The sequence below is a fragment of the Zeus faber genome (genome assembly GCF_960531495.2).
Source record: "Zeus faber genome assembly, chromosome: 1".
In the NCBI taxonomy this organism is placed as follows: domain Eukaryota; kingdom Metazoa; phylum Chordata; class Actinopteri; order Zeiformes; family Zeidae; genus Zeus; species Zeus faber.
This window is the reverse complement of record NC_137193.1, coordinates 25,474,194-25,617,369: the sequence shown is the minus strand read 5'-3', so window position 1 is coordinate 25,617,369 and position 143,176 is coordinate 25,474,194. Positions and strand designations below refer to the sequence as shown.

The following is a 143,176-nucleotide window of genomic DNA, read 5'->3' as shown; positions in this document are numbered from 1 at the left end:
AAAGTTTAAGGAGGGTTCCTCACACCTTTCCTCTCTCTTGTGCGTGTGTGTGCGGGCGATGTGCAAGTTTGGTTTGGAATACCGCACAGATGTTCATCTGCGAACCGGGAGGGGATCTCCCAGACCGGGCCTACCTTGATCAGACTGCTCCGCCGGGGGATGGCTTCCGCGGCCGCATCCGTTCCGGGGCGCTCGGTCCAGATCGGCGACCCGGGGCTGCTCCGACTGGTGTCCTGCTGGCTCCTCCCGTCCGACATGCTGGCGCTTCCCCCGTTCGCCAGCGGCTCTTCCCGGCGTGCGTGCAGCCTCCGCAGCGCCTGCTCCGGCTCCGGAGCGGCTCTCCACCCGGCGGCAGAACCCGGCGCGCCGGCGGAGCTCCTCTCCCCAGATCCGGCCATCCAGGAGACGCGCAACTCTGGGCCTTTGGGTCTCACCGGGGCGTGAATCGGGTCTCCATGCGCGGAAGGGCACGCAGGAGAGATCCCATCGCGCGTGTTTTGAGGGAAACTTGCTTTCCTCCTCGCTGGTCTCTGCCGACGCGCGTCGCAGGCAGGAAAGCAAAGTCGACTCCCCTGCCACACCGCGGGCGTGCGTCGCTTTTGTGCGCTTGCGTTGAGGAAGCGTAGACGCGCGTCCACGCCGCAGAGCGCGGCGTCACAGAAGCTGAGCTCAAAAGCCTCCTCTCGTGGGGTTGGCGCTGTGCGTCCTCCTTGCTGCAGGCTAATGACTAAGACTAATGTCATGGGGACAATTTCATTAAAATAACAATTACGATTATTGGAAATGAATGAAATGGTGGAACACAATCAAATAACTTGATTTAAGAAAATAAAAATGAAAAAAAAAAAAAAGATTAAAATCGTACGAAACTATGCCAAAGTAACGTCTTAACCTAAATAAAAGCAAAGTTCCGGGATTGGGCTTTACGGAATATACGCATAGTAACGCAATCCAGTCTATACCATTCAAATACAGCGTGCTGCCTGGCTCGATTAAAAAGAGCTTGACTTTCACACTGGTCAGTACAGCCAACATATCAGATCATTTTCAATCACGTTACTTGCTTGAGGAAGTTACTTTCGGAAGTAAAATGCCCTGTTGACTGGCAGTCTGTATGAATCCTCCTACTCCTTTGCCTTTACATATACTAAATACACTGTTGATAAAAATCAAAGGTCATTTATGAGTTTGTCCTTTTTTAAATATAGTTATTTAGGTGAGGATGTGTGAGATACCTCAACTCGCATACAGTACATAGCTTGTAAGTGGTAGGTTTGTTAAAATCACCTGGCGTATGTACCCAGTGCTACCGGAATAAACACACAGTGAGGCATCACTTCTACTGCGACTTGAACTCACACTTGAATAGAACTTTATTGATACATGCCCATTATTTACACGTTATTTACACACATGTCTTATGCCAATATCAACGGATCTCATCGTTATCATTGTCTCCGTCACAATCGTCCATGTCACAATAATAGGATAATAATAGGATGGGTCAAAAGCAGAGGATCCATTTCACCGGCCACCATCAAAGCATGTGCATGTGTGTGTGTGTGTGTGTGTGCAAGCATGTGTTGTAGTGTGGTGTGTTGGGTGACGAATAAAGACTGTTTCTTTCTGTTTCTTTCTTCTTCAATAAGCTCCTTAACTAAGAGCACATTTTTCATGTCAACCCCCACTTGCTCTCAAATTATCATGAAAGAAAACCACATCTTTCGACCTTGCATCATGTAAATTTTGCATACATGGTTAATCCCCAAACAAACTTTGCAAACTTAATCAATTTCAATTGTGTTGCAGGTTTCATCATCACATCTGCTGCCAACTGGTCTGTTGGGCAATAATCCAAACAATTTTTCCATCATTCACAGTTGACCTTACGAAATGATACATCATGTCAACGTGCTTAGGCCTCTGTCTTCTTACAGGACTCTTTGCTCACGCTACCGTACCTTAGTAATCCTCATAAACCTTAGGTGGTGCATACTGACATCCGTCAATACCTTCTAGTAGTGTAGACACAATTATCAGCTGGATTTTGCACAAAGACGTTTTCACTCAGATACTCGTGTAGCATCTTATACTTAGAGTGACTTTGCTAATGTATACACCAACTTTCCATTCGCACTAGTTTTCTCCTCATAACCCTCTGGTTGTTCCACTTAAATCTGGCCATCTATTGGTGCATGTGGATACGCAGTTTTGACATCCATCTGATACAAAATCAGGTCTTCCTGTGCCGCTTTTTGCATCGACACCCTGATACTGGTCCAACTGGCAGTAGGAGAAAATGTCTCCTTATAGTTTTCGCCCATCTTTTGACTGTATAGTTTGGCTTCATAAGTGCCTTGTATTTGTCAGATTCAACAATGTTGTTCTTACTGTAATTGCACTACCCTATCTTCGTGTCAACATGAAGTGAGGCATCTGTTTTATACGATTGTTAAAGCATCTGTTCCTTACTACAGCTGCTGTCTGCACTGCATAGGCCCATATTGTAACTGCTTTGGTAACTTGCGTATGAGTAGTGCCTGGTAATTCTTTCCCATGAATTCTGCACCATTGTCTGACCTGATACATTTAGTCTTCCCATACGGGGCTGTATCCGCAAGAAACTTCTCTGGTGCTTGCACTGTGACACTCTTATTTTTTAGAAAGTACACAAACACTGCCACTGGAATAAATATCAGTGAATGATAATGCAAACCTATACCGTCTCTGGACTCTGGCTCTATCGGTCCAGCCAGATCTGTGTGTACCAACTCTAGAGCTGCTTTGGCTCTTACACCATGCTCCCTGTTCCAAGTTTGGATAAACTGTACCTGAGTGCACATTTCGCAATGAAGGGCAAGTTTGTCTATTTTATTCTAACACTCGATCACTTCTGAATATCATCATAATTACACTGCACTAGGATCTCATGCCATGTCTGCATATCATAACACCCCTTACACTGGTCATTGCATTCATCATTTACTATGTGAAATTTCATTTGTAAATAGCATAGTCTGTTATATTCATGAATGTGGAATTCTATACCATCTCTGTGCTGTAGGACGTTTTTTCCCCTCCTTCCCTACTTTTTACGGTCACTCCGCTGGCAGTAGCTGCTTTTACAGAAAAGCTGTCCTGTGGCTATGAGGGGACGTACAACGCCTGTCTCAGCCTTGTTGTAACGTTGCCCTCTGCTGTCCATCGAGCAAACCCCCACATCTCCTGCGTGCTACGAGTCCGTTGCACCTTGTGCCATCGGCCAACTCCATCTCAGTGTGTCTCGACCTGGAACCTGTCGGCGAACTTCATGGACTTTGCTATATCCATGACGATATGCAAGGTTGACCCCGTATCCGCCATCAGACCTTTCACCTTGATGCCACGGCCTGGCTGGATCTACGCATCCCATTCATTCATCCGGAATGCATGCTCCTTGCTGCTCGCCTCCTCTGAATATTAATTTTGCCCGCCGTCAGTCTTTCCGTCCGCAGCTTGCGTCCCGATGTGGGGTGCTTTTACACTGACTACCACTGCTTGCGTTTGACATGCTTAATATATGTCTCACCAGCTTTCCTTAATGCTGTGACGGCTGTCTCTGTGCGTATGACGTATTCAGTCACACTCTCACTGCTCGACTTTTGAAGTGAAGTCAGTCGTGTATACAGGCTAATTACACGCGGCTCCCCTTAATGATAGTCTGTAGCGCTTTCCGCCCATCATCCACCACATCTCACATTACCAGCGACTAAACTTTTATCACCCAGAAACTGGGTGATAAAAGTTGCCTCCGCGTATGCCTCTGCATCTTTTAACTCGTCTTCTGCCGGTTCTTCTTCCTCATTGGGTTCATTTAAAATAGTGTCCTTTAGCCCTTGCAACTGAAGAGGGCCCAAACATTTTGTCTCCCACAATTCAAAGTTCAGAATCTGCATCTGAATCGGAATCAGCTTTATTCGCCATGTATGTCAAGGCCAAGGAATTTGAATTTGACTCCGGTTTTTTGCTTTCTCTCAATGTACAAACATGGACTACACATACAGCTGAAACAAAGACAACAAACCAAACATGAACATTTAACTACTATATACAGATGTAGATGGTTCTGTTTATTCATGGTTCAGTTCCTTTAATCTCAGACAAAAACTCTCACCAGACAAGCAGTACGTCGCAATGTTTCTCTCTGTGGCAAATCGCTGGATAACTGGGAAACCCTGGGAAAGTCTTGGTAACCTGCCGGCCGATTTGATTGTTCAGTGTACCCCGTGCTCGCCCGGAAAGATTGTGGAGGAATAAACTTGTTCTCTGATTTCTTCTTCTTCTTCTTCCTCTTCTTCTTCTTCTTCTTCTTCTTCTCCTTCTTCTTCTCCTTCTTCTTCCTAACACACGGTAAGGCATCAGTTCTGCTCCAACTGGAACTCACGCATGAAAATAAACTGGATAAATAAAAAAATAATAATAATTGGCCTCGCTAGATATATAGTTATTGCCTTGTTATGGCTTGTAAGAAAGTGTACCAATATATTATCAGGGAAATGCATTATTCAGATATATTTTTCACTCTCTCCTCCAGATTTTCCCAGAATAATTATCCAGTTGATCAAAATATAGACTTCTGGCAGATTGATCATCATGGCCATTCAGGCCAATGGAAGCCACTTGAAGCCACTTTGTCTGCATCTTGTGTCTTTCATTACGATATTCACCAATCAGCCACAACATTAAAACCACCATTAATATTGTGTAGCTCCCACTTGTGGCGCCAAAACAACTCTAACCCATCGAGGCCTGGACTCCACAAGACCTCTGAAGGTGTCCTGTGGTATCTGGCACCAAGACGTTAGCAGCAGATCCTTTAAGTCCTGTAAGTTGTGAGGTGGGGCCCCCATGGATCGGGCTTGTTGTTCCAGCACATCCCACAGATGCTCCATCGGATCGGACCCTAACCCCGGCCATCCACATGATGTAGAAGAAAATGTGATTTATCAGACCAGGCCACCTTCTTCCATTGCTCCATGGTTCAGTTCTGACGCTCATGTACCCATTGTAGACATTTTCAGTGGTGGACTGGACAGCATGGGCACTCTGACCGGTTTGCTGCTACGCAGCCCCATACACATCAAGCTGTGATGCACTGTGTTTCTGACACCTATCTATCATAGCAGCATTAACTTTTTCAGCAATTTGTGATACACTAGCTCTTCTGTGGGATCAGAAAAGAGGGGCTAGACTTCACGCTCACGTGCCTCAATGAGCCTTGAGCACTCATGACCCTGTTCTCGGTTCACCGGTTGTCCTTCCTTGGACCACTTTTGGTAGGTACTAACAACTGCATACCAGGAACACCCCACAAGACCTGCCGTTTTGGAGACGCTCTGACCCAGTCGCCTAGCCATCACAATTTGGCCCTTTTCAAGTTCAAGTTCAAGTTCAAGTGGTTATTTGTCACATACATATACATAAGGTCATACATACGCTACTCACAAAAAGTTATTTGGCTTTCGGTTGAAATTTCAAGATGAACCTAAAATGCACTATAACCTTTACAGGTAAACTTAATTTGACCTTCTCTAAACTTTTGAATGCACATGTCCAACTGTTGAACGGCAAAATTCACAACAAGTGTTTGATCCATGAATCGAAAAATAACTTTCCTGGTTCAATTAGAATTGGTATTTAAACAGTCCTCTTCATCATGCTGTTCACATTTTGACATCCTGAGACCAAGACAACACCTAACAATTGATCAACAGTACTTCGCCATTGTGAGGCTTCAAACAGGATGTTCTCAGAGGGAAGTGGCCACTCAGCTTAGAGTGTCACAGAGTGTCATCAGCAGGTTGCAACAGAGATACAGAGACTGGAAGAGTCACAGAAAGGCATAGAAGTGGACGTCCTTTGGCCACATCCCACACTGATGACCACTTCATTGTGAACAGTGCCCTGCGGAACCGGATGATGAATGCCACTCAACTCCAGGCACATTTAAGGGAGGTGAGAGGCACCCAAGTGTCACGTCCGACCATTCCAAACCCTTTACATCAGCGTGGTCTGCGTTCTAGACGACCTGCAAGGGTACCTGACCACACCACCAGGCACAGGCATCTTCGTCTTGCACGGGCCAGGGAGCATTTACGCTGGAATAGGGACCAGTGGCCTCAGTGCTGTTCTCTGATGAAAGTCGATTCACGTTGAGCAGAAATGATGGCCGCCAACGATGTTGGAGACGTCAAGGAGAGCGCTATGCATCAGCCACTGTTGTCACCAGGGGAGCCTTTGGTGGTGGTGGTGTTACAGTGTGGGCAGGTGTGTCTAGTCAATACAGAACTGCCCTACACTTTGTGAATGGTACAGTGACAAGCCCATACTACCTGAATAACATCATTAATCCAGTCATTGTGCCCCTGCATGAACAACACAGGCCTCATTTCATCTTCATGGACGACAATGCTCCAGCTCATCGAGGTCGCATCCTTAGGGAACGGCTGCTTGAGACTGGGGCACCTCAAATGGAGTGGCCTGCACTTTCTCCAGACCTGAATCCCATAGAAAACCTATGGGATCAGCTGAGTCGCCGTGTAGAGGCTCGTAACTCTGTACTCCAGAACCTCAATGACCTGAGGGCCGCCCTTCAAGAAGAGTGGGGGGCCAGGCCTCAGCAGACAACAAGTCGACTTGTAAACAGCATGAGACGTGGTTGTCAAGCTGTAATTAATGCTCAAGGGCACATGACAAGTTATTGAGACATTGACATTTTTTGTTGTGGTGTACCCACCACTGTTGTTGGCTTTTGTTTCAATAAATTGTTTGAAATTAGGAAATCACCATTGCATGCTTCTACTTAAATGCCCTACTTTCATGATATAATATCACTGTAGCGTGAACTTTTAACATTTTCCATAAATTTCACCCGAAAGCCAAATATCCCTAACTTTTTGTGAGTAGTGTATATGTAGTGAAATGTCATGACACCCGCTGATTATGCACAATAAGCTCTATAAGCTCTAAAAATACTCAAAATACTAAAATGTGCATAATCGACATGAAGTGTCAGACAGGCGGCCGCCACAATCGCAATTCTGGGTTCTATAATTATAAAATAGAATAAATTGTCTCTGTTGTGTTATATATACATTTTAACGCTTGCCCATTTTTCCTGCTTCCAACACATCAACTTTAAGAAGTGACTGTTCACTGCCTTATATATCCCATCCCTTGACATGTGCCATTCTAACGAGATGAGTGATGATATTTACTTCACCTGTCAGTGGTTTTAATGTTGTGGCTAATCGGTGTAGCCCATAATCTAAAATTAATCAGACAGTTTTCACACCGAGGAAATGATTTTATCAAAGGTATACTTTGTAAATACAGCAAAGGTATACTGTGTATATAGGTATCTGTTTTGTATACTGGAATTTGACATCAAGTAGTATGAAACATCTGTTAAACGCAAAAACAGTGTTAGCTGGAAATCAAACTTCCGTACCCTTATTGCCATCTTAGTCTGCATGTGCTACCACTGAATACTACAAATCGACCTTTTTCTATCGTTGCGTATCTGCATTCACCAGCTGCAGCTGGTCACCTATTTGACAATGGGAGCACGGCATCTGGTAAATCTATGAGTAATCCAGAAATGGATGTCTATGTACATACTACATATAAGTCCTGTCCCTTAGTCTGCCCTCCAGCTTTTCACTCCTAATGTAGTTACTGAAGCACTTCTTGCCATTGACTCCAAGAAAACAACTGGATCATTTCTTTCACCAGCTCTCTGCCTTGATGATTTAAAAATATGTAACACATATTTTTAATTTATCCATTTCATCAGATATAATTCCCAAAGCGTGGAAAGTTGCTCACGTTACGCCATTGCATAAAGCAGGAGATAATAGTGATCTTAATAACTATCACCCTATCTCTAAATTGTCCTGTCTGTCTAAAATACTTGAATCAATAGCAAACAATTAACTCAAGACTTTTCTATCCAGGCATTCTGTGTTGAGTCCTCTCCAATCTAGTTTCAGAGCTAACCACAGCACCACCTCTGCTACATCTTTGTTTTTAAATTGTATTGACAGCGGTGGATATCAAGAAGCATTGTGCAGCTCTTTTCATCGACCTATCAAAAGCCTTTGAAACAGTTGATCATTCCCTGCTCTTACACAGACTGCTAAGTATTGGCTGTGACCCGAATGCTTATAGATGGTTCCAAAATGACCTTTGTGATAGACAGCAATGTGGAGAAAACGGGTAATGTTCAATCTGCATTCTTATCGATAACAAAAGGTGTCCCTCAAGGTTTGATTTTTAGGACCGGTCCTTTTCACAATTTATATCGATGATATTGTCCGGTCTTTGACTACCTGTTGCGTCCATCGGTATGCAGATTACACTATCTTATATTGTTGGGCTGACTCCATACAACTGGCAATGAGAATCTGCAACTTTCCTTTAAAGTTCTTCAAGAGGCACATATCCATCTCAAACTTGTCTTAAATGCTGGAAAAAAAATATATATATATATGCTATTCACAAGAGCTAAGGAAATCAATCATAGCAAACTTCCTATCAGCACTTTACTCAGTACAGCTATTGAAAGAGTCCTACACTTTAAATATTTAGCCATCTGAACTGATGATAAACTCACTTTTAAAGTTCAACCAGATAAACTGGTTGAAAAGCTGCGGCCGGAAATCACCTTTCTTTATTGAAATAGAGCCTGCTTCCCAATGTTTAGTAGAAAAATAATTGTTCAAACTGTACTAATTTCTGTATTGGATTATGATGATGTCCTATATAGACATGCTGCTGCTACCACCCTAAAGCCCTATGACGCTATATATCACTATCCTCTTTGATTTATTACTGGTGATGCCTACAGTACCCATCATTGTACTCTATGAAAAAGTTGGCGGGCCCGCTCTCTTTGCAAGATGAGAACACTTGTATATGTTTGTGGTGTGGGGATGGTGTGGTTTGAGCAGCCACACCTGACCTGGATCTAGGTGGTGGGGATCAGAGGGGCTGCATACCTGTTGCTCGTCGGTTGGTGTAACAAGCAGCGGGTAAAACCCCCATCCCCACACACGCTCAGGATTGGAGCCTGTGTCATCGCACACGCTATCTGCTCCTGGGCTCATTCCAACTGGCCCGCTCTCTACGATAAACTGGTGTTTACGACCCCGTCGTCTGTGTCTCTGTGCCGGAGGTCCCTGAACGCGCCACTTCAATCTCCGGAGACATTTCACTGCATATATGTATGAAAGTATGTATATGATTTTGTTGACTTGTGGGAAAACCTACAATGCACTTTAAATATTCATTCCTTGATACCACTGGGACATTTTAGAAATATGCTTACAAATCTCATTGTTTTAGAATGGAATTGTCTTAACTAGGAATTATTTTAACCAATGTTGAAGTTCGTGTTCCTATTGTCTTCTTGACTTATTTTAGTTGTTTTTTTTTGTGTTCTTTTTTTATTTATTTGTTCTGTCCAATGTGATCTCAGCATCACTGAAAATGAAGGTTCATCGCTCAATGTATCCCCAAGAACGAAATAAAGGTGAAATGAAAATGTATGCACGTAATAGAAACTGTATATACAATTTAAAGAAATTCAGGTAATTTATTGTCCATAGTAATACTGTATATGACTGTCATGTACTGTACTTGCACAATGTACATTTTGTGCAGTTGGATTCCATTTGTATGGAAATGTTTGATTTTGCATAGGCGGTTCTATCAAATTGTATATCACAATTATGAGTACAAAATATATCACAAATTCTTCATTGTATAAAATGTAGACTAAAATAATACCATAGTTTCTTACATAAACATCAAATGTGAACCCATACCATGCATGCTACCATGCCATCATCTTCCATCAAAATTCACACCAAATTGAAGGTCCATCTACATCCTATTTCGCCTCAAATACAATTTTATTAATTTATCATGCGATAACATTCACGGAAGTTATCACACAGTTAGTTGTCATCAATATACTGAACTTTAGCGATAGAGGATGTGACACATTCAATTGTGCTGGGCTCCACTGTTGACAGTTCCATGAAATATGATACGTCTTACATCTTTATTGCCATCCCAAACCAAAACCAATTTTATAGCAACACACAGACAGACTCAGTTATCTTGCACCTTTGCATATGGCAAAAAACAACCCCAAGAAGTAACTGACACTATTTTAAAGGAGAAAATGTTATTTAATTTAACTTTTGTGAAGGTTTCCAATATCACATTGTCATAAAATAAACATATAGATTAAGTTATTCAGTTCCCTGTTTTGATACTGACCTAAGTTAAAGGTCTCGGCAGTTCATCCAACATGGTGACCGGTCTTCTTACTTGTGGGTTTCTTGTACCTATCCTCTCAGCATTGTTTAACATAAACTATTGTGAGGATTATCAATTATACAGTCATTTCAGATTTGCTTGGGACAGTTCAAGACTAAGAATTCGAGACCAATAACTGAAGAGAAATAATGATTGGAACGCATTCACCGAGGAACGACCATGATTCTTCAGAGTCTAAAGTGAGGAGCCAAAACGCAAACATGATAGTTGCTTAGTTCATCAAATAAACATTGTTTGCATCTTTATCATTGCTATATTTTACCTTCTATTGGTGTTGTTTATGGAAGGTGCTATTCAAATAAAGAGAATTATTATTATTATTATTATTATTATTATTATTATATACGTTTATAGATTGTTGTTATTATAATAGTAGGCTTTAGCTTTACTGCCATCTAGTGGTCATCTTCCGACAAGCCACACACAGGTGAACCTGTTGGATTTCAGCTTCTCGTCGAATCTCCGTTCTGATGGAAATCACCACGGCGTCTACGTTACGTTGCTAGTCCCACAAGTTAGGAGTTTTTTTTGTTTTTGAAATGAATACGTATTACGAAATACATTTCCAAACAAATCAGGATTCTGAGTGGCTGGTTCATAAAAAGATCGAGAAAATCGAGGTTTGTTTGTTTTGTCCCCCCACCAAAGGAGCAGCGCTCTGAGTGGTGGTCGCGCTGGCGTTGGGCGGGGCTGTCGTGAGCCTCCTCCGTCCTCCGACCTTGCCGAGGACTTTCTCCTCCGCCAGAGGAAACCCCCCACGTGTTGGCGAAGTTCATTCCCTTTTTTTTTTTTTTTTGTTTTGTTTTGTTGTTGTTGTTGTTTTTTAAAATATTGATTTTATAAATGGTAAGTGATTTAAGACGCGCTGCGGTTGAGCCATTGGTGTTCTGGTTATTCCCTCGGCTAGGTGGAAACACTGTTTTAGCCGATTTAGCGCAGCGGCTCTAGCTTGTTGCTAGCGTAAGTGCGGTAAGTTTCCGTGTCGAACCCTTAACCGCGGCCTGAACTCACTCTCCTGTTGAAAACAAGTAGATTAACTCTAAATTAACTGACATTTAATGAATTTATTTGCGTTTTCGGTTGATGTTCCGTTTTTTTGTTTTGTTAAGAGTACGTCCAAGAATGTTGGAAGGTGTAGGGACGCGCGGATGCCGTGTTTCCGAACCCTTAAAACTTTTCCCAATTGAGTACGAGCGCTTGCCCATACAGACGCTTAAAACGTATAAAACAACTCAGAAAATTAATCTAATTCGATTCTTTTTATTATTATTATTATTATTATTATTATTTTTTTTTTAGATCCACCATTTTTTTTTTCAAATATTTGATTTCTTCACTGCTCCATTTGAGTTGGCCTGGGCAGGTGTCGTGCCGGAAAGCGGTCGTGCGCCAACAACGGCCATTGCCGTCCGCGGGAGCGCGCAGCCCATTAGAGCTGTATGGCCACTTCATATTCGTATCGTTCATATTCATATTCGTCATATTCGTCTCCAGCTGCATAACGTCACTTGTCATGGCAAACACCAACGTCTCAGAACACAACAGAACCAAGATTGAGATGGGGGGGACGTTTGGAACTGGAATTCTGGGAATTTTTAGTCTCCCAACATCAATTTTAGCCAACACAGATCTAGTTTTACATTTTCATTTCATTCATTCTTTTTTTTTTTTTTTTTTAACCAAATAAACGAAACACAAAAGTTTTTAACAAAAGCTGTTTATAAGGAGTTTCGAGGTTCATTTATTGTAATTTTCCCTTATATATTTGTATTGTATTGCTTCATTATTACTGCCTGTTGCTTTGATGAGAGCTGCTGTGACGCTGCAACTTCCCTCGGGGGTCTTATTGCAAAGATAAAAAAAATTAAAATATTGTCCTCCTCCATCGGTTCTGGTGAATGGGAAGTTGCGAAACGTTTTGTTTTTATTTTTTAATCATGTCGTGTTGTTTGATTTTAGGATATCCAGAAACAAGGGAGCACCTGCCCCAAGTCGCCGTTTCACAAGATGTCGAATGGCTACGTTCTCCCTCAGGGGAAACTCACTCCAAACACACTGTTTGTCGGGGGCATCGACATGAGGGTGCGTACGGCCAGGTGTTCAACTATTCATACACACTTTACCTTTGCTTTACCTGTCTATTTTACCGCTGTGGTTGGTGTCTTCAGGTGGAGGAACATGAAATCAGAGAGTTCTTCTCCAAGTTCGGGACCATCAAGGAGGTGAAAATCATCACCTATCGAGGCGGGATCTGCAAAGGGTGAGTGTGTGGATTTAATTTAGAATACTTGCTGAGATTATATATATTATTATATGATATGATATGATATATATGTATTATATACATTTTTACCTTTAACGGGCATTTCAAATTTTTTTGTCGCTTTTAATTTTTATGTTTTCTTGTCCATTATAGAAAAAGGCCTTCTGCCATGTTATGCCAAGTGTTCTACGGTACACATAGAATTAGTATTTCATAGATTGATGGATGGGGAAATGCATACTCTAGATAGATTTAGTTCACATAAAAAATAGACAATAATAGTAGAGCATTGGAATACAATATAAAAAAGAATGGCAATATATGGAAAAATAGAATGAAATTGGTTTACTGTATACAATAAAATATGACAACCTAATGATAAACAACAAACTACCTAATAAAAAAAAAAGAAAAAGCAGAATAAATAAATGTTAACAGAAAAAAACAAAACAGAACAATGTTGTCATATACAATAACGGTAAACCAGAGAGCTGAACCTAAAGATGTGGAAAATAAACCTAAAAACATAAATTAAGTTGAAGGTCGGTGAAATTTTCTGCTGACTTTACAAGTGTAAACCCATAGATCAGAGTTTCCCCATACATTGATTTATTCATTTTGTCCGATCGTGGCCACTCGAGATCGCCATTTGGCCATCCGATCACCAGGGGGCAGCAGCAGCAGCAGCAGGAGGGTGTGTGGGGAGTTGTGAAATGCCAGCATGGACGAGCAAATAAAAACATTGTTTTTAATTTACATTTATTTTATTTTGCTAAATTTCCTTATTGAACGGGGGTGGGGGGGACCGTGTGCAACAACTACCACAAATAGAATCTAAGTCTGTGGGAAACACTGGATCATCTGTACAGTTATACTGTAGACTGGAAATGCATTCAGGAATATACTTGTACGTTTTTTCTCAAATCAACAAGCCAAAACAGGTACAAAAATTTGTATCGACTTGCGACCGACTTGTATCGACTTTTTCATATTTACTGTGTTTGTGCTGTGTATTTTGTTTATTTTCACCCTTCATGATTTCGTTATTTATATGGGGAAAAATTGCTTCGACGTCGGACTTTTTTTTTTTACATCCTTTTAAAATGAATTACAGTCGTAAGTCGAGGTACCACTGTACCACTTATAAGATATAGATTGCGTTTAGATTTTTACACAAACAATCATGACCTTCATTGTAGTCCTTGATTTTATTTATTTTTTATTCTTATATTTACATATTTGAGGTAAAAATGTTTAACAAAAGTCATCCAATTAGCCTTGTTCTTTCTCAAGGTACGGGTTTGTGTACTTCAACGAAGACGTGAACATCCAGAAGATTGTCGAGGTGAGCGTGGAGCCGTTTCACTGCAGCAGTTGATTTATTATATTGTATTATTATATCATTCAGCAAATGCACGTCACACAGTTTAACATGTAACTGTCAACTCTTGTCGCCACAGCAACCCATCAGTTTTAAGGGGAAGAAACTCAAGCTGGGCCCTGCCATAATGAAGGAGAGGGGCATTCGTATGTGTTAAAACCAACTCTTTTTTTTTAGGCAGCGCCCCATCTAGCCAAATGAAAGGGACAGAATAATTTCACACTCTTGGTGACTGTGTTCCGTTCAGGCACTATGCCGGCCCGCTACTTCAGCCTGAGTCCCCTGCAGTATATCTACTGCGCCTGCTGCTCGCCTTTGGGAGGGGGCGTGGCACAGCCCTTGCCTGTGCTCAACGGTGGCGCCACCTACAATCAGGTAATCCTAACGGATGCACACAAGCCAAAATATTCACCGTTCATTCAGCAATCATCACAGAAGCCGTAATTGGAGGAACTGATAGTTGTGCAACACAAAGATTAAATATGACTTTGTCACATGCGATCTCACGTGCTATCCATTAGTTTTATTGCGCAATGAATATTTATTTCCCATGTCGTGCAGCCCTCGTATTGACCCCCGCCCGCCCCAGGGAGCGGAAGCCTTGGTGGCCTTCAACATCTCCTTTGGCAAACATAAAAGACTTTCAAACACAACAAACTCTGCACCCATTCTTTCTGGTTCTGGTGTTCATGGAAATCTCTCTCCGCAGCCATTCTCCTACTCCAGCCTTCCAGGGGTCACGTTCCAGCAGATGCCCATGAGCTATTCTCCCAACGCCTACAACCTCTCGGTACAAACACACACATGCACGATCTTAGAAATGCGTGGTCACATGTGCCAGGGTCTCCCTGGCTGAGCATATGGTTGTGCATATGAGATCAAGGCCCCAGCCTGGTTAACCTCCACCTCTTCTTATGCATATGCTCATGCACCAGGTGTCTTTTTCTTGCGCTCTGTCTGACCTGTGACCTCTCTCCTCCCTTCCTGCCCAGTACGTCCCACCTCCTTGGACCGGGGACCAGAGGACTCAGCCCCTCAATCAGGTGACTTCAATAGCGATACCGTTTAAACTGTGTTCTTCACGTGTGCCACTGGATGGCGATGTCTGGTCAAAATATAAACTATGAGTCGTTGTCTTTTTTTAGTTTTAGTTTGGCTCCCACTGTAGACTGTACATATCATCTAGTTCTGACACTATTTGAAGAGCAATTTCACCGTCTTCCGTCAACCTTGGTCACCTTCCGCTGGCCCATTGTGTGATGTGGTGTGACGCCCTGTTTCCAGAGCTCTGTGGACTGTGGAGTCCAGACCTTGCTGAGCGTGCTGTAGTCACAGCACGCTCAGCGCCCGTCAGGTAGAACTCATATGTTGGGCTCACTTCCCTCATCCCTCACGTCTTCTCTCACTGCCTTCCTTTACTTCTGCACGTGTTATTTCACATTGGGGCCTCTTCCTATCCACTTTGGCGCCTCCACAGCCTTCTACAGCTTCACATCGCACTGGGTGTTGTGGAAAGTACCGTGATCCAGGGTGTTTTCCTTCATTGGACCAGTTGTGATGTCATTGTACAGGGTTTTCACAGGTCCTTTTTAAAATGTCTTAAATCCAGTTTTACTGAGATTTGGTCTTAAAGTTATTCAGTTGTCTTAAATATGAACGTATGGGGGTCTACATTTCAACTTGATTTATCCATATATTTAAAAAAAAACAGTGTAAAGAATAATCTAGTTCCTAACCTACACTAGTTCTACCTAAAAGGAACCTCTGTCCTGTACCAACTGTATCGTAGTTACCGTCAAAACTTAACTGAATATGAGAGCGATGATGTTAAATTTAACTGATACTTGCGGGACAGTCTGTTGAATTTTTCACCGCGGCTGAACGTGAAACACACGCGCTTAGTTCAAGTTAGAATTTAACATTGTCTCATCTATCCTCTACAGGGTTGGATCCAGTGAAATCTCAGCGGCGTCCAGAGCGGCGTCCCGATGTCCTGCACAGTTCCAAGTAGAAGGATGACGCACCAAGTGACCCCCTCTTTCCTGGCAATTCGGAGACCCATTTTTGTAGAAACCCATTTTAACCCACTCAAGCTCACCACCAACAGATCACCCACCCACCCGGTCAGAAACCACGGGCGGCATGTGTCGGGCCGCTTTTAACCCACAAGGGAGTCCAACCATGGTGAAACCAGAGGAGAAGAGCACCTCGGCCCAAGTCTACTGTGATCGGTTTGTTTTTGAAACTGAAAACAAACTGAAAAACTTTTAAGATCACTTTTGCTTTCCTTCTCCTTCATATTTATATTTTATTGTTTATTATTTCGATTTGAAATCATTAAAATCTTGGGTTTGTTTTGGTGTTTTCTGACTGGGGTATTGGGTTAATTCAATTTGCAGCGATGGCAATTTTGGAATACAAGATTCAGAGCAAACCTTTTACTCTCTGACCACATTGGTAATTTTCAGTGTTGTTTTTTTTTTTTTGTTGTTTTTTGGGGGGGTGGGTGGATGGCATTTTTTTTTATATACATAAACTTAAATTTCAAACATCACTGAACTTTCGCACTGATGAAAATGTCTGCCTTTCTATTAAGCTTCCCCAAGGTCTGTCGTTCCACAGTTTCCCGCTCAAGCTGGAAATTCACACCACCTCTCCCGTCTTGTCTGCAATCAACTTTCATGTCCACAAATGGCAAAAACTGGGAACTCTGGGAAAAGTGTTCATACCCTCTCCCAAATGAAGGATGGACACAATCGATAAACCGTCCTGTTTATTTCTTAAAAAGAAAAACTGTTCACTTGATTTGTATTTGCACTGTTTTGGTTTACACAGATTTTATGCTAAGCATTTTAGTGATTTGACAGTTGTTATTTTTACTGCACTAAATATTCATAAGCTGAGCACAACTTTCTTATTTCGAGATTTAATTTGTCATTGTGGTGTTTTGAATTCCTCCTCTTAAGAGGAGGACCTGAAGGAGTTTTTTTGCACCTTGTTTACACTACTGTTTTTTTTTTGTTTGTTTGTTTTTTTTAACATTGTTCTCAGAGCTGTTTTTGATACAGTTCATACCAGCAATCTGCAGTTAAATGATTGGAATGATTTGATTGTTCTACAGAGAGCCTCGTCCACTTGCTGTTGGTGTTTGTTTCCTCAGTTCTGGAAGAGGTGTTTGTTTGGTTTGCGTATTTGTTATATAAGAAAAAATAATAAAGTTTATTGAAGGTATCATTCAAGTGTCCCTAACTTGACCAAAGATGTTTTTCATTAATTTGGTGCGATAAAGGGGGGGGGGGACTTCCAAGTTGTACTTTTTATTTTTTTCCCAGTGTACTGAGGAAGGTCTTGGACATGTTTCACCCAAACTGTTGGTCCAGATGGAGTCGGCTGAGGTAACGGGTCTATTACCTCTTTTATTTATGTTTTTGGTCAGAGGTTTATTTTTTGGGGGGAAGGGTGGTGATGAAGGGTCTCATGGGTGGTGTACACTGGCTTGAGAGGACTCCACTCCAGGAGAAACCTGCAGTGGGCGCACGGCACCCAGTGGACACGTCGGAGGAGCGCGCGTCCATTGGGGGGGGACGCGAATACAATTTTGCTTGTTAAGTTGGACGTGGAATTGTCTCCGCAGCCGTTTATTGGTAGGAAACCGTGTTCACTTCGTCCAGGCGTGCCTCTAGGTAGATGGAAGGGAAGAAAAACAAGTGTAGTGGGGAGACGGACGCGCAATCGCTCCACAGAAGCGCGCAGACCACGTGGAGAGGAGCGGCAATGGAGAGCCGCCCTCAATAGAGGATTCACATCCTAAATGGAGAAAGAGGAATCTGTAGTATGATTTGTCCGGCGAATCGCCAGCAGGACCCGGCGACACTTCGTAGAGGAGGAAAAAAACAACTGATCATTTTAATTTTTTCATTTGATTGAGTGACCCCTTTCTTTCCGCGCATCTCTGGCAGACGACAACGACCGGTAAGTCTTCCAGAGATTTCTATTAGTTCTTTAAGGTGATATAGAGCGGTGTGAGTTTAACCATTCGAAGACCCACACACACACACACTGCTTTTAACATTTGCTTTCACTTTGTTGCCATTGAAACAGTCGTTCTCCTGAAGGAAACCGGGTCTCACTTTCTAATCCTAAAATGCCGCCACGCGCGCCCTGGGAAGGACAAATGGGGCAGCGCGTTCCACGTCCACGAGGTGACGGCGGAGAGAGAGCCTGCCGTGTGCAGGAGAGGACATGGACTGAAGAAAGACGGAACGGTTATCACCCGTCCCTCTAAATAAGTGTTCTAAGCCTTATTGCGCCTCACGGAGACGCGCCGGAGCCGCTCATCCCCGTCACTATGCGCGCAGTCCCCATTGAAACTCCCGTTTGGGCCGTTGCCCTGGGGAATCGCACCTCCCTCCCAGCAGCGTGCTTTACTCGATCCCCGTTTCTTCCCTCGTGTCTATATACAGTTGCAAAGCTCTCATCCCGGTGCCCCTCCCTCCCTCCGCCCGCTTCCCCAGGACGGACGTTGCTTCCCCGCGAATCGCGTCCCCCCGCGACGCTGCGCGGATTATCCTCGCGTGTAAGATCCGCCACTTAAGCGCGCTCCGTTACAAGGGGTCCGCTAACGAGGACCACACAACCCTCTCTACACCCCCCCCCCCGATGACATTTCTTTCAGAGATTTCCCCTCAGTTCACTCTCCATCACTCATCTGACTTTGCCTCAATCTCAAGTGCAGTTTAACCGATTTGTGCACTTCCTCATGGTGCGCATACAATCATTTATAAGCATGCATGGACGGTTCTTTTTTTTAATTTTTTATTTGTTTCTTGAATTTGTTATAGCTTTTCCTGGTTTGTTATAGTGCCTGGTATGTTTTTTTGGGTAGTGGGGGGGGGGGGGGGGGGTTGCTCAAAGTTCTGAATATTATTCAGGATGTCTACAATTTTGGGACAACAATTTTTCCAATTACATCAATTTGCAAATTGTTTCAAAAGGTGTTTGTTAAACAACCTTGCATGAAAATCCATGATTAAAATCAGTTGTTTTTTTATAGGCAAGGAATTTGCCATGGCAAGAATTGGTGCATTGTAGTGCAGACCGACGAGTAGTTTAAAAAAAGATAAGTTGGTTAAGTAAAAAAAAATACTGTATATATATTTAAATATATACACACACACACACAGAATAAAGGAAATGTGCTCTATGTGCAAGATGGTGATAAATTAAAAGGCGAGGTCAGGTGCTAAGTGACAGTATGGACGCTGGTATTGACTGGGTTTAACTGTTCAAAATGCTGTTTCCAGCCACCAGACATATAGTTGCAGGCAAAGTGGAGATCTTTTTTTTTTTATGACCAAGTAGCCTATTAGAAGATTAACTACCTATAATTTACATTAAGTGATTTAGCCTTTATCCAAAGCCACTTAGACACAGAAGTCCATTTGTAAGTAGTCAAGCTGGTTACTGCTCACGTAGATTGTGATGCGTTGTGAACGATGCCCTTATCAGAGCCTTGCATGATGGTAGAAGGGGTTGAGATTGTTGCCATGGATAAGAGTAGAAGGGGTTAAGAATGGTTGCCTTGGATGGGGTAGAAGGGGTTGGGGATGGTTCCCTTGGATGAGGGTAGAAGGGGTTAAGGATGGTTGCCTTGGATGAGGGTAGAAGGGTTTGGTGATGGTTGCCTTGGATGAGGGTAGAAGGGGTTAAGGATGGTTGCCTTGGATGAGGGTAAAAGGAGTTGGGGATGATGCCTTGGATGAGGGTAGAAGGAGTTGGGTATGGTTACCTTGGATGAGGGTAGAAGGGGTTAAGGATGGTTGCCTTGGATGAGGGTAGAAGGGGTTGGGGATGGTTGCCTTGGGTGAAGGTAGAAGGGGTTGGGGATGGTTGCCTTGGGTGAAGGTAGAAGGGGTTGGGGATGGTTGCCTTGGGTGAAGGTAGAAGGGGTTGGGGACGGTTGCCTTGGATGAGGGTAGAAGGGGTTGGGGATGGTTGCCTTGGGTGAAGGTAGAAGGGGTTGGGGATGGTTGCCTTGGATGAGGGTAGAAGGGGTTGGGGATGGTTGCCTTGGGTGAAGGTAGAAGGGGTTAGGGATCCTTGTGAAATGGACCAGTCCAGGAGGAAGAGTCCAGCTGCATCCTGAATAAATAAGTCCTGAATCGGGCCCTCAAGGTATTCCACCATTACCGTGAGAAGGGATGAGAAGAGCCATAGCTAGGACCCCTGACCCCTCGTAGTGATAGTGGTGCTGGATGAACTGGAAGGATGGAGGAGGGATGGAGCGATTGGGCTAGAGTTTAGAACCTGACCAAGGATTGTAGTTATGTTCCATGTAGCTCCACTGTCGAGGAGCACCAGGGTCTTCAAACAGATGGTCGTAGTCATCTGCCCATTTCCACAGGCAAAGTAAATCTACTAAAATGAAATGCCATGATTTCTCAAGTATACACCACCACAGAGAAGTGTTATATCTTAGCCCAGTACTGCGATGGAACTTACATTTGGCATGTATGGATTTCTCATCACGATCGTATACCGTAGCACATAACTATTGTATACATATTATTCATCATATACAGAAATATCCAAACTGTATTTAATGGCAGCATTAGGCTCAGCAGGGGAGCACTTCTTCTGCGAAGGCTCACAAGCTCCCAGGCGGACAAAGGGGACGTAGAGCGGGAGAGTGAGAGAAGGTGGGGGAAGTGAGTTGATTGGAAAAGGAATGGAAGAGGTCTGGGCAATATGGATATAATATCCCTATGCTCAGAGAAGCAATGCACAAAGAAAAATGAATCCTTCTGCTTGTTATAACATTAAACTAGATGGTTATTGAAACTCCACACATCCTCTCACAATGAATTTCTTAGAGCAATATATGAGACCATACCTCCATCTCATGATGATGCACCACTGAAAGCAATAGATATAAAAGAAAATGACCTCTATTGGTGTTGAGACGTTAGATGGAGGGATGAGGAAGATGAGAGGTGATCAAGGACAGAATTGCACAAATGGGATAACAAAGGGAACAGGATGGAGAAGATGAAACGGATGAATTCAGGGGAGGGGAGAGGATGGGAGGACAGAGGGTGAAAAGGAGGTGGGAAGAACGCAAGTAGTTTATTGTAACACAAGGAGTAAATGACCGTATCCATACCCATCAGCCTCCATGAAACTGTGTGTGTGTGTGTGTGTGTGTGTATGTGTGTGTATGTGTGTGTGTGTGTGTGTGTGTGTGTGTGTGTTAGAGAGGCGGAGAGAGAGGGAGAGAGGATAAATGACAAGAGCCTGTAGTAGGAAACGAGCAGAGGTTTAATGTCTCATCGGGTCAGAGCAGCCAGTGACTGCGTGGGCAAACGTGAGACGAGAGGAGATTCCATCCCATTCCTCGGAGGCAACAGCAGGGATCCTAACCCGCCTTTGCCTTCTGATGACTGTCCCTCTCTCTCTCTCTCTCTTTATTCCCCTCTTCCTTGTTCACATTAAGAAGTAGTTTTGACAGAAAGATGACAACTCGCTGCTGTGCTTTACAGGAAGCAAAGTGACGCATTAGGTGTGAAAATGTGTCTGCCAAACTGGCTTTGGTGTCGGTTGTGTGTGTTTTTAACCTTTTGCGCTGTGTACTGTGTAGCTGGGGCTGGAAGTCTCATAAGCGCGCGCGTGCGCACACACACACACACACACACACACACACACACACACACACACACACACACACACACACACACACACACACACACAAAATACGGGCCTAATGTAGTCTGCTAGCGTCGTTAGCTGAGTTAATGTCCATGCTCTCGGCCCAATGGGACTCACAATACCATTCTCCATGCCCTCTAAACTGATACAGATTCCTGACATTGGGCCACACAATCTCACATACACACACACACACACACACACACACGCACGCGCACGCACGCACGCACACACACACACGTGCATTGACACCCAGCCTTGCTTTTTGGCTTTAACAAGCCGTGGCTGACAGAGATATTAAAGTGTAACCGCGGTGATGGTTTGAGGATAGCGACACTGTCACATCAAATTAGCTTTCGTACGTCAATGGCCACATCCCCTGCCAGATGAGAGGTCTCTCATTCTTTTACCTGCTCTTCTCCTCCTCCTTTCCAACCATCCAATCTATCTATCCGTCCATGTCCAGCTCAATACTCTACCTCGCCAACTGATTCATGGCTTATCGCTGTACGGCCCTCTGGAAATACCAAGCATTGAGGAACAGAGGATTGGATCCTTTTCTCTGAAGCTGTGACGTTTGCCCCCCCCCCCTCTCCTCCTCCCATCGCCCTCCCCTCAAATCTTCCTCTTCTTTTTCCTCTCACCTCACTTCCCTCCTTCCCTCCGCCTCTGCCTCACCTCCACCTCTTCTATCATTTCATCTTCTTTCCTACCTCTTTGTGTCTCCCTCCCCCCAAAATATCCTTATTTCTCCCCATCCCTCCTCTCTTCTCTCTCTCTCTCTCTCTCTCTTCTCTCCGTCAAGTGTCTTGCCGTTCTGCTTGACAGGGCAGGAAATCAGGCTCGTTTCTGCTTTAATTCGTCCTGATCAAACATGTCGCTCCCAATCAGCCCGGTTTGATTTGGAGATGCCTGTATTGCAGCCCGCCGAGCTGGTAATGGATGACACATTCATATTTCTGTCTTATTAGCGTGTGTGTGTGTGTGTGTGTGTTTTTGTGTCTGAAATTTTGCATCTTCATTTTTATGTGTTACAGTGTCCTAAAGTGTGTGTCAGAGTGCGTCAGAGAGAAAAGAGGAAAATAACAAAACACCCAGTCACACATTACACCCCATAACCGGCTCACATATTGACAATTGTGTGTGTGCGCGTGTGCGTGCGCGTGCGCGTGCGCGCCTGTGCGCCTGATCACACTTTCTATTGGATGTGCTAATGTGTTCAGTATATTTAGAAACTCTATCAACTCCATGTCTCTCACTCAGGTCTTGGTAGACTTACCTTACTTGACATGGGCTGCAGGCTGCCCAAGCTGCGCCGGGCGGAGGAGAGGCAGAGCCCTGGAAAGATCTACTCCACTCTCCGGAGGCCTCAGGTGGAGACCAAGGTTGGCGTGGCCTACACCTACCACTTCCTGGATTTCCTGCTGGGGAAGGAAGGTACGTAGGGCGGAGCCTGCGACCCCTTAGATCCACCCCAACCCCCCCCCCCCCCCTTTTTTTTTTTTTTTTTTACCCAAAGTTATTTTTTTTACGCTCACACCCATTTCTTTGTCTGATTGCTCCAAAATGTTTGGCTCCACGGGGATCAGCAGATGTCAAAAATGTTGACGTATGTTCTGTGACTCTCAGTGCTCGGGCCTGTCATCACTTCTACTTCATTTGTACTGGTGATTAAGGAATTAGAGCTTGAAGCAGCATGTGACAACTTTTTTGTAGGAACATACTGAGTCTCAAGTGCAATTATTATTGAACCCGTCTTCACTAAACGGAAGTGAAACCATGAACGTAATACCATGAGACCGTGAGGCTTTGGATTTGGAGCCTCTTTGGATTCGCCAATTCTGTGTGGCGTTGAACTGGAACTCTGCAGTTGAGCTGATGATTGAGGTGGTTTGCCTTCTACAAATGTTCGGGAATGACGTGTGAACAGTGGAGAGAGAGAAGTACTCTAGAGAACTGAGAACTACTCTAGATATAAATTAAAAGTACTGCTGAAAGCCTAAAGGTCAATAGGCAATACAGTTGTGATTCTAATAACAAGCAGACGGTTCGAACATAATCGGTCTTAATAGATTCACAAGCGGCAACCCATGCTGATGTTGTCTAAGAGATTTGTCCGGGAATTGTGAAAGAAGTAGAACAGTCATTATGACTCTCAAACCGAGGGATGGCCAAAAGTGGTGAGCTCTCCCAGACAGCTTTAAATTACTGTAGCTAAATTATCCCACAACAAATGTCTCGTTTCATAATGCGAACGTACGTATGGGTTTAAATCCGCTTTTCCCATGCTTTGACAAATCCCATTATCCTAACCCGTTTATCTGTTGCATCTGCTGATTGATGGCTGGGCACGGTTGCGACGTTTCCTATCCCGATCTCACGCCACAGGAAGGCTTGTCAATTAAGAAACCCATTCAGACGCGCTGAATGGGTTTCCAGCTGTACTCACATTCCAGTACGTGCTCTCAATATCGTGATCTTTTAACGTGAGGTTGAATCTCAGGCACAATGCAATGCATTTTCATCAAGCGCGCGTGTGTGTGTGGGTGTGTGCGTGCGTGCGTGCATGCGTGTATGCGCACGCAGGCTCGCCCCCGTAGCAGTGTAGTCACAGTTGCTGTTTGGGCTGTTAACCAGCCAAATAAAATGTTTAGGTCAGCAGCTTTGTCTGAACTGTTCTTTCCTGTGTGAGTGTCCTGAGGGGGAGAAAGGCGCTTAAAAGCTGAAGTTATGTCAGTGTGGTGCAGCCCCTGTTGTGGGGAAGTTCAAAGAGTTCTGTAATTCACAGATTCAGCTTTATTGTAGGCTGTAGCCCCCCCCCCCCACACACACACACACACACACACCTGCCGAGCTCAGTGACAATAATATAGTAAAGCTGTTTTATTTCACAGTATTTTCAGATTTGGTGTATCTTTTTTATTGTGTTCGTGTTTGTATGTTTCTAAGTATTACTCTTTGTGTGTCCTGTTTGTGTGTGTGTGTGTGTGTGTGTGTGTGTGTGTGTGTGTGTGTGTATTCTATGGGGTGTTTATTTATTTGTGTGTGTGTGTGTGTGTGTATTCTATGGGGTGTTTATTTATTTGTGTGTGTGTGTGTGTTTGTCTGTGTGTGCGTGCGGATCCGTGGGGCACTCGCAGCATCTCAAGAGGGCTTGATAAGAATCCTCCAGAGAATCCTCCAGAGGCGTGTGTGATTTCTAAAAATAAGGCTCTTTGCCTATTGTGTGTGTATATGGCGGAGCGGATGGTGGAACAAGCGGATGGCAGGATGGAGGGAGAGAAATGGAAGACCAAACAAAAAAAAAGGACAGAAAGCACATCTGAAGGTGTCATGCTCATCATACAGCCCTGTGTTTGGACCATTTTCTCTCTCTCTCTCCCTCTCTCTCTTGCAATGAGTTTCCAACGCAACACTGTAACAGCGTTTGTGTTTGCTGGTTGCCAAATGGCAACCGGCCACTCTGCTTGGGTTTCCAGCCCACCCCCGTTATGTTTGGCGTGGGTTTCACTAAAGAGTTGGCTGGAATTTGTGAGATCTGGCAACTAGACACAATGATGGAAAACTGACAATAGACAGTCCCATTGAGTCATTAAGAGATAAATAACCGTACGGATAAAATCATACAAAAGGACTGAGGACTTGAACACACTACACATATTCTCTCTCTCTCTCTCTCTCTCTCTCTCTCTCTCTCTCTCTCTCTCTCTCTCTCTCTCTCTCTCTCTCTCTCTCTCTCTCTCTCTCTCACACACACACACACACACACAAACACACACAGCGTTTCTTGTGGATCACACACACGCACTCACGCGGCGCAACTTAAGTGCGTAGTTCTCGGCGAACACATTTGTTGTTATCTGGAGACGTACAGGCGGATCATTTATATGGAAAACTCCCCGACACTAACTGAGCGTCTTAAGCATTGAGTGTGTGCGTGTGTGTGTGTGTGTGTGTGTGTGTGTGCCCGAGTGCGTGTGTGTGTGCACACACGCATGTGTGTGTGTGTGTGTGTGTGTGTGTCTGTGCCTCCCTCTCTTTCCTACAGCTCCCTTCTTCCTCTTTCTTTCCATTTTTCTCCTCTCTCTCTCTCTCTGTGTCGGTGATAGAGAGACCAAGGAAGAAGAAATATAGGATTCTTGCAGGATTATCTGATAGCTCGGCGGAGCTGGGGAGAGCTCATTCCTAGCAATGGGATTTGTGTGTGTCTGTGTGTGTGTGTGTGTGTGTGTGTGTGTGTGTGTGTGTGTGTGTGTGTGTGTGTGTGTGTATGTGTACGTGTACGTGTGTGTGTGTGTATGTGTGTGTGTGTGTGTGTGTGTGTGTGTATGTGTGTGTGTGTGTGTGTGTGTGTGTGTGTGTGTGTGTGTGTGTGTGTGTGTGTGTGTGTGTGGCAGATAGTGAAATCTGTATGTCAGACAGTGACATTGAAGGGAAAAACCTACCCGGTCAAATCCGAGATCTAGTTCACTTTGGCTCCCATTAATAATATTACATCCTTCCACCCCTGTGACTGGTGGACTCCCCCGCACTAATGAAAAAATAAATACTGTGGTGCCCCCTCTGAGGTACCAGCATGTCTGAATTAGGCTGTTTATCAAAGCACCCTCGAGCCGAGTTCAGACTACATGACTGTAGCCTTGATTTTTCCACTCGCCTACAGTTTCTCGAGATTGCTGACAAAGGTCCCAGTGACGATCACTATGTGTGAACCGTTCTAAGACGCGATCCGAGGGATCGCCGAACCCTGAGGGATGTCTCGCAGGCCAAATATCTGGACCTGTCGGGGAGTCCAAATCCTGTAGTGTGAAAAATGTCGTGACCGGCCATGAGATCAACAACGAGCTCCAGCCAATGAGAGCACAAGACACAGGACGAGAGGAGGAGCAATGTAGAAGCGTTTATGGAATGCATGTAATGTACAGTATATCACAATAAAAGAATATTAGGTATTCATAAGTATTTACCTCCACCTCTCTGCAGGGTTTATCCATGCAGTCCACGTCTCGCCACCCGCCCCTCTTCCAAATGTCTCATGTGTTTGCGCGGGACAGTGGCTGTTTCTCGCACTGGTCAAGTAGTGTGAACACCCTTGCCTGGGACGCGTCACGTAGTTTGAACACCGCTACGCCCGCGAGACGAAAATGTGGTAAAACGGATGGTGTGAACACCCCAGCGACGTTCGGATTCTGAATGTGGTGTAGCCTGTGGGAACCTTTAGGACACACAAAGACGATTCTCCACTGTTTGTGTTTGTGACTTGACCCCGATGAAGCTTAAAATGATATGATGAAACAGACCAGACACACACCACGCCTAGCAACACAAAGGGAATTTGGAGCATTGTGTTCCTTTTTTTATTTTTTTCTCATTTTGAGGTCTGTAAGTCTGAGCCCTCTGAAAGTTATTTCCTTACGGGATCAACTGTCTCCCATCGGGTCACGGGGGACTGTTCCGTTCCGTCGGCCTTCAGGCGTCTGGCTTGTGTAACCGTCTCAACTTTTACGTTCGTGCTTCAAATCTGATCCTCAACATTGACATTACTGTTGGAAAAACGTATTTAAATGTTTCTTACTTCCTGTTAATTTTTGCTATGAAATTATCCAATATCCTGGATTATCCCTGCCATAGACACATACAAAACAACTCAGCTATTATTACTAGATTGTACTACTTACTACTAGATTACCTACTAGATTGTTATTCTTTTTGTTAATTCCGTGTTAAAGCAATGGCGCTTTCCCACCTTTTCAAATGGAATTAATATAGCAATAGAAAAAAAAAAAAAAAAAAAAGAATGAGTTATCATCAGAGTAAAATATGCGTAAAGGGACTAAAACTGGACGAGACTTTGCCGTCGTCAGGGCCTGTCGGTCTAAGTTGCATCCTGCCGGAGCTCGGCTGCGGCTCCTACTGCTCCAATTTTGCAGCTTGATTTAATTTTCTTATTCCTTTTTCAACTACAGATATATATTTTTTAGTTATTATATGCAAAAAGCAAAAATATTAGGAGTTTTGACATGGAATACCTCCTGCATTAATGAGGGGGAAAAAAGTTCTGTGGCAGAAAATGCAACGACTTTGAGAGTGATCATTTTATGTAAAATTGGACATTTAAAGCAGTTCCCCAACCCCACAAACACATTCCCCTGATGTGCAAGGTATACTGTATGATGTGCATATATTTAACATTGCACTCCATCTTTTTGGACAAGGGCTCCCTGGTCACTGTGAGATGTCGCCATCCAAAAATATTAACCTGTCTCCTGGAGAAGATAGTAAATTACGGTGTGTGTGTGTGTGTGGGGGGGGGGGGATAAAAATATAAGGATGGAAAGAAAAAATAGATTGTCATAAAGAGAGAGGAACATGGAGTTAGGTCTGAGGAGAGATGGAGCGGAGGGGGAGGGTTTTCCAAGAGTGAGGAATATTGGGGGGGGGGGGAGACAAGCGACGAGAGGGTGTCAAAGGTGTGAGAGAGAGAGAGAGAGAGCGAGAGAGAGAGAGAGAGAGAGCGTGAGCTCGAGGATTTGAGTAAGTGAGGGAAAGGTGTGACTGAAGCTGAACTCTGCTGATGATTTTCCGCCATCCTGCAGAGACGGGGACATACTCGGCTCATTAAAACTTGGTGTGTGTGTGTGTGTGTGTGTATATGTGTGAGAATTGATGTGCGTGTTTTTCGTTTCCAACCATGCTTGGTTGGTTGTTAATTTGCAGTGTTTGTGTAATCATAAGTGTGTGTTATTGTGTGTGTATGTGTGTCATGCATATTTCTCATCAACAGCATCACCACTGACACAAATAGTCCGAGTTGGAAAATCATTATCTTATCTGTCGCCTCCCGTATGATGCATTTTCGCTATTTGAATATGTGTGATTTTTTTCTGTCTGTGAGCTCAGGCAAAGCTCAAATCCATTTGTAAGATCAGCTCTCTCCCCCCGAAAAGACTTTTCCCCAAGTAAACGCGTGAGCGGTTTTGGTCGTATAGCGTTCAAAGAAAAATGATAAAGTGTCGTAGTGCCATCAATCTTTTTCTTTTTTTCTCAGAAGTGATAAAAGATTTGTCCTGAAATATTTTTCATGGCGTCAGAGCCTTATTGGGTTGTGTACAGCGACTGCGTTAGAGGAAAATTGGGAAAGCGGGAGGTGAAAAGAGCGAGACATTGAGAGGCCGAAGGGGAGAGACAGAGAGAGATGGGAGGAGAGAGACAGGGAAAGACAGATAGAGTTTTGAGTTAAAAAAACCAACCTTTATTTAACACGTGGTATCTGATTCCAGTAGCACAAGCACAAAAAACTGGAAGACAGAGAAATAGATACTGTATATAAATGCGCATTGCGGCGATGATAAGATTTACAGTTTTTCCACTAAATTATTCCACAATAATGGATAGATCTGGATTCAACTTGGTGGACAGCATGTTGGGACTGCCCCGACTGAACACACATTTAGTTTGGAGTGCGGCGGATCCATGACACCCACAGACTGGACGTCAGTTTTCCATCAACAAAAACAATAAGACTCAAGTGAAAGTAAAAAAAAAAAAAAAAAAGAAAACATTATAAACCACACAAGAAAAAAGGCCCCAAAGGGAAAAAAAAAAACCCATTGATATCACCACACAAAGGAATCAACCAAACACAGTGCAAAAGGTCACATCTCCCTCTCAAACAGAGCAAATTATATCTTTGTAGCACCACTGTTGTTTAAAATCCTGCACCTCACTCATTAGTTTGTAAAACCTAAAATCAAACCCACACCGTGGCTCTCACCAGACAAGAACAGGGAATCTCCTGATTTACATCATTCTGTATTCTAGCTCTTCTGCTTTTGTAAATTGTGCGGTTTGCTTCCCCAACTAAAAAATACAAAGATTTCCATTGAGTTGGGCCTAGGTTATTGTAGCCAGCACCAAACACGAAGACAGTCAGAGAAATGTTCATCTAACTTCTGAAATAAAATACATAAAACTTTAAAAAGTGGGTCAAGTCTCTGCTATTTAAAAAAAAAACTCGTTGAAAAACAGTCTCTAAAAGTCCACAGAACGGCCATTGGTTGGATTGATGAGACAATAAAAGCATTTACAGCATTAGCACCATGTAAGATTGGAGGTCACCTGACCATGTGCCATTCTGAGAGAGAGAGGGAGAGAGAGACTTCTTTCTCTCCCTGGACATCGTTCCATGTGTTTCCAAAACCCTTCCTCCTTATTTTTGGGTCTTGTAGCGTGAGAAGCGAGTATTCTGGGGGGTGGAAACTCGGGCCTTTGACAATGAGCCTCAGATGCCAAAGCGGCAGCTACTGTCATGGCCGCCAGCAACGGCGGGAGGCGCCGGGCTCCGGGAAGTTGATTATTTTATAGTCGCCGCTTTGGTGCATATCCCCTGCCTGGAACCTCTGCTAGTCATTAGGAGGCCATTTAAATAAACCTGAACCTCCAACCGGCGGAGGCATAAACCCGCGGGGTGCGGCTGGGACTGGTAATCTCCGTGCATCACCTAGTAAGCTTAGCCCTAACTCTCCCACTCTGCCTCAGAGAGCTTGTGTGTGTGTGTGTGTGTGTGTGTGTGTGTGAGCGTGTGTGTGTGTGTGTGTGTGTGTGTGTGTGTGTGTGTGTGTGTGTGTGAGTGTGTGTGTGTGTGTGTGTGTGTGTGTGTGTGTGTGTGTGTCTTTCTCCCTTTCTATTTCACGCTACAACTCCAGAGCATCCACCTGCATGCACACATTTTTGTACTGGTATCAGGTCAAAGTAAATACACCTGGTAAGTGAGGACCCATCTTCCTGGTGCACTTCTAAGCCAAAGAATGTGTCAATTCGGAGACCGGTCCACTAAAACAAACACACACACAGTCTTGATTTCGACCACAATATACAAGCAGTGGGATGTGTGCACATTGTGATGTGCAGATAGTCGTGTACAAATCCACACGTGCTGTGCTGAAATGGTCACACTTACTTTTACACACGCGGCGCACACACACACACACACACACACACACACACACACACACACACACACACACACACACACACACATACACACACACACACACACACACATCAAAGTATCAAAGGCACACGTACACACAGCACACAGGGATTTTTTTTTTTTAAGGATGTACTGGGGAATTAATAAGGCCATTCAGTTTCGGCAGGAAGAGGATGATTCTCACGCTCCCCGCGCCGCCCATGAGAATCCAGGGTCCAAAAGTGAGATGCTGTTACTCGCCGCGCCCTACGAGTCATGAGTCTAGAGCCGCACCGCAGCCTCCACGCACACACTGGCATGCACACACACACACACACACACACGCACGCACGCACACACACACACACACACACACATAGTTACACTTATCATGCCTACTGCCCCACATGCATGTGCAATAGCGGTGGAAGAAGTACACAGACCATTTACTTAACTAAAAGTACAAATACCCTGACACTTCAATTACTCTAGGCAAAGTGAAATGACCACATTGACATCCTTACTTGCTCTTATATGTGCTTTAAATATTACAAGTAAAATAACTAAAATAACAGCTTATAATACTTCATAAAGTACTCCTGTACCTTTTTTCTTCAGATAAGTGCTCATGCTTATCCTATCCTTACAATTGACAAAAATACAAAATATATAATTTTGGGGACACTGAAGTAACGACTGTGTAATTTAGTAAATAGCATAAATATTTTCTTTAAAATGTATTAGAGTAAAAATCAATCAATCAAGTCTCAAACTGAATACACTTAAGTACAGGTACTCTTCACTTAAAGACCAAGTTCCGTTCCTAGGACCAGGTCGATAAGCGAGGAATATTTCATGGTAAGGGGGCGTGGCCATTGCTAACGCTAGTGTAGTGAATACTTGGTGACGCGAGATGAGATGCCGGACACTGAGACGCTGCATATGCAGCGCACACGCCGCGGAATTGTATGCAGTGCATGATATAGACAGGAGAACTGGTCGTTAGTCCCGACGGTCGGTCGTTCAGTTAGGAGTACCTGTACAGCTGCTTGAAGAACGTACAATAATTATGTGGTGTGGGAATGGTGTGGTTTCAGCAGCTACACCTGACCGGGATCTAGGTAATTAGGGTCAGAGTGGCTGCATACCTGTTGCTCGTTGGTTGGTCTATCGAGCAACAGGTAAAACCCCCATCCCCACACACACTCAGGAGAGGAGCCCTTGTCATGACACATGTCCATCTTCCGAGGCTAATTCCAACGAGCCCACTCTCGACAATAAAGTGGTGTGACTACAACCCCGTCATCTGTGTCTCTGTGCCGGCGGGCCCTGCCACACCTGAACAGGGACTCTCCGGCACGGGGAAGGGACACAGAGGGGCTCTCCGAAGAAGTCCTTGAGCCATCAGCGGTTCAACGGGTGGCCCCACTACCAACCCTCTCCCGACCGGCAGCAGCAGCACCCAGGGGGTCCGGCGGAGGACCGGGGGAGAAACAGCCACAGCAACCACCACAGGTAACCGCTGGCGGCTAGCTTCTCCACCCAGCAGCCATCGCCGGGACCATCAAGCAGCCAGGCCACCCCTCAAAGTAGCCCCTGGAACAACCAAGTCCGGCCACACCTTCACCAGCCAGCACAGCAGCCCGAGGCCCCACGCACCACAAAGGAGGAGGGGGCGTCCTGTGGTGGTGTTCCAAGGAACCACGTTAATTTTTTTTGGACATTTGTTGGTTCAAGGTATGGGAACCCTGTTTCAGAGTCCGTGTTTTATTATTTTAAGCGATAGGAACACTACGTCAGAGCCTGTCCTTTTCAGGTATAGCGACGCTGTTTCAGAGTGTGTTTTTCAGGCTTTTTTTGTTTTTGTTCTCTGCTTGGTGGGGGGGGGGTAGGCGGGGGGTAGGCTTCGGCCAGGTATTCTGGTAGTAGTTTTGTGTCGGGAGTATGTGGTTTGGGGATGGTGTGGTTTGAGCAGCCACACCTGACCTGGTCTAGGTCATTTGGATCAGAGTGGCTGCATACCAGTTGCTCGTTGGTCGGTCTAACGAGCAACAGGTAAAACCCCCATCCCCACACACACTCAGGAGAGGAGCCCTTGTCATGACACATGTCCATCTGCTCCTGGGCTAATTCCACCTAGCCCACTCTCTACAATAAATTGGTGTCTACAACCCCATCTTCTGTGTCTCTGTGCCGGAGGTCCTTGAAAACGCCACTTGGGTGGTGCGTGGTAGGCGAAACTGCCACAAGGTACAATAACAAAGTGCTTTGATTACTTGTGTTACTCTCCACTAATGATGTACACACACACACACACACACACACACACACCTTCCCTCCCATATTATTTCCCAGCGCCTGGCATCGTAAAACATCCAGCCCAGTTTTTTTTTCCTGCCCTGAGCTATTCCCATGCTACAGCGGAACGCCAGCACCCCGTTTTAAAACATTCCCACAGCGACAGACGGTATAAATGATGTTGCTTTTCCGTTTTCTCCAAGCTGCAGCCTCCAGCGTCCTGTATGGCCCCAATAACTTCTTTGTGCGTGTGAGTGTGTGTTATGTGTGCTTGGGCTGAATTAGCTGCCATGCGTCTTGTCTTGGGATGAGTGCGAGCCCCGCTAAGCTCATGGCGACAGTTGACGTTGTCGATGTTCACGGCAACGGCATCATTGTTCCTCTCCCACCATCTCCAGCTGTTGTTATCGTGGCTAGACAGCTTCTAGTCGCACCCCCTAGACTCCACACATGGGTTCGTTTTTTAATGTGCGCTGTGGGAGAATCATTCTTGCCGTTCTGAGCGGTTAAAGTCAATATGGTTTGTGTGTGTGTGTGTGTGTGTGTGTGTGTGTGTGTGTGTGTGTGTGTGTGTGTGTGTGTGTGTGTGTGTGTGTGTGTGTGTGTGTGTGTGTGTGTGTGTGTGTATGTATGTATGTATATATGTGTGTGTGTGTGTGTGTGTGTGTGTGTGTGTGTGTGTGTGTGTGTGTGTGTGTGGAGGGGGCTTATATTATATTTTTTAAATGTTTTTTTTTCTGCCATGGCGTGACTTAGGCCTGAGTCCTGGTGTGTGTGTCAGGTGTTTGTGTTCTTGTATACAGGCCGTTTTGTGTGTGAGAGTGTGTGCGTGCCAGATCACGATCTCGGAAACAAATTGAAATGGCCAACTCGAGGTGTGTGTGTGTGTGTGTGTGTGTGTGTGTGTGTGTGTGTGTGTGTGTGTGTGTGTGTGTGTGTGTGTGTGTGTGCGTGTGTGTGTGTGTGACGGACTGGTTAATTTATTCAGGTTATTTTCTGCTCTCCAGACCCATGCAAATGAGATTGAATGGGAAGGGATGACAACCATTCAGCTGCTGACAGACAGCCTCATCTCTCTCTCTCTTGCTCTCTCTCTTTTCATAATTTTCCCTCCTCTTTTTTCTCATTTATTTTCTTTATTTTCCTCAGTTTCCCTCTATTTGGCTCCCTCTGTCCTCTCTCTCTCTTTCTCTATTCTTCCTCTATCTCGTGACACCTCACACAATACAAACAAAACAACACACACACACACACACACACACACACACACACAATCTCATGCGCATGTTCCACGCGTGCAATCCCCCACGCACGTTGAGCCGCGCCACAATACAGGTCTCCCCAGGTCCCATCAAGGTGGTGGTTCTCACGAACATTACTACCACCACCACCACCGGCCCGGATTTGCCGTGATGGTTTGCATCCATATGATAAGCTCAGTGAACCTCTATCCACTGAATGAATGCAGATTTTCTCTTTATTGTTGTTCAGTAATAAGGGACTCTGGCTTGCTGTTAGCTATAGCTGCTAATACCACGTACCCAGGGGCAGGCTGACCTATATCTCACCCGTTTCAAATGAATCGGGCCCCCAACCACCAGGGGGGGCCCTGTGACGGCCCCCAATCGTGTTGTTTTAATGATTCAAATAATTTCTGCATGGCCGCATCGACTTTCCACATTCACATTCCGCATTTTGGATCATCTCGGACATTGACATCTCGGATTGCGAATTTGGGATCCAGCGATCTTCTCTCCAAACAAAGCAAATAAAAAGTGTGTTGTTATTGTGGATGTATTTAATTTAATCCGTTTCTTAATTGAATGAAACAAAAAAGAGCCCTGTGCGTAATGGGGAGACTTTCTCAGTCACTGGGTGAAAGCGACGGTCACTTGCTCAGCCCCCTCTCTCTCTCTCTCTCTCTCTCTCTCTCTCTCTCTCTCTCTCTCTTCTCTCTCTCTCTCTCTCTCTCTCTCTCTCTCTCTTACACACACACACACACACACACACACACACACACACACACACACACACAGTGGTACAGTGGTACCTCGACTTACGACTGTAATTCGTTCTATAAGAACGGTCGTATGTTAAAACAGTTGTATGTCGAAGCAATTTATCCCATATACACCATGCTAATTTTTTTCTATGATTTCCTTCTTAGTTTCAATAGGAATCATTGCCTTTCTCTTTTTCCCATCATCCTTCTTCTTAGGACTCATCATGAAGGGTGAACATAAACAAAATACACAGCACAAACACAGTAAATATGAGAAAAATATGGATAAGCCACGAACTACATGCACACACGATGTAGGTCGCCCGCTGACTGTCTGCTGACTGGCCAACGCAGCAACTGCAAATTTCCACGCTCGTATCTTGGAACAGTCGGTCGCAAGTCGATACAAATTTTCGCGACGATCACTTCCGTATCTTGGATTAGTCCTAAGTAGATGCAGTCGTAAGTTGAGGTACCGCTGTACCACGATGGCAACCGTTCCTATACGATCAGTATCTATCGAATCGCAACAAAGATTTCAGTGCCTCGTTTCGGTGCCATGCCCGAGCTTCCAATTGAAATATCTGCCCTTCAGTGCTCTGAAACCGCCACACGTGGCTTCACAAAACATTATCGCTTGGAGTGCGCCGCTTGAAATCCTCTGTATTCCTATGGAAACCCCAAAGTGCCATGATTTGCCTCTATTTTAACGGGATTTGCATTAAAACGCCATTTTTTTACACCGTTAAAACAAGTCAAAAGTTCTGCTTTTTATGGTGCTCTAGTCTACCGAGATACCGTAAAACAGATGTCACTTTTTACGGCGTAAAAACCCGTCATAAACGCTGCTTTTTACGGCGCTCTGGTGATGTACAGTAAGATGCCGCTTTTTAGGCCGTGAAATTATGTCAAAAACACTATTTTTTTCTTAGGGTAACGAGCCGTTCCTTCTGCCAGTAAGCTCAAACTTTCTGTAACAAATCAGTGAAGAGTGAAGCAAGACCAAAGCAGTGCATCGATGAAAGGTGCTGCCATTGTTAGGCTGTAGATCTGTGATGCCTTTACGATTTTTACAATACTCAGATTCAGAGGATTATGTGACAGCAAAGAGTCCTCTTTTGCGCATTCTCCCTGATTGCCATTCACCATTCACAATCACATTAATGAGGATCCAAATGACAAGCAACTATTAACAAGCAACTTCTTATAGTTTCTACCACACTCTATTATGCCCACTAGACTACACTGCATTATTTTAAAAAGTCCAAAAGGTTGAGATAGCCGAAAACGGAATCGGAGGTTTGAGCAAAGCTCAAAAAGGTGAGAGAAATGGCAGCTGAAAACAGCTAATTTTTATGCTCTTGTCTGTTATTCTACTGTGGCAATCTCGAAGGTTTTGGTTTCGTTGTTTTTGGGGACATCTATGGTGAAAATCAGTTACTGCAGGTGTGTTTTTGGACCTAATTTCCTAGAGATCCTGTGTGAACTCAGTCAGTTGGTAGTTAGCACCTGGACCAACCACTGCTGAGTATGGAGAACTTGCACTAACTGCGCCGCTTGTAATTTGAATGCATGGTGGGAAAGTCGGTTCACACATACCCGGTTCTTGGACCGGTTCTTGGTACTCCGCATACTGCAAATGCAAAAGCTTTCATCAGCGGACCATAAGCTCAATCACTAGGCTCAATGAAAAACTTGAGACGAGCATTGGCTACGGAAAACAAGCTTTTGATGAATTGATTAATGTGTACTTTATTAATCCCCGTGGGGAAATTGGTTCTCTGCATTTACCCATCCTAGTATCTGATGCATCTCAGAGCAGTGGGGGGTTAAAGCCCTGCTTCTAACTTCACGCGGGCGGGGCGGGGCATTGCATTGCATCATGCGCAGGCTGTTTATAGCTGAGAAGAAATAAAAATTTGTATTGACAAAAAACAGTATGCAGTGGGAGTATTTACTGTATAGGTCTAAAAAAAGCTTTTGATACCATTGATATGATATTGATATGTTGCTGGATAAAGTGGAAAGGTATTGTATCTGAAGGATTGTGCTGAATTGGTTTTGAAGTTTTTTAAGAAAAAGGCGACAATTTTTAAAGATAGGTGAGCATAAATCAACATGCGTGGATATTACTTGTGGAGTCCCTCAGCGGTCAGTGTAACTCCCGAAATTGTTCTTTTTGTACATAAATGATATATGCAGGGTATCAAAAATATTGAAATTAGTTTAATTTGCGGACAAAACTAATATTTTTTGCTCTGGGGAGACTTTACACCAGCATTTGGAAGTGAACGCAACGGAAATTTGGAAATTTAAAAAGGTGGTTTGATAGAAATCAATTATTAAATTTGAGCAAAACAATGATTATACTGGTTGGAAATTGTAATGTAACCACTCACGTACAAGTGATGATCAGACAATGTTAATATAAAAAGAGTATGTAAAAATATATTTCTGTGTGTGATATGAGATCACAAAATCTGCTTGAAACCTCATAAAAGATGTGTGCGAGCAAAGTTGGCGAGAAGAGTTGCAGTTCCGGGAAAAATAAGGCACATTCTGGATCATAAAGCGTTACACACTCTATTATCTATTGTTCACTCGTGTTACAGTACCTGAAATACTGTGCGGAGGTTTGGGGTAACAAAAGCATATTACATTCTTTATGCATACTACAAAAAAGAGAATTAAATAATAAAAATATTAAAAAAAAAAACACTGTCTTCGTACAACTATGAAGAGTATGTGTACAATTTGAGGAATAGTTTGGATATAGAGCTCAAGAAAAGTCCAAAAATCAATTGATTCAAGAACATGTACAATAAAATCATTTTTAAGAGGTATTGGAATGAGGAAGGGTTTGAATTTAAGTTATATGTGATTGACACTGAGTGGATATTTGGGTTGTACATAAACGCATTGGGGTAGCTGTTTGTGAGTTGTATATATGATAAATATTTCGTTCATTGTTTGAGTTATGGAGAAGGGGTCGGACCATGTAAGTGTAGACTTCTTCCTCCTCCTTTTCGGATTTGTAATATTAATTTAGGTTGTTTATGATCATTTGTTTGCTGTATATGTTTATTATTCATTTTAATTGCTATTCTTGTTTTGTTTTTGTTGTTGTTGTTTTTTTACTTAATGATATATGTTCAATATAAATACCAACCAATCAATCAATATTTGAGCACTACAGTAAAAGATAGCCAGGGGCAGTCTTAGTGATTTGGAGGCCCCAGGCAGGACCAGTGTGAGGTCCTTTTCCACCTCCCTCAATGCAAACATGGCTGGTAAACAAAACTTTACATTAGAGGGAGCTCTTTTCAGTGAGAAAAGCTAAATGAGAATTGTAAGTGAACCATTCAAACGCTCTTCAGTGGAACAAGGAAATGATTAAGAATGTATTGAATACAATTTTAAATTCTGAATTACATGACTAATGATTCGGGAGTCACTACAGCAAAACAGTCATTTGCTCGTTTTGTTCGCCACTCGAAGTGCAACGACATTGCAACAATATTTGCTTTACTGTTTATCGCATATGATCTAGACAGGTAATGGGCACATTCCTTCACTCATTCACAAAATAAAAATCTGTGTGTCTATATCTATCGAGAAGTGTGAATTTTAGGGTACGGGGTGAAAATTCACATCTCTCTGATGTGTGATGGGTTCAGACGCTGCCTTTAAGAGCTGTGGTCAAAGTTTCAAATCCAGATTTTATCCAAGGCACCGCCATTGTTCTGTAAATTAGATGACTGGAGGAGGCAACATCAATCGATAAGACTCCGTGGCTCGAGTCCACGGCAGTGTTTGCGGTTTCAAGCCCAGTAACCTGGGTCAAGCGCTAAGTCGTCCTCGCAGCACGACTTGAAGGTTCAATGCCGACAACCAAGGTTCCTGAGACTCAGTGCCTCGAAGATGTAAGACACAACCTTCCTTTTGAAAGGCGGCACATTGAGAAGCGCCCCGGAGACGAAGGTGAAGTGATAAATTGACCTGGTGGCGCAATTGCTCAGGCGCTGCCGTCGCAGGTTCCGCCGACGCTGGCTCAGAGGACACAAAGAAGAAGCGCTGACGTCACTTCTGTACCAAAAGTCAAATAAGGAAACAACAAATACACACCAGACGCAACAAATTTCACTTCTCCGTGAAAAAGTTATCTCCTCATTGTTATGCATTATTAGAAGAGGGTAACAGACGCTCTCAATTATATTGCCGAACTGGCAGAGGTGGGCTGGCTGCTCCCAGAAAACAATTCCCAAAATGCAAATGGCTGGGAGGACCCCGCCATTTGCATTCTGGGAATTGTTGTCTGGTTTTCATGCGCGCGATCTGAAAAGTGCCACTTTCTTAAAACTATCATTATTAAAAAACAATGATGGCAGCAAATGGGAATATTTAGAAGTTACAGAATAATAGAGGGGTCATTATGCTATAGTGAGCATGAACCTGGAATTAAAAATAATGAACTTTCATTTAAAATAAAGGGGTTAACTTGAATTATGCATCTTCCAATATTTTTGCAAATGAATGATTCAAATATTATTTCAGAAAAACACATTCAACATTATCTCATTGATATCCAAATGTAACCACTAATTGTGTTTCTAAATGTGTGTTTTGTGCAGCAAAAGTCTGGAAATGCTTCTAAAACTTTAAAGGCTGATTTCTCGGAACTTCTGTTTCCAAAACCTTCATCTTTAATAAGGTCATAGCTTCCAAAGTATTTGCTTGGTTCCCGCCAGTAACGACAATACCTTGTTTTGAAGCACTGATTCTACATTTTCATATTATGTGAAAACAACCAATCAGAGCAACTGAAGGTGTGACATAGCGCTGCGTCCCCGCTGGTTAGCGTTAGAAACCCGCCCCATATTTAAAAGTTTTTCACACCGAAAGATAGATAGATTTTTAGATTGAAAAATAGGCGATTTTCCCATTGCCAGGAGAAATGCCGTTTTTTCTGGTGCGTCACGTTCGACGTCACTAACACGCCGGAAAAGGGGCGTGTGACGGTTCCAGTGTTGTTGGGAATAAAACAGTCGGCTTGGAGCGATGCTGGAGTGATTCGGAACACTTCACGGTCCCTCATGCTGAAAGAAAGTAAATAACTTCTGATTTTGGTTTTGGATTATAAATGGGACATGAAATGATGGAACGATACAGGGATATTCCTGTCTATTTATGCGCCAGCGTCAGGAATTTCTACGCGCGTCGCATCTTTCAGGTAAAGGAGCCAAAATGAGCGGGTCGACCGGGATGTCCGGTTCACATCACGTCATTTGACCCGGGACTGACACCCGGGGGTTTCCTTTCCCACTGGTGACTAATGCCGGATGTTAGCGGGTGTTACCGGGTTGTTGGTGCAGTGGGAACAGGGTATTAGATAAACGGTTGTCTACCTGGCCAGGTAGGCTGACAATCGGTCTGAGACACAAAGACACAAGACACAAAATTGACCATAATGTTGGAGCTCTAAAAAATGCAGTTTAATCAAAAAGCAAAATGAACCTCCTGACCCTTGGATGACTTTCAGAGATGTCATCGGTTTTTACCGATTTATCAAAGGCCCTTTAACCTACGGTGACCAGAAGTCCCGTTTTGTCCAGGACTGTCCTGGTTTCGAGCTGTGTCCCGAGTCCCGACACAGATCTGTCAAACACTATCTCTGCTTGGTGCTCCAGTTGGTGAATGGTTTTCAACATTCACTCAATAAATGTCTTGATTTTCTAGTTTTCTAGATTTTATAATATTATCATTATACTTGAAAATACTGCATTCTGCACAGACTGCAAGTGTATATTCTCGGGGGTAAAAATACCGACATATTATATTAAGAACGCCAAACATAAGTGATAATAATAATAATAATAATAATAATAATAATAATAATAATAATAATAATAATAATAATAATTAATAGTAATTGTCCCCCGTCCTGATGAAAACACCTAGGGTATGTGCATTAGCCCATACATGTTCACGTGCAGCAACGTGCGATGCACTTAAGGGTCCCGGTTTGGGGTTTGAAAATATGGTCACCCTGAATTAACCACAAGGCTTTCAATATAATTGACCTTTAAAAACTTACAAAAAAGTATCACACCGTGCAGTATGATATTAATTTCTCAGTCAAAACCTATTTAACCAGCGTTAACTCGGGATTATGCATGGACTTCAACACTTTTTAGTGTTTGGAATAATTTCCATTTTTCTTGATTTTATTCAAATTTGAACAGAGGAAAACAGGTTCTGGACAGTCACACCGTATGAGCAGTAGCATTTCAGCAGTTCAAACAAACTGTACTCTCTACACCCTACTCTACTCAATGAATGCACTATCTGACTAACAGTGAAAATGTGCCTCTTTAGACAATTTACTACTTTTTATGTCGGTAAAAGTAGCAGAAAGGAGTGGACATGTAAAATAGCAGAAAGTGTCAATTACCCATATGTATGAGAAAGGCCTGGGTTTGATTTGTTTGTGCACATGAAAGAGGCTCCTTTTGAATGCCCACTGACGTGTGTGTGTGTGCGTGCGTGCGTGCGTGTGTGTGCGTGCGTGTGTGTGTGTGTGCATGCGAGCGTGCGAGTTGATTGAGTTAAAAGCCAGAGCAGATGACAGCGAGAACACAGCCTAATAGTTTTTGCGTAATTACTTTCAGATTTGCCGTGAAGATGCCATGTGCCCCGGCTGACTGTGAATTACCGCCCCTGATACTCGCTTAACCCCTCAGAGATCTTTCCCTCCCTTCGTCCGTCCTCCCTCGCTTTCTGACACGCTCTTCACCCCTTCACGCTCAAATATCATCTCCACTGTCTCTTCATCCCCGCTTGTCCTCCACCCCTCCTACCCTGGACTTGGGTTTTGAACCTCTTTTCCTCCTTGTCTTTCCGTCTCCTGCCCTCCAGAGGTGCCGGTGTCCTCGGTGCTGTGCCTGTCCTCGGTCAGGGAGCTGCCGGTGCAGGTCCGGGAGCTCTACGCTCAGGGCTTCGTGCTGGTGGCCGTGCACCCCTTCGTGCACCCGTGCGGCCCCCGCCACGCCCGCATCCAGAGGCAGCTCCACCGGGCCGTGCTGCTCAAGGAGACGCCGCCCAGGTACGACGTCCACGCAGGACAGAGAAGGCTGTACAGTTTTCACATCTTAAGCCTTAAATTATTCCGATTCATACCTTCTGGGATTGTTGGCCAAGATAAATATCCAAGCAGTAAGTCAGTCAGTCAGTATGGAAGATTTAATTACTGGTGAAATCTGACGGGAAACTCAAACGTGTGGTGTGTAGTTTATTGTAGCTCAATGAGGTAAAAACACCTTTTATGATTAAAATCACACCGCTATGGGTACTACCATTGATGAAAAGAAAACATTACTCTAAGGTAGTTTTTAAAATTAATTAATTTAGGCTGGAAGTGCCAAAAATTGGGAGCTTATGTTGCACAAAAATATTTCAAAATTATACCAGAAACTGGAGGTCAAATGACTTAGATGTGCCCAAATTAGAGGTGTACAAGAGACTGGGAAATATTTTTATTGATTTGTGAAGCTTTATTATGCATTATTTCTTATGATTTTTTGATCATTTAGTCACACATTAAAACTGTGACCTTATGTGCCACCAAAATCTGGGATGGGATTGTTTTCCAATTATTTTCTGTATTTTTCATACCCACAAATCTTTCACCATAGTGCCACCTCATGTCCCCCAATGTCTGTACAATATTCTGATTTTTATATTTGAATTTTTAAGCTCATTGAGCTTCATAAAGCTCACAGTTTTGGCTAATTTTTCACTTGATTAAATTGATAAAAAAAATAATTTGATATTAATTTTTTTTTTATCATCTTTTCACCACTAGTAGTATACATGCTCCCCCACAACTGGTCCAATTTTTACGTTAAATGTCAAGTCATTCACGTTTTGTTGAAATTGTAAAGAAAACCCAAAAAAAACACCCCCAAATCAGCAATTCACAGTGTAGTGTAGTCTGTATCTCAGGATCCATTTTTAGGCTCACCGTCCCCACTTGCTTCATTCCATCTGATACGTAATGATATACAATGGGATCCAAGAACTCCAATCCTCACCTTGCCACAGTGGATTTTTGTCCCATTTTCACCTTGGCCACAGAGCATCAGGTCGGCTTCATTATCAGATGCACATTCATGTGGACACACACACACACACACACAAACACACACACACATACATACTCATACATAGAGTATACGTCTGAACATGTAATGTGGGAGAATTCAAAGTTGGAAAGCCCTGAAGCTGAAACAGTTGAAGTGTAGTTCCCTGTAATTCCAGATTTAGTTTGCGTGGTTGTTTCTTCTGACGCCATTCAATTCCCGAAATCGAATAGTCTCACCCATTTCTCACACACACACACACACACACACAGCTCTTTTTGATGCCAAACTGCCCCGCTGCTTCCTGGCACCCGTCACCTTTGGAGACGGCTGATTGCATCATCAGCACTCGCCAGAGGGGAACACCGGTACGTCGAGAGCGAGAGGCGCTGCCTCTCCACGCTTTCATCTCCCCTCCCCTCTTCAGTCATGGCCACCCTTCCTCTTTCTTTTGTCCTCTCCGCCCTCTCTCTCGTCTCTCGCTTTTATCTCCCCCATCGCCTCCTACGCTTTTATTAGAACCCCCCCCCCCAAAAAAAAAAGCAGGGGGGAAAAAAGCTCAGTGCCGAGAACGAAAACGACGCTTCAGAGACGGATATTACGACGGCCTTTTAAAGGAACTCGCTCCAAACCCTGTCTGAATAAGTCTTTCATGGTCGTGCATTGCAGGAAATCCACTCCCCGTCGCTGCGTAATAACTCTATTGTGAATGTAATAAGGCATTTATTCCCATTCGAAGAAAGAAATGTTTTAAAATCAAAATACAGTAAATTCATAATTTTATTTTGACCTTTTAATCAATGTTAGGGCAATACGAAGATTCAAGATGTTTATTTGTCACATACATGTACATACACGCGTACATACATACATACATATACATATATATATATATATGTAGTGAAATGACCAGGAGGCTGCATTCCAGAGAACACAAACCGGAATCCCTTGACAATTTAAGAATCATATGGATGGACACATTTTCGACTTCATAGCAGGGAGGGAGAGAATATTCATAAAGCGAGTGATTCGCAAAGCAAACATGCATTAGTCCACACAGTCAGCCTCCGTCAGCCCTGCAGGTTTATTTTTACTCTTGTTGACATTAAAGATTAAAGTCTGGCGCTGTGGAGTTTCTAGCTTTGGGGGGAAAAGAGCTGTTTATGTTCACCGTTATCGATTTCTTGCTCTGGCAGAGTAGTAACGTGCATGTATTACCCTCTGGGGTGTTTTATTTTGTTGTTGTTCTTTACTCCCTTTTTTATTGTGACCCGCCTTTTACACGCCGCTTGGCAGTTTGGAGAAGAACCAGCTCAAGTGGGCGGGGCATCGCCTGGAGACGGACGTGTGCGTGGCGGGTCACCAAGCCCTCGACCCGGAAGTGATCCAGAACTACGTCAAGAGGGTGAGCTCCCGGTGGACCACTCCTGGTGCCCCTTCCTCGGCAAGAGGAAATGAGCAGCGGTAAAACGGGACAGCCAATCACAGCTCTTGTTTCTAATTGAGACCCGGCAGCCAATCAAGGCCTTCATACGTGCCAGCTAGCACGTTCAGTGTAATTGCACTGTTGTAATCTAATTCTGTACAAATTCCAACACTTACATTTTTGAGCGAGTGGCTTCATGCTTGGCCGCTGGCGGATAACACAAACAGTTTATATCCGGGCGGTATTCCAGCGATGAAGAGAAATCAACAAAACATTTCCCGGTTGGATGCACCGGTGTAGCCGATGCTGAAGCCGCTTTGGCCGCCGTCTTTCAACCTATAGAAAGGGCGTAGAAAAGGGACACACCGAATGCACTGTTGTGTTTCTCTTCATTTCCAATGTGGCCTTGTACAATAGCTTTTTCCTAATTCACGCTTTTGTTTTGAATATTCATACGACTATATCCTATATGATGTCCACGTTTAGCTATAACGTATCCAGTGACCTTTCCTTGTCTACACTATAAATAATTCTGATATAAATAAAAAAGTAGGAGGCGGGTTATCACATCTTTCATCCAGAAGACCAACACTGAAAGGGTAAAAAGCCGCAGTCTGTGTGGGTTCAGCTGCATTTGACTGCCCTGCATTTATATTTCGGTATATATCACAGCTTGCGTTGTATAGACAAGAGAAGCCAGAGGCCGTGTTTATAAGCTTATCCTCCATAGGTGCTTTTTTTTTGTAGCATGGGTTTGATTCCCAACAGCACTGTCACTAAAGCTACACTGAGGGTAGCTGCTCATTATAAAGGGGAAAACAGACATCCAAAAACATAATTACACCATCGACATCTCCCTCCTGACTCAATGCTTACCACGGTACGTTTATTTTCTGTACTTTTATTTGTTGATTGAAATAGGAGGCCTACAGAGGTCGACACAGCCAACGCCGCTTTGCTTTCGGGCGCCCTCGCGATTTGGCATTTCAAAAGTTCACCAAGGTGGAACTCGAGGCGGAACTTTGTGATGATTTACTTCACTAGCGGAATGCAAATGTAACGGTTGCACAGAGAGTGTGACAAAATTTGGCCGTCGCAGATGCCGGCGTAACCATGGCCTGATACAGGAGAGGGAGCACTTTAAAAGGTTTTGGGAGGTTTTGGGACGCTGCATTACTACTTGCTAGAACTGACGGGGGCAAAAAAACAAAGCAATGAAAAACAAACCTGGACTTAAGAGAACCTGCCCGTAAGCCGCAGGGAGAGAAAGTGGTCTTTGGCATTTATAAAGGTGCTAAACTTTTGCTCTCTCTGCTCATGAATTCGCCAACAGCCCGACAATGGGAAATGAGAATGTGCTCTATTGAATAGATTTGCATCTGAACACCCAGCGAGTACAAAGGGAAACCTGATTGGATGGAAATGCACAGCGCTGAGTATAATGTGATAGGCTATGGCAGCGTGACATGAATAACCAATCAGATCAGTGGCTGCTGAAGCGTTGGAGATAAGAACCAGGCGGAGTGAGGGGCAGGTGTGTGCAAGTGTGTGTGCGTGTGTGTGTGTTTGTAGGTGTGTCTGAATTCTCCTATTGCTGTCTAGACCACCGACCCTCCATCCACCAACTTCCAGATTGAACGCTTTGCATTTGTGCCTCCTAATTGTGTGTTTTGTGTGTGTGTTTGGAAATGTTTTGGGCGGTATCTAACAACTGCGTACACGTGCACTTGTGTGTGTGTATGTGTATTAGCAGAGTGTCAATAACAAATGGGTAATGGGGAAAGGTGTGTCTCATTATTGTTAAAATGGGAGATTTTCATTCTGATTTCTCTCCGTCGAGCCTGTCGTGGACTGTCAGCCCAAATATCAACTGACAATTAACTACGAGGGCTTGGGAGGGAGGGAGGGAGGAACACACACACACACACACACACGCTGAGATAATGAGGTCCTTTTGTCATTTGAATATTTGATCTTCGCGGATGATTAGGTTAGCTGTTATTCTGCCGAATATCCCTTCTGCATGGATCAGCCTTTGTTTGCGTGTAAATGAGGCTTTGTTTGTCTTTCTATTAGAGACTGTGCAAATTTGTTTGCAATGCTATGGATATAGATAAGCACTGTCATTCAATATTGCTTGCTTGTGCGGGTTGTCCTGTGTGGAGAATATAACGTTGAGGTGTGTGCTTGTGTGTGCTTGTGTGTGCGTGCGTGCGTGCGCTACTCCACCAGATCCAAGATGTCTCAGAACAGGGGGTGATGTTCGTGGGCTTCCTCCAGCAGCCCGGTGGGGGTCCCTGCTTCCTGGGCTCCTGGGACCCCGACGAGCTGTCCTCCCTGCACTCCAGCCCCTCGCCCATTCACCGGCAGCCGTTCAGCTCCGGCGTGAGCCCCACAGATCCCGCGGACCCTCGCTGTGGCGTCTTAGAACCGGAAAGTACCTCGTTCAGCCCCTCGAAGCCCGCCCAGAACTTTGAACTCGCTGGAGAAGAACCATCTCGTCAAACGCCAGAGGAGTCGACAGATTCAACAGACATACCTCAAGATCGATGTACATCGGAAACGAACGCAGGGGGACAGAACCACGTCCCTGCAGGGGCTTTAGGGGCCCTGCTTGGTCCGCTCTCTGCAGAGACTCTGGAGAAGGTCCAACAGCTGGACCGGAGTCCACCGCGAGCCACAAAAACGGAACAAGAACGGCCAGACTCGGACGCAGACCTTCAGAACCACAGGGAAAGACTTTCCTCCAGCCCGGAGAGCAGCGTGGGCTCTCCCGTTCTAGACCTCGGCGGCAGAACCGCCGAGTCCAACGTCGGCTTTACGGAGAGCCAAAGCCCCCAAAGAGTGCGAAGCCACAACAACAACATCCACCTCCGAGACAAGACTTCGGAGAACGAGAAGGAGAGCGCGATGTCGCCTCTGACGCAAGGTGGTGAGTAGCGAGCTTATGATTTGTCCAAGGGCTTGCTCTCCATTACCAGGCTGCAACTTCTCTTGAGTTTTATTTGTAGGGACGCAGCTCTTCGCCCTGTACAACCACACGGGGGAGCTGAACATCTCCGAGCGGTTCTACTCGCTCAGGGTCCCGCTGCGTGTGCAGAAGGAGGCGGGGCTTACCACAGAGGTTGACGCCCACTGGCTGGATCACATGACGCAGCACTTCACGAGTGGCGCGCATCTCATCGACGGCTTCTTCCACCTCGGAGACGACAATGGTGCATGAAAGCAATTATCGGTTAAAAGCTGTGGAATACGAAATAAATAAGTAGAAAATCGAGTCATTTCAAGCTTCACGTACTGGCTTTCTGGGTGTAATTATTAACTTTAAGTTGCCACGATTATTGGAATTGGTTTTGCCAAGCCTAGATGAAACTATTAGCATAACATAACCCTTAGTTTTGACCACGGTACATTGGGTGAGAAAGTAACAGCAGCAGCCAAAAAGAAAGGCTATCAAAAGCAAATATAATTATCACAATTTTTTGTAATTTGTTATGGGAAATGTAGTTAAATGGAGAAGTTGCTTATTGTAACCCAAGGGGTCGCCCATGTACATTGATATCCCCGCTTAGCTCAAAGCTCCAGTTTCTTCCTCAGCTTATTCATTCTCGTGCAGGGCTATACCCCAAAACTGCTCAAGCTGAGGGTATCTCGCTCGCAGTGGGGTAACGGATGATACGCTTGGGGGTTTTGTGCCTCAAGGCTTACGGCGTAAGTCTCTTTAGTCACCCGTGACATAAGATGGCCCCAAGCCATGAGGATATACCAATCAATTGTGAGAGATTGAAGAGTGGCATCTTGTTTTAAAAACTCCAGTCTAAATCACATACATCCTCCACATATACAGGTATGCACCTGAGTTTGTTTCTCTCTCCCTCATCTCGCTCTCCCTCACACACACACTCACTCTCTCATTCCACCCAATCTCTTTCCAGACAATGGGATATCATCCGTGGACAGTGTGTTCATCTTCCAGAGCTCTGCCGAGGAGATGGCAGCCGTCTCGTATGATGCAATCGTGGTGGAGCAGTGGACCGTCGTGGATGTGGGTCTATGAGTTTTTGATACTTTTTTTGCCTCTGTGGCGGAGTCGGCGGCACACTTAAAAGAAATCCCATTGTAGCTGAAAAATTAAGCTGTGTTCAGTCAAGCTTAACGTAGGAGGGGAGATGGAGGAATGTGTGTGTGTGTGTTTCAATGTCTAGATATTTATTCGCCTGGATAATAACTTTACGTTGGTGGATTCTTGCCAGTGGCTGGAGACAATATGATGTGGGCAATTAAGACTGCGTAATATATCAGTACATCAATATTGCCGTATATATATATCGTCTGGGATTTTGATTATGGTAATATTGCGATACACACCAGTCAGCCACAACACTAAATCCACTGACAGGTGAAGGGAATAACATTGCTCATCTCGTTCCAATGGCACCTGTCAATTGGCTCAAGGAAGGACAACCGGCGAATCAACGACGGGGTCATTGATGCGCGTGGATTAACGAAAGCTAGCCCGTCTGGTCTGAAAGGTGTCAGAACACACAGTGCATCACAGCTTGCTGTGTATGGGGCTGTGTAGCTGTAGACCGGTCAGAGTGCCCATGCTGACCCCTGTCCACCGCCGAAAGCACCTACATTGGGCACAGGAGCATCAGAACTGGACCATGGAGCAATGGAAGAAGGTGGCCTGGTCTGATGAATCACATTTTCTTCTTCATCATGTGGATGGCCGGGGTTAGGGTCCGATCCGATGGAGCATCTGTGGGATGTGCTGGAACAACAAGTCTGATCCATGGGGGCCCCACCTCGCAACTTCCAGGACTTAGAGGCTCTGCTGCTAACGTCTTGGTGCCAGATACCACAGGACACCTTCAGAGGTCTTGTGGAGTCCAGGCCTCAACGGATCAGAGCTGCTTTGGCAGCACATGGGGACCTGCACAATATTAGGCATAAGGTTTTAATGTTGTGGCTGATCGGTCTAGTAAAGTATTATTTAAGGCTTCAAAATGTTCTGAACTGTTCTAGCTCTTGGTTATGATATCCACATTATTCCTCAAATATTTATTGTGTAGAAATATCTAATGAAAGAATCAATAATCATTTCCAAAATAATGTCAAATTATCGATGTTGAGCAAAAAATATTATTTGATATTTAATTTTGTCAATATCTCCCAGCCCTAATGGGAATACATGGTACTGCATTGTACTACATTGTGCGAGATGCATCCTATGCTAGATGTATATTTCTCCATGTGTATGACTCTCTCAGGGTGTGGTGGTCCGGACAGACTACGTCCCCCTGCTCCAGTCCTTGGCTCCTTACGGGTGGAGGCTGATGTGTGTGTTGCCCACGCCCATCGTCAAGACAAACAGGTAAGCCTACTGGTACATATCACTGCCACCGCCATTTAGGATGTCGAATTTCTCTCCCATGATCCTCTTTCAACACGTACTTTTTCCGCGAAAACACACACACACACCTCAGCGGGGAATTGGCATCCTAGTATTCTGTGCCTCCATGTGTTATGTTGATTTTGTTCTACGGATTTTCATTTTGTCAGATATGAGCCTTTTGGGTGCCTGACAGTGTGCCCTGGATCCACGGAGCAGATCTGCTCCCTCCGACATATCACTGTCATCATATGCCCAAAATCTCTCGACACTGCACCTCCTTTTTTTAAATCCACCCTCGCTGCAAACGCGTTTTGTAGTCGAGACACCGCCGTCTTGTAAACCTTCACATTACAAGGTGGCGGGCTGACAGAAATAAGATTTCAATGGGAGTGGCGAGAGAGGCGAGCGCCTGAGATTACTGACGGTAATGAAGTTGCTGCTCTTCTCTTCTGCAGTGACGGCAGTCTGTCGACCAAGCAAATCCTCTTCCTTCAGAGACCCACTCTGCAGCGCAAGAGGAAAGACTTCAAGGTTGGTGGCCCTTCTCACCTCCTCCACGACAAATCTGTCACTCCTGTGTTATTAAACAGTCGGAGTTGCTAAATATGGGATGTACAGCAAATATAAACTCACTTTGGAAAGAAAGAAGAAAAGCATCTAATAATAGACAAAAGTCCGCCTACAAAAGTCTGCCTTGAGTCGTACAGGGAGAGAGGCTTCAAGGAGAGATGCTTTGTAGCCTTTTGTCAGGTGTCTGGAGAGATGGAGCGCAAAGACGGAAACTTGTCTCAAACGCAGCGCTTGGCTTTCAGATGCTGAACCTCAGGGGTCGCAGCAAAGCGAGGAAAAGCTACTGCGGAGAAACGCCGGAGAAGGAGGGAGAGAACGCGTCCCCCGTGATGGAGAGCGAGGTGGATGAGCTGCTGAGGAACACGAACGAGGAGGAGGAGGAGGAAGAGGATGAGGAAAAGGGGGATGGGAAGAGCGAGGGAGCGAGCCCTGGGAGAGGTGAGGAGGAAGCTGGACGAGGGGAAGGGGAAGCGGCGCCCTCGCCGCAGACCAGGGGGAGGGTGTCCGACGGAGACTGGGAAGAGGACAAGGGGACCCCGTCGGACAGGCGGGAGAAGAGCGCGAGGTGGACGGGCGGGGATGGAGCGGTGAAGGAGGAGAGGATCAAGCAGCAGCAGCTGAGCGAGAGAGCGCTCTTCTCCGGGGTTTGCTGAAACTCCAACTAGATTTAAAACAACCATATCTATTTTATCGTCTGTGAATACTGCAATGTTTCTCTTACCAAGTGCTGTGGCCCACAGATCGCTCCCTGTTCACGGGAAATAAGTGTTTGTGCAGGTTTCTGCTTTGGGTCAGTGTGGCTAACTTTTGATGTCTTTTTAAAAGAGTTGAACGGTAACAGCTTAAAGCCTTACAGCTTAAGCCCTAAGGAGCCATTGTTATACCCTCCATAGTTCTGACTATTTCCTTTTTACAGCCTTGTTTAAAAAGAAGAAGTGCTGTTCTCGCAGGGCGTGTTGTGTTTTTATACCTGAGGTGTGTTTGATGCAGGAGGGCTGGCTGTATCAAAGTGGGTGGTATGCAGAGTTGATGTATTACATGCTATGTTAAATCAAGGAATGTGTTTGATTTCTGGTGCAGGAAATGTCACTGTGTAAACTAGATACGTCAGCGTTTTAATATTAATCATTTCCTGGACCTCCTGTGTTTATGTGTAAGTGGTGTAATATAAAGATCTTTATATAGAGGCAGAGGTCAATAAACTTCCTTTAAAAAATAAAAAATAAAAAAAAAAGCTGAATGACTCAATTTACTTTATTTCCTTTTTTTGAATTTACATGTTCCCAAAACTCAAAAATGAGCTTCTCAATGCCGCTCCTGTGGAGTTCAGCGTGATACCGTGAAACCTGCAGCCGTCTCTGAGGGATGCTGCTGATCCAAACCAATCAGGGACCTCCTGGAGCTTCCATTACAGCGCTCTGTGGGACGCTCGTGCTCCTACACGCCATCAGAACCCATTGAGGAGTGTGTGTAAAGGTGCGTGATTGGAGGCTGTGTGTGTGTGTGTGTGTATATATATATATATATATATATATATATATATATATATATATATATATATATATATATATATATATATATGTGTGTGTGTGTGTGTGTGTGTGTGTGTGTGTGTGTGTGTGTGTGTGTGTGTGTGTGTGTGTGTGTGTGTGTGTGTGTGTAGGGTTTGGGTATATAGTGTCTGTATGTGTTGAAGTGTGTGTGTAAGTGAGCCGAGGAGAGGGGGACAGCAGCCAATATGTGGGTGACAGCCCAGATTTTCACTCTAAAAATGGACTGGCTGGTGTGATTTTCACACCAGCCAGAAAGGGGTAAAAAAAAAAAAAATAAAAAAAAATAAAAAAACCTTCAGAACCCTCCACAACTCAAAACTCAGCAGTATACAAATGTCTGCATTGGATAAAAACATTTTTTACTACTGCAAATAAGAATTTATAATTCTATCTGCACAATCAATATACTGTAGATGCATATCCTCTCATCCCACCAAAGAATACCTACAGGTACTCCTCACTTAACGAATTGAACGATAACCGGTTTTATTTCACAGTAAGGGGGCATGGCCATTGCAAACACTATACTGACAGACTGCGGGAACAAGACAGACTGAGAAAGAACGGTCGTTAAACAGGAAGGTCGTTAACTGAGGAGCACCTGTATTAAATACAAATCTGCATGGATTGCAGAGGTAGTGTGATAGAACAAAATACAATTATTCAAAAACTTTGCACGGCCTAAAAAAAAAAAAGTGTTACTAATGGCTCATTGTCAGGTCACCTACTGTAGGTGAAATTAGTCCATGAGCTCCAGTCAGGAAAGGTGAAAGATGAGGCAGCCAGCCTCACCAGGGAGTGTAAAGAAGCAGACCAGTCACAAGAGGACATGTGAGGGTTGTGTATTTGTTGTGTCCTTCACAAACACACATTTACACGTAGGGAACAGACATGCTCCTCTGTTCGTAAACAGGATCCAATCCAGTGCATATGGGTGTTTAAAACCAAGGTCATTGCAATATCGGCATCTCCACCTCCATGTCCAGAAGATTAAAAGGGGGCTATATGAGGTCCTGGGAGTTGAATTTAGACAGGCGCAGGTTCTACCACCACTTCTCGAAGACAATCCTGTCCTTGGGCAGGCCCAGGTCGGCGAGGGTCTGGGAGGTGGCTTCGATCATGGGCGGGGGCCCGCACAGGTAACACAGCGTCCTCCCGGGGTCCACATGAGCCTTCAGCTGGTTCTCCGTTATCCGCCCGCCTGGGGAGACACGAGGAGGGAAGCCAAAACAAAAATAAATAAAATAACAAATCAATCAATTTATCGGGGCTGTGTTGCCGCAGAGTTTCCCGGGCGGAGCTTTGATGGAGTTCGTTCTGCTTGACGGATCACATGGAGATCCGCGGGACCAGAGACGGACTGACAGACGATGTGACAGTAGCCCCATCACTCCAGTTAAACTGGAAAGACAAAGAGTGTGTGACGGTTTTGTGGAAGAGAGTAAGTTGTTGTTTTATATTGACCTGAAACTGACACTGTTAAAGCAGGAACCAGTGTTTCAAGACATATGACTTGTGAGGCTCAATCAAGCAACTGTTCTCTGATATTCGCTACAGTGTAAATGTGTTGTCTTGTTTGTGTATTTCTGCCTACGCTGCTTACGTCTGACGAACGGCAGGATGTGCTGGTCGACGCCGATGCTCTCATCGGTGACGTGGAGGTCGCAGGACAAGTTGTCGGGGAATTTCCGACACATCTCCACGATGGTGTTCTGGGAACATTGGGAGCGAAAAAGACAATGGGAATTCCTAGTGTACACAAACACTTAGAGCTTTAGGGTTTTGGTTGTATGTTAAAAGGAAAACCATTCCTTTTTCCTGCCATCTTACCGGCTATGCAATCAAAACGTATCTGTACATTGTAATGTAATGTACATTTCACCAATGTAAGATATGTTGAAAGTTTTCATGCAGAAGATGTGTGTGTGGAAATTTAGGACAGCTCGATTTATGGAATAAATGTCAAGATACATTGATAATGGCAACTGTGCCATCTGCTAAAATATTTGATGAAATGACTTGCGCTAAATTAACTTGTTTCTTGGATAAAATCCCCAAGTACCATATGGAATTAAACAGTGTTTTGCACAATTTCAATAGGGGAAGCGGATGTTAATTTGAATTTAAGCAGCTGTTCAAACTTTTTATTGGTGCTGCTGTGAAACCTCCACCTACAAGTGTAGGCAGAAGTTTCAGCTTCAGTTAAATACATTTTTTAAATTATGCAAAAAAAAAAAAAAAAAAAAGTACCTCCTATGCAAGTAAAGTAGAGACAGTATTGTAACATATACAAACCATTTCAAAGTCTTGACTGTTCATTCATTTGAGGGTTGTTTTTTTTCTTAACTATTGTTCACTTGAGGTTAATCGCATGTAATATTTATAAGCACAAACCTAAATTTTTCATGGGGGAACAAGCAGCAAGTACCACATTAAAATCAAGACCAATAACTAACTATTGTTCCAAAATGGAAGCTTGGTGGCCGATAAGACCTGACAGCTCCCTGGACTCTTCCATTAGTCCCAAATCTTCTCACACACACACACACACACACACACACACACACACACACACACACACACACACACACACACACACACACACACACACACACACACCTTGAAGAGCAGCTCCTGGGGGCTCTTGGCACTGTAGCAGAGGTGTGCGCATCCAACGCACTGCTCGCCCCGGTGGCTGTGCAGCAGGTCGGCGACGTGCAGCAGGATGGAGTAGAGCGGGTTGATGCCCACACCGCCCGCCACCAGCAGCAGGTCCACGGGGGGGTCCGAGGGCAGCGGGTCGAAGAAGAAGTTGCCCCCGACCCGCATGGCCACGGGAGAGCCCACTGTACACTGAGAGAGAGAGAGAGAGAGAGAGAGAGACTGTTCAGGTTGTGAGAAAGACGAGCGTAGGAGTTGCCGCAGGCTGAATAAGCGGCTCGTTTGAGAGACTTCAACTTCTACAAGCGTTCAATTCTAAACTTTTTTCTTCATCAGCGGCTGAATTTAAAACAAATAGAAAACTCCTCTTAGCGCAGCGTAGGTGTTACTAAAGCACAAACCACTAAAACAAAACTAGCCTCTGGAGAGAAAACAGTGAGAGGAGGCTTTTAAATCCACACACACAAGCTCTGCTGTTGAAAGAACAGCAGAGACTTTCACAGTGTGCCTTGGGGAAGGGCGTGGGTCTTTTGAAGTAGGAAAAGAGCAGCAAATATGATTCCTCGTCCTCTTTGTTTGTGCTTGCACGCATGCACACACATTGACAAGTCTCCTTCATCCACTATCATGGTTGCTCCACTCCTCTTCCTCAAAGAGAGGAGGACGGCGGAGAACATTATCAAACAAAAGGCTCATCAAACCGTGCCACAAAAAGGCCAGCACCAAGTCTCCACTTTCTCATCACATTCTGCAACTCTGACTCTCCACACGCGGCTGCTTATTAGCGCCCGTCGTCAAAATAAAGGAAAAAAACCCTTCTAAAGACAGAGGAATCACCCTGGCTACTGAAGTAACTTTACATTTGAAAGGGAATTGTTTTTGTTTTTTTACATTCGATTTCTATTCTCTCACCTAGTTATTACTCACTAATTAAACTGGTAATCCGCAACATTTTTTTTTTTTTTTTAGAAAATCCCATATTTGACACTCTATTTAGTTGGCACTTTCTGATAAACAGCCATTCATTGTATATGTGCTCCTCTATATGTAGTTTACAATGTTGGTGGTGGGGTCCAATACCAAGAATGCTAATATCAGGAAAATATATTTGCCCAGAAGTCAAAGGCAGCCACGGTTGAGGTCGGTAAACTGTCGGTAAACTGTCGATATAGATGAAAATTCACAGAAAAGAAAAGCAGCCTCAGAGGAAAACATATCCCCAACATCTCAAGTATCAAAGAAAAACAAAACAAACAAATGAATCAGTCAGAAAGGGCATGCATGCTCTCAAGTAAATTATTTGACCATTTTAGAGCAATGACCTATATGTTGGGGGGGGGGGGGGGGGGGGGTTAAAAATACGCAGGTACTCCTCACTTAATGACCGAGTTCCGTTCCTCGGACCAGGTTGTTAAGTGAATTGGTCGATAACGAGGACCTGTGTTATTTATCGGTAAGGGGGCGTGGCCATTGTAAACACTAGTGTAGTGAATTCTGACAGACTGTGGGAACGAGACTGAGAACAGTGATGAGATGAGATGTATATAGTGTATAAAGTATATATTGTATATACAGTGTATATAGTGTATATGGTATATATAGCATACTGTATATAGTGTATACAGTGTATATAGTATACATAGTATATAAAGTGTATATAGTATACATAGTATATAAAGTGTATATAGTATATACAGTGTATATACTGTAGTGTCTCTCGGTATAACTCAAATGGATCGTTGGATCCATGGCGCCTTAAGCCTCTGATCTCCTGCATTTTGGCTTCGGAGCCGTTCACCTCATAAACTTTCTAACATCCAACCAGAGCTTCACCCGAGAGGGCGGCATCAGCAATCATTATATTGGAATGATGTCAAACGCTTCCAGCCCATCTGTCCACTGTTCCCAACACCCTCGTCTTCTAGCTCCTCTTTCACGCTTTTCTCTTCACCATCTCCTCCTCCAGCACTCTTTCTACCCTTTTCCTCTAAATGTCTTGGTCACACATTCTTCATCTATTAACCACTCATAGAAAAAAAATCTGTCTATTTCTACTCTGAGGAAGCTGGTATCGTTTTTTTCCCCATCGACTTCCATTCAAAAGTGGTGATCAATTCCAACAAACTCCAATTTCTGTACTGCTTTTCTAGGGATTGTTTTTATACCGCCTGGATATAGTGCCTGTATAAATGGATATTAACCTTGTTAGAATTTTATCTCCGTTGCTTTATGCGTCAGACCGGAGGAAGGAGCCTGATGTTCTTGTTGTCAGATTGGACCCAGATATCTCTGAACACAGTGCAGCTTTGTTGGAGACACAATAGCAAAATGTTATTCTGACCGCGGCAGGCTGCTATTCCCTCATGATGTCTTTCATAACATCAGGAATTACATGATGGTCATTAAACCTCGAAAGCTGCAACAACACAAAATCTAATAATAGATTACAACTCAAACCAAAAGTGCTCGCCGGGAGGAAAGTACAAATTTGCTATTAAACTTTCAGCATTGGGTGTGTTGATACTCAATGGATACAAATTCAATGACCAATTATGTAAGTAGATGTAAATATTTGCTATAAATGTCAATATTGAGTCATCTAAATGATGCAATTGAATGTTTTTTTTCGTGTCTGGATTACACGAGGCAGCTTTCCCTTGTGGCACCAGTCAGCGAACCCCCATGAATTGTTCAAACACTATTATCAACACAGTTTAGGAGGGTTTTTTGCTACCCAGAAATTTTTTTAATTTAATTTTATTTTTTACCTCTGTCGGCTGCACTTAGGCCTCAAAGGGAGCATACACAGACAGGAGCATTTATCAGCAAGGCCGGAATTAAACTAATTCCAGCTGTTTGACATGAGCATTTATTTATAATTATTTAATTAAAGAAAAAAATAAAATAAAATAAAATAATAATAATAATTTCCTCTTGCATACCAACAAATAGCATCTAGCCTGCATGTGAACCCATTTATCAATTGCTATTTATTCATACCTAAAACATGAAATGTTGTTCAATAGCCAAGGCCAATATAGACGGTCAAGATTCAAGATCATCGCAGAACATCCATATCAACAGGCTGGTGAATCATTTGTTGATATAACATTTTGATAAATAACTTGCTACGATCATCCGATCTGCAGCAGGTTAGTAACCAGTAGGGCTGTAACCGACTCAGAATTTTGTCAGTCAAATCGGATTTGGCTGTTCAATGTGAATATTCAGCTATTTGGGGGGAGCACGGAGTAATGAGGCACGAGACCCGGTATTAAACGGGCCCCGGGGCTAAATTGAGTATTAGTCCAAATTATTTGTCTAATATTAAGACTATCAATAAGCTCCGCTGTTACCGGTACTGTTAACCGTATTGAAGAAATTAGGAAAATACGTTTTCTATTTATTTTAGAATATATAACCCGTTTCTGACTTGCAAGATTAGGATATTGGTATCGGAAGCATTTGAGCTGTTATCAGAAGAGACATCTCTCCCCCTCCATCAACAGAGATATGGAGATGTGCGCAAGTGGGGCGAGGCCAGCTCCTTCTGCTTGCCTCTCACACATGCACAAGGAGACGCGGACACAGATTCCACCCCGATTGCCTTGCCATCTCCATGCGTAATGTGGAGAGAATAAAGCCGTGTTGATTCTGCTCTTCATTTGTTTTTCTCTTAAAAAAAATAAACAAATAACCGATAAGAGTACCGTTAAAGCAGCAGATCGATAAACAGTATAAGTTAGAGTAGTGGTCCCGTTAAAATCTTAATGATACCCATCGCTACAAGTCGGGCCCTGTTCCTCCATGCACCGTCCCTGCACTGTTCTTAGTCGTTTTATTTGGAGGAACAGAGCACAGTGATTGGGTGCACAGAGCACAGATTCATACATATAAAAATATATTTATGATTACCACTTATTTATAAATCCTCATTGAAACATTATCCCTGTGCATTTTGTAAGCTTCTATCTGCTTCATCCTGGTATAGTAATGCACACTGACTGACAAAAAATATATATATATATACACATATAAAAATAAACGACTACTCGACTTAGAGAATCTCAGTCGACTGACGGCATTCCGACCGATGATTCGACTCATCGACTTTCAGGGGGCAAGCCTATTGACAGGATTGTGACAATTTACAAAACAAAATATTATGCATATAATGGAAATTAACAACAGCATTAGGGAGACAATGCATACCAAGTGGAAAGCAAGTAACTCTTTCTCTCAAAGGGATGTTTACGTCGATCAGCCACAACAGTAAAACCACTGAAAGGTGAAGTGAATAACATTTCTCATCCTGTTACAACGGCACCTGTCAAGGAGTGGAATGTATTAGGCAGCAAGTGAACAGTCAGTTCTTGAAGTTAATGTGTTGGAAGTAGGAAAAATAGACAAGCGTAAGGATCTGAGCCACTTTGACAACAGCCAAAATGTGATGGCTAGACGACTGGGTCAGAGCATCTCCAAACTGGCAGGTCTCCGGGGTATTCCCAGTGTGCAGTGGTTAGCGCCTACTAAAAGTGGTCCAAGGAGTGTGCATGGGGAGTGAAGTCTATCCCGTCTGGTCCCTAAACCACAGAAGAGCTACTGTAGCACAAATTGCTGAAAAAGTTCATGCTGGCTATGATAGAAGGGTGTCAGAACACACAGTGCATCACAGCTTGCTGCATATAAGGGCTGTGTAGCCATAGGCTGGTCAGAGTGCCCATGCTGACCCCTGTCCACCGCCACAATGGGCATGTGAGCGCCAGAATAGTACCATGGAGCAAGGTGGCCTGGTCTGATGAGTCACGTTTTCTTACATTCCGTCGTTTACCCAGGGAAGAGCTGGCACCAGGATGCACTATGGGAAGGAGGTAAGCCCATGGAGGCAGTGTGATGCTCTGGGCAATGTTCTACTGGGAAACCTTGTGTCCTGGCATTCATGTGGATAATACTTTGACATGTACCACCTACCTAAACATTGTTGCAGACCAAGTACACCCCTTCATGGCATCGATATTCCATGATGGCACTGGCCTCTTTCAGCAGGATAATCGCCTTGCCACACTGAAGAAATTGTTCAGGAATGGTTTGAGAAACATAACAAAGAGTTCAAGGTGTTGACTTGGCCTCCAAATTCCCCAGATCTCAATCTGATGGAGCATCTGTGGGATGGGCTGGAACAACAAGCCCGATCCATGGGGGCTCCACCTCACAACTTACAGGACTTAAAAGATCTGCTGCTAACGTCTTGGTGCCAGATACCACAGGACACCTTCAGAGGTCTTGTGGAGTCCAGGACTGGACTGGTCAGAACTATATTGGCGGCACGAGGGAACCTACACAATATTAGGCAGGTGGTTTTAATGTTGTGGCTGATCGGTGTATATGTACATGGAGCTACATAGAACAGCGACTAACGGAGTCGATCTTGGTTCCTTATCGCGCTCCAACTCACCGTGGTGTGGATCCAGTGCGCCGGCAGGTGCGTGGTGTACTTCACTGCAAGCTCGACAACGCCCTCCCGCTGCAGCATTCCCGGGCTAGAGCACAGGGAGAACCCACCTACCTTCTCCAGGCCGGGTATGAAGAAGTCCACCCTGGGGACACAGCACCGTGCGGGGAGCACCGTTAGAAGGCTCATGAAGGACTTAACGGCTACTGTATCTCTTCCATTTTATTTGAATTGTACAGTAATTGTTATTGAGGCTACAAATGAGGACACACAGTATATGGATGGGTCACAATTACCTCACAGACATACACTAAAAACATTGGGAGAAATTTGAATTGCTGAAGTAGTAGCAAGCAGCTATACTAAGAATAGACTGTATACAGTGCTGAATATAAGTTATTGTAGAGTGGCACATCGTCTGTTGTTTGACTCTCTACCCTCAATGTTTCAACAATCAAGCAATTCATATCAGCTTGAAGAATAGATTGTCTGCTTGGATTTGACAGTACTAGTACATGCCCGCCCAATATTCTAATTTAATTTCTAATACATTTTAATTCCACAGTTTAACCAAATGTCAACAATTTAGTCCTGTGTTCCACAACAGAAGAAGACTGCCAGTAATGCCAAGTTCAAACTAAAAGACTTTAGCCTGATTTTACACTTGCCGACAGGTTTCTGCAGATTGCCAAGCAAAGCCCCAGTCAGAGGTAAATTAAAGCGCACTCCCGTGAACGACGAGCGTGTGGTATGGACTTCTCACAACGCGATCCGACTGCTTGCAGAGCACTTGCCAATGGCTTGCAGACGCCGGCGAGATATCAAGCAGGTTTAATATGTGGTCGTGTCGGCCTCGATTCGGGAGTGCAAGCTACAGCCAATGAGAGCAGACACGGAGTGAGGGGGAGGGTGGGGTCGGGAAGGAGAGACAGGAGTGCACCGGAGCAGCAGCCAGAAACACATGATGAAATTGTACTTTTCTTCTCTAGGTTTTTAATATATCTCTTATTCAAATTCTGCTTTTATTCATTTTTTTACAGTGAATAAGAATCTAAAAAAAAAATCTATAATCCTGTCCCGCGCATGGTATCTAGTCATTTCCGGTGTCAATTCTTACATATGTTCTCATGACAAAATGTAGTTTGGAGACCCGGCAGACTCGTCTGGGATTCCTCCTAGAGAAAGATCTTGTATTGTGTGACCTCCTGTCGCAGACCAGTTATGTAGAGTGAACTACAAAACTGATCGGTGCCACCACAACTTCAAGATTCCCGATCACAAGACAGAAAGTTGTGTAGTGGGAACTGTACAGGGATCTGACAACTTTGACAGTCATTTAGTGTGTCCATGCCATTAAAGTCATACACTGGAGAACCACATTTTTTTGTGACTCAGTCAAGGAGCCCTAGAGCCCCGCTCTCTACTGGCTTGCTGTTTATTAAAGGTTTATTAATATTATACATGCTGCGTTACCAAATTTCACGTCCTTGGGTCCCCAGCAATACACCCGGCAAGTGTGAAGTAGATCGGATGACGGGTTGTCGAGATAATTGAAGGGCATACATCCATACACACGGATTTATAATTACTACTGCATGCCTGGTCAAAATTTAAGACTTTAAGACATTTGAATGGCACAGTTTGACAAAATGTCAATGATTGAGTCCGGTGTTCCACAATGCTTGACCAAACTGCCGGTTAATGTCCTACACCGGGGAAAGACAATGTGTGACTCAGTAGCAGAGCCCTGAAGCCCCGCCCCCCGCTGGCTCACTGTTCGCTGTTTACTGAAAGTTTATTAATATGACACGTGTTGCATGTCCAAATTCCACACTGCACAATGATACGCTCACCAAGTGTGAAGTAGATCGGATGAATGGTTGTTGAGAGAATCGAAGGTCATGCAGATAGACACTGATTCTTCTCTTTATAGTTAGATCAGATCGATTAATTTTTTTTTATTTTTATTTTTAATATGATTATATAGTTAGATGTATTTTGGTTTCACAACTTTGAAAGCACAAAACCTTTCGTGCCTCGCCCTCTTTTTTTAGACGATCAAAAGTATTTAGACAAATCACTATTATCTTTGAAGGAAGTACTATTTGTTATTATTTGGTTGGATATCTTTTGTATAAAGTGACTTTCTGAAGTCCCTGACCCATCCACACCACCAGACTTTCAATATATTATCCCATGTTCTCTTCCAAGACCATAAAACAACCTCTTTGAATTCCGATGTATCGCAATGGGAATTGTATATTCATCAATAAATGCTCAAGAGTTGTCCATTGTTCTGATTAAACTACAGCTAAACTGATGTCAAAAACATATTTTTGGCCAGTTTGTGAGGTCAAAGTGTGAACGGTGGCAGGGAGTTGACCTTTGATCTCAGCCAAGAGAGTGACCCGTTCTAGAAACCACGAGGAGCACAAAAACAAACAAACACACAAAAATACTTTCTGTGGATTCGCCTTAGCTTGCGTCCATCTGAGGAGAAAGTGTCCTGTTTTTTAGCTGTCTATCAAGCAGCAGAAACAAAAACGGAGTTGCTGCTGCAGCCCAGAGGGAAAGAACGACGCTCAGCCGCTTGGAAAGACTTCCCAACAAACACAATGACCCACTGTTGGACGAAGGAGAGGAGGAGAGTCCACAGTCCTCAGAGGCATATTAAATATGGATCTGCGGTGAAAACACATAGCATATGTTCCACCCACAACCTCCTCCTCTCCCACCTGGAGTCCGAGAACAAACCCCCCCCCCCCCCCTTGGAAACTCGTCCATTTCCATCAATTTACATTCATTATCAGCTACTGCGAAGGCAACGGGCCGACTGTTCACTATCTCACCACCGCCTACCCACAGTATGGCCAAATGTACATTTAGCGGCATGACCAGGCAGATATCATACTCTAATTAGAAAGGGGTATGTTTGTACCCCGATGATGAACAGCACAGTTAGTTTGAAGGCAGGCAGTCATTGAGTGAAAATACGCCTGTAACATCTGAAATGCAGAGAATATGGATTAAAAACCTCAGTGGAAAATGGTTCAGCTATCCAGATAATGTAATTTGAATCCCATAGGCCCAACTTTATTTTGTTTTTTTGTTTAAACATAAATTGGTTCATTTTACAAACATTCTCTGCATCTGTACGCCACATAACCGGAGAAAGAAAAATAGCAATAACTTGGATAGCAGTTTCACATCATTCTCAATCCACAAAATCGCCAAATCCTTAGCATTATTTTACCAATGTGTGCTTTAGTGCTGGGGAACTCATCACTATGTGTAATTCATATTTATACAGACATTTTATAGTAGAGCATAATTTAGGCTTCACATTATCAATAAAAATACAGTTTTATGAAGAGATTCGTTATGTCAGTTCTTGCACAATTCTGCCCTCTAGTGGTAAACTAAAATAATCACAGTGAATACAACAACGGTTGTGCATGAATTACAGCGTGACCATAATTTGACACTGAATTTGACAATAACATATTGCATCACCTAATAACAACAAAAATATGCTGTACATTAATTTAAAGTGGTAATCCATGAGATTGTCCACGTTGGATGGATACAAATTCCTGGAATCCTATTGGAAACTTGTTTTTCCAACATCTAGATTATTCCTCATCTTTATCCTAAACTTGAGGTGTCACTTGAGGTGGTGGGATCTATTTTATTTTTTGGTGGGATATTTTTTCATCCGAGCCGGCTGTTCTTTTCGGGAACATTAATCCATATCGAATAGCTGTTTATTAAACACCCTGTGGCTACCTTTCACATCTTGCCTTTGCACTATCAGTCCATTCTTGAAGGTGGACCCTGCCACCAACAGTGGAAACAGCATATAGAGGAACACATGCATAACGCAAATACATTGAACGGCTGTTTCTTATAAAGAGGCGGATAGATAACTCGGATAAATAACATTATTTTTTACAAAATAATCTTATGGATTACCATTTTAATGCCTCGACTGTCCTGATGACAACATCCTTCCCACTGATGTTTTGCAATGTCCTACTCACCACTGGCCTGCCTTGAAATTGAAGTCCGGATGCACGGCTAGTCTCAAGCGTTTCACAGTGTCCGATTCGTTCGTAATGCCACATACTTGTGCTGGATGCGCAGTCTATATGAAAGCGAGATAGTGAGTCAAAAGATTGCAATGAACAACTAACTACTAAATTGTTGTGTTTGCAGCAATAAAAGAAAACACCAACTCACATTTTGCCTGTAGTCTCTAGCTGTCTTTTCGAGATGGTCCATTTGCCTTTCGGATGACATTTTCCTATTTAAAAAATAAAAATAAAAATAAAAAAGCAAGAAAGAAAACAAAGAGAGTTTGACGAGTGAGTTTTCTAAATAACCTCTGAGGGAGTTTGCGTAACAACATGACCCAGCAGCCTTGCATGTCGATAACCCAAACTGGTCAGGTGGACTTTTACCTCTCTGTCAGCAAGCTCCAAACACCACCAGGTAGATCACACTAAACTGAAACCTGGGGCGCAGTGGCCCATAACACCCCCGCCCCAACCCCCCTTTATTTTTTATTTTTCCAGTGACACCAACACACCGTTCCTTTGCACTCGGTGGTCTCTTGTGCTTACAATGCCTCAGGCCGCAACAAAGGTGAGGACATTCCAGATGAAACGCACCTTACAATGGGGCGGCGGCACAGTGCGCCTGCGCGGAGCCGGCTCGCCCCCGCCGCCCGGATGAAGGTTCGAGCAGCCGAGCTTAGTGTGCGTGGGACGCTCATCGCGACCGCCGGCCGAGAGGAGAGGCGCTGGAAATAAGATACACGCGACGACATCAAATGACGTTAGGGTTCAAGTATTTTATAACGCGTTATTCGAGGAAAAAGGAATGTGGTCGAAAATGAGTCACGTCGAGCCGCGGCACGAAGTCTCAGAGTCTCCGAAGTATCGCGTGTCCAGTCCTGTACGCGAGAGAAATGTGGACGCGTTGATAGATCGCGATATCGCGAGATTTATTCCTCTAATTGGGCCGTCATTTTTCTAATTGCGTCATCTGTCTGGGCGCCCCCGGTGCTGAGTACCATTCATTGTCATCAGTGAGGGCCGAAATAACACAACCGCGTATTTGCTGCTTTTCATGACGCGGTTCTTTATCCTTCGTGGTTTCGTGGAGAAACCGCTTCGCTTACCCTAAAAACAACGACGTCCAATTAACCGCACCTTCATGGTGGCGCTTGCGCGGCGTGACCTCCTCCGCGTAACGACTTGCACCGGCTTCGACTTCAACCCCGGAAGTGAAATCCCGGCGTCGTTCCAGTCAGCGCTGCGTGTCCAATGCGCATGTTCGTGAAACCCGTTCGCGTCGTCGAACCGAAACGAGGTTGACGTTTCTTCGCCGCTGTTCGCCTCGAGTAGTAGGGAGGTGAAAAGTTGAGATAAATGTTTTTATTTTCACATGTGTTGACTGGTTTTTGTAACGTCGAGCCTTGACGATGTTGAAACCTCGTCAAGTAAGTCGTAAGTTAGTAAAATAAGTCCTTATTATTATTGTTGTTGTTGTTGTTGTTGTCATTAAGAATAAAATACCACAGAGCCGATGTTCAACCCTTTTATTCGATATTTGATAGACCGTCAACTTTTCACTCTCAAGCTAAATATTGCAATCCTTGAAACAGGAAGGAAAGACCTGCATGGATAAATGTATTTAAAAAAATAACGTTTTATGTAGCATTCCAGCATGCTTATATTGTGCTATGAAGGTTGGTCCGTAGATGGATGATATATGCTTATTACTGCAGCATTCACGCCTCACAAGATCATCAAACAGTCTGTACTTTGTGCCAGAGGCACTTTATGGAGCCACAAGTTGCTCAAAGTGCCACTGTTGTCGTGGGTGGTGGGTGCAGGGCTGAAGGAGGAGGCCACCTCTTCCCTTGTCACCACCACTTTGTGGAAGCTCTCCCTCCTTCTTGGCCTCCAGGCATAACTGGGACTGCAGGTGAACCAACTGGCCGCTCAGCTGCAGGGTGGAAAAACCCATAAATCAGTCAAACACACCGCTTCTCTCGATGAAGTAATACTTGAGAATACCATCTGATCGCGTGTCATAATCATCTATTTCATAAATTAGTTGGCGTACTGCAATTATCGGTGAACCAAGGATTGGATAATGGTCCATTAATTATCATGATAAAATGATCTGTATCTGAGAAGGACATCATAAATAATCATGAATCCCTATCCACCAGTTCACCTTCAGGAATCTCCACTGGAGTTGGCTGACAGTGGGCTGGCGTCTGGGACACGGGGACAGGACAACCCTCTCTGCCTTGGCATCCAGGCACAGCGCCCCTGCAGGTCCCCATCGCACCTCCCCCATAGAGTTCAACTCACAATACTGGAACAAGGGAAAGAGATATTTTTTGTCATTCTTCTTTCTGGCCTGGTCAGAATCCAAATATTTTGATCATTGTCGTTGTCGTGTTGCCATGGTTACCTGGTTTCCCGTACCGCTGCACGGTGCAATGTTCATGGTGCCATCCTGCAGAGCCTTCCCCCGAGGGTAGTCGGCACAATAGCTAGTGCCGACATTATACAGCTTTGAACACACAGATAGCGAAGCATGACGCACGATTCACCACAAGGTTTAAGATGGATGAGATCTAGCAACAGAAAGTGCCGGGCACTGTGACGCCCTCATGCATATAATGTGTTGCGCTCCACCTCTCCTGACAGTCCAGCTCTGTCCTGTGGTATGTAGAGCTCCGGGTAGACTGTGGACAGGAACCAGTGGAAGTCCCTACAGCCCAGACCACTCTTCAGCCTCACACGCTCTGTGATGTTAGGACTCTCAGACTGCAGGGATAGATAAAGAAAGCATATGCTGCATATACACTACTGGTCGAAAGGTAAAAAGAAATAAAATGTCAACACCCCCTTTTTTAAATTTTTTTGTTGAAGTAGTTCAAGACCAGTGAATACCCTGAAATGGTCATAGGTAATTGGTAAACTTCAAGATGTTAAAAAAAAAAAAGAGGTTAAGTTACCAAAGACTGAAAAATAATTACAATGTTGTAAAAAAAGGCCCTTTTCAGGGAACAAGTAATGGGTTATTAACATACAGCTTTTCTGCAGCAATGGAAGTAAATGAAGCCTCGAAAGTTGTTTCAAACAATTCCCAAACCCTCTCTCTGTATAAAAGCAGTGTTGGAACAGACTGTACTATTACACCCTCTGAAGCATTATTTGGACAGTATTGCACTGCAGAAAGTAGTACTTAAGGCAATTAACAAAGAAAGACAGACAGACCATTATAACCCTTAAAACAGTAGGTCTTTTCTTTAGAAAATTTGCAAAGAAGGCCAAGGTGTCAGTGAGCACAGTTTCCTACTCCATCAAAAGGCACTTGGAAACTGAAACACTGACAGGAAGAAGTCTGGCAGGCCCAAAGCCACAACAGAATCAGAAGACAAGTTTGTGAGAGTCAGAAGCTTGCGTGAGAGGCTCACGGGACAACAGCTTCAAGCTCAGCTTAACATTGGTCGAATTAAGCAAGTATCAGTTTCAACTCTGAAGAGAAGACTTGGAGCTCCAGGTTTGACAGGAATCAAGTGGCGGGAAGAAAGCCATTGCTAAGATGGCAAAATAAGAAAAAGAGACTTGCCTGGGCAGTGAACAACGCCAGCAGACTACTGATGACTGTAAGAAGGTCTTATGAGCCGAGGAATCTAAATTGGAAATCTCGCTTCATCACACAGGGTTTTTGTACGCTGTCGAGGAGGCGAAGGAATGGTTCCTCGGTGTGTAACACCAACTGTCAAACATGGAGGCTGGAAGAGTCATGGTCCAGGGCTCTTTTGCTGGATCCAGAGTTGGCGACTTGCACAGAGTAACTAGCACCCTGAACCAAAAGCAGGCCCGCGCAGAGACATTGAGAGGGGCAGTTGCAAAACAAAAAGAAAAAGCACATGGAACCCCCGGCTCCAGTTCTAGGCATTTTGCTGCTCTGGGGGTGTAAGACAGTGAGTGAGGAACGGAACGCGGATCGGGGCCCCCCTGATATACCCTCCGCTGTTTGCACATCACGCACCGCGATGCCCATTCACGCTAAAAAAAAATAATAATAATAACGTGCCTGATAAAAAGGGCACCATGAGGCAAAGGGTCAGGTGCTCGGTTACCCTCCCTCCGCCCCTCCCTCTGCAACTGCCTGACCAAAAGGGCTACCACAGCATTTAGCAGCGCCATGTGATTCCCTCTGTTCTACGCCTAGTTGGTCAGGGGTTGGTCCTACAGCAAGATAATGACCCAAAACATACCTCCAGTCTACCTCAGAAGAAAATAAATCATGGAATGGCCAGTACAGTCTCCAGACTCTCCAAACCCCACGGAGCTGGTTTGGGGTGAAGGTGGACAGAAGGGTGAAAGCAAAAGCAACCGACAAGTGCCACACATTTGTGGGAACTTCTGCAACGGTGCTGGAAAAAACACTCCGAAAAAGATTTGATTTCCATTGTAGAAAGAATGCCACGATTGTGTTCGGCTGTTATATGTAGAAAGAGGTGGTGAGGTGTCTTGGAATGTGTGCCGTCCCAAGACAGTACCCATTGTGTAAGATAATTATTAACAGGCGGTGGCAGGGGTCTCAAGAGAGAGAGAGACAGAGAGAGAGCCCACTGTCAGGGGTCCCGGTGATAAGGGAGGTGAAATGTGAACGGTGACCTATGTAGGGGAATCAGATGGTCAACGTTGTCTCTGGTTAAACATAAAAGCACCTGCCCGAGTTTCATCCGGCAGAGAATCCATCCGGCTCTGTTCTCTCCCAGGCGAACCATGGAAAGTCTGGTCTGATGCTGTTCTTTTGTAATAACCCTATTATTTTACTCAAGTCAACGTCAGCGGTCACTCCTTCTTCATCACATTCACAACACATCAAATTCATCAAGAAACTACAGTGGCTACTTTGAGTCAAAAAATGTTATTCCTTTTTTTTTTTTTAAACAAAATGATTATGATTCATTTTTTTTTTTTATCCCCAATTGTTTATTTGTTCTATGCTTTCATTTCAGAGTAGATTGAGATATTAATCTGCGTAAAATCTCAATAAAAACTGGAAAAATTGAGGTGTTCTAAAACTTTTGATCAGTAGTGTATATGACAGGCACTTTGCCCTATCCCTGTCCTATCTTTTAATTTTATTCAACAGAAGCCTTCCTGGATTGAAGCGATTAATTTGAAGAGAGCATGTAGGCACACACACACCTGCCTGATAAAGTGGGCCAGCGTGTCTCTCCGATAAAAGATCCTCCTGTAATCATCCATCCAGGTGTCGGCCAAGCGGATCTTGCTCCTCTGAAGCAGCTCCTGGTCAGGGAGCAGGTGGGGCAAGTGCCGATGGGCCACGTGGGCCACATGGGAGCAGGGCACCACCTCCATGGAGCCCCCACAGGACCACACCTGTGTGGGACCATGTGAGCTGTTATAGTAAAACATAATTGTGCTTTTGCATGATTTTACGTACAGACAAGTAAGCTCTAATATTGCACATTATTTGGTAATATAAACACAGATGTCATTTCTCAACTTTCTTAAAGCTTAAAAAATATGATCGCTCTCATAATACAGGCGTTCGACGACGCCAGCTTCTCTGTTCATTCATCACTGTAACATTCTGTTCTTGCATCTGTACGTTTGTCAACCGGCCGAGACATTCCCAGACCACCATTCAGTGGGAGTGCTCCAGTCGTAAAAGACATCATACTCCAGCCCGGCGTTCCAAAAGCAAATTCTTGGATATAGGCTAAAGGAAAGGGCCTCACAGAAGGCCACTGAATAACTGAATCACATTCCAGGACAATGGACACGAGTAATAATGTATCTTCATTTGTCTGTTTTGCTAAAGCTTCTACCTCACAGGAATTGGAAGTGACACAGATGTCTACAGCATTAGTTGTATTTACCCTGACTGAGAGTTCAATCTGCCCCACTGCCCACAACAGCATCCCAGGGTCATAGCCTCCCACACTCTGGAAGAAGTGTCTGTCAATGGCCAGGACTCCCCCCCCTAAGGCCGGGCTCCTGTCACAAATCACAAACTCAGTTAGATTTACAGGCTTAAAAATATATTTCAAGCAGCACTCACCATATACCAGTGGTATTTGCATTTTTTTTTTTGCCGAGCCCCCCTCCCTATATGATTTCAAGGACTTGACAAGTATAATAAGAAAACAAATAATGAAAAGAAATGTAAATAATAACAAATTGTAATCCTATTAGATTTATACATTTTAAATAAATATATTTTATGAAATGTCGTAAAATATATAATTATTATTAAATTAGGTATAAATATAATGTCATGTCAAATTAGTTTAATATATATTAGAGGCCTCCTTCTGTTATTTACATTTTTATTCTTCAAATCTTTCATTTTCACTCGCCCCCGTGCAATTCCTCCGCACCCCACCAGGCGGCGCACCGCATTTTGAGTCGATACATCAAAAGTCAGTAAAAAGAAGTCCCTCTCCTTTTAAACTGTTGTTTTGAGTACACACATCACAAAAAAAACAAAACAGTTTTTAGGAATCACGACCGCTCAGCTTACAACAACAGCACACTCACCGGATGGGTTGTATAACTGAGGCCGGGCCCTTCGCTTGAGGTTGTGGGTTTGATTCCCAGTGAAAGTCCAATCTCCAGTCGAACACTCCCCTGACCGGCCACCGGGTGGCGTTGTACTCGAAGCTCTCTGGATCGATCACACTCCTGACAGGGGACACCACTCTGGTCCTGGGTGGAGGCACCATATTCACTTAGAACATTAAAATGACATACATTTTTTTAATATTTTAGATCAATTCCATTTGTGGTTGCTTTTACGGGTGCATGTGTGTGTTTGTGGCAGCGTGAGGGAGGGAGGGAATGAGTGGGTGAGTGAGTGAGTGAGTGAGTGAGTGAGTGTTGTAGACTGTAAGAGCATCAGGTTCTATGTCACTTGACATCATCCTTTGTTGATGTCTAATTCATGGACATTTCAGTTCATGTCTTTTTTTTTTTTTTTTAAAGGAGGCCATGTGATCAAATTAATAGAGCGGCAGAAGAAAAGCAGAAACTGGAGACGGGTCAAATATGTGGTCAAGAGAGTTGAGTGGTTGCAGATTCCGGGCTAAGAGTTCAGTCTAATTACCTAGTCTAATTCAAGCCACTCCGCAGGCAGTCAGAGACACAAGACTAGAGCCAAATCATGAGAACAGAGGTTTTGGATCTACAGTTAACACACACGCACACACACACACACACACATGCACACACACAGTCCCCACTAATGAATCAAGACAACATGGTAACTCAGCTTTTACATTTACCTGAGCTGCTCCATGTCTTAATTTGAGTGTGAAGCAGTGAGGGGAAGTAAAGAGAAGCAAAAAAACTGTTCTGCTCAAGCATCATTTTAATAACATGGTCCTATGATATCAAGGACATGATGGCTGTCAATGATATCCACGGCTGATTGGGTGGATTGACTTACCCAATTACCCTCCCTGACCCCATTGTCAACCCCAATAAAATCATATTGTGCGTAGCGCAGCCTACCTATCCTGGGCCACCCTCTCCAACAGTGGTTCCAGCCAGCCCATTTGGCACTCGCAGTGGGACTCCATAAAAACCAGTACCTCTCCGATGGCCCTCACAGCACCCAGAGAACGGCACCCCCCGACCCCCAGGCGCCTAGTGCTGCGGATCAAGCGCACGCCCTCCAAGTGGGCCACATATTCCCCCAGGACGCCCTTCAGGTGACCTTGGGGGGGGGGGGTGCAAGGGCAAAAGGTTGGGTTTGTGGTGGGATGCATGTGGGGCAGAAGGAGGCAGTAAAAGCTACAAACCCACCACGCTGGCTGAAGTCATCCACAAGCAGAATCTCCTGAAGGTGCTGCGTGGGCACCGTGTCCAACACACTGTGCACGGTGCGCAACAGCGTGGACCAAGCCTCGTCGTGGAAACAGATTACCACACTGGCTAGGGGCAGAGACTCGCTGTATTGCTCCCCCAAACACCTGTCGATTAGGGATAAGATTATTTCAATGAAAGTCTTACTATTTGGGGGGCAAATTGCTATAATCGTCCAAGGACACTTGTTGAATGGAATGCGCCTTGTGCGTTTGGATACATATAGCGACGCTTTTGGAGACTGACACTTACGCAGGGTGGCGCTCGTCGGGTAGAGTGCGGTGCAGAGAGATCTGCTCACTCACGTCTTCATTAAAACCATATTTCCCCATAGTGGACATCTCCATGTCCCTCTCAAAGCCCCCCGGGTGCTTCTCCTTTTCCGCATTCTCCAAATCACCGTGCGTCATAATTGCTCCGTTGCCATTTGCTCCCGGCATGAGCACCTTGTAGTTCCCTTTCTCCTGCGGTGGAACCGGTGGCGCCTTGCTGCCCTGGGCCGATTGCACGAATAAAAGTTGGTCTTCTCGAAGAGAGGACAGTGGAGCGAGACCGACGCTGCGCACCGACGCCGGGTCCCGGGAGTCCACGATCACCTCCAGGTCTGGAGGGCTGGAGAACCGCTGCGGCGGACCACCGCGGGGGGGCCTTGGGGCTTTGAGCGTGTCCTGGTCCGGGTAGAATAGACCCGAAAGCCCGATTGCAGCCAGTGCGAGGGCGAGGACCAGGAGCCAGAGACAGAGCATCCACCGCAGGGCTCTTCTCCTGCCCCACAGCCTCATACCGGAGCAGAGAAAGCGCATTAGTTTGGTATCCAATTTCCCATTTTCAAAGAGGGACCTGCTGCTGTCGACGCACAGTGCATTTTCACCGAACGTGGGCGAAAAGGAATGGAATGGAATAATTCCCACACATCTTTAAAGCCTTCAGAGGTCCAATGGTTGACTGGTATCTCCTCGTATCCAGTGTATCCCGTGGTCCTAAAGCCTGCTAAATAGTCGGGTTGTCCAAAAGATGCCTCGGGAGTCCACCTGTATGACGCACACGTTTCTTGACCCCCTTCCTAAACAATACTTGAATCGATAACAATAGAGGTATACGATAATATAATAATAGATGTCGGAATTATAACATATTCTGTCAATGCGTCCTTCTTTTCCCTTCCAATTTGGGAGAGCTGGAAAGAGCTGGCTTTCTGAGGCGCGTCTCCCCGTTGCGTTAGAGGGGCTCTCCGCGGCCAGCTGGCTGCGGGCCGTCCGGTCCCATGATCCGTGTGGCTGTGTCGGGAAGCAGCCTCCCCAGTTCCTCCGGTTCTCACCTCACCTCGGGTCTTCTTGGCAGCCGCCACTGCTGTTTTCCGTCCGAGGTGAGAAGGCGAACACTGAACTCCACACAGCAGAGCTTTGAAGGCGTTCAGAGACCCCCGCCCCCCTGTTGTTTGGACCGTCGAAGGGCGCTGTCTGTGGTTATTATGAATGGGTGCGAATGAGTGTGTGGAGGGTCCCCCTTCTTAAAGTACATTCCCCTCCGCCAAAGATGAAAGGACTGGACACCCCCCCCCCACACACACACACACACACACACACACTCCCCCCCCCCCCCCCCCCCCCGCCCCCCCAGGGTAAACACACTGTTACACACATGCACCTTCATCATAGCCACCACTGATAATGACTTAAGGGAAGAACAGACAGGGATGGACTGGGAGAGGAAAATAATAAGAACGAGAGAGAGACACACAAAGAGAGAGAGAGAGAGACGGGGGGGGGGGGGGGAGACAGAGAGAGAGGGGGGGAGAGAGAGAGAGAGAGAGAGACAGACAGAGAGACAGAGAGAGAGAGAGCGAGAGAGAGAGACACACACACACAGAGAGAGAGAGGGAGAGGGAGAGAGAGACACAGAGAGAGAGGGAGAGAGAGAGACACAGAGAGAGAGAGAGAGAGAGAAACAATTAGCCTATTTATATCCAAAGCACAATCTGAGGAAAAGGGAGAGCAGACCGACAGAGGAGAGGAGGCGCGAATAACAGGGAGATCTGATCGGACTGGATGTTGCATTACTAATGTTGCAGGAATGCTGGTGGGGATGTGTTATAGAGGAGTTCTGTGGAAAAGAAAAGTCTACGCGTGAGAGCTGTTCTCAGCGCCGCACAGTGAACACTTCCATATGGCACACGAGCAAATACGCTCAGAAAGTCAAGTTTCCATCCGCCCGTGCACACGCCCAATGAGTGCGTGCTGCAGTGCACGCACTCTTGCGCTGCAATAAATATTTTGCCCGACTCAACTTAAAATACACAAGTTTCCTTGCCCCTTTATAATCGTCGACGATGTCGTGAGGTTTAATTCACTGTTTCAACCCATGACTTTTCGTAGAAACCACTGGAAAAGTATATGCATACGCCCTCATACATGCGTGTATGGGTTGTATTAATAGAGCGCAAAGCGATGGTGTGGAAGGGTTGTGCCCTCCTTACGAAGTACATGAATTTCATTTCACACACGCACACACACACACACACGCCGCCCACGCACACAAACGCGCGCGCGCTCACACATGCACGCGCGCGCACACACACACACCTGACTGTTTTGGGAGAGAGAGGGGGTATGCCGTCCTCTACTGGACGGTGGCAGTACTGCTGTTCGTCTTCGCGTGACAGTGACTTTTGGAATACATTTTTTTTTTGTTTTTTTTTCGTTTTCTGTTCACAACCTTCCTGTTCCTCGGTACGATGTGCGCACGGAGCCAGGCTAAAGGGTGTCAGGGCACGTGTTGACTTAAGCCACCCAAGAGTCATCCAGTCACACAGTCAGTCAGTGGGTGATGGAAACAAATGCAGAGTCACTGTCAACTTAGACTGCACATTTCATGAGTTGAACATCATACAATATTTATTTGATGGGTCAAGGTATTATCCGATGTCCATTTGAATACATTCATGTAAGTTGATTGGACCAGTTCATTGGGGATGGATGGATTTGATCACGCTGACAACTGTTGTTGTTGACGGCTGTCGTCGTCGTGTTATCGTCATCGTCATCGTCATCATCATCATCATCATCATGTCATAAATTCTCATACAGGTACACGCACTTATTGGCTAAACCTCAACGTAATTAGATCCTTCTTGGTAATTTGAATGCGTCTAATCCGGATTTCCCATTGATTATGTCCCACACTATGTTGGACACAAACAAATTTTCTCATCACGTCGCAGGGTGAGTGGTAATGTACTCCCGTGGCATTGGTTTCTTTAGACATGAAAAGGAATTTTTCTCTGTAGGATACCAATAGGGGTCCCGTGATTGGAATAACGAATTAAAAATTCACCCCAATTTAAACCGATTTAGGCAATCTATGAGCCGACACTGTTTATTTCCCCAAGCCCCTCGTGACAGTGGCTCATCACATGCTGGATTGCGCCGAAAACTCAAGATGATCAGACTTCCTTCTGCTGTGACTCCACACTTTTTTTTTTCCGCTTTCCCAAGGTAACACGCTTGAAAATCAAATAAAAAAAATAAAAATAACCGCCTGTTCATGGTGATTTTCAATTCTAAACCAGTCCCAGAATTATTAAAACTGGGAGACAAATTGTCTCAAAACTCACAAATATTCAAACGTTTTAAATGAAGATAGTTTTTAATTGATTGATTGGTTAGATAGATAGGCAGATAGACAGATAGACAGATAGACAGATAAACAGATCGATAGATAGATAGATAGATAGACAGATAGATAGATAGATAGACAGATAGATAGATAGATAGATAGATAGATAGATAGATAGATAGATAGATAGATAGATAGACAGATATATAGATAGATAGATAGATAGATAGATAGATATATAGATAGATAGATAGATAGATAGATAGATAGATAGATAGATAGATAGATAGACAGATATATAGATAGATAGATAGATAGATAGATAGATATATAGATAGATAGATAGATAGATAGATAGATAGATAGATAGATAGATAGATAGATAGATAGATAGATAGAAAAAAATACAGAAAGTATTCAGCCAGTTCTTGACACGACATAAGTAAATATTTTTGTAAAGGAGCAGTAAGACCTATTTTTCTCCTGCCTCCTATTCTGCAAACTCTTAATTCAATTTATCTCTTAACTTACATAATTGAGCTCTTAATTTAAATGAATGCGACTTTTGTATATGCATCCATACCTCGACCAGAAAGAATCATATAGTTTAAAATATTAAGATCGTTTACATTGTATCTATTTTATGTTTTATCTATTGATTTGATATTTTATCAATTTTTATCCATCCATCTATCTATCTATCTATCTATCTATCTATCTATCTATCCATATATCCATATATCCATCTATCTATCTATCTATCTATCTATCTATCTATCTATCTAACTTTATACATTTATGCTATATCTATGGTTATAGTTTATCTTCCTGTTTAAAAAGAAAAACTGTTTTCACTGCACTTACTGATATAAAATAACACGTATATAGACCATTTCATTGAAAAATGACGAACGAAACCCTGACATTTTCCAGAGTAACTGAGCCTATGACGTAAAGCAGGGATTCCCAAACTCCGCGGCCCCCAATGGGTCCGTGAGGCATTTGCAACGGTCCGCAGCAAAATGATTCCTTTTTTTTGGTAGAGTTTCTTTGATATGTTATTTATGATATCTTTTTTTTTTTTTTTTTTACACACTATGTATATAAACTCACCCTCACTAATGAAAGTGAACGGGGTTTTTGTTTGTGAGATTTGCACATGTTGTCAGCAAGGTTTAAGATTGATGTAATGATAATTTAAATAATAAGATAATTTAGATATAGCCTTCCTTTATTTTGTATTTTATTCTTTCTTTTTTGGAGGGGTTGGGGGGGGGGGGGGGGTGTGTGGCAAAAAATAGTTTTGGAACCCCCCCCCCCATGCAAACCAGGCGGGCGGGCGTTCCTGTAACGAGGGATGAGACGCGTCTCGTTAGAGCCGTCACATGTCCGTGCGCGTTCCCGCCCCGTTATTAGATTATGTATATCAGCTCTTGTAGGGCTTGAGCGCACAGAAGAGGCTCTTTTTTGGGGAGGATCTGCGTAAAGACAAAGCTCTGCGGGTTTCCTCTGTTTCTTTTGGTGTTTTTATAGACCTTTCCCCCCCCCCCCCTTCTTAACGCTCCAAAATGGGAGCTTCTTTTTATTTTCTGCTGTTTTCGTGCACACGTATCCTGCTGGAAGCCGATGGACGCAAAAGTAAGAATTTACGTTTGAACTTGGAAAACGAGTGAAATTATTTTGTCAGCTTGTTCAGGAGGTCTTTCTTTATTTGTATAAGTTTAATATTTGGCTAAATACCCGTACAACACGGAGTGGCCCTAATTGTTAGGCATACAATTTTATATTTAAATGGAGGCCTAATTGTTTTCTTTTCTTAATAATTCCCTGTGAAATGACACTATTCTTATATTCTTGGTGTTTTTGTTCTCAAAGCTAATTTAGCTGTAAAATATAGCGATATTTTGGAATGACACATTTAGAAAATAGGTGGCTTCTCAAAAAACCTGATGTTATTTCTAGGAGCGTGAACGCGCATCAGCCTTCACTCACAGTCCCATGAGATCAATTAGTGCGCGTTCATGACGGGACGAAGGAGAATCGCCAAATTACTAAATCACTGACTGACAGTACATTTTGGGCGTTGAGTAAAAATATACTCCTATGTTTGGCGAGTTATCGCGCAATTATTGTTTTCTATGTAATTCAACTTAAGAAAATAAAGAATCGACGTGTCATGCTGAATGCCTTCGGTGTGATTTCAAAATGTTGCCGAAAATCAAAACGTTCATGTTCTGCAAAAAAAAAAGAAAATTGTTATTCGGACAAAAGTTTTCTGTTTCCTATTCATACATTTTTTGTTTTCAATTTAGGTTTTAAATACTGTGGGCAAAATGCATTTTACAGTGGAATTTAACATTCAAAAAATAACAAAATAACATCTGTACTTCATCAATGATGTGTATTTTCTGATTTAATTACTGCTATTATAGGGTAAAACTTTCTTTAAGTTTGAGGTAGCAGTCAATTCTTGGACAAAAAAACAAACACTTACAGAATCATACTCACACACATACATACATAAATAAAAACATACATACATGGAAAACTTTATGTGTTGATGGAAGTGAAAAATGTTATTCAAAGATTTGTTTTGAATCAATCACCCCCCCTCCAGCATACAGAGACATGTTCCCTCACAAGCATCCAGTTCCGGGGAAGCTTCCATTTCCCATCCCGCCGATCCCAGGGTGGGATCCTGACACCAACCCCTGGGACGATTACCTCTACCCACCATTTGGTCCAAAGCCAAAGGAACTAACGCACCGAGGAGGTAAATGCCTATTGAGCCCTCCTCCATCATTTGTTGTACACATGTTTTTACCAATTTTTAACAACTTTCTATTTCTAACATGTTGGTTTTTTTTTGTTTTTTTTTCAGGCAAACCTGTCAAGGTTCGTCTGACCAGCGACAGCCCGGCCATCAGCGGCTCCCTCGTCTCTTTCACAGCCAAGCTGGAGTATCCTCCGTGCCAGAAGGAGGACGGCAATGGAGACCTTGTATGGGACGGACACTGTAACGACGGTATGGAGCTGGAGGCCTCAGGTGCTTCCCAACGTCCACACAACACCACCTTAATGACTAGATACACTTAATCACACAACACTAAACCACACACCACTCTAAATCACACACCCGCATCACATGCGGTGCGACGCTACCATGCAGCCGTTTTCCATGAAAATCAACTTTCTTTCATAGAGTAAACATGGAGACAACAATTTAAATTCAATTCAATATGCCACAGTAACCTAACCCATAAATGACAGTAACAGATACTGTAAGATAACCTTTGCAAAAAAAATCATGTCATGCCCAATGCCTTTACTATTTGCCCTCACGCCCTACTCTGAATAGCTAATGGCCAGGTGCGTTCTGGCTACGTGTACAACTGGACTTCCTGGATGGATGATTACGGCTTTGGAAAATGCACAGACCTGAAGAGATGCAACGCCTTCCCTGATGGGAAGCCCTTCCCACAGAGTAACGACTGGAGACGCAAAAGCTACGTCTATGTGTGGCACACTATGGGTAAGAGGCACAAAACTTTAGGCACACTGAATAACCCTGCACCCCTGAACGCATATACGCGTAATTGCACATATGCACCGGTAATCTGAGCGCTTCATCATTTGGTTGTCCAATCACATTTGTCTAATCCTCCTTTGGTCGTCTTTGTGTCGCAGGCCAGTACTACGAAACCTGCGACGGCTCCTCCTCGAGCCTGACCCTCAACACCACCAACATCACCCTGGGCGCCGAAGTCATGGAGGTCATGGTCTACAGGAAGCGCGAGCGCAGGAAGTACAGCCCCCTCTCCACTGACAACACTGTGTTCTTCGTCACAGGTGGGGGACACACACCCAAACTCAGCGAAATTCCACTTGAAGTCTTACAAACAATGACAATGACTGTTTTCCTCCCCTTTCCCTTCACACCCTCCTCAACTTGATCCCTCCGGGAAGATAAAATTCCGCTGGCCGTCAACATCTCCCAGAAGGCCGCGGCCAACCTGTCGGAGAACGTCTTCTTCCGGGACGAGGACGTGGTCTTCAGTGTCGCGGTCCACGATCCCAGCAGCTACCTGAAGACCGCCGACTCCGTCAACTTCATCTGGGACTTCAGTGACGGCAACCATCTGGTCACCCACAGCAACGTCGCAACACACACCTACAGCTCGCTGGGGAAGCTCAAGGTCATGTTGTCCGTCAAGGCGAATTTCCAGATCGAGTGCCCGACCCCCTCCACTACCGTCGCTCCCGTGAGCCCTATAACCCCAACAGGTACAGGGGCAGAGACGTTTATCTAGATTAATGTTAGTAATACAGGTTGACAAACATATAGAGTGGTGGTGAGGTGGTCTGATGGTAGGAGAGGCAACATTCATTCTGCCGCGACACTGACTCCTATTTCGAGGTCGACTGTTTTTCAAGTTTAAGGGTAGTTTTGTCGAAAGGATCAACAAAGGACACACAAAGTTAAGATGTGTCTATCAAGGTCATATCTATGTCTAAAATGCTTTGTCGCTCCTTCCAGAAGGACCCACCCCTCCTCCCGAAACCCACGCCATCACAAGCAAGATGGAGACCACACAGGGTGAGCAACGCTTAGAGAAAGTCCATGTAGTTTGTTAAGTGGCTTATGAAGTATTTAGATATGTCCGAATACAGTTACTCATCAGTGCTCCCCGTTTTAGCCCCAGGCAGCACCACCCAGCCCTCTCCTTACACCTCCTCTGTATCCATGACGACTGGTTTCCCCACCACGGAGCCCTTCCTGTCCACGGAGAATGACGTGACTCTGGGGCCCAACGACACCACCACTGCTCCTCTACACATCAGGCGCCAAGCGGATGATAGAAAGTGTTACCGCTACCTCTACGGAAACTTCACGACAGACATCACCATCATCGGTGAGGGAACAGGAAAGTGGAAATGAATGAAGGTGGTTTTCCCATTGGCATTTGAAGGATAGGGCATCTTTATGATGTCAGCCTTTAAAGACGGTGCTGATAGCATGCGTGTTCTGCCTTTCCCAGAACGCAAGCATGCTCTCATCAGCCGGTCCTCCAGTCGGATCCTGGATGTGTCTGCAGCCAAAGAGACCAATGCTGACATCAGCTTCCTGGTGAAGTGCTTCGGCAGGTGAGGGAGGCAGAGCAGAGACAAATCAGATCTCAATCATTTCTGTCTGTGACTATTGTAAGGATCGCTTATATATAATTCTGATGAATCTCAAAATAGTTTACAGGAATGACATGCCCTTCTCCTCCTCTTTGAGCCACATGTATGATTATACAGGCCTTAAATTTGATCTAATAGGTGCTGTCCGATCTCTTCTGAGCTAGTGGACTTGCATCCCACTGTCAAAATCCTTATTTAAAAACTGCTGGCCTTATTTTTCATAAGGCCAGCAGTTTTTAAATAAGGATTTAAGAGACGTTTCCATCATGTTCAAAAAATGAAGTGAAAACAATACACAACAATGTTCTTCTTTAATTTCAACCCCTCCCTAATACACCCGCACTCACCTCCTCCCTAGCACCCCTACCATCGCCTGCACCATCGTGTCGGACTACACCTGCAAGCAGGTGAGCAGCATTGTGTGTGATGACGTGCCCGCCTCACCTCACGGCTGCGAGGTTCACCTGAGACGGACGTTCAGAGAGCCCGGAACCTACTGCGTCAACATCACCCTGGAGGACTCCAGCAGCATGGCCCTGGCCAGCACCACCGTCACCATTGACAAGGCCCAGGATGTGGCTGGTTGGTTTCACAAAGACATTCACACACACCAATACCTGCCATTAATTTTCTGTGAAGGCGGAAGAATGTACAGGTCACTGTCCGCATCTCTCTTATACTTCTCCCTTCTTTTGTTTTCAGCCTCCAAGTCTCACACCGTGGAGGTCGTCCTCTCCACCAGTGTGATGGTGGTGGCCGCCTTTGCCTTCATCGCATTCCTGGTCTACAAGTGAGTAGTCATCAAACGTGGAGCGCACATAGACAATAAAAGACACCCTGACCGAGGCTTTTCTGTACGGAGTTTGCATGTTTTCCCCGTGTTCACATGGGTTCCTCTCACCTAGAAGACATGGACGTCAGGTTTCACACTCAGGTTTCACTATCCTTGCCGTTGTCCAAGGCATGAGGCTTTCCTGCACTGAACAGTTCACGGGACTCCCCGAGGGGAACTAGGAACTGGGGAGGTCCCCCGAGAACCAGATACCTTCAAAGGCTATTTTTTTCAGGTTGTATTCGCACCGCCAAAGGAACTCTGAAGTGATGGAAGCCAATTGGGTTCCAGCACGTCTTCAGTGTTCCATGTTGTATTTATTCTGCAACTTTCAATTATTTCACCTTATCAGTCCACCAAAATCTGTTTCTGAACAAATTTGAGGTGAGAAATAAGCAACCCAGTTGCTGAATTTTCTCTCATATTTGATCTAGAAGACGTAATTTAAGAGTTTATTCTGACTTTTGTAAGGCTTGCATCGGGGCAGCCCACAGGGATTTTGTTTCATTCAATGAGTTCAAGTTCAAGAGATTATTTGTCACATACATACACATAGTCGTACAACACTGGAAATAAAATAAATGAAATACAGGTACTCCTCACTTAGCGACCGAGTTCACTTCATACAACCAGGTCATTAAGCAAATTGGTCGATCAGCGAGGACAAGCGTTATTTCACGGTAAGGGGGAGTGGCGATTGCGAACGCTAGTAGTGAATACTGAGCGACTGCGGGAACGAGGCTTAGAACAGTGATGAGATGAGATGTATTGAGTGTATATAGTATATATAGTGTATAAAGGGTGATGCGCGATGAGATGCTTGACGCTGAGATGCCGCGGTATTGTACACAGCGCACAATACTGACTGGACGGAGAGCTGGTTGTAAGTCAAAACGGTCGCTTAATAGGTTGGTCGATCAGTGACGAATAACTGTAAATACATCTACAATAAAAATATTTTTAATACCGCTGAGTGTTCGTGGGCTGGTCTGCATTCAGAGCGATGCGACTCGACAAATGGGCAAAGCATCCTCAGTCCAAGGGACCGTGGACTTATATCTGGACCAATCACCCTGCACTTATATCACTGAAGGTTCCTCTTGTGCCGGTTAGTCCCTGCCCTTGAGCAGGAGAGAAAAAGAGTGCCTCAAGAACAGCATTCTAACAACTACCAACGTTTGTAGTTCCTGCAGTGCAGAACCAAAAAAAAAAAAAAAGGGATTGTTCCTCCAAAAAGTTCTTGGAACAATGAAAAAGTTGCGGTGCGAAAATGCCTATTGACTCCAGAACTGACATTGGTCTCTGGGCACCATTCTTTTGCTGCCCATTGCTTCTAAATAGTTGGGATAGGTCAAAATTCTCTTCAGATTAATAAAGTGAATCTTCTTCCTGCTCCTTAATCTCCTCTCACCCAGGCGCTACAAGGTGTACCAGCCCATACGCAGGACCGTTGCAGAAGAAGCAGCCGACACTGGAGTCCCAGGGCCCATGGGCCGTCTGAGAAACACCTTGTTCTCCAGCAGTGAGGAGAGCCGCTACCTGCTGACCAACAGACACCCCCTGTAGACCTAGACCTCCTGAGTCTAACAAATCAGGAGCTTATCTTCCTCACTCTCCAACGGCACTGCTGAACAGTCAAGGCATAACAGGAGAGGACAACTACGCATATAACCAAGCAAAAAGCTTCATATTTAAGCGATAGTCATAAAGGAGCATGTTTCATGTTTGTATAAAATTACAAGTTAGTGCTAATGTTTTGTGGCGGCTCAAAGAGTCATTGGCTGACGCAGGTGTTTAAATGCTAATGTGGTACATAATGTAGTCTTGAAAGAGGCTGTTTTGATTTCCTTTCCTATCTTTGGATGAAGTAGTAACCATGGAATTTAAGTGGGTCAAGGAATGTTCGCCACCCTTGGCGTGGAAAAGTTCATTTATTGTACCTCCTCCTAATCCACTTAAAGGCTGAAAACACCGTGCCTTGCAATTCACACACAAAGACCTTTGATTCAAGAGTTGACCATTACCCCCCCCCCCCAAAAAAAAGTTTGTTAAAAAAAAAGTGTACTATTAACATTTTGTTCATACTCTGAAAGTTTTCTCTTCCCTGAACTGGAATGCGTACTGAATAAATTAAACCAAGCTACTTGAACACTGACAATACCAATAGTTAAGCTTGTGAGCAAAATTGTCTTATTCCTAGGTAAAAGTTTAGTTATTGGGGAATTATTCAAAACAAAAGCAGGTTTCGAGAGACACTGACATTAACACTAAGCTCAAAGTAATGGAAGAGACAAAGGTTGAGCAGTTACGTTTTTAAAATGTTCTTAATTACAACCTTAACTTTTTATACGTGCCATGTTGACATGTTACTTTCAAAGTGGAATGTTGAAAAGTTAAAACAGGGCTGAACAACTGCTGCATCTGAAGTTGCACACTAGAATACCATCAAATATGGAAATTTTGCAGACGAGTGATTTCAGTCGGAAAATGTTAAATGTCTTAGTATGCAGACATCGGACACTACCCTGGCATACGTATCCCACAAAGCATTGTGATCCGACTATTTTGTCACAACCACCAAAGTGCTGAAAGGAAATCGTTGTTAGGAGCCATCGTTCCTTTTACTCATACTCAAGTATGCTGGACAACAGTATCAGAATCTGTATGCTTGTTCAACACGCGATTCAGAGGGTTATTTAGCCCAAGTTTTGGCCTTATCTGTGTCGCGACACCGCTCCTACAAGGAGGGAATCAGGAGACATAACACAAAGGGGCCGATTTGACTTTCTTTTTTTTTCCTTTTTCTTTTTTTTTTAATTCAGAGGCATTTGACAAGTGTCAAGCTGTGTGAGTGGCGAGGTGAAGGGGGCACAAGCATGGTCGCAGAGAGGGGAAAGAAGGTGATATCATGCTGAAATCAGAACACGTTTTCCAAATAAACTCCCGTACCCATTTCCTGTCCGCATCTGTCCCAGACCCAACAAGATGTTTCACATTACACAGCCAAGAATTTGCTAAACAGAACAAATTGCTACCGAAAAAATGAAATAAAAATCAGCTAGTGATAGTAGCATTGTGGGGGAAAAAAATAAAAAAAGAATTCTGGACTTTTCTCATGTCTCAAACCAGAAAGAAAAAGGTAGGCCCTTTTTTTTTTTTTTTTTTTTAAACTGTATTTTTTCTGCTTTCATCTATTGAACACAAAATTAAATGTGATTTATGACCATTTCACAAAAAAACCCAAGCAAGAAGCTCAAATACATCGAAGCCACAAAAAAATGAAAAATAGAAAGCAGCAAGAAAACGCCTCATGTTTGAGGATATCAAAGCTAGTAAAGAGTATATGTATAAACGCTGGCAAAGAAAATATTTCTGATCAGTTTAAATTATTCTCTCTTTTCTAAAGAGTACATGATTTTATTTTTTAATTCCTTACTCTGGGGAGAGGGCGGGAGCGAGGGGCAACACGGGGAGGAGGAGGAGGGGGGGGGGGCGGGCGGTGGTGCCCTTAAAAAACAAAACTAGGAGAATGCCTCTCATTCATATATGCATCTAAAGAGGTAGATCAAAACAAACGGGGGAGGGGGGGTGGGGGGGTAAATTTAAGTATCACTTGTTCCCCTCAGTTAAGCGCGGTGTTGATGTTGCAAGGTGTTGTGGGACAGGTCTGGGGGTTGGGGCGGCTGAGGTATCGCTGCGCGCTGGCGCTCGTCGGGGGTGGGTGGGGGGGGGGGTGTCAAGGTCACCCCCATCTGTTGAGGTAGACGGCGTTCTACTATGGAAGCATGGATACACTGGAGCACTTTTACCACAAGCAACATATTTACATTCAACATGGGGGAAGGGGGGGTGGTGGTGGTGAACCAAACAAGAAAAAGTATACGTATTTATATCAGTTGGTGGATTTTTAATTTCTTATTTTTCTTCTTGACCAATCATGGTTGAGACATTGTGCCTTTTTTCTTCTTCCCCTCCTCCCCTGTGAACAAAAAAATTGAAGACTGAAGAATCACTTTGATGAAGGTTTCAGTTACACAGAACATTATTTTTGTTATCCTATTTGAGCAAAGCGGAAAAAAAAAAAAAACATTGGAAAAAAAACATAAATAAAAAAAAAAACCTTTTATCATTGTGACCCCCTACCCTCACCATGCGGTGATTCACACCAATACTGACTTTGTAGCCGGGCTACGACAGCCACTGCAAACTGAAAGGAACAGAGCGGGCCTGGGCTGTTGGAAGGCCACAGCCCCTATAATAAGGCAAAAAAGAAAAGGGGGGTGGGTGAAAATTAAAGTGTACCGTCAACAATAATGTTAAACCCAAAACTAAACGGCATTGCTGCAATTATGTATGGCTGGCGTTATTTCTAGTAGGATGTTTCTGTACATTTTTCAGAAGATAGGTGGTGCCTCAGGTAAAAACTGAGGTGACGTTTTCTCCATACTCCTGCCAGCTGAAGGGGGCGCCAACTCTCGCTTGGGGGCTGCTATGTACAGATAGACTTTATGTACAGGTCATCGGAGGCAAACATACACATGTACAACACCGCCTGAAGCACCAGAGTTGAAGGCCTGGTCAGTTGGCAGCCGACCAAATTTTAAATTTTCTTAAAAAAATAAAAATGTTCAAGAACTATCAGCTTTATAAAGTACACAAAATACCACAAAAAGAAAATAAAAAAAGGAAATTTTTTTCATATATAATCATTTTCTTTTCTCTTCTGAGGTACTAGATCCTGAGGTAGTTCGGTAAAATGCATATTAAATTGGTTATCCAGGGCAGCGGCCATTTCGGCACCGGTCCCCTAAGTGTCGATCCTACCACCGCTGCCCTCACCTCTCTAAATATATATTTATCTATGTATATAGGTATTTATCTATAAAATGCATCCGAATTTATAAAATGCCACTATCAATACAGGGGCAGGATGCCCCATATATCTAACCCTTCAGGGGGTCCTGTTGAGAAACAAACGTACCCCCCCCCTCAACCCAAACGTGGCCCCACCCAGTCTAAACCAACCCTCCAACCCCCCCCTCCCAAATAAATCTCTTGGTCCTACCAGGACTCTGATAGCAATGCCATTTTCTTCCCAACAGAAAACTCAGGAGAGAAAGCTTCATGTCAACCAATTAAACACTCCATTCCAGGACTAAATGGAAAAAAAACCAAAAAAAAAAACAGGAGGAATTTAAAAAAAAAAAAAAGGAGGAAAAAAAAAAGAAAATGTTTGAAAAACTAAGGTTAAACAGAACATCTTGTCGTTGTGTGAGGTCTAGAGAACCACACCTGGGAGGTGACTGAAAGGGGGTGGTGGGGGGGGTGTTATTTCTTCCTCAGGATTTCTAACCAGGATTTCTAACGTCATAAAAACAAAAAACATTCAGAACACACCCGTTGTGGGGGGGGGGGGGGTGTGAGGGGGTGTGTACACGTGAGAGGGCGGGTGACGTCGTTGAGGGAGCCCTTGGAAGTACATTCTCCGAGACGCAGAGAGGCCGGGCAGGCTCGGGGGCGGAGGGTCTCTTTAAACAAAAAAAAAAAGGGCCGGAGGGTGGGTGTTCACTTGGGTTCCAATGGCCTTTGATGACCCCCCCCCCCCACCCCCAGATAGTCATGATGAACCCCTCCCTCCTCCATTGTGACTTCTTTTCCCAGGCTCTGCTGCATCCATCCGTTCATCTTCCGGGCGGGTTCAGTCACCGTGCGCCCCCCAGGGACCCGGCGGGGGTCTTCTCACTTTCTGCGGGGCAGCGGGGTTCCGGGCCCGGGCCCAGGCGCCGGCTTGGGCTGCTGCTGCCTCCTCACCTGGGACAGGATCTCCTGGATCTTCCTCTGCGCCAGCTGAGGACACGGGTGGGTGAGGGGAAAGGACTGTGGTTACGATGGGGATCTGCAAATTGTGAAGGGGTAAACAAAAAAAAAAGGCATGCGCGGGCTTCCCTCTCACCTGGCTTGCATAGAAGTGTCCGATGATCTTCACCACAACCTGGTCGTTTTCGTCCGGCGTCTGCTCCCTGGGCACGACCACCTCGGCGCTGGTCAGGTTCTGGAGCTCATTCACCTGGAGAGAGGGAGGTTTAGGGAACGTTTTTTTCTGCTTCTAGTCGGGGTCACGCGGCAGACTCCTCCCCTCGTACCGTTTTGCCGCCCTTGCCGATGACTCGTCCGGCGGCGAAGGAGGGCACCTTGATGTGCGCCTCCAGCTTCACCTCCTCCTTGGGCCCGAAGAAGTTCTCCTCCTTCAGCTTGCCGAAGATGCGACCCTGAGCCTGTGTTCACATCGGTGAGTCCACAGTCACAACGTGCTACCGTTGAGACCGTCTCAAAGGTTTGTGTTGCACCCAAGGCAAAAACATTTCTGGGTTTGTTTTGACATGGAAAGTGGTACTAAGACAGTTAAATGGTTAAAATCATCAGCTATCATCCCATTGAGGCTATTCCACTTTGTCATATGCGTTCTCTGGAGGACTGGGAGAACAGTTGAGTCTTTTTGCCAACATTTCTGAGGGGCAAACCATGGACTTTATTTGAGAAGGTTGCAATCCCTTAAGAACAAGCAATGACAAAGACCGTCACCACCTTCCACTTCTGAACAAGGATGCTGGTTCACATTGTCCAGTTACTGGATTCAATTTTGTAACATTCCATTTTTTGGTTGTTCAAGTAGGACAACTTGGCAACGACGTTATGTTCTATTAAACTTGGCGGCCACTGCCAAAGCAAGCAGCAAGGTTTAATTTAACCAGCCTCACATGCACATTGTCAAGCCATTTATTTCCTCACATAGTTTGACAGCAATTAGCTATTAAAATCCCACTCCCCACCCCACACAGTACAGGATCGTGCAATCCAACGGACAGTGTCCACTGAGGAAAACACCTTGAATCTTGAAGGACTGCATTTCCACTTTGATTTTAACAAATACTTTCAATTAAAAGCAAGTCAAAGTAAGGCGGTACGCTAGGGTAAAGGGGTGCGAAACCTTAAACTGAGCCTCTGGTGGTCCAACGATGATGACCATCCTCTGCTTGGCGTCCATCCCTTCTGCGGGGGCGATCTGGATGGAAAGCGCACGCGGTCAGCCTCCGAATCGCTTTTATTGAGAAGACACAATAGGACTTTTATTGAGAGGAAACAATAACCTCCAACATCCCTCACCTTGATGGAGGCCCCAGCGAAGCGTGACAGCTGCTTGATGTGCTGACCCTGTTTGCCGATGATGGCGCCGACCGCCAGCGCCGGGATGAACAGGTGAACCGTCTCAGACTCGGGCTGCCCCTGCTGGACACACACGGACACACATACACACACACTCAGCTGTGCGACGACACAGAGCTCACACCAACTACACAGCAACGTCTAGAAACACACAATCGGGCAGTCCAAGCATTTTACAAGTCTACTTCGAACCGGTCAAAAAAACAATAAAATTTAAAAAAAAAATACTTTGTCAAAAGGCTGGAGCCTTCTAAAACCAGTGGAACTAAAGAAAGTTCCAAACCCGACAAACTACAGGACACTTATCATGCAAACCTCTGTGAGCGGGAGCACCTTATTGTTAATGAGGCAGATCAAGACAACTCTCCGACTCATCTAGTGTGTAATATATTTGTTTATGGACCGGGACATCGAGTGACTTTCCATACAGACCTTCTTACAATACGTTCACATCCGCCCCCTTGACCGTCTCCATTCGCACAAACATCTTAGAAACTATGTCGAACTTTGGAACCAATTTTAAACCCTTTGTGTGGCGTCGGTATTTAAGTTCCAAATGTCAAAACATTTGGCACATGTAGAGAGGAGGATGACACAGTGGAATTTGAATCAAATATCGATTGAAAACCTTTGGAAGTCTGGATTAAAAAAAAACCCCCAAAAACTGTTCAAATCCCAAATCCTTTGGGTCGCAGGAGATTCTCAGATGGAGAATACGAGCACCTGGTGAGTACAAAAAGGCTTTTATGTTTCAGTGTAAGGCTTTATGATGTATATTCAGTGCTTTCAGTTTGGGACAAGATTTGAAAGACACGAGAACGCCATGTTTTCACTGGTCATGAGGGAACAGCTGCGGCCTCGATCTGACTTACACCCGTCTAATGGTAAGATAGATTTATATATTTAAAAAAAAAAAAAAGAAAAGGGAGACGCAGGGTGGCGCTTTTTGTATTTTGACTGTCCCCCGCAGCTTCACACCCCCCTCTTAAAAGAGGTGATTGTACCACGGCGAGCCGGCTCGCAAGCTGCCACAGGACGCTGCTTGTGCGACGGGGTCGTGTGCGGTAGGCTGCTAAGCTCTGGAAGGGGAGCCGCTCGCATCGTCCAAGAGGAACAACAAGTAGCCTTGTTGATTTTGGATGGAGACCAATGTTCCAGCCGATGTGTCAGTCAAGGACACACCAACAACTTGCTTTGGCAGGCTCCAAATTAGCTGAAAGGCTTTTAATGCTGTGGATTGTTTGACTTGCCCATTCGGAAAACATGCACCTCCAATTAAAGCCTTGCAAACAACCCGGGTACATGCAGACGGGGATTTGAAATCACTGGTGACCATTTAACATTTATCTCTTGAGAAGTAGTCCAATCTGAAAATGAGAATCCCGAAAACAGAAGCCAAATCACTGTCACGCTCCAAGACTGAGGGCTCCCCATCAGGTTAAACGCTACGCATACTGACAAGTTAAGGCCTAAACATCAGAGATTACAGGCCAGCAGCAGCAGCAGCAGCAGCAGCAGGAGGAGGAGGAGCTGCCACATGACCCCTCAGCGAGCAGCCACAAGCCGTGCAAAGCACTGTGGGACGGGTGACTTACAGCGAAGGGCTGGCTGCTGGCAGACAGCACAGGAGCCCAAAATGGCCCTTCACCCCCAAAAGGGCCGCTCTAGGGGAAAGAGAATCACATGAAACGGAGCCGCGCTGGACCCCCAAACCGGTCTCCTCCAAGGACAGATGAAAGTCAACCCTAGCGTAAGAGTAACACTTGCACACAACAAGGAGACAGAAATCATATTAAGAATAGAAAAAAAAAAAATGGAGAGCAGGACACTTACTCCAAATGAAGAGTACCCGGCATGGGCACCAGGGGGCGGCGCATTGACCATGGAGGGTCCCATCCCTGGAGCTCCACCCGGGAACAAGCCCAGAGCGTTGAGGTTCAGGCCCGGAATCAGGTTGGACTGGAGCTGGTGGAGAGAGAAAAATACATTTCAACACGCTTAGAAATCAATGTAATATGCATAGATGGACCAATTGTCTTAATGCTGAGCTATATATATATATATATATATATATATATATATATATATATATATATATATATATATATAAAAATGCGACGGAACATGTTTTTAAAAGCATGTTTTGTGCGGCCCCATACAAGATATTTTGTTGTCTGGCTGAGCCACATAATCAAATTCTCCTTCATCAAATGGATATTTCAGCACGGTGATGAAGAGGTTTCCTGTCAAAGAAAAAAAAACCCCAAAAAAACAAAAAAAAACACAAAGCCTCTCTGGGGAAGGAAAAGGGGATTTATTTTGAAGGTGAAGCCGGGGTCGCACCCAACAAAATATAAGTCATTGTGATTCCATATCTGGGCATTACTGCAAATAAAAATAATGAAATAAGCAGTAATTTCTGTGCTCTGAGGCAACATAAAATATAATTGGATGTAAAGAATTTCACAGTGCCTAAAATTCTAAAGAAGGAATCCTAGAATGAGGGTGGAAAGTACCATACGTTTAAAGAAAGGTGGGACATGTAATTTTAACTGCCAGTACGAATGAAAATAATTTGATAATATAAGCAAAGAAAACTGGATTGTCACTGACACCAAGCTTCCCCTTGTCAAACCAACAGTGCAGAGATTTGATTCCTTTAACAGAATCTCAAAACCTTGATTTTATTTTTTTTTTTTTAATAATCCATTTTTCCTAATCTTATAAAAGGTCCAGTTCGTGCCCCAGCGTCCTCCCTCGGTGGCGGAGGCCAAAACTCACGTTCATGGCGGCCACATCGTTCTCGTACGACTCTCGGATCTTCTTCATCACCTCCTCCTCGGCCCGTGCGCACGCGTCGATGGAGCCCTTCACGGTGATGGTGCGCTCTGGGTTGTACAGCGTCAGGTCTTGGAGGCTGGACGGGAGGCACCACGGCGACACGTTAGTTTCAGTTCCACGCCGTGGAATTCAGACTGCGCGGGGCGGTCAGGGCCGCGGCCAGAAATGATCTTACGGTGAGATTGTGATCTTGGTTTCGGTGTCTTGTTCGATCTTCTTCAGATTGCGGCCTTCCTTCCCGATCAGCCGGCCCACAAAGTTGTTGTGTGCGAGGATCTTGAGTGGGATCTCTTCAGTACTACGGAAGACACAAAGAGGGATGCTTAGGGAACAAGAGATGCAGCGGTTACAAATATTTTTTTTTTTGCTTGCTTAAACAGTTACATCCAAAGTTTCCCATGGAGCAGTCACCGGTAATGCCCCCCCCCCCCCAAAAAAGCGGGGTTCAAAGTCACGGATCACTTTTGTAGACTGAGCCCTGCAACTTGTCTTTATACATCCACCATGTATGTTAGTGTTTTACAGCTTTTTTAAATTATTATAATTATTATTATTATTATTATTATTATGTATTTATTATGAAGGACCCAAACCACATTTGCTGTATTGCCAAGACTGAAAATATCTACCCAATGCAAAAATCATATTCCGCATACCTCTAAAAACAAAGCCTCCAGACGTATGAATAAACACCGGTATTCAAAATGAAAAAGGAGGCAGCGTCCGCTAATTGGAACGGGCCCAGCGGTGACACTGACCGTCACTGTGATTGGTATTTTGGAAATGATAATCAAAACACACGACGAGAATGATTTGATTCGTGGAAACGCCAAAATGCAGACAGTTTGATTAGGAGGTGGGTTTGCCGAGGAACCTCACAATCAGAAACCAACTGAAGGAGCAAGTTGCTCAGCTGCGGAAACTCACAACTTTGTGTCGACGGCCTCCTTCTGCATGATCTCCATGATGGTCCTGCACGCGTTGGAGCAGCCTTCGGGGGTGGAGTGGACCGTGATCGGCTTCTCAGCCGCTCCAGCGTTCTCTTTTCTGTGGATGTCGATCCTGGAGGACAAAGTAGGTGGTGAGGGCATACAAATACACATGGATTACACCGCCCCCCCCACCCCACCCCATCCACATCTAGCCATCTCCACCTACTTCGAGTGGGTCTGTTTCGTGATGTTGCGGATGGTGGCTCCCTCCTTGCCGATGATGGCCCCGACGAACTGCGTTGGGACCAGCATGCGCAGCGGCACGTCGGACTGCAGCTTGGGCCGGGCGCCCAGCGACGGGGAGCCCGAGCGAGGGGGTCCGCGGGGAGGAAAGCCTCTCCTGCCCCCCATCGGAGCAGCATCGGGCACGGCCATCTCGTCTGGGATGTAGGACACCTTCAGGGCAAAGTTCTCCATCATGAAGCCGTTCAGCTTCTCCATGGCCCTGGAGCACGCCCACAGAGAGGACGGTCATCAAGAAGAACTGGACGTGGCTCCGCCATGGTAGGTTAAGGTTTCCATGCCAATACCATCAATCAACAGCAAAGCAACAAGGGCTTCAAATCAATTTCTGGACATTAACAAAAAGGATGGAAGGTTGAGTTGATAGTCTTCATTGAAATAAAGCCAATTCAAGGTGTTGAGAGAGTAAGAGACTCCAGGGCTAAATAGCGCACGCACTCGCTCTTACCCTTGCTGAGGGGAATCAGCTATTTACTGAAATTGGTTTGGGGAACACAAGCCTAAATCTCATGTGGCCAGTTAGACTGGATAAAGCCTCCCTTGTCACCTTCCGTTCACCATCCTAACACAATTGAATGTTTGTCCCCCGCCTCCCACCCCACCGGAGTAAGAGCAACGCCGTGCTGAGATTAATGAACACCAGGGGGCACCAAATGGATTTTTTTTTTTTTTTTTTAACCCCTTTGTCATGCAGTGGCACCTAAAATGAGGCTTGCAGGCAGAAGAGGAGATGGGAATGAGTTGCACTGCCAGGAGAACTGGACCCAGGAAATGAAACCCAGAGGCACAGAATGTGGCAGGATGTGTGAGGCTACCACAGTACAGCCACACTGGATGTTTAGGGTTGTGCTGATAGTGTGTGTTTGGACACATGCGTGTCCTATGGAACTCACAATCTGGCCTGGTCCTTTGCCCCATATCGAACGTTGACTACTGCAGTGTCTGTTTCAGTGTTCACTGTTGCGGGGGCGCGCACACACACACACACACACACACACACACACACACACACACACACACACACACACACACACACACACACACACACACACACACACACACACACACACACACACACACACACACACACACACACACACACACAAATTACCCTCAGGGGGAGGTTTTCGTATGACATTTCTAGGATTTATTTTTGCGTGAACAACTGTATTCTAGTGGAGTGGACAGTCAGGAGTCAGACTGACATTTACCTTGTTCACAGTTCTCTACTGCACCATATTGGGCCAGCATACCATCCAGGACCTGAGGAGACAAAGACAAGGTTAGATGCGTAAGCTCATCTAAAGAAGCAGCCGCATAGTTTGATGAAAGGCAAGAGGCCTACATGATGTGTTTGAGTCACACGAGAACCTTGAGGCTGTGTGTACTGCCTTCTTAAATCCATCATTGCTTCCAAACCAATGCAAACTAAAACTTTGAACAGTTTGGTCCCAATTTGTTTAAAAGTGCATCTAATTTGAGTTACTTGTACTTGATGTGCCAAGCAAGATCAATAACCCTAGAGCGCTTGTAATCGACGAGTATTCATTTCAAAATTAATGATCAACTACATTTCAGCAACACGGAAGGGCAGGCCGTATTGCAGCAAATTCACGGATCAGCGTTGACAGGAGGCATTCTGTATTGGATCCATCGGCTGACCGTTCAGGTTTTTGCAGCACGCTGGAAAACTCAACATTCCCTAACTTGAGGGGAATTTTCAGCTTAACAAACCCAGCAGCACCAAACCAAGCCAGGCACCTGCCTAAATCTGGCAAACGCAGGGATTTTAATTCATAGATTCATGATCATATGTGGGCAGGAGGGGGAGTAAGGATTCTAGGCTCAAGCTTCCATACTGAAGACCTCCAACCATGCAGTCAAAACCAAGACCACACCCTCTGACTGCTCAACCCCTCTTTTCAGCCAACCAGGCGACCCGCCTGCCCTACCCCCGGCCGACCAACCGTGCTATCTCCCGCCCCCTGCCACAACCAAACCCTGCCATTGGCTGCCGCCGCAATGATATACTCCCTAAAGTCAGGAGCTGCACGCTGGCGGCTGGCTGCTGCGCCGGTCGGTCAGCGGGGCCCGACCAATGGGAATCCAGGGCATTCAGGAAAGGGTGGGGTGCATTCCAGCAGGAAGCTGGAGCTGGGGGAGGGGAAGGAGTTCATGCTACACATTCTGTGAGTCCTCCGCACATGGAGGCTAAAGGGGAGAAAAAGCCTGGCCCACCCACTACCACGGCTCGTGAACACACCACCACAACCGTTCTGTAGCTGTGGGGCCGCACACACCACGGCACACACCGTCGTATCTAGCTGATAAGATAAAGCACAAGGTCTTTACATAAAAAAAATAACCCATTTCAGGGTTTTTTTTCCTTTTGTTGTTGCAATCCTTCAGCCCCTCCCCCGGAACAAACCCTCCATTTCACCTTTCGAGGAGACAGACGGCTCGGCTCGCCACATGCTAGGAACATGGGTGGATCCGCGGCATGCGTAGACGAGGAGAGCCCACCATTAGAAAACACCCAGCGTGGCCATTTCATCGGGGGAAAGTGAATGGGGCTGGAATTCTAAAAGCCATGTATGCATTCAGTAGCACCCAAACTCAAATGCAACAGCAGAATGTTTGGCAGGAGAATTCAGAGGCACTGCTAGACACCAGAAGAAGAAATCTTTCAATCAGGCCTGTTTTAATTTGCCATCGGTGTGAACAAAACATGTGGGAATTAAAACTAAACTTTGTGTTGATTGGACCATTGCTCTGGTAGAGAAATTGTTCAAAGGGAACTCCATCAAGTATATTACTGTAAATTTTAAATGCAAGTAAGTAATATTTCCAATTTTACGATCATGTACAGGAATAAACTCAAGTATGTGAAAACACACACATATTGCTCAATACTTATCTCAAAGCACACCCATGCTGTACCAATATTGCAGTGGCTTTCAGTTGGGAGAAATTCTACCTATAACACTGCACACGTCCACTCAAATTAAAATCACCCCCCCCACACCACCCCCCGCTATGGATCAACGTCACCAGCATCTCCCAGAGACACTGACCTTGTCTCAATTCTAGTGTTGAATATTTTGCATTTAATTTTTAATTGCTGTAGTGAGCTTGCCTTCTTGAGGAGAGACGGAATCCATCAACAGTTCGCTTTAAACAATAATTTACAGCTCAGGGCAGGAGTGGGTTGATTCCATATAAATAAACATCTGTAGGATTTTACATTTTATTTTAGGGGAACCTTCAGAACGGTTCGTTCTGTCGTTCTAATGTCAGCTCTTAATGAGATATTTAAAGAATTCAAGAAATGCACTGTAATGGCAATTATATGTCTTGGGTCAGATCGGGAGCTTTTAAAAATTTACCCATATCTGAGGAAAGCCATTTTCCAGTTGTGTGTGTGTGTGTGTGTATTTTAGATTCTAGACAAGTCCATGTAATGAATACACTAGCGTGAATCAAAGTTTCATTAGTTAATTGATTAACAGATTTCTTATGTCCCATTTTCAGGAGCAGTTTGCAATAAAAATGTCTTTTGTGTAAAATGGCTTTAACTGAAACAGAGCCTATTGACCAGTAGTAAAAAGCACCGCAACACCACGAAAATTCACTGCATTCCTTTAGAAATCCTCCGTCAAAAAGAAGCCATCGGACAGAAGAATGATTCAGTTTCACAATTTGCATTTAGTAGCCGTACGGCCAACAAGTGGGAATACAAAAGCTTTTTTTTGGTTTGAGCTTTCAATCTGTGTGTCAGACATGTGTAGACTGCACATGGAGGACTGAAGGTTTTTCCAGATATTTCCCCGATAGCACACCGGTATTTCGTCGCCCTGACCCATCCAACCCAACGCAACAATTTGTGTGTTAAAAAATAAATAAAATCCACAAGTGCACCCTCATGCCCGGCCATTTTAGCTTTTTAGCTCCAGCGATCATCGTGTCGTCAGCACGTTAGAAGGAAGCGAGCGGGTGTACGGCCCAAACCCACAGAAGACATGGCAGTGGCGCCCCACCCTGCAAGCGGCAGCAGTTTAGCACTCACCTCCCACTGCATGTGAGGCGGGATGTTCCTGATCTGCAACTTACAGCTCCTGGGGAGGGAACGGGGGGAGAGGTTATTCACTGGATGGGCCGCAGCATCAGGACCACACACACACACACACACACACACACACACACACACACACACACACACACACACACACACACACACACACACACACACACACACACACACACACACACACACACACACACACACACACAGCAGGTGCATCATGTGTCCTGGGTGAGACACGTGGAAAGAAGGGGAGAGAAAGGGGGATGGTTAATACTGGAAAAGCCACTGCTCGGCGGCCCCAACCAGGAAAGACCCCTTAAGATAAACACCGGGCTCCGGGCAACCTCCCCAATCCCGTGGGAGCAGAGCCGCCAATGGAGGTATGAGAGTGGAATGATTGGGAATTTTTCATACATTTTGGGTTAGTACTCGAGCACGAGGCTCAGGCACATTTCCCCGTCACTCTTCAGGGTTCGTCGATTTTGTATCAGACTGAGGTCGGGGAGTGAGGCACAGAAATGCCAAAGCAAAATCAAAGAGGGATCTCTGCTTGCCACCTACCCCGAGAAGACCCAAAACCCAAGCATGTTCCATAGTAACTGCGAAAACCCACACTTCCAGCTGCTGCACTCTTGACATTCCTGGTGACCAGGTTGCGTCCGGCATTACAGAAATCCCTACTCATCCTCTCCCTTTCAACAGAGAGGTTCCCGATTGGTAAATTTCGGTGGTAGTTGGATTTAAGACCAAAGTGTACCAGAGGGCCAATATGTGGCTATCACTGACAAGTTAGCCACCTCAACCTAGAACCTGCAATGCCCAAGATGTCCAGTGGAGACCCGGTGCTTTAAAAGCGACCCTGCCATGCATTTGCAAAGTGGCCATGACAACCCAGACGTCTCCCACCTGTATATCCGCGGCACAGCCAACAAACGCATGCTGCTTTTAATGGCGCTCAATTTCATATTAACGTACCGTTTTACTTGTGATGTTTCCTCTTTTTATTTTTTTTTAATACATTAACTGCTCCAATTTCAACAACCTATAAATGTGACATTTAAATAACGCAGGTCATCTAATAAGACAAACTGTAAACTGCAATGCTGTGGAAAATAATGCCTGTGACCGCACATCACTCAGCTGGTCCCTAAACCACATCCAGCTCACATTTATAATAAAGAGTATGAAAAACACTAAAAGTATTTCCACGCACTACGACAGACTAGTAAAAACTTTAGTCGTAGCAAAACATGTAACATGGGGGGAGAGACAGTCACACAAACTCAAGTGCTATCAAAGCAGCCACCGGCATTAGGAAGCCATCAAATTCAAAATGAGTGAAATGTGAAGAAAAAAAAAAAAAAAAAAAAAAAAATTCCCAAACGAGCTTCCAAGAGGAATTCCAGATCTTTCCGGCCTACTGTGCCATTAACCCGTCCCATCCCCACCCCCCCACCCCATTCCCCAACCTCCCATGCTCTGCATTGCGGTGGGAACGGCGTGCAAAATGTGCAAATGCACAGAGTGCTTCCAGTGGGATTAACCTATAGCTGCACACATGGAGGAAGTCAGCCGGGGTATGGAGGGGTATACGGGTGGGGGTGTACATTCCCTAGTCCGAGCCTTTGATTTTGTGGAAGGGGGGGGGGCGGGGGGGTTGAAAGGGTAACAAGGGCCCTCTCTGCCCAGTGGGGGTGGGGCCCCGTTACCATGGACACGGACAAGTCCACTGACAGAAACATGTAGAGTGGGGGTTAAAAGCAAGAGGAAGGGAACAGCCAGGAGTGACTGGGGGTGGCTCGTCATGTGATGGCCAGGTCTCCTTATTTACTTTTAAATCCGACCAGCTTTCAGCAGAATCACACTTCAACGTGCACCGCCGTCCACACCCAGCCCAGATCTATAGGCCCGCACTGCGGAGCTGGAGCCAACACATTAGGAAGTACAGAATCTGAATTCACCATCACCACCTCGTCCCTTCGTCCCATCTGAAGCACCTCAACAATCATCTCCATTTCTAGGCTCCCACCATGCACTGGAGTAGAAGCACCATCCATCCATCCGTCCATCTATCAATACTCAGAGTGGAGAGGGAAGACAGTCTGCGTTCCACGCCCATCCACCGACTAGTCAGTGTGCAGGGGTTCTGAATGACTCCACGCACGCAGCCCTATTTCCGCTGTCCCCTCCCAGGCCTCGCATGCACAAGCCTCGGCCAACCAACTACGCTCTCGCGACTCAATTGATAAGGGAATTTTTTTTGTAAGGCGCCCGCCATTGATAATTTAAAACACACAGATGTATTGTGTGAATTAGACCTCTTGTTCTTTAAAGAAAAAAATTTAAAAAGTGTCATTTGATTAAAAGTTATTAAGTAATTTGATGAAAAATTACATGTTTTAGAACCAAGCCTTACAGAGTGGCTAAACAAGGGGCCACAGTCACAGTTCTGACACCCCAAGCCGCAGTCCCAGATTCCCATTTTACAGGTGGGGGGCCTCCACAGTGACCCTGTAACCCAGGATTGTAGGAGCTACAGTTCAATGCACACCAAGTTGTCTAGGACATTATTTTAGACATCTAACAACTCAACCCAAATACACACACACACACACACACACACACACACCTATTTGTGAAAATGTAGCCTCAGATATGCGTGGGCAAGCAGGTTTAAAATAATTCAACCAGCCAGGTGCAAGTACGACATTATAGACTAACCCATGTGGAACATTTAAACTTTAATATTTGTGCATCTATATAAAAAAAAAAAATAATGAACAACAGTATTTAGCAAGCAAATTGTGGCCAAAATAGACAACCAGCACAAAAACAAAACAAATCCAGATTGTTATTAGATGGGTGACTTGCCAAAATTATTCCCGTCACCATATATTTAAATAAAATTACCTATAAAAGATATACATGCAATAGCCAGATAAATGCACAAAGCGTGCATTGCGTTGGTGTGAAATAAACGTTGGGTCTGCTGAAACATTTTATATATTTTACATAAATTATTTTAAGCCATTTCATTAGCATTATTTTTGGTGAATTTGTGGTGAATTATACTTTAAGAAGTAAAATGTAATGTGGTCATAGCACATAGTTTCGGATGCAGTACTTGCACTGCGTAAATGTTGGTCACACACACACACACACACACACACACACACACACACACACACTACAGAAAAGCTGCGTAGGGTGGACTTCAAGCCACAATATGACTAAGCTCAGGAAAATGCCCCAAAACTTTAAAAATACATTTTTCTAAGCGTCAAACTCTGTGCTAGTCAGCAGCCAGTCCCATGTACACACGCCTTGCTACTGCAGGCCACCCCCCAACCCCCTCCCACCCACACCCACCCACTCGGTCGGTCGCAGGTCTAGAGTGTCTCCTCTACGGTACTTCCCCTTCCTGGTGGGTTTAAAGGTTAAGTCGTGGTGATTGGCCAAGCCCCCAGCTGATGGCTGGTTAAAACTCAAAGAAGGGGCTCAACCATGTCCTCTACATCCAGTAAAATACCCAAATGGCCACAGATATCTGTAGTGTTCGTAGAAATGGGGGAAATTTAACATTCCCCTTCCCATTGTGACTAAATATTGCTACTGAGTCACACCAATTTGCAGGGAAACAAATGCAATACAACAAGCGCAGTGTCACCAGTTTTTGGTCAATCATTGGGAGAGGGGAGGAGGCTAGAGCACTTCACCTAAAATTCAGTCCCTTTGTAATTCACCCTGGCACACCAGGGGTACTAGAGCACCACAACAATTGAGACCACCAGCCTAAAAAAATAAAAATGCCAGGAATAATTTAAGAAAAAAAAAAAAAAAAAAGTCATGTCAGTCAATCAGCAAATTCACCATACCGTCAGAGGGGCATGATGCTACCATGACTACATGTTATAATTTAAATAGCTTCACACCATAATTAAAAAAAAAAAAAAACAATTGCCCACCATTACATTCCATTAACAAAAAACAAAAAACAAAACAATTAACACGTCACATTGAGATTAATGGCTAAAAATATGAACCGCAGTAACTAAATAATGTGCAATTCATTTAATTTTTAAACAAGGACAAATACAAGGACCAAAGTATATCCGCCACTCTTAAAATCACAGCGTCAAAACTAGAGCGTGCTGCTGACAAAAATGGGAGTTTTATTATTATCATTTTTTTTTTTTTTTAATTACAGAATTGCGCAAATAGCATGACTTGGTCTGCAGTGGACTTTTCCGCGACTATGGGGCCCAGTGCTCCCACTGCCATCGCGTTTGGGCTCCATGTCATGCCACAGCTCAACGTGTCGAGGAGGGCAGGAGGGATGACGGGCAGATCCTCCTCAAATGGACGGCTCCACGGGCCCACGCACCGCACGCACGCGCCTGGGCTCGAAAAGCAGCTGAATGTTGCGTGGAAGATATTTAGGGGCCTGTGGATTTCTTTATTTATTTTTATTTTTTTAATATATTTAAACGCGTATCGATGGGACAGGGGCGGTGGGACTAGTAAGACGGTAGACATTCAACATTATCTACGGTGCAGCAACTCAGTCGTGGCGTGGGGGAGCCAACACGCGCACACGCTCGTATTTTACCCTCGTATATATTAAAAAAAAAAAAGAAAAAGACAAAAATTCTCCCAATTAATTTCGCCCAAACAAAACGATAAAACAACTGTTTAAACGCAGAGGAGGAGATGTACATTTCCAGCCCAGCCTCACTGCCTTGTTTTGTTTTTTTTTGTTGGTTTTTTTTCAATTCGTGTTTTTGAAGAAGACCGATAAAGAGAAATAAAAGCAGACGACTAGATCCAAAACCCGGTTATAAAAACAAAAAACAAACAAAAAAAAAAATAGTGCAACCCTTACCTCTGACGTTTAGGGACAGAGTGCTCCACTTCGAGAACTTTTCCATGAAGTTCCACTTTACCTTGAAAGGACAACACAAAACAGGTTTCAGGCTTAAACGGGCAGTTTGTAATCCTAGCCTATTTTTTTTTTTTTTATTGTTATTATTTATGTAAAAAAAAACAAAAAACTTTTATCGTTTTATCAAGTGGTGCATAATCTGATCAGCTGTGCAGTTGCAATGCATGCAGGGTCGTTTTTAATTATACCAGAAATACAAATTTAAAAAATCCTGCCATAGGAGTCGAAAGACATAAGAATTACACGTTTTTTTTGCCATAGCGCCGAGATAGTAAAAAAAATAAAATCCTAACTCAACTACGAGGCGTTCCCATGACAATTTAGTTTAACACACACACACACACACACACAAAAGACTAAAACAGCAGACAGCCAGGAGGTGGTGGAGCGCATTTCTTTGGCCTACATTTGACCAGCACCATTAAAGCACCTGGAGTGACAGCATGGCCCTCAGTGAAATCATGCCCCACAATGTGGAAACAAGTTAGGCCACTTGAGCCTCAGGGCCTTGAACCGTCGAACCTGGAAACAGTCTGCAAGTTCAAAGCAGCCGTTGGAAAGGGGCCTCGGTCGCCGCTTTTCTTTTAATTGTGTCAAAGAAGTGTCGTGCCTCGCAAACAGCGTTTCCTTCGGCGTCCACGCGCCCCAGCCGCTCCGAAGCGGCGTGAAAGCGACACAGTAGGAAAAGCCTTTTCCCCCCATTCACACGTTTGCGTGGAGTAGTTTCGAGCACAAGACGACACGGCCCCGGTCTGATCCTTTGGCGAGATCAGTGCTAAAATAAAGAGTTTTAAGTGGAAAGGGCTGCAAGGAAGAACTGCTTGGATTAGGGTATAGGATTCACCACACACACACACACACACACACAACCCTATAATAAGACTACACGCATCTCATTGAGGAGGGTGTGGGGAAGCGTGTGTGTGGTGGGGGTGAAGTAATAGTAACACACACACACACACACACACACACACACACACACACACACACACACACACACACACACACACACACACACACACACACACACACACACACACACACACACACACCTCTCCCCATTTTGAAATTGTTTTAATTGACACTTTCCAACTCACTCAAAGGAAAGAAAAAAAGAATGCAATGCCACCCCACCCTCCTCCTCCTCCTCTCACCTGAAAGAACATCGATGGCCTTCATCGCGATCTTCTCGTCGGGGCAATCCACGAACGCGTAGCCGGTCTTGACGAGGAAGGGGCCGCTGTGCGGGATCTTCCACTGCTCGAAGACACTTTCCAAGTCCTCGGCGCCCGCATCCTCGCTCACGTTGCCGATGTACAGCTTGTTCATGGTCGGATCTCTCGGTTCCGACACGATGGGAGGTGTGTGCGCGCGGAGCGGATTGTGCGTGCGGCGGCTTTTTTTTTTTTTTTTTTTTTTTTTTTTTTGTTTGGGGAGGTGGGGTTGGGGGGTGGGGAGTAGTAAAAAAAAAAAAAAAAAAAAAAAAAAAAAAAGAAACACCCCCCCTCTCCCCCCCCAAAAAAATCAAACTAATTCTAGCCTTATTTTTTCCTCCTCCTCCTCCTTCTTCTTTTTCTTCTTCTTCTTCTTCTTTCTTTTACTATCACGGAGTGTGTCCGTGGCGTGGCGCGGCGTGGCGTGGCGTGGCGTGCTTCCCCGGGTCGTTCGAAGCCACAGAGAGATTTAACTCCGTCTGTCTCTCTCTCTCTCTCTCTCTCTCTCTCTATCGCTCGCTCGCTCGCTCTCGGTCTCTCTCTCTCTCTCTCTCTCTCCCTCCTTCGCTCTCTCGCCGCGCCGCGCGAATAGAATTGTTCAATTATTAAATCCCGTAGTTCCAAACGATGGGTGGAGGCGGAAAAAAAAAAAAAGGAGGAGAAACTACTTTGCCCCCCTCCCACCACCACCACCACCACCTCCACCTCCACCACCTCCTCCTCTCCTCCACAAAAAAAAACAAACAAACAAACAAAAAAAAACCCTTATGGCCGAGAGACCGAGAATGTCACACACACACACACACACACACACACACACACACACACACAGTAAAGGATCGTACAACGGAGGAGGAAGGGAAAAAAACAAACCCAAAACACACTCACTCGTCTATTCCGGCTTTTTTTTTTTTTTTTTTTTTTTTTTTTTTTGAATGAGCCACGTGTTCAAACTACAAATCAACCCCCCGCACGTGAGGAATCCCAATTGCTCAATTAAGAGGTTTTTATTTGTTTGTGTTTTTTTGGTTGTTTTTTTTTTGGGTGGAGGGGGGGGGGGGGTGTGGTGTAAAATAATTGCACGGGAATCCGGGGTGGGGGGGACCAGCTACAAAGGGGGGGGGGGGGTGGAGATAAAGGAGGAGAAGAGGAGCGGGGTTGGCGGCCGGGGGGTGGGTGGGGGGTGGGGGTGGGAGAAGGGTTTCCGTGAGAACTCCACCCGGCGTCGTTTCTTTTCTTCCTCGCCGCCGCAGCCTCGCCTCTGATTGGCCGACGGGGGGAGTAGTAGCCCTGCGCCGGCGCGCCTGCGCAGGGCGACGACGCGCCGCCGCGGCCGCCCGAGTGCGGGCGGCGCACGCGGAGAAGTGCGGTCGTGGAAAAGCGAGCGTGTTATTTTACGCGGACGGCGGAGCCGGAGGACGAGGGGGGGGGTGGAGCCATTCATAAATGTTACGTACACGTTTTAAAACGATGGCCGGAGGAGAACGCATTTAGACAAGAATGATAGTAAAACACAATAGTATCGTAACTCACTGAACTGTAACGCATTACTTTTGGACGAAGGTCAACGTGGATACGAGAAGGGCTCACGCTCATTTATTTGCTCAACATTTTGACTCGCGCCGTTTTACTTTTACGAGAATCAAATGCGTGTCCTTTCTCATTGGTCGGCGGGGAAATAGTAAAAACGAGGTGGAGCCATTCATAAATGCTGCAAAACGTCTGCAATTGTTTAAAAATGTTTATTTCTAGAGAGATGTGCCCTGGTAAGGGCCCCCGAGACACTGTGGGTCACTGCGGAAATGACACGTAAGCCTACTAATACTACTACTACTATCCCAAATGTCGGCGTCCATCTTCCTCCGCAAGGCTGCAGCCATGATCCACAACTCATTGTCCCGAGAGCACGCGTGACTTCCCCGTGGGAGTGGTTAGGCATTTCCCCGTGGGAGTGGGTAGGCCTACTGGGTGTCTCATTGCCGACACTGTTTAGATCTCTACCATGGTTCAGACGGTTAAAATAAAAAAAACCTGGAAAAGTCTTGGCCCTGTTGGCTGAATGCATTTGAATCCCTTCTGGGAGGAGTCACCTGGAGTGAAGGGCTCACCACGTCAAAGCCCAATTCAATCAATTGTGTAATACGGTCTGATGTATTGCACAACGGTCGATACGTGTACGACAAAAATCACACTCAAAGCCCAAGATTGTAGTCCAAGAGTTGTAGTCGCCACACATAAAGGAGCTGAATAGAATGTATTCTCAAATAAGTGCTAACTCTCAATCTAGGAGAAAGTGTAAACCCTTGAAACACCACACAAGGGATTAGATTAAAAAAAAAGCAATATCCCATTGTATCATCATTTCTATTAAACAAACTATTGTTTTCAGATATGTAAGGATAGGACAGTTAGCCATAGGCCTGCAGTAGCCTATTTTACTAGGTCTATATGGACCAGGTAACCTAGCTTTTATGGGCTCCTTTGTTCATATTCACAAGAAGCTCTAAATCCAAAACAACATTAATTGTTATTGCATTGGCCATATGTTTTTTTTTTTTTTTTTTTTTTTGTTTCATTTATATTTAATGAATGAGTTTCAGGCTATACAGTACATTCAACAGGCATAGGGGTTCTGCATTTATGGTACCTATACGCCCCTATTCCTCGAGCGCGTACTCTAAATGCAAATTGGGAGCATCAAGGTGCGGTTGGGCCTCATCTGGTTGACTAATGAGTTGTCGCCAGACAGACAGACAGACAGACAGACAGACAGACAGACAGATAGATAGATAGATAGATAGATAGATAGATAGATAGATAGATAGATAGATAGATAGATAGATAGATAGATAGATAGATAGATAGATAGATAGATAGACAGACAGACAGACAGATAGATAGATAGATAGATAGATAGATAGATAGATAGATAGATAGACAGACATAGAGATAGATAGATAGATAGATAGATAGATAGATAGATAGATAGATAGACAGACAGACAGAGACAGAGAGACAGACAGACAGACAGACAGACAGACAGATAGATAGACAGATAGATAGACAGATAGATAGATATACAGTACACAATAGTCAGAAAAATATTATAGATCTCTATTATAGATTTTTATGTTCACCAACATATTTAGATGTGAATATAAAAGGGTGTATAATGCTCTTGTCAAGTAGCTTAGAGAGGAAATGTGGTTGTGTGAGGCCTTCCCCCCCTGGCAGACGCACGGGGCTCGGCCGTCACAGTGGGTTACTTATTTTGCTGCTGAACAAACTCACGGAGGGCTACGATTGGTCGAGGGAGCGGACCAACCAGAGCGCGCCAGTCCTGCCTCGTACTACTCGTGCTGGCTCGCGCTCAGCGGCGCCTCCATTCATTGGCTGCGATTCTATATGAATCGGCGCGCGAACGAAGCCGCCTCCGCTCCATCTTTTCCCACTTTGTGTCTTTTTTTTTTGTTTTTTTTTGTTCTCTCTCCCCACATGTTGCTCACAATCAAACAAATATAAAGCACAAGTGAACGCACAGCGCTGCGCCGGCCTCGGAGTCGCGGCGGCGAGGGGAATACCTCTTTGTTTACCAATGGGAATAACGCAAAATGATCAATAAACAGCGTTTTCATTCGCACTTCACAATAAATGCGCGACTCCTTAATCGTTGAACTGCGCGTTGAATGATGGTTTTCAACGTAACCTCCGGGGTTGATGGGATGCAGCGCCGGTTCCGGCGTTATTTGTGCCGCATTTAATCATCTGCACCGGGGAAATAATGCAAATATCCCGTCCAATCGGCCTATTTGGGCTCACACAATTTTTTAGAACCCAGATTCTTTCATTTTACGCGTCTCCGGTTCGAAATAAGTAACGAAACGCAGAAAGACGCGCTCCCAGCAAAAACGGAGATCTGGAAATGAAATGAAAATAAACACGTTTGGGGTTTTTTTTTTTTTTTTGGGGGGGGGGGGTTTGTTTTTTTTTTGTTTTCGCAGCCCACCGCCTGTTGACGCGCATCAGTGCACGCCAGCAGCGGCAGCTCGTTGCGTGCAGCCCCGCGCCCCGCAGCGGCGCAGCGCTCCCTCCCAGGCGGCGTGGAGAAGTGAATGTATCGCTGAGGAATGTACAGAAAAGATCCCCGCCCCCATCCAGCTCCCCGTGCCGCGGAGCCGTTCCATAGGGAAGCCCAGACTTAAAAGTTCTTTTTGTTTTTTTCTTTTTTTTGGTCTTTTTTTTTTTTTTTTTTTTTTTTTGTAAGATCCGATCGCCTATCAGAAAGACAGTGTGTGCAAATGCAGCTGTTTCCCCGCAGTCCCAGCCGGGGGAGCGTTCTAAAGGAAATGCATAACTGTAGGAAAGTTGTTTAAAGTTAGTCTGTCTGCATTGACGAACAAAAAAAAAAAAAAAGGAAAGAAAGAGGCTAATCTGCTTTTTCCTCCATAAGACACAACTATGCATTGAATCAGGGGATTCGATGCTCCGGTGAGGTTTTTCCCTTTTTTTTTTTTAAATTGATTTTTTATTTAATTTTTTTATTATTATCAATATTGTTTATTCGTCTGTTTGGAAAAGTCTTGTTTCAGGGAAGTCTTGCCTCGCTGCTTTGAATGTATGGACCAGGGCTGAACGCCATGTTGGACAAAACGTGTAAATAAAAGTTTCAACGGTCACTTTGATATGTCGATCTAATGGCGAGATTTCTTTTTAAGAAAAGAAAAGTGTCTCTTTATTTTAAATTATTTCCTCAAGTCTCCTTTCAGGGCCTTAAAAAACGGATAAATCTGTTCTCCCCACATTTCCATGTGATGACACTCCTTATTAGAAAATGGCGGTTTGTGCCCCTTTAAAACATGCCAAGGAACACTCTTTACTGGTTAAGAAATAACGCTCCACTGGTTAAGTACAGGTAACTGCATTGATATTGACTTTTCTAAATAATTATTTTGTAAGAATAAACATTTGTGATTGTGCACAGGCCTGCATGTCTTTATCCAATAGGCCTACGCGTAAAACACTGGACAATAAGCTATTAAAACACTGCTAGTATGTGTGTTTTTAAGGGTCTTATTTTCTTTGAATTTGTCTAAATAAATTATATAAAATGTTTTAACAATTGCTCCACAAGTGGCAGTAACATATGTCCTTAAAAATTGGAAAGGGGTCTGTTTTTGTGTGTAAAATGACAGAACCCCAGTGTCGTTTTCTCCCTGAATAAGGAGTTATTTTTGATGATCAGAATCTGCTGTTTGGTCTGAGATGAAGCCTATCTGTTGTTTTGAGCAATACGTGACAGTAGAAGTCAATCTTTTGATGCTGCTGTCAGTTGGGAATTACTTTTAACTTTGTTTTACATTTAAATTGTATCCTAAAATTGCACCTTTTGGGTGAACAAGTCCTTACTGGGACACTTTTCTGATTGGTTTGTTGATTAATTGTAATGGCACTTGCTCAGGAAACTTCCTAAAAGCTCAAAAGACCTTTCTTGAACATCTCTAACTTTGTTTACCTCAAATTGATATCCATATTTAGAAAGATATATTAAAAAATGGCTGTCATATTTCCTACATTGCATTGTGCTGATAAAGTATTGTTTACTCAATCTGGAATGGTTGAAGTATAGAAAGGTTGTAGAATGTTAAGCGTACAGATGGTATTTTCTATAAATGACATTGCTGTGATTAACTTGGGCTGAAATAAACGTTTTGGGAATTAAACATCTCATCTAAATGACTTGAGCTTTATTTCATTCTATTTATTTTCTAATTTAATACAACCTTTAAATCTGCTCGCTTTTGACAGACATGATCCAGTAGCAACACTCCAAAGTGCAAGGATGTGCATGTAAAACTATTAGGCCAGATGTCGTTTTATTTTTGTCTGAAGCCATGTTCATTTGAACATTTAAAACTGATAAGAAAAAAACACAAGACCCAAACTGTTTTCTTAGAGATACACCTTTCCAAAGGAATCCGACTCATTAACAGTCTGCCCAAGAAAACATTACCACAGCCCTGAACTTTTAAGATCCTAGTTAACCGATAGAGAATGTGAAGTTTTAATGGTACCACATGGTTTAAACATCTGAGTTACTCTACATACCGAGAATCAGCTTGAGCAAACTACTAAATTCACCTAAATCTGGTTGCAGATGGATGAGATTGGAGCCACAGGTTGGTGCTGGCTACGATGCAACCAATGGTTTAATTTGGTTCCTCTTTAATACCTATTTGACATTTTTGTTTAACAATATAAGAAGTATAGAAAATGGTACAGAGATTAAGATAAATGATATGTGGGAGCTGTTTGTTCTCAGTCAATACTTTAAAGATATTAATGCTTTACTGTTGGCATCACAAGAAAAATATGACTGTTTAATGAGAAGAAACCTTGGTCTGGTCTGGGTTAGTTCATAATATGAAAGCATAAATCCATAATCTTCACAAACGTACCACCTGCTAATAAGGTGCCCTGGCCTAACAAAGGCAGAGAGGATAGAACAATTGTCAGGGCCAGATAATGTGTCCTATACCTAAAGAAATCCAAACAATAACTTGCTCTAGTTAGTGGCGCAATAAGCTCACCATGAGTATCAGTGTATCTGTATCTCTTAACATAAAAGTTAGAGGTTCAAGAGCAGTAAAATATGAATTAGGAGTTTGCACCTGCAGGCTGTAATAAGGACTGATCATTTCCCAGATTATACCCTTTTCTACAGTGCTTTCTAGGAAAGCACAGTTGGAATTTTTTGTTTTAAAAGATCATCCATAATATAAGTATGTGGTCACTGCATGACAATCTGCCACGTCACTGTAGGTTCTTCGGTAACTTGTACTTTGACCATTGTACCCTGCTTATGTGCTACCTTGAAACCCAGACAATGATCTGTGCTTGTGTGAATAGCTGTGGGGCCCCTGATAGCTCAGCATGGAGCATCAACCGCTCATTCCTTACATATAGGGCTGAGTCCAAGTTTGTAATTCTCTTCCAGATTAGAATTCACGTATCTTTTAGGTTAATCTGGGACTAAATAATATAAAGTCTAAATAATAAACGGGTGGCCCCCAACCAAACTCCCAGTATTGAGTACCAGTCTGTGAATGCAAGACTTCATTAGAAATGGCACTAAATATGATTTTGTATTACAATTTGTAATCATTTCACTTAAGATATAACACTCAAGACCTAATATGGTATATAGGCTCGCTGTCACCACTTTCACCAGTGTTGTTAAGTTATGAGATAAACATGAATACATTTGCCCTTTTAGGTGTGATGGGAAATAAAACCAATTCAAATTTTTGAACACCTGTGCAAAGAACTGGCCCTTATTGCTTTTTAAGAGGCTCTAGTCTGTCTACTCACCTCATCACAGTTTCCATTTCACACATAACAGAGACCAGACACCATTTTCTATACAGAGTTCTATTTTCTTACAAAAAGAAACATTTAAATAAGATACATGAAAATAAAATATGGAGGTGCAGAATTTATGAATTCCTCAATCACTCACACACACACACACACACACACACACACACACACACACACACACACACACACACACACACACACACACACACACACACACACACACACACACACACACACACACACACACACACACACACACACACCTTGTCCTAGAACCATCTACAGATCATTAAAATGTCTGTAGCTCAGTTTGCCTGCTACTTACCTGGAGTCATCCAGGAAATGGAGTTGCCATAAGACACACAGTTAAATCTAACTGATAATCAGTCCAATTTGACACTTGAATGACATAAGATGTGAAAAAAAACTATTGGTTCCTGAACGGCTCAATCTAGTCATGCAGCATGTTTACCTCCAATTAAAGGAGTGCAGAGCATTGTGGGTTCGACACATTATGTCAAGAGAATGCTGCCACTTCATCATCAGTACCGAGATCATCATCAGTACCAAGGGAATCCTAGATCAGCACAACGGGTCGACCATCAGCTGAGCGGTCCTTCGATGTGCATGAAAAACATCCTAAAAAGTTAAGACATCTACTCGCATGTAAAAAAAAAAAAAAACAACAAAAAGGAAAACAAAGATATAACTCCCAACTTCGTACTCCAGACCATAGAGATTAACTTTTTCTGGCTTTGAACACCATCAGAGTGGACAGATGAAGGGTACGTGAGAGCTGACAGTTTAATATCGTCCTGAAAAGGATGAATGAAACAGACATTAGTACAGACACCAATCATCTGAGCAGACATTCCAACGTCAGCGGAGGTGTTTGGTTCACTTACGTGGGCTGTAGGAGCGTGACCGTGAGCGAGACCTGTATCGGCTGTAGTATGGCGATGGAGAGCGTCTGCGACTGGGGAGCAGAGAAAGACTAATTCAACTTCCCTCTGCGGCACTCATTTACGACATGAATATTTAATTCCTGCAAATCTGTAAATTGAGGCAACGCGGACTGATCTCAATCTCACAAATCTACAACGTTTTAAGAATCCGATATATTCTTTGGAATACACAGGGACAAGTTGAATTTTCAAGACGTGATTTCTAAAAGAGCGAAGCATTCTGTTGTTCTGTTTAAACAATGCAAGCCCCCCGCCCCCGCCTTAGTATTCTTTTCCATTTAAATCCTCTGAGCTATTCTCATTCGGCATGCGTTGACTTGAAATTTGTGTGATGGGCTTCCATGCAGGACTCCACAACATGAAGAAAAAAAAGAAATGTGCCAAAAAACATGTTGCATATCGCAATTTGACAAAGTAGCCGTTAGAGATTTTCAATGTTGTATAAAATATGTAATTAAAGTCCTTGAACTAAAATGGAATAAGGTTATTACTGACAGTTATTGGGCTGAGTGGCCTTAACGATGTTGGGCGGTACAAGCCGCTTCGTAAGGCCAGAGCTCGTTATTCACTGCTTACTGGAAAAACAAGCTGGCGATAAACGGCAACTTTTTTATTTATTTATTTAAAAAAAAAAAAAAATGCTTCACTTCTGTTTCTAGACATTTGGAATTTCTCATTTATTCTGTGAATGGAAAAGTCACAAATCAGTGGCATTGTTCGCCAAATATCTTATAGGGGATTGTATCCATGATTTCTTTATGTTGCCTGGATGATATATTGTGTGGCATAATGATGGAAACAATTCATAATGCTCCTCCACAGATTCATTTGTGGTGAATATTTGTAATGTTAGCCGTTCCCATTGTCACGCCCATCACCGTTTGACATTTCTTGGTGCTTTTTATGGATCCATTTTGTTCATGTTGCATGTTTGGAGGGCCCTACATTCAAGCCTCCTTACGCTCGATGTTGAGGATTATGACGACTGGTTGCCAGGGTTAGGGAGCAACAGAATACATGTATTGGTGTTTCGTACTAATAGTAATAAAAAATGGTAACTATTTACAGTTATTTTTTTGAAGGGGAGTTCGATTACAAACATGTCAATATTACTCGCATTAAATGAAAGCATACATATACAGTGGGGGCAATACGTATTTAACACGTCAACATTTCTCAGTAAATATATTTCTGATGGGGCTACTGACATGAGATTTTCACCAGATGTCGGTAACAAGCCAAGTAATCCGCACATACAAAGAAATCAAAACATATATGTCCATAAATTACGTTATGTATAATAAAGTGGAATAAAACAGGGAAAAAGTATTCAACACGCTTGCAGAAATTTCTTTAATACTTAGTAGAAAAGGCTTTGTTGGTAATCACAGCTTCAAGAGCCTCCTGTATGAAGAAACTAGTTGCATGCATTGCTCAGGTGTGATTTTTGCCCATTCTTCCACACAAACTGTCTTCAAATCTTGAAGGTTCCGGGGGCCTCTTCTATGAACTCCGATCTTCAGTTCTTTCCATAGATTATCAATTGGATTCAAGTCAGGTGATTAACTGGGCCATTCTTGAAGCTTTATTTTGTTCCTCTGAAACCAATGGAGAGTTTCCTTAGACGTGTGTTTGGAGATCATTGTCTTGCTGAAATGTCCACCCTCGTTTCATCTTCAGCATCCTGGGAGATGGCAGCAGATTCTTATCAAGAATGTCTCCGTACATTTCTCCATTCATCCTTCCTTCAATTATGTGAAGTCTGCCAGTACCATATGCTGAAAAAACAGCCCCACAAAATGATGTTTCCACCTCCAAACTTCAGTTGGTATAGTGTTTTTAGGGTGATGTGCACTGCCATTTCTCCTCCAAACATGGTGTGTGCTATGACAGCCAAAGAGTTCAATTTTGGTCTCATCTGACCAGACTATTTTATCCCAGTATTTCATTGGCTTGTCCAAATGTTGTGCAGCAAACTTAAAACGAGCCTCAACATGCTTTTTCTTCAGCAATGGTGTCTTGCGCGGTGAGTGTGCATAGAGGCCATGGCGGTTGAGTAGATTACTTATTGTTTTCCGTGACACAACTGTACCTGCTAATTCCAGGTCTTTCTGAAGCTCTCTGCGAGTGGTCCTTGGTTCTTGGACAACACTTCTAATTATTCCTTTGACTCATCTGTGAGAAATCTTGTGAGGAGCACCTGGTCGTGGCCAGTTGATGGTGAAATTATGTTCTTTCCACTTCTGGATAATGGCCCCAATGGTGCTCACTGGAACACTTAGAAGTTTAGAAATATGTCTGTAACCAATGCCATCAGTATGTTTTGCAACAATAAGGTTGCAACGGTCTTGAGAGAGCTCTTTGGTTTTACCCATCATGAGACACTTCTTGTGTGACACCATGGTAATGAAAAACATTTTTATAGGCCATCAATTAGGACTAAACCAGCTGATATTAAGGGGGGCAGGATTGCTACCTAAATACTGACAGATTTCAGCTGGTTTCTTGGCTTCCCATGCCTTTTTGCACCTTCTATTCTTAATGTGTTCAATATTTATTCCCTGTTTCATTCCACTTTATTACACATAAAGTAATTTATGGACATATATGTTTTGATTTCTTTGTATGTGTGGATAACTTGGCTTGTTTCCGACATCTGGTGAAAATTTCATGTCAATAGGCCCATCGGAAATATATTTACTGAGGAAAATGTTGACGTGTTCAATACTTATGTAAAGCGACAGTTTTGCTTCCACAATTCGTTTGCAACAGAGTGAAAAGTGTAAAGCACAGTGCGGCAGTAAAAGCCTCAAAGGATTCCATGTCCAACTGAATCCTGCAAGTCTTTTGATTAGCAATTTTGTTTACTTTCCCACAAACTCAAGAATGTAGAAAAGTCAATGCTGTATGTTGTTTGTACTGAGTCAAAATATTATACTACCAAGTACAACGTCAAAGGGGTAACCGTAGCGGTGGTTCATTCTGCACAGCATTCTCATTCCACAGGCTGAGAAAGGCATTTTTGCCACAGTCTGCACGTTCCCTCAGACGAACCCTCACCTGTACTCGTACTCATCGCATCTATCGGAGCCACGGTCGTAGCCGCGGTCGTAGCCACGGTCGTAGCCACGGTCGTAGTAAGAGTCTCCCCCCCTCCTGCTGCCACTACTGCTCCCACCACCACCGCCACTGTTACTAGTGACAGGAACAAAACGGTTGAGATTCAGAAGCAGATGTTAAAAGCTAATTAAATAGTTTAGTAGGCTGTGGAAAAACAAAAAACAAGTAAAAATTGCTGAACGAGAACTCAATCTTGTAGTACTAGTTAAAGTTAGTTTTGAGTCTTGAATGCTTACATGTATTCATGCTCTAACTGAAAGATTATTGAAATATTCCATTTTAGCTTCCTAGGAGATTAATGGAAATAATAGTGGCCTCAATGCAGTACATTTAACTCAAAGTTTGTAAATTAAGCTACATAGAGCACTCAATTTTGTCTGTGGGGGTTTTACTGCCTACTGGGTATAAAAAGTTGTATTAAACACTGATATTTTGGTATTGTCATGACTACACAAATGTAACTACTGTTCTTACTGTGTGGGCCGGCCCATGTATATTCCTGGTGTTGGTGTGTGGGGTCGTTTGGTGATTGAATAATCCACTCTGATCCGCCTCCCATCTAGCTCCATGCCGTTGGCGCGATCTATCGCCTGGAGAAAGGAGAAATATAACCCGGTATCAATCTCCACACTCATGGCAAAGTGATATTTCATTTGTAGAGACCAACCTCTACAAACAAGCCTGTTGCAAGGTGTGTTGACTGGAAAAAGAAATGTTACAATGCCGACACCTAGTGGTCTCACTGGGCAGGTTATGACCGCACCAAAAAAAGTTTACCCTAAACCGAAGCATATTCGACAACAACCTGCCTCCCCTTTCCAAAACATACCTCCTTGGAATCCTCAATTCTTTCAAAGTAAACAAATGCAAAGCCACGGGAGCGCCCGGTGCGCTGGTCGTAGACCACGTTGACCCCGGCCAGGGGGCCATAGCGGGAAAAGACCTCCCTCAGGTCCCGCTCTGTGGTGTACAGGCTCAAGCCAAACACACCCAGACACGTGTTGGGGTCAGGGTTCGCCTAAAGAAAAAGAAAGAAAAAAAAAAAAATCATAGGTAAAGAGTCAAGAGTTCAGTGTGCTTCATCATGAAACCATTTTAAAATTGAATGCATCAAACGCAAATGCATGCCAGACAATTCAGATAACACAGTGAGGATGCAGCGTGATGCAGGACTAATAAGCAACAGAAAGTCCATGACAGACAAAATAATTTTTAGTCCAGTGTGAAATGCAGTTCGCTTTGTACCACAATAACCTCACAAGTTGTTTTGACAAGTGGTGAGATGGAGAGTGTTCTCTACCATGCCCCCGTTAGTTCACCAGGATCATTTCCTTGCTTGGTCATTATAAGCAGGTTTGTCGATCAGCATTTTCATACAATTCATTAAATATACACATTTAGGAATTAATTAAGAGCCAGGCACTTGTTTTAGGCCTGGGAGGTCAGGGTTAGGATATTCATAGTCCCTGTGATTCAAGACGTTTATTTGTCACATACATACGTTCATATATGCAGTGTAATGTCTTTGCAACGCACCCGGAGATTATGCACAATAGTTTCTAAACCGAACATAATAGCTAACCTTATTCCTACCTAGCTAAGTAACTGAAATTAACTGATGCCTAAAACGTAATGCAGTTAGTGAATAGAATAATATACATAAAAAAATAAACTTAAGACTCAAAAAGGTAATACAGAGTGGGGGTACAAATAGAAGTGAAGGGAATAGAGTTATGTATGTGGGATAGGCTTTTTGAATATACAGATATTAAGCAATAAAGTGTATGTGAATAAAGTGTGTATGGAGATATACAGTACAGTATACAACAGTACGGCAAAGCAATACAGTAACACTGAACAGAATGGCAATACAGCGCAGTATGCAGTAACCCAGAACAGTGATACAACGATTCAAGTTGCCATTCTAGTGCCAGGAATGTCCAGTGTTAACCCATCTATTCATGGCATGTCAAAGCAAATGTTGAAAGCAAAGTAGTAGTGGATGCCCTCTTACAGAAATCATGTCAATATGACAGTACTTAATTCAAACCTTGGTAAAAAGGTTTCATCAGATGAGTGCTCGTCCATGGTGATGGTTTGTAATTTTGATGTCTGTATGCATCACTTTAATTCACTTGTGAGCAATTTCAAACTTGCTCACAAGGCTGGTCCACGTGTCAAATCTCAGCAGCTGTATGGCAGTTTTTCCTTAACCCATTTTGAAATGGTTTAAAAGTGTGTTCAAGGCAATCCCCATTTACCTCCAGCTTGTTCCGGAACCTTTTTACAACGTTTCTCTCAGTTGAACACATATACACTGTACAGTAAACCTCACCCCCTGATTAATTAACTCAACGTGGCCAGAAGCCACAGCCCTGGGGAGGAACTGTTAATGAGTGCATAGGTAAAAAGGTCCACATACCCTAACACCAGCACTACTTCCATGACTGTTTTCTTTTCTGAATTCATGGCTCTGTTGATATAAAGACAGAGGGACGGGTTAATCAAAGTGGTTATTAAACGTCACATCAAACCGTTTCCCCACAACAAAATCAATGTTTCCTCACAAAACGCCTAAAGAATTTGTACCTAAGACTTCAACATGTATGAACAGTCACAGTGTAGATGTTTCAACCTGTGTGTCTTACAACCTTGTAGTACTTTATAATCGTAATACTACGTCTTAAAAAACAACAAAAAAAACAAATTGTACATTGAAATTCATATTTTCAATCAAATGTACATCTCGCGTGACAGGACATCTAACCTGTCTTTCAGCCTAGCATGCATCCTGCTTCCACCAACACTCACCCTGCTGCCGTTGTGGGTCTTACGGCGGTGGGAGTCTGGCGAGTAGGAGCGCGAGCGGGACCTCTTCCCTCGGTGGGAGTGGGAGCGGGAACGTGAGCGACTGTAGCGGCGGTCCGAATGCCGTCGAGAGCGAGACCTGCACGATGCAAGTGGAAAAGGAGGGACACTCATCAGGCATTTAGAGTAAAGAAAGATTCTTTAGGAGAATGTCAGATTGTAAAATTCAAAGTGGTTTATTCATCAGATGCAAAGTATAACACAGAGTCATCCTGAAGAATGAAATTCTTGTGACAAGGCAAGCGAGAACTACATAGAAGGCATTTAATTTTTTGGGGGATTGGGAATCACCAGTTGATATAAAAAATTGTATTTACATAAAAAATGTAATGATTCAAAGGTGAGTGTGGCAATCAAATAATAGTCTTATGGACATATTTATAGGAAAATGTTGATATTTTTAAACCTGAGCCGTTGTCAGTTACGGTTGCCCCACTGGGTGGCAGTAGGGTGAAGATATTCTTGCAATACTGGATCAAGGTAAAATATTTTCAGATCCACTCCCAGCGACCAAAACACAAGGCTTAGGTTAAAAACTACCCTAGTCTTCCTTAAAGTGAAATTAATTCTTTCTACATTCCTAGAGAAGGTTATACTGTGAAAGAGTGGTTTCATATTCGACAATATGTAATTATTGCAAGTCACTTTGGACAAAAGTACCTGCCAGATTACATTATGTAATGCTTGACAAAGGAAAAAATATATTTAAAAAAATGACATTGGTGTACCTGGATTTTGAGCGAGATCTAGAATTGGAGTGTTTGGAGTTCGGGGAGCCGGACCTGCTCTCCGGCTTCACCCGAGCTGGACTCCCATGGTCCGACTTAGACGGGGAGCGAGACTCCTGTTGCCACAGGAGCATAGCAACACAACGCTTAAGGATGAATGCACGTTGCTGCAGCACAAGTGCAGGTTTCAGATCATAAAAAATGCACAGCTTAAATACTGTGGAGGAATGGGTTAGTACTTTATGTTGTGAGTTAATTACTATTTGCTTTACAATGGCATTGTTATTCCTTTGTCACAAATTAAAAGATACAGGTCTATGAATTGTCCACCTGTGCCATTACAGGTCAAACTTAAGTTAACATGCACTTTCTTTTTACAGAAAATGATTCATTTCAGAGAAAAGATACATTTGGAACATACATTGTGTATTTTACTTAACCTAGGGACACATTCATTCTTCCAGATTCTTTAAACGCTACTCCTTTCCCTGAGGAATTCTACTGTTCTTCGTTCTTCTTTTTTTCAGTTTTCTCATTTTCTGATTCCAGGTTCTGTTTTCATCTCTTCCCCCAATTTTGAAAACCAGTGTCATTTTAACCTGCAAAAGCGCTCCTACATCTGAAACCCTTCTCGGTTTTCTTCCGTCACATTTTCCTCCCTTCCCACTTCTATTGTTCTGCTCTGTAAAAGTTTTCATTCTTTCATTAGCCTTCTTTAATCTTGGACATTTTCTTCCACATTCTTGGATAAAACTCTTCCAAATCCTTCACGATCAATAACCTTAATGAGAAAAGAACATTTAATAATATTAAGATCATGTGTTTAGAGCATGGAAAAAATGTCTTTAAAAACACCAAATGCACGACAAATACAGACAGTTTACATGAGAAATAATTTCATAGCGGGGTTCTTTTCATGAGAGTAGCATAGTTAACTTCCATGATATCAAATAAATATCAAATGTGAGAGTTATGTTGTGATAACCTTAACATTATGGCCTGTAAGATAATATAAAAAGGTGGGAGACTTCCAAATTCAGATTGTAGCTAAAATAAAAACAGCATAGACTACAACTCGCAGGGCCAAGAGGTTGCACCCTATAAATGGATGGGAAGAATTGATTTTATCCACATTGTGAGAAAAGCGAGCACAACTACCCAAGTGGAAAAAAAACTTGTACATGTTACCCGAAAGTGTATATTTTGTATACTTTTAAAAAATATATAAATCAGAATTAATACACTACACTTGTTTTGGATAGAAACCACTTTTATTTAGTGTGTGAGAAGTTGTACTTAAATATATTAAACATTTATTTTTATGTATTCTTGGTCGCTTTTGAAGACCAAAATAATACTTCTACTATACTTAGGGAATATTGATTAGTATACTTAACCGATACTATACATTACTACGTACAGTTGAATAAGAAGTACCAAAAAATACACTCCAAGTATACTCACGCAAAAAGTACAAAGGGGTAGAAATATTCTTCACACATTGTTTATATTCTAAAAATATACTCTCGGTATGGAAACATTTTTTTCCACTTGGGTAACTTTGAATGGCTGTATCGCAACATGGGTATCGTTTAATATGCAGAACCGACACACGTTAATACGAATCTTAAGAGACAAAACGCCAGACTGGCAAATTGATGTTAGCCAGTTAGCTTTTTAAGCTAGTAACGCTATCATTACTGGTAACGTTATGAGCCGTTACCTTGCATCCAAACGGGGTTAACAATGGAAAGAGACCACACAAAACATCTTAAATATCCACTCACCCGCCCCTCGTAATTTCCACCCTCAACGTCACTCATTGTATAGATAATGTAAACGTTTAATAAAAGCGGCGAATTGTTTTTGTTGTCTATTCAATGTACTCTACGCGCCCCCTTAATTGACGACTGGCGAGAAGATGGCGACCGGGGGGCGGAGCTTATATACTGCAGATGATGACGTCATCACCGGTGCCAAATTAGAACGTCAATAAGTACCGTTACAGCTTCATTATAACGTGAACATAATATTTTTATCTACTTAGCTGCATATCTTTTCATTAAAATTGTTTTTTTTTTCCCCTGTTCACTTGAATATATTATAGGCTTTCCGATGCTAATGCTGCATTCCATTGGAAGTTGGAACTCGGAATATCCAACCTAAAGAATGAGTAACTCTGATCTAAACCACACATTTTGTCATTAAAAAGCGTATTGTAGCTTTTAGAAGTCTAACGTTTGTCAAACAAACACACATTTACTACAGACGTCTAATTTCCCGACGAAAGGAAAACATGGACCAACGACCCAGAAGTACCGATTTCCGAGTCCATTGGAATGCAGCATGACGTCCCTGCTTTGTATCTATACAATGTTAATGCATAAATAAAGTAAAACTCATTGTCATAAAATTGTTGTTTTTGTATGGCACTGCACAACATAAATAGTAATATCAATGTTGGACTTTCCTCTCCATTGAAATCACCTAAACAAGCGCCAAATAATCACCAAATGACACCAAATTACTTTGAATAAATTACTCTCACATACTCCATGCTTATGCATGCAAATGTCATAATAGTGTATGCCGGATCATTTATTCCTTAATTTATGTCATCTTAATGCTGAAACAAAATCAAATTATTCATTGAAGGCCTTCTGCTGCATCTTGACATTTGGACATTCTGAAGCAATGCAGATAGTACAGTTTTCCATCAGGATTGACCAAAGATCTATTATTATTAATAATCCTGTGTATATTCCCAGCAAAGATAGATTACAATTGTTTCAATATGCATTGTCTTGAAAGATTATCATAATTTATTATCACCTTTAAGAGCATCAACAACTTTTACTTTTCATGAATATCCAGTGGGAAATGAAAGTTACTGTTGTCGAGGCTTAGCTTTTCTTCTACAGATGAGACTTGAGGTTTCTCAAAATATCGCTGATGTCATAGCTAGACAAGCCTTCTATTTTAGGGGAATTCCCGAGTCACAGTGAAGCATGAACCCTGAACAAGTGTTAACCATTAGTTCAATTCATCAATAGCATTACAGGCAGGTTTGTTCAATCTATTCCACATATACAATCAAAAAGCTCTCAGCTCTAGGCATTATGGTCTTATTAGTTATTAGGTTGCCAATGTACAAAGCGCGCGCACGCGCACACACACACACACACACACACACACACACACACACACCATTGACTTCTTAAACTCTACATGGACGTCTAACCATCTTGCACTCAATGTAAAAATACACTATAAAGCCTATTGTTAAGGGAGTGCAAATTAAGTTCTTTGGATTTACTCTTTCAGTTCTAATATATAGCTACTGTATCCATAGAATATCTGTATGTTTGAATCAATATAAATCTACTCAAAAAGCACTTGAACCCGTCGACATGAGTCTCTTCACAACGACCACAATCTAAACCCGCATTTGAATATACAAAGCCGTTATTGCAAATTGCGCAGTACACACTGAAGCATTCTTAAGTCATTCCTTATCTTAAGTCATGATAAGGAATCTTGCTGCCCAGAGTGCTCCGTCTAGGCTTTAGCTTGACGGTCAGAAGTTCCTTCCAAAAATCTTGCAAAGGTTTAAGCCAAAGAAAGTGGAAGCCACTGGAATTATCAAAAAGGTTCTTAGTCGAGGTAAAAAATAAATTAATATCAGCATATGAAAGGAAAGAGTACATAGAGCCGCACTGCTCTGTTCTGTTCGAAGTTGTTGATTGTTCATTTTTCTTTTTTTTCTATCCAGTCATGTGAGTCGGACATCCTTGATTCTCTCTATTGCTTTCCACCTCCAATACAGTTCCCCAGTGCTTATCTCGCTTATATTTGGTCTCTATGCTACACTCCTTGATGCCGTCTAGGTCTTCTGGGAGGGTGTGGGTGCGGCTGTGGAGTTCCCAGGAGAGTGCCAGCAGGTATCTCTTGCTTTGAGACTCGCTGTAGGACGGCCGGCAAAGAGGCCAGGACCCCCGCAGCAGGATGGGAGCTGTTGGCTGAGGAGGCGTTGACCACCAGGTCTATTTTCCCTTCCAACTTAATCAGCCGTGTCAGGATGTCGTCCAGCAACACAGCGATGGTTCTTTTCAGGTCAGCTGTTTGTGAGAGAGTACGGGATAAAGACTCAGGGAAAGGAAAGAGTGTGGGAACAAGGAGGGATTAGAGATTTTTTTTTTTTTTTTTTAAATACTTTTCTATGGCAAGAAAGCAACAGATAGAGGGAGACTACAAGTTTTCCTCTTCACAACTCACCGTAGCCGGCCATGGAGGTGCCCTGCGGACCACCTGGCACATTCTGCTTCTCCTCCGTCAGGACTTTAACATAGCGCTGGCTGAGCTCCAGGATTTGCTGGTGGAGCTCAGCGCTGCTCTGGTGGCGTGGCTGCTGCACCGTGTAACGCAGCAGCATGAGGCCCCATGCCAGGCCAAACACCAGTAGCAGCGCACTCAGCTTCTGAGACATGTTCCTCCGCAGGAGCGTGCCCAGCATGGTACTGAAGCTGATGCAAAGGGAGGGATAGACAGGGGGTGGGGGGCAGGAGGGCAAGGGGAACTAAGGCTGGGGGGGGTGTCAGGGGTCTGAGTTTAACAAGCAAGGAGGTTGATGTTACAGCAGGGGATGAATGAAGGCCTAAGTTGGAGGCTGCCGCCCGCAGTGCCCAGCGTTTCCTGGACAGGTGCTAGGGATGGAGGGCACTGGCCATCGAGTCACTGATGCACGTTGGGCATTCCACATCCGGGTTGGTAGACATTTCTGCTATTCTATGCTAGAAAAATAATAAAGAGAATGGGAAAAGGAAAAATAGGCAGAGAGAAAAACAGAAAAAAGAAAGACAGAAAACATACAAATTTAAATAAGCACAACCTTCACGTCAGCTTAATCTCTCACGATGTCCTGATGCAACATATGCATTAATAGGATACAATTAAGGTAGTTGGCCTGTTTGTCAAGCCGAGGCAGCAGATGCAAACTTCAATTACCATTGGGCACAATGAAGCTGATCAATAATCACAAACTGAGCCAAACATGAAAGTGTTCAGAGGAAAGACCAAACAGAATAGGACAATAGTCAGTGGGCTAGGCCAACAGCTCTCCATACATTTTTACATATATACATGGATACATTTTTGGGAGAGTGGTTGTCAAAAAACAACAACAAAAAAAAAAAAACAACCAAAAAAGTTTTGATAAATATGTTTTGAAAATGATTTTTCCATTAAATCTCCCATACCAACTATATAATGTAGTTGTGGTGGACCAAGGGGCGTGGTGAAGTCGTGGCAGATAGCAGCATGGCTTCCTTCCCGTGTCCACGCTGCTGCCTCGAATCGGCTGAATCAGCGCCCGCGCTGCGCTGATTGGTCCGATCCAGGGCAGGGAGTCTTTTTTAATGTGTGTCTGTCTTTCAGAGTGGGATTGGCACGGGCTCGTCAGTCGACCAGGAGCGTCATTACTCCTGCGCCCAGATTGATTGCGATCACTATTAATTATTTATCCTTTTGGCCAGCGAGCCTCTCTGTTTATTTTTATAATAAAAACTCTTGCCATGCAGGTAAACCAGTGTCAGAAAGACTCCGTCTCCCTCCCTAAACCCTGTGGGCAGAGACTCCTACAGTAGTCATTATACACTACTCACAAAAAGCTAGGGATATTCGGCTTTTGGGTGAAATTTCAGGATGAACCTAAAATGCACTATAACCTTTGCAGGTGAACTAAATTTGACCTTCTATAAACTTTTGAATGCACATCCATGAATCCAACTGTTCAATGTTTCAGTACTTTTTGCACAACTTGCTGTTCTCTAACAAGGAGCTGAACGGCAAAATTCAACAGGTGTTTGATCCATGAATCGACCAATACATTTCTTGGTTCAATTAGAATTGGTATTTAAACAGTCCTCTTCATCATGCTGTTCACATTTTGACATCATGAGACCAAGACGACACCTAACAATTGATCAACAGTACCTCACCATTGCGAGGCTTCAAACAGGATGTTCCCAGAGGAAGTGGCCACTGAGCTTAGAGTGTCACAGAGTGTCATCAACAGGTTGCAACAGAGATACAGAGACTTGAAGAGTCACAGAAAGGCATAGAAGTGGACGTCCTATGGCCACATCCCACACTGATGAGCGCTTCATTGTGAACAGTGCCCTGCGGAACCAGATGATGAATGCCACTCAACTCCAGGCACATTTAAGGGAGCTGAGAGGCACCCAAGTGTCACGTCAGACCATTCCAAACCCTTTACATCAGCGTGGTCTGCGTTCTAGACGACCTGCAAGGGAACCTGACCACACCACCAGGCACAGGCATCATCGTCTTGCACGGGCCAGGGAGCATTTACGCTGGACGAGGGACCATTGGGCCTCAGTGCTGTTCTCTGATGAAAGTCGATTCACGTTGAGCAGAAATGATGGCCGCTTACAATGTTGGAGACGTCAAGCAGAGCGCTATGCATCAGCCACTGTTGTCACCAGAGGAGCCTTTGGTGGTGGTGGTGTTACAGTGTGGGCAGGGGTGTCTAGTCAATACAGAACTGCCCTACACTTTGTGAATGGTACAGTGACAAGCCCATACTACCTGAATAACATCATTAATCCAGTCATTGTGCCCCTGCATGAACAACACAGGCCTACTTTTATTTTCATGGACGACAATGCTCCAGCTCATGGAGGTCGCATCATTAGGGAACGGCTGCTGGAGACTGGGGCACCTCAAATGGAGTGGCCTGCACTTTCTCCACACCTGAATCCCATAGAAAACCTATGGGATCAGCTGAGTCGCCGTGTAGAGGCTCGTAACTCTGTACTCCAGAACCTCAATGACCTGAGGGCCGCCCTTCAAGAAGAGTGGGGGGCCATGCCTCAGCAGACAACAAGTCGACTTGTGAACAGCATGAGACGTCATTGTCAAGCTGTAATTGATTCTCAAGGGCACATGACAAGTTATTGAGACATTGACATTTTTTGTTGTGGTAAACCCACCACTGTTGTTGGCTTTTGTTTCAATAAATTGTTTGAGATGAGAAAATCACCATTGCATGCTTCTACTTAAATGCCCTACTTTCATGATATAATATCACTGTAGTGTAAACCTTTTACATTTTCCATAAATTTCACCCAAAAGCCAAATATCCCTAACTTTTTGTGAGTTGTGTAAAACAGATAGTGAGTGCATCGCGCACATATGACGGTGCCAAGAAGTCGTCTCCTCCAGCTTGGGTGGCACAGTGACAGGTGCTTGGCCAAGCAAGCCAATTACTGCAATAAAGTACCTGAATACAGAGCGATGGCTTCTCAAAAAAAGTCTGCCAGCTCAAGATGCAGAGTAAGATGAGATGTGTGAAGGTGGGCCCCCTGAAAGTATACTGTTAACTGAAAAACGTAAGGTGCCAGAGGTTCAAATATCCATCTTAGCTTCTGAGTACGGATTCATGTGCCTAGCCCAAAATAAAGTGGACATATCCAAAATGTGTTCTGAAGTACTAGCTCATGAAAGCTTGAAACCAGTGAAATTAAGAGACATTTGCAAACTAAACACCAATCCCACATTGACAAACGATTCAATTTATTTTGTCATAAGGAGGTAGAACTGCGGAGCCGGAAGACTGCTGTGAGTGAGCACACTACAATCCCTGCCAGAACTCTGTTCGCGTCATATGAAGTGGCATGCCTAGTTGCTCAATCGAAAAAGAGCCACACTATTACTGAGAGCCTGATCTGTCCAGCAGCGATTGCAATGGCCAAAGCTATGCATGGTGACAAAAAAGATAGCATGCTTGAGACTATTTCAGGGTCTAATGACACAATGGCGGGGGGCATTGCTGACAAAGCAAAATACATCAAAGTCCAGCTCATTGAGTGTTTGAAGAAAAGTGGAAGGTTTTCCCTGCAGACTGATGAATCAAACACATGTTGATGTATCTTGCGTTGCACAGTTACTTGTTTTTGCAACATACAGCCATCAGGGGAAAATGTATAAGGATATGTTGTTCTGCCCGACGCTCGAGGGAACATTGTGTGTGTGCAGATGGAGCTGGTGCCATGCGGGGGACAAGAAAGGGACTAAAAGCTTAAGTTGTGGAAGTAACACCGCATGTCAAATTCACGCATTGTATTATCCACAGAGAGGCCCTCGCTAGCAACAACCTCTAGCCACCACTCTGCGACGTTCTCGAAACAACTTTTTCAAGTGGTTAACTAACGTCATCAAATCTCTCTCAATGAATACTAGGCCACGCTCTGCTATGAAATGGGCTCAGAACATAAATCTTCTATTTCACACAGAGGTCAGGTGGCTCTCACGGGGAAAGTGATAATCAGACTATTTGAACTGCGGGAAGAGGTCCGTATCTTCCTATCATAATGTGGTTCCCCCTCGCTGACCCCAACTAGGTTGCCAGCCTTGCATATCTGCCGGGCATGTTTGATAAACTGAACTGTCTATACATGTCCCACCAAGGCCCAAACACCATTGTCCTCACGCTTTCTGACAAGGTTACAGGGTTTACTGGGAAGCTGGAGCGGTGGGCCACGTGAGTCGAGGGGGGCAGTGTTGAAATGTTCCCTGAGTGAGAGGACTTCATGCACAATTCGGACATAAGCATCTAAATGATGAAAGGAGTTATTGCTACTCACCTCAGAGGCCTGCTTGATCATTTCAATAGGTACTTCCCAAATGACGACACCCCAGAGAGAAACGACTGGATACGCCAGCCTTTCACCACCTCCACGCTCTTGGACCTCTCCTCTGACCACACATTACAGACCACTTTTGCATCATGCACACAGGAGGAATCCTGGCTGTCAGTGGCTGAAGAATACCCAGGACTATTGAAGGCTTCAATGGATATACTTATTCCTTTTGGAGCTACATATCTATGTGAGAAGACCTTTTCCGAACTGACATTAATCAAGAATAAAAACAGATCATGGCTCAGAGTTGAAGATGATTTTTGTGTCCCTGTCCCCAGCATAAAACCAATAATACAATTGTTTTGTTCCAGCCATCCTACTAAAACAAGTAAGTGAAGGTTATCCCTGTTACAAGGGGGGAGCTGATAATACACGCCTATATGCCTTTACAGGTCTAACTGTGAAAAAAACTGAATCAACAGCCAGGGGCTGTTACAAAAGGGGAGAAAATACAAAACTACATGAATGTTAATAGCCTACAAGCCTAACTGTTACAAGGACTGTGAATTGACTGAGAATATAAGCCTGCATGGACTAAAAGGTATTTGCACTGTGCTAAAAGCCGTTTATAATATGAAAACATATTGGCCCTAGTTTTCCCCTATTGCCATTATTCATCTTGTAAAGCAGTCGCGTCGCCTCCTTCAGAATGAGTCGTGCTTTCGGGTCATGAATATAATGTAAAACTAATCATAGTCAAATTAATTGAGACTAGTTGTTTGTAATTTTTTGGTGAGCAATGCTTGGTTTGTGTACGTTTGGAATCTGTAATGTGTGCGTCTGGTAGTGGTGACGTGTGGGTTTGGTAGCGGTCACGTGTGATAGTAACCCCTGGGACAAACAGGGAGCGGAGAAGCGCATGTTTGCAGCAGAGGGTCGCTCAATCTTCCACTGCTATTAAGTCTGCGTCACGTGTGCAGAAAAACAGGCTAAATACGTGCCTAACTCTGTGCCATGCTTGCTTATCTAAACACTAAACAACAGTTCCAACGGGGCAGGGTGCCAAAGTGAAGTGAAGGGAATCTTTTTGGGGGTCGCAGCTCAAAAAGGTTGAGAACCACTGGGCTAGGCTACTATGCGCTGAATGCCCGCCAGACCCATTAAGACCCATGGTTCATTTTCCTCTAGGTTCATCATCATTAAAGGGGCTGTTTATCTATTTTAGTTTGATTCTTTAAGGCGTCAGTATACTCACAATCAAACTGAGCTTTTTTTGAACAAAAACTAATGTAGAATAACGGGGGGAACAAGAAGAAAATGTCTATTTAGTTCATGTCTGGCAATGGTTTGGACGGAAGATACCTGACTACATCAAAGGTGCTTCTTGGGGTTTTTATTTTCGTCCTTTCTTATTTTCCAGTAAAGAGTAGTTATTTGGTTCAGGGTACCGGAGAAGTAAGCTAGTTATAAAACAATAACCCAACCATCAACAAATCTTTTTCATCCTTCTCAACCCAGAAACTTGTTTAGCAGTTTTAACTGCAGAGGACTCACTCTGTACGGTCCAAGTAGGGATGGCCTTGCGCGGTGATGGGAACAAGGCACCTGTTTGCCAATCATACCTTTATAAAGGCTGCTGGTCTTGCAAATGGCCCAAAGAATAGCACAAGACACACGGTGGAACGGTTTTCACAAACCTGCCACTGCGCCCATTCAATTCTCTGTCGCTCTCTGGGAGTGGCACTTCCCATTGAGGTCAGATAAGGGACACTAACTGAGGGGGGGATCAATTATGAAAAGAAAAGTAACAGAATCTATGCAGCAATGTCTCCTGGTCTCTGTCCACACAAACACAAATACACACATGTCTTGTATGGTCTCTGTCCTACTGGGTAGTAACTGTGAATAGAAAAGCCAGCAGAAAATAAATAACTATAGAGGAAAAATAAATCCTAGCGGAAGACAAATGACTTGATGAGAACTAATAGCCAATGCCATTTAGTAGGCTTTGCTATGTCAGCTTAGAGTTCAACCTGATCTCACATACAAGTAATGTCAATGAATGCCTAAGGGCATTGGTAGCAAAAGGCCCGATCTCGGAAAGGTGTGTGTGTTGCCAATGCTATCTTTCTAGAGTTTCTTGGTTGTTGGTGCAAATAATTACTGCTCTTGAACTCCTCACACTCCGTAGACCAGGCTGTATCCATATGAAGGACTATTTGATGGTCGTCGTCAGATGAAAATACGACCATGAAAAAAACGCGGGCCACCGAACAGCCATTTGCATATGCATTACTTACAGGTGCATTGTGTGGCCTACACAATACCAGTCTACCGATATAGCAGGCCCTGTCATTGTTCATGGAAACAGCATTTAGATCCTCAGACAATGATTGTTCCACTTGTTCAGTAGGTCATTCAAACGAAACAGCAGGCCGGCGGAAGATAAACAACTGATAAGACAAACATTAACACTCTTTGCCTTGTGGTTTTAGAAATGCTGACACATGATGGTTTGTGTCTCAACATAACAGACTGTGTTTACCCGTCTCCAAGAAATACTCAATGCTTTGTCAAAGGTTAGGTAAATAATGTCCAAGTATTGAACCACAGATGGTCTGAAAAGCACAACTACTCACCCATTGTTATCCATTCAAGTAGTACTGTGTGGATATTTACTTATCCTGTACACGATATGCCATCTACCGTATATTTGCATATTTATACCCACAGCCAACCTACTGCCACTGAGCCCCTTTCGTAGCCTTGTCATATAATGTCATATAACTTCAATACTTAACGTATTTTGTATATTCTGCATATCTTGTTTTTCTTCGTTGAGTTCTTTTAGACAGCACTGACCCTTACCAAGACGCATCTCTGGGACACCTCTGAACACATTCATATATATATATATATATATATATATATATATATACACACACACACACACACACACACACAACATCACTGTCATTGTACAGATCTATATTTTGTCAAACCTGCAACTTAAACTTTGCAATCCTCGACGGGGCTCGTATGTTGAGACAAAGACCGAGTACATCCGCTCAGGAGCCACGGCCGACATTACACCGCAAATGAATCTACACGCAGTAAACGCAGTATACATCAACTTTTCTGTCGCTACGGACGAGGGAAGACCACCGCGATGACGCAAAACGCGGAGCACAAGGCGACACCGCGGTACCTCGAAGTGTGTCCGTGCAGCACGGCTCCGGCCGCCGTCTCTGGTCGACCGGGCGATGCTGGTTGTTCGGCCAACGCAGGCTCCTCTGGCGGTCTCCAGGGGCGTCTTCTCACCGCTTCCCGCTGTTCGTTGGCGTCTCCGCCTCGGTCATCGCCGCGGTAAACGCCCGAACCGGTAGAGCCGAGCTACAGGCGGGCCCCGGTCCGGGAGGGAAGGGCGGACTGAACTCGGCCGCTACAGAGGGTCCAACGCGGTACATGCGACTGTACCACTGTTGGGTCGTTTGCGAACTACCCGATTCTTTTGAACGGCTTTTTTTTTGTTTGTTTGTTTTGAAGGAACGAATGGAACCGAGCCTCGCTGGGTGATTAAAAAGAAGATGATTCTTTATTCATTCATGGCGACCAACACATACACGCTTTAAATGGTGGCCGGTGAAATGAGTCGTCTGCTTTTAAGCCCTCCTGGCTTGTCCATCCTCCAGGGGGCGGTCACGAGCAGTGGGCAGCATACAGCGACACGCCCGGGGACCAATTCCAAACGTCCATCGCTGGTCATACCACGACGTTCTGCATGTTTCTGGTGCGGGTCCTTACTGACGTTACAAAACCCCATGTGAGCGCGGGGAGAACGCGCAAACTCCACCCAGAAAGGCCCCTCATCGGGAGATAACCCGGCGGAGCCAACAGCGGCCCCAGGTGGGAATCGAACCCGGGACCTTGCTGTGGGGCAGCAGCGCGATGCACTGCGCAGTGACGCAGACAGACCCGAGTCGTTGTTTACCCCAAGTTTCACAGACACATATGTCGTGCTGTCTGTTTAGGTTTCCGTCTCCTTATAGTGTGAAATACTGATTTATAACTGTTCTGCCCAAAAAGAAAACTCACTACAGCACGTCGTCGTTCATTTTTATTATGAAACTTTTAAATGTTATCCAAATCAATTGATAAATACATACTAAAACAATACAAAATAAATACTTAGGAAGAGTATCGTGAATGTTCACGTGTTATTGCTGTAATTTGTCAATACGCAGATCGGCAACGCGCACACGCAACAATTGCGAGGGGCCTTTCTTTTGGTCGGCTCTTGGAAACGAACGGCGCCATAAGATCCGGCTCCCCACAAAGGGCCGAAATTTTCCACCACTAGACCGTACGTAGCTGTGTGTTCCGGGCGACGCACGGTTCGTCGTGCGTCCCGCGTTGCAGTTTGGGAAACGTAGTTCACAACAGTTTCTGCGTAACCGTAGTAACTGTGACGCCTGTGTAATACTTGGATTATCTCGATTTTAGATCGTGCGTTTTTCCAAACAGTCACACATCATCTGCTTTTTAACAAAATGGAAAGAATACACATCGACGGTACGACTACAACAGCACTGGATGACTATCTGGAATACAGAAGGTTTGCGTGAAATAGTTTGTTGTATTAACAACAACAAAGAGTTAATCGACTAAGTTAGGCGTGCTGCACGTGTAACAGATGTAATAGATATAATAATAATCTGTTTGAATTCAAGAAAATAATAAGAAAACAAAGCAGGTCGTCCCGGCATTGATATTGATGATCTGGCTTCGGGGACTAAATGGTGAGAGGAACCTCTTCCAGGATTGTGGGTGAAGATGACGGCGGCATTGCCTTCACCTCTGATCAATATGAGCAGTACAAGAGGAGGATGATTCCCCAGAGAATGAGGAACCGCCTCTACGTGAGCTTCGGGGTGCCGGGGAGTATGGACTGTAAACTTGTCGGCCCTGAGACGCAATGCTTCTGCTCACACAGGTACTGCAACATAACTATGCATTTTTCCATGCAGGTTATAATAAGTAAGCCTATATCTGGAGATACTGTAACATCATGATTTTTTCCTTCATCTTAGGTTCAGCTCTCTGGTTCACTGATAGCTTTGTTTACTATCTGATAGTTTTTGCATATGAACCAATTTATCCAGTTAATTATTTTCCGGGTCCGTTTTTATTCGTTTATTTTATTGGTTTCTCTTATTTTCTTAGGTTATATATTGTGTTGTTTATCATTTGGTTTAGTGTATATTTCATTGTGTACATCTACCGGTTTTTATTGTGTATTTCCACGTTTTCCGCCAAATTTATTTTATTTTTTATTCCATTGCTTTATTATTATTATTATTATTTTTCCTATTTTTTTTTTTTTTTCATGTGAGCTGTTGCTGGCACTGGATGAATAAAGAATCTATCACAAAACACAAACCCGTGCCCCCATTTTACCCCCATCAGGTTCAAGCAGCATAAAACGGACTTTGACGTGGTTCCGTCGGAGCGGCCCCTGGCCCTGCCTTGTCGGGTGGACGGCTGTCGCTGTCCCACGTACCGCTACGTTCCCATGAATGGGTCGCAGCCCGTCCGCTGCCGGTGTAAACACTCCACCCAAGATCACAGCGAGGCTGCCGGGCACCCTTGCAGGAGGTGTAAGTGTGGGGTAATAATGGCACAGTTACACCAACGTCCCCGATTCTGTATAATCTTTTTTTTTTCCTTTTCAAATGTTATAGTTTCATGTTGTTCGTGTAAGTTGCTGTCTACTATATTGTTTTGTTCCCAATCACACTGGAAGCATGACACGCACCTTTTCCTTCGTGTTCATGACGTTGAACGTGACGGACCAAAAAAAACAATACCTCATTTCTCCTGGAAAGGTGTGAAAACGGTATTATTGTCATCTGCATTTGCAGAAATAATTTTGAAGCGCAGCGAGGGTAAGAAACAAGTACCTAGCGGTGGGAATCGCCAGGATTCTACTTGGGTGATAACTGTCGCTTCTCATTCATGGAGCATAGTTAATGTCTGCGCAAACCACTCGCTGTTGTTCTGGAAAAAAACAGCTCTCCCATTTTCCCTAGTTTGGGACGCAAAACAACGTTCATCCGACGGCCACAAGGGGGAGGATCCGACTGTCGGATCCGATTACGGACTAGGTGTGAATCTGGCTCTAGTTGAAGTTTGAAGTTTTAACAAATCTTATTCCTTCCCCATTAGGCTCTTTCTGTCCTGGGTTCCAGAGCCCGCACACCTGTGGGTGTGGCAAGCCCTGCTACACCCACCGCACCCTGGTGAATATCAAAATGAAGGGGGTCCTTTTAACACGCTAGATGCTAGGCAAAGGATTCAGTTTGAATGTGAATTTGTTTATACAGAAGTGTATAGTGTTTGTTTATATGCTTATTGACTACATTTTGTCTTAATGTAATTCAATGTCAGGTTTATTGTACATCACCATCTTAAGTTAATCTTCCATATATATTTTACTTTTGGACAGTAACTTTTTATTTTTTTCAAAATTGTATCTTTTATTTTATTGTTGAGGTTGTATCGGTTGTTTATCATTAGGTCTATCTATCCATCTATCTTTCCACCCATCCATCCATCTATCCATCTGTCCAGCTATCTAAAATCTACTGTAACTGTTAATTCCCGCATCTGCTGATTCCTCCATCTTTCTTTTGCTCTACAGGTGGAGACAAGGGCAGAGAGGGAGAGCCGGGGTCATCCGGGGGGCAGGGATGTCCCCTACGCTGCCATGGGGGGTCTGACGGGCTTCAGCTCTCTGGCCGAGGGTTACCTCAGGCTGGACCACAGCGGCTCAGGTGAGGGATCAGGTGGACCCACTAGGGCTACTGGTTATTCAATCTGTAGGGTGAAAGCTGAGTGGATTAACTGTAAAGTGTGTGTGTGTGTGTGTGTGTGTGTGTGTGTGTGTGTGTGTGTGTGTGTGTGTGTGTGTGTGTGTGTGTGTGTGTGTGTGTGTGTGTGTGTGTGTGTAGGTTCTTCTCTCTCTGTGCTGTCACATGAAAATCCCGAACCCCTCCAACCACTTGGATTTGAGAAGGCATATGGATTCACGGCGGCTTCTTCTGGTCAGACAGGTTCGTTGGTGGACTCACAATTTACAATATTTGCAATAACGGCTTTGTATATCCAAATGCTGGTTTAGATTGTGGTCGTTGTGTAGAGACTCATGTCGACGGGTTCAAGTGCTTTTTGAGTAGATTTATCTTGATTCAAACATACACAGATATATATTATTTGCACTCCCTTAACAATATGCTTTATAGTGTATTTTTACATTGAGTGCAAGATGGTTAGACGTCTGTGTAGAGTTCAAGAAGTCAATGTTGTGTGTGTGTGTGTGTGTGTGTGCGTGTAGGTTCTTCTCTCTCTGTGCTGTCTCATGAAACTCCCAGACCCCTCCAATCACTTGAATTTGAGAAGGCATTCACGGCGGCTTCTTCTGGTCAGACAGGTTTGTAGTGGACTCACAATTTACACCAATATTTCACAATTATATAAAAACCATCAACATTTAACAAACCCCCTGTTCCATAGACTCTGGATCATCGATGAAGGAACCTGCATCAGAGCTCAGGAGGCGAGAGGAGGAGGACATGGCTGCCTTTGAGAGACGGTACAGGGAGCGGGTGAGTCCAGCTCTCTAATGTGGCACTTGAGGGCAGCAAAGAGCAGGAAAGTATCTCAGCACTGAAAAAATGACAGAGACGAACCTGAGAGGAGTTTCGGTCAAGTGCAATATAGAAATTATCAGTCAGAGGGGAAACTGGTCTGTGAACTGCATCCTCAAACCTTAGATTTGACCCCCACATTAATTTTGAGCCTTTGCAAGAGCCAGCACCTTAAACATACAGTATAAGACCACCCACCTCCAAACTACTATGTACTTAAACATGCATGCATTGTGTGATAAACCAAATGGTAACCAAGGGCTTCGATAAGAGTTAATCCAAATTAAGTTATCTAAATGTTACCCACTCTGAGACAAACACCTTTATAAATGCTGGGTTTTCTGTAGTCCTTAGGAACAACACGGTGAGGGAGTCTCATCTCTGAAATAATATATAGCAGAACCAAGTATTAATACTAAACTAGGTCCCCTGATGACCACAATGTATAAATACTCTGCATATTTTGTTTTCCTAAAAGCCCTTTTCATAAGAGTTGTGCACTGTGCATACAGTATTCATTGCATTGAATATGTTTGAGATGTTTTTGTAAGCTCTGAATTCTATAAAAAGTACATTACGATTTATTATATTGTTAACCATTGACAAATGACAATTTTGTATCAGCATGAGTGTGGAGGACAACATGAGTTGCTCAGGGTGGTGTTTTGTATTAAAGCAATCAACAAAAAGGCGCGCTGGCCATAACGTGAACATTAAACAGTATTGTATTAAGAAGTGTCAGGGTCCATCTCGTGATCTGGTCCACAGGGTCGCCACTCCTGCAGCACATGATCCCCACTGCAAGGCAAACAACACATAAGAAATCTCTCCCAGCCGACTCGGACCAATCGGCCACAGTGGGCTAAGCAGGCCGAGTCGGAACAGCTGTGCCGGCGCAGGAAGAACCCCACGCTGTAACCCACAGACTGCGGCTTAGCCATGTCCCCCTTTGTCTGCCACATACCCCCATCGCCTGAATTAAGCCGGGGAGCTGTCCGGACGCAGAGGGGGAGAGGAAATAGGCTACCACCATCGGCACCCCCGGCCTATGGATCACCTTGAACTTGAAGGGCTGAAGAGGCAGTGTGGTGTGTTAGCCATGGGGGGGAACAGAATGGGGCTTGCGGGCCAAACAGGGAACATAAAATGAAAAAAAATGTACACCTCTTCAATGCTGCTGGGGCACTGACTCGAGCAGGCGTGCGGCAGTGGGGAGAAGCCCGTGCTGAGGTTTGCAGACCACGGCTTAACCATGCCCCTCGGTCTGCCATATACCATCCCCCACCCCAAACAGGAGTTAAAAGGCTGCAGGGCCAGATACCAATGGGTGATCTGGGCCTTGGTATCCTTCATGCGGTGGAGCCATTGGAACGGGGCGTGGTCCGAAGATAGGGTGAAAGGGCATCCCAGGAGGTAATATCGGAGGAAACTGATGGCCCATTTATTCGCCAAACACTGTTTGGTGCTGTACCACGATTCCCTTTCAGACAGCTTGTGGCTGAGGTACACCACGGCTGTTCAGCGCCCTCCACCTGCTGGGACAAGACTGCCCCCAGCCCCCTGTTGAACATGCCGCAGTCACTGCAGACAGAAGCAGATAGAAATTGGGGTAAATAGCACTGGCTTCCCACAGATAGCTGCCTTTACTCCCACAAATCCTTGTTGGCACCTCTCCGACCACTGAACCGGATCTGGAGCAGTCTTTTGAGTTCAATTAGTTGAGGGGCTGGTCAGCTCTGAGAAATTGGGGACAAACCGCCTATAGTAACTGGCCAGCCGCAATAACTGCTCGATCTCCTTCTTGATCTTGGGTCTTGGCGTGTTCGCGACCAGGCCATCCCCCAAATGGTACCCCAGATACCGTACCTCCCTCCACCCCTTGGCACACTTCTTTGGGTTGGCGGTGAGCCCTGCCCACCACAGGTACTCGAGCACTGCGTCCACATGCTGCATTTGCCTCTCCCAGGTGTTACTATGAATGATGACATCGTCCATGTAGGCAGTGGCGTATGCCATGTGCGGATGCAGGACCTGGTCCATGAGTCTCTGAAAAGTGGCTGAGGCCCCGTACAACCCAAACGGAAGTGTAACAAACTGGCACAACCCCTGCAGAGTTGAGAAAGCTGATTTTTCCTTGTATTCTGGCATCAAGGGAATCTGCCAGTTGCCCTTGGTTAAATCCAGTGTTGTGAAAAATTGAGCAGTGCCTAACTGGTGAAGCAGCTCGTCGACCCAAGGCATCAGGTACTGGTTGAATCAGGCTTACCCACCAGCACGATGGGGCTACGCCAGCCGCATTTAGACTCCTCTATCACCTCTATATCTCTCCTCTATATCTCTATATATCTCCTCTATATGTCCAGCATGGCCTCTTACTCTGCCTGATTTTACGTTTGTGCTTGGGCAGGTATGTGTGGCATGCAATCTGGCAGAGGGGAGAACATATCAGAGAAGTGCTGTTGCAACGTGGCCACGTCCGCGCTCTGGCCTGGCGAGAGATGGTTACAAGACAGGGCCGAGTGGGATCTGTCACTTTTGGAACCTCCGGCCCCAATCATCCTCCTCGATCACCGTGGTGGCCAGAGATGCGGACACCCTCTACCTCCACTCCTTTCGGAGGTTAAGTTAGTGAATCTGAGACACCCCACCCCTGTCTAAGCACTCAACCTCATAATCGACGTCCCCAACCCCAGTCCCCTGCGTCACAAGGAATGCCCCTATGCGGAAGCAGGATGTTCAAATGGCCGTATGCCATTTGCCGTCATTTGCCATCTTTGCTTGTCTTCCAATCCCTGGCAGAGCCTTTTAAGTCGGCGTGAGTAATCAGTCATCCCTTCATCACTATCCACCTGATTCCCCTCATCCATCGCCCAGGCCATTCACTCCCGGAGTAATCGCCCCCGGGGACCGGTCGTCTCGTCTCCACCGGAGTGAAGGAGGTAACTCCGGGATCCCCGGAGTAACGTACTTTTAAAAAGACTTGTTCCTATGGGATGTCAGTCCGTGTCACAAACTACTTCAACTGAGGAAGTGACTCAGTGGGAGGGGGTTGCATGGGACAATATATGTGTTTTGTTAAATTGCACTATATATATATATACTCTGGGATATATATATCCTCTTTATATACTCTTTATTGAGTGTGGGTGTGAATATCGCCATGCACACACCGAATCTACACCTGTGACGCCTCCACTAAATCCCCGGGTTAAACCAGGTGTTGCTGGACCATGAGTCCAACAAAACCTGATGCCTACCTACTTTAACTCTTACTGTTACCCTTCTTGACCGGGAAACAGGTCCAGCAGACCAGCGACCCCAACCACTTGTCTGACCTCCATCAAGGCACAGTCCCGCCGAATATGGTCAAGTCACCGAGGCGCCAGCACCCCTGCTCAGGTGTCTGTCGGCCAGACGTTCCTCCCCCTGGGTCTGCCGCTGGCCCCAGAGGAGTTGTCTCCTGGTCCAGCAGCCGGTCCCTCACCATCTCTTGGAACTGGTGGGCCTGTGCCGCCTGCATAGAGGCGAGGGCAGTGATCACCTGCTCCAGTGGGGCGGCGGGCTGACTTCCGCGTTGCTTCCCTCCAAAGTCCCTGTTCAGGCGCCACTTGTGGAGGACTCTGTCCACAGACACGGGTTCAGGGAGGGAGATGGAGACTGAGAGGACACTGCTTTTCTTAAATAAAGGCAGTCAACAAAAAAGCTTGCTGGCCACACCGTGAACATAAAACAGAATTGTATTAAGGAGCGCCAGGGTCCGTCTCACAATCTGGTCCACAGGGTTTCTGCTCCTGCACCACGCGATCCCCACTGCAGGACAAACAACACATAAGAAAACTCTCTCAGCCGACTCGGACCAATCAGCGGCAGCGTGCCGATCAGGCCGAGTCGGAACAGCTGCGCCGGCAACGGGAAGAAGCCTGCGCTGTAACCTGCAGACTGGGGTTTAGCCACGCCCCCTCATCTGCCACAATGAGCAGTCCTTACAGCATTATAGCTGCCTATTGCTATAGTAAGACTGAGCACATAATGATTGTATCATAATTATTGTATTTTAATTAATCCTCCGATGCATATAAATAAAGAAAACACCAACAAATGAATGACATGTTTCCCATAACCCCTGGTGCGTTTCTTTCAGATAAAGGCGGAAACAATGGCCACCAGGCAGCAGAGTTTCAGATCAAGGGCATGGCAGGACAATCCAAAACCATCCACCAATGTCCAGAGTAAGACGCCTTTTAGAAAATGAGAGTTACCCAGCTGACCAAAGAGCCACTAAAACAAACATTAAACTGACATCCAACCCACTGGTTATCAAATGGCATGGACTATCAACATTTACGACATCAAAGAGATTACAGCAGTGTTCTTTTGATCAGATATTTAAAGCTTTTCCCAAAGTTCAAAAGACTTGACTGATATTCTGCACCAGTTAATACATCTTTCATATGTTTTGTAACAACATATTTCATTAAACATTAAGCAACTTTGGGGTGAAGATCGGTCCGTCGACTGACGACTCAACGGATAACATCTGGAATACGTAACATCTCCTGGTCACCGCGAGTGATCTCCCATCGCACTGGACTGAGAAGAGCAACCAGTTTCTCCAGTTGTCAGTCATTGGGAAGTCTAATCAGTGCGGTTTCCGTGCGGCGAGCTGGTGCTGCCATCTCTGTGATGGATGTACTGTATTTCACTGTTAGTTAATGTCCTTTCAAGGAAAAGAAACATACGTACTCAGATGGCTTGTGAAATCTATTGCACATTTATACACATGCATACTGTATGTGCTTGCTGAAACCTTTTGCAGAATGTAACATTAATGAACATATACTGTACAGTATAATGAATTACATTTCACATTCAAATTGGTAGAAAGTTTAAATGTTTATCAACCAGAGCACAAACTAACAACTTCCAAAAGATGCTTACAACCCATTCATTTATATTTTCCTGGTAATTTGTATTCACCTCGCTATGGCAGTGGTATTCAATCTGTGGGGTGTGCACCCCTAGTGGGGCACAGAGGAATTGCAAGGGGGCACTAGGGGGTTGTTATTTTCATTAGTTAATTGAAAAGAAGTTTATTATTTTTTCATTTGTGGTGCACCTTTCTATCCCCGTTAGCCTGTGTAAAGAGGCAATAAAAGCCGCTTATTAACCTGCCCACTTATTTTTTATTTGGACATTTTGGGAGAAGGTGTGTCAAGTCCTTCAAATCCTAAGTAAGAGAGGGGGTTTGAATATCACTACTCTACTATGGGGTGTATTTACTAAAGAAGACAGTGATTTACCATGCGCAAATAAATGTGGCTGCAGCAGTTTAGTGACTTACTTATCACCCCCCCTTCAAATCAACCCAAATGCAACTTTCCCATTAGAAATACAGAAGGTTCACTATTGACGCTTGCCTGCATCTTTATCACTGAGAAGCAGGAGATTTGAGCGAGAGACTAGAAACCGGGGTGTGAACTACAGGGGAGCCAGGGGGAGCTTGGCTCCTCTTATAGTAAGACATGAGCTTCCCTGAAAACGTGATTTGTGAAATTTTGGAGGGTCCCTAAAATATTTACAATATGCTCTTTTTGCCATCGATTTATATTATTCTCTATATTCTTCCTCATGAATCATGCGTAAAATTGGCCTATTATTGATGTATGATTCATGCATGAGGGTGATTCTTCACTAATTCACTTTAATAAATATACCTACATGCTTGCTATTCTTGACCATTGAAGCGTGGCGGCGCAATATCATGAACGTCGCTCCCTTTAACTCAAAGATCAGAAAAAAGGAAACTTTCTTTGTCCCACCCGCCATTATTAATTTCTTTGTTTTGTAGTGAGCATACAGTCAGATATGTCAAAAGGAAAACAAAGAAGCTTACTCGCAAATATTGGATTTAATGCTCACGCATGTGTGTGTTGTTTTCGGCTGGTTTGTTGAAACGTGACCCTCGCATCTGAAGTCTTGAGTGTACCCAGAAATGATTGTGCTCATCTGTATGTGATGGGTAACTTTAACCGTTGTTGATGAGGGCTCGATCCCTTGTAGACAGCCTGGCGTACTCTGTTTTTGACCTAATGCTCATACATTTGTGTGTTCTCCTATTTGACCTATCAGTGCCTTTTTTTGTGCCGATAAACTATAGGATATAGTACATCACTCTGCAGAGTATAGTGTGGCCTGCTTCAGGTGGTCGTGCTGTATCACACTGGGAAGTTTGGTTTTGATACCCGTGTGGAGGTTTTATGTAGACATTAGCGGATTATTCTATCTCAGATGTGCTGACTGCCGACATAAAGCAAGTATGCCTACATTCTTGCAGCTATGAATGTTTCTTTGCAACAAGAGTCACAGTCAGTCAAGCCCCCAACCCACACACCCACACATTCACACACACACACACACACACACACACACACACACACACACACACACACCCCGAAAAAATATATATATATTCTAAATGGACACCCCTCCATAATCCCCAATAATCTCTTTGGGAAGAACAAATTCTGCATAAGAAAATTTACCCAACCGGAAAAAAACATTTTTTACTTAGTATTTATCGAATTATTACATCTGAGAGTAATTATCAGATTAGATAGTCTGTTTTCCTCTCCTTCTTCTGCTCCGCTTCCCTCTTCCATTTCCAGAGTGGTGGAAAAAAAGGTATTTGTGGACACTGATATATTTTGGGATCGCATTAAACACCTGTGGAAGTTGAATAAAAAAATCCCGGATAACACACGTCGGTGTAAAGCATCGTGTGCAAATGCGGGTAAACCCGACTACTACTCCTAGTGAAGCAGTCGTACTTCACCATTTCCCTTTTGGAAAATACATAGTAAGGGTTAACGTGCGATAGGTTGATGAATCAACTAGGGCTGCCTTTACATGCACAATTTCCTGAGCCCCCTGTTTGCCCCAAACGCCAATGTTATTTTAATGGTCATTCGGAGCCTTGTGCAACGTCTGTTTGGTTGCGAGAAGAATGACGCCCACTCGTCATGTTTCCAAAATAAGAGCAGAATTATGGGCGTTGGGAGCTGGATTTAATTTGCACATAGATGTACAGTCTCAATTGATTAATCCCATTCCTCACGGCAGATCAGCGGTGATGAGAGCTGATGTAATCTGCGGCGTAAACGGGGAGTGAAACGGGTCGTGTTTTCTCAACGGGTGGCCCACTTTCTGACGCCGCCAACTGAGGAATCAAATTAATGGGAATAGCAACATCGACTCCTACTCAAATGTTCCCAGCATGCCGGGGCCCTGGGGCCGGGGGCCGTGACGCTCCGGATTTTTCCGCGGGCAGATTGTTAACGGCTGCACCGGAGGAGAAGCCGATTTCATTGGGGCCGTCTGCACGCGCCTGAGCAGTTGGTCTCGGGGTAAAGGCGCGAGGATGAAACGCCCGAGGCAAAGCCCGGACGCACCTGGGTCTCTGGTCTGGGCCGTGAAGGGGAAGCCAGTGGAAGGGATCTTATCTGAAAGCTGACACTTCGCGTTCAGTGTGTGCGCGAACGGTGACGGGGGATGAGGACACGAAAGTGCGTAACAGTCTAATGCAGCGGTCAGCGGCGGTCTGCAACTCTGGCTGTTTAACCCCTCCCCGTTGGCTGCCTGGCTATGACAATATAAAACGAGAAAAATGTGTCGATCGATTCTCTTTATTTTGTTTTAATATTTTGTAATCGTAAACACTTGCATACCAAAAAAAATGTGATGTTTATATAAAAATTAATTTCATCAGCCAAAATGTGCTTCTGGGTTGCTAGGCTACTACGCCCTGTCCGGTCTGTTTGCGCCTGAAATGGACAGTGACTGGTGGCGCGATCAGTTCATCAGTACAGCGCCCCCTGGTGACCAGTAGCTGTGTGTTTTTCATTAGTGAGCGAGCTAGCTATCACTGCAAGGAACTATTGGCTGGGACAGAATAATTTGCATTCATGGAAGCAGGGTGCCGAGAGGGAGAGGTCGGGGAAGGGTTTTGCGCACCCGTCTCCCTCTTCGGCGGTACAGACCATGCACACGCGGGCGATGTGCGAGCCAACGATGATCGGCGCCAAAACAGTGTTTGTATTTTACGTCTCCTTGTGGAACGAAACACGTGGGTATGGAACGAAACCGTGTGTGTAATGGGGACACTTTCTCCGTGACTCTCTCCCCGATCCGCCCCCCTCTCCATGCGTTATGCGCAGAAAAGAATCTAAACGAGTCTACGAGTCGTGCCCCGTCGCCGCACCGTTTTTGGTTTTATTTGGAAGAACGGGGCACGCCTCTCCGTGTTGCTCTCTGCCGTTGGGGCGCGCGGAGAGCCGTGTTCGAGTCCAGGGATGATTCACACATCTAAAAATATATTTATGATTCCCCTATAATTCCTCATCAAAACATTATCCCTGTGGATTTTTTAAGCTTCCATCTGTT

General features: G+C 44.3%; 10 protein-coding genes across 13 annotated transcripts in view; 4 read left to right on the top strand and 6 right to left on the bottom strand.

Annotated features, from left to right (window-relative positions):
- The window catches only part of LOC307242915 (inactive phospholipase C-like protein 2), a 23,266-nt gene extending 22,719 nt beyond the window's left edge, over positions 1-547 (bottom strand). The window contains exon 1 of the mRNA XM_080017541.1: positions 135-547. Within this exon, the coding sequence (XP_079873667.1) occupies positions 135-398 (264 nt within the window). The 5' untranslated portion in view covers positions 399-547. The remainder of the gene's footprint in view (positions 1-134) is intronic.
- Positions 548-12,393: 11,846 nt separating this feature from the next.
- On the top strand, positions 12,394-15,388 carry dazl (deleted in azoospermia-like; the record flags this gene model as incomplete). Its single annotated transcript, XM_080019004.1, has 8 exons — positions 12,394-12,468; positions 12,555-12,646; positions 13,943-13,994; positions 14,110-14,176; positions 14,278-14,405; positions 14,740-14,820; positions 15,010-15,073; positions 15,315-15,388. The coding sequence occupies 8 exons, from the start codon at positions 12,394-12,396 to the stop codon at positions 15,386-15,388; spliced, it is 633 nt and encodes a 210-aa protein (XP_079875130.1).
- A 7,635-nt stretch (positions 15,389-23,023) lies between these two features.
- Positions 23,024-51,190, top strand: rftn1a (raftlin, lipid raft linker 1a; the record flags this gene model as incomplete). The annotated part of the gene is made up of 9 exons (XM_080018889.1): positions 23,024-23,171; positions 41,921-42,107; positions 44,440-44,548; positions 46,802-47,498; positions 47,581-47,784; positions 48,505-48,614; positions 49,843-49,946; positions 50,423-50,498; positions 50,780-51,190. The coding sequence occupies 9 exons, from the start codon at positions 23,024-23,026 to the stop codon at positions 51,188-51,190; spliced, it is 2,046 nt and encodes a 681-aa protein (XP_079875015.1).
- Positions 51,191-52,356: 1,166 nt separating this feature from the next.
- On the bottom strand, positions 52,357-65,468 carry oxnad1 (oxidoreductase NAD-binding domain containing 1). 3 transcript variants are annotated; one of them, XM_080001221.1, is made up of 8 exons: positions 65,386-65,468; positions 64,874-65,004; positions 64,443-64,506; positions 64,244-64,347; positions 60,207-60,348; positions 54,710-54,943; positions 53,694-53,802; positions 52,357-53,291 (listed from the first exon to the last, which is right to left on the bottom strand). In XM_080001221.1, the coding sequence occupies exons 2-8, from the start codon at positions 64,975-64,977 to the stop codon at positions 53,134-53,136; spliced, it is 915 nt and encodes a 304-aa protein (XP_079857347.1). In that variant the 5' UTR covers positions 64,978-65,004; positions 65,386-65,468; the 3' UTR covers positions 52,357-53,133. The 3 variants fall into 3 exon arrangements, with proteins under 3 accessions (XP_079857347.1, XP_079857346.1, XP_079857348.1); XM_080001220.1 differs by having other exon boundaries at positions 65,417-65,450; XM_080001222.1 differs by lacking the exon at positions 52,357-53,291 and adding an exon at positions 53,314-53,491 and having other exon boundaries at positions 65,417-65,450.
- Positions 65,469-65,790: 322 nt separating this feature from the next.
- On the bottom strand, positions 65,791-73,473 carry LOC307239927 (polypeptide N-acetylgalactosaminyltransferase 15-like). The gene is made up of 10 exons (XM_080013504.1): positions 72,395-73,473; positions 72,083-72,249; positions 71,789-71,993; positions 70,817-70,984; positions 70,156-70,273; positions 69,458-69,652; positions 66,920-67,051; positions 66,693-66,794; positions 66,450-66,593; positions 65,791-66,215 (listed from the first exon to the last, which is right to left on the bottom strand). The coding sequence occupies exons 1-10, from the start codon at positions 72,943-72,945 to the stop codon at positions 66,048-66,050; spliced, it is 1,950 nt and encodes a 649-aa protein (XP_079869630.1). The 5' UTR covers positions 72,946-73,473; the 3' UTR covers positions 65,791-66,047.
- Positions 73,474-77,282: 3,809 nt separating this feature from the next.
- gpnmb (glycoprotein (transmembrane) nmb) lies at positions 77,283-85,199 on the top strand. 2 transcript variants are annotated; one of them, XM_080012123.1, is made up of 12 exons: positions 77,283-77,395; positions 78,375-78,530; positions 78,639-78,782; positions 79,116-79,289; positions 79,445-79,606; positions 79,724-80,041; positions 80,295-80,354; positions 80,455-80,670; positions 80,797-80,902; positions 81,300-81,523; positions 81,644-81,731; positions 83,189-85,199. In XM_080012123.1, exons 1-12 carry the CDS (start codon positions 77,326-77,328, stop codon positions 83,337-83,339), a joined length of 1,869 nt encoding a protein of 622 aa, XP_079868249.1. In that variant the 5' UTR covers positions 77,283-77,325; the 3' UTR covers positions 83,340-85,199. The 2 variants fall into 2 exon arrangements, with proteins under 2 accessions (XP_079868249.1, XP_079868248.1); XM_080012122.1 differs by having other exon boundaries at positions 78,639-78,803.
- A 2,313-nt stretch (positions 85,200-87,512) lies between these two features.
- On the bottom strand, positions 87,513-103,506 carry igf2bp3 (insulin-like growth factor 2 mRNA binding protein 3; the record flags this gene model as incomplete). Its single annotated transcript, XM_080018778.1, has 16 exons — positions 103,254-103,506; positions 102,040-102,100; positions 97,140-97,188; positions 94,285-94,336; positions 93,967-94,030; positions 92,997-93,275; positions 92,766-92,900; positions 92,014-92,136; positions 91,779-91,914; positions 90,831-90,962; positions 90,593-90,661; positions 88,938-89,060; positions 88,762-88,836; positions 87,917-88,048; positions 87,727-87,840; positions 87,513-87,620 (listed from the first exon to the last, which is right to left on the bottom strand). Exons 1-16 carry the CDS (start codon positions 103,426-103,428, stop codon positions 87,513-87,515), a joined length of 1,827 nt encoding a protein of 608 aa, XP_079874904.1. The 5' UTR covers positions 103,429-103,506.
- Positions 103,507-110,904: 7,398 nt separating this feature from the next.
- Positions 110,905-120,263, bottom strand: tra2a (transformer 2 alpha homolog). The gene is made up of 9 exons (XM_080004318.1): positions 120,159-120,263; positions 118,372-118,487; positions 117,587-117,722; positions 117,198-117,248; positions 115,605-115,793; positions 115,250-115,365; positions 114,716-114,850; positions 111,596-111,666; positions 110,905-111,505 (listed from the first exon to the last, which is right to left on the bottom strand). Exons 1-9 carry the CDS (start codon positions 120,192-120,194, stop codon positions 111,495-111,497), a joined length of 861 nt encoding a protein of 286 aa, XP_079860444.1. The 5' UTR covers positions 120,195-120,263; the 3' UTR covers positions 110,905-111,494.
- Positions 120,264-121,168: 905 nt separating this feature from the next.
- ccdc126 (coiled-coil domain containing 126) lies at positions 121,169-130,441 on the bottom strand. The gene is made up of 3 exons (XM_080013482.1): positions 130,240-130,441; positions 122,647-123,161; positions 121,169-122,489 (listed from the first exon to the last, which is right to left on the bottom strand). The coding sequence occupies exons 2-3, from the start codon at positions 122,882-122,884 to the stop codon at positions 122,236-122,238; spliced, it is 492 nt and encodes a 163-aa protein (XP_079869608.1). The 5' UTR covers positions 122,885-123,161; positions 130,240-130,441; the 3' UTR covers positions 121,169-122,235.
- A 1,140-nt stretch (positions 130,442-131,581) lies between these two features.
- On the top strand, positions 131,582-142,622 carry fam221a (family with sequence similarity 221 member A; the record flags this gene model as incomplete). Its single annotated transcript, XM_080018662.1, has 10 exons — positions 131,582-131,646; positions 131,851-132,024; positions 132,498-132,688; positions 133,257-133,330; positions 133,732-133,864; positions 134,042-134,143; positions 134,425-134,520; positions 134,604-134,695; positions 138,879-138,966; positions 142,528-142,622. The coding sequence occupies 10 exons, from the start codon at positions 131,582-131,584 to the stop codon at positions 142,620-142,622; spliced, it is 1,110 nt and encodes a 369-aa protein (XP_079874788.1).
- Positions 142,623-143,176: the final 554 nt, after the last annotated feature.

Excerpts from the sequence above, each read along its gene's own strand:
- oxnad1 (XM_080001220.1), bottom strand. Across the intron at positions 64,507-64,873 it reads TGCCGCCGCCCCATTGTAAG|GAAAATGTCATCCGAAAGGC; the intron begins GTGCGTTTCATC and ends TTTTTTAAATAG. Across the intron at positions 60,349-64,243 it reads AATTTCAAGGCAGGCCAGTG|GGTGGACTTCTTCATACCCG; the intron begins GTGAGTAGGACA and ends CTGTGTCCCCAG.
- LOC307239927 (XM_080013504.1), bottom strand. The coding sequence starts at position 72,945 with ATGCGCTTTCTCTGCTCCGGTATGAGGCTGTGGGGCAGGAGAAGAGCC. Across the intron at positions 72,250-72,394 it reads CCCGACGAGCGCCACCCTGC|GTGTTTGGGGGAGCAATACA; the intron begins GTAAGTGTCAGT and ends CCTAATCGACAG. Across the intron at positions 69,653-70,155 it reads AGATTGAACTCTCAGTCAGG|GTGTGGTCCTGTGGGGGCTC; the intron begins GTAAATACAACT and ends GGTCCCACACAG.
- gpnmb (XM_080012122.1), top strand. The coding sequence starts at position 77,326 with ATGGGAGCTTCTTTTTATTTTCTGCTGTTTTCGTGCACACGTATCCTG. Across the intron at positions 78,531-78,638 it reads GGAACTAACGCACCGAGGAG|GCAAACCTGTCAAGGTTCGT; the intron begins GTAAATGCCTAT and ends TTTTTTTTTCAG. Across the intron at positions 81,732-83,188 it reads ATCGCATTCCTGGTCTACAA|GCGCTACAAGGTGTACCAGC; the intron begins GTGAGTAGTCAT and ends CCTCTCACCCAG.
- tra2a (XM_080004318.1), bottom strand. The coding sequence starts at position 120,194 with ATGAGTGACGTTGAGGGTGGAAATTACGAGGGGCGG. Across the intron at positions 118,488-120,158 it reads GTGGAAATTACGAGGGGCGG|GAGTCTCGCTCCCCGTCTAA; the intron begins GTGAGTGGATAT and ends CTGTGGCAACAG. Across the intron at positions 114,851-115,249 it reads TACATGGGCCGGCCCACACA|TAACAGTGGCGGTGGTGGTG; the intron begins GTAAGAACAGTA and ends TCCTGTCACTAG.
- ccdc126 (XM_080013482.1), bottom strand. The coding sequence starts at position 122,884 with ATGCTGGGCACGCTCCTGCGGAGGAACATGTCTCAGAAGCTGAGTGCG. Across the intron at positions 122,490-122,646 it reads CACCTCCATGGCCGGCTACG|CTGACCTGAAAAGAACCATC; the intron begins GTGAGTTGTGAA and ends TCTCACAAACAG.